This window comes from Amblyomma maculatum, chromosome 8 (genome assembly GCF_055883805.1).
Source record: "Amblyomma maculatum isolate TAMU_Amacu chromosome 8, ASM5588380v1, whole genome shotgun sequence".
Lineage (NCBI taxonomy): Eukaryota > Metazoa > Arthropoda > Arachnida > Ixodida > Ixodidae > Amblyomma > Amblyomma maculatum.
In genome coordinates this window covers 37,551,927-37,678,484 of record NC_139351.1, presented here as the reverse complement: position 1 = coordinate 37,678,484, position 126,558 = coordinate 37,551,927, and the positions used below count along the sequence as shown (strand labels likewise).

The window sequence follows — 126,558 nt, the reverse complement described above, 5'->3', positions numbered from 1 at the left end:
TGTGTGTGTGTGTGTGTGTGTGTGTGTGTGTGTGTGTGTGTGTGTGTGTGTGTGTGGGAGGGGGGGGGGGAATGGTAGGTTTCGCTTGAATATCCTCACAAGAAAGGGTACCTATTTAAAGAAACTAACAATATTCAGTAAAAATATAGTGTTAACTTATTACGGCCAATTCATTTCAGCGCATGAATGTTTCTGCCGTAGTTTCGTACCAGGTGTTTCTGTGCCGCCATTGCCGGCTGTCGTCCTACTGCCGCGGCTCGCGGCAGCAGTTTTTTTTTTTTTTCGTTCTGTGCGGGTGCACGCAACTATGCTCTTATGCCTTCACCCATCCGCGTGCGCTGCAAGGACAACGATTGCGCAGTTGTGCCAGTTTCCAGTGTGAAAGGATTATCCCCTTGGAGCAACAGTGGCTCACGACGATAACACATCAGGACGGACGACTCCGGCGAAAGCGACCGCGTTTGAAAGTGAGTACTGCGATCGAGCTTCGTGAAAATCTGCGGAGCGAAAATTGTATGAATGTGTAACAGCGCAGTGAACCTACTGACACATTTCAACGCGAGAGCATTAAGGAGCTAGTTACACCGAAAACCAGGAGTAATCGGCGCGGTGGCGTCCGTGTATGTCGAGTGAGTTGGCTCTCCCTCTCCTCTACGCAAACTAGGAAATTGCTGGAGGTGCTATCGCGTTCCACTCTTGCAATCTTGCGAAGCTTATAACCAACCTCCTTGTTTTCGTCAACCAAGGCGCTGGGTAAACAGTCGGTCGTCAAAGAATTTTTTTTTTTTTTTTTTTTTAATATGCTTGCCTTCGCAAGTGGCATGCTCTGCATTTTTCAATGCAAGTTGCAGGTTGCGAGGGCACAGTCTGCGCTGCAGTGCATTACAGTGATAAAATGCATAACAGCTCCTGTACAATGCGATAAGCGATAATCGCCCAAGCTCGCGAGCTTGAAAGTTGTGCACCACTACAAAAAAAAAAAAAAAAAAGCATTTCAGATAGCGAGTGGCCTTTTCTGTGCTTGAAATTATTGAAGCGCGTTATCAGCTTATTTTAATTTAGGTATGGCCTGTATGATACTGCCTTCTGAACTGTTTAGCTTATTTAGCTTTATCCTTGAAGCATTGCAGATGAATCTATGTGATATTCGAAAGATAGCGGGTGCGATATAACTGGCGTGAACTAAGGGAAAGGAGGGCAGAACCTCGCTGATATTTGAGACTGCTTGTAACAAGTGTTGTAGGGCAGGTACAATATGAGAAATACTCAATTTTCTTGTTATTGGTCTCCAGAAAACCTCGAGTCGAGGATTATGCTGTGCATGAGCTACAGGCTATTTACTAACCTGTTTCTTTTTTTCTTTTTGCAGAAAGCTGGTTGCTTCCACTTCATCACGGAAGATGTGCGCTTCAAGTTTTACGTCATATTGATGAAGTAGACATTTTACTATAAAATAAGCCTGTTGTACTTTAAGCTGCTTTTCTATTTTATTGCCTCGTGGGAGCGAAAAAAGCATGCATGCAGCATATATGCGAATATGCGAGAAAGATCCGGGAACGGACGTCCGAAATGGACGTCCATTGGCCAGACAAACATGTCCATTTGGGCGCCCATCGGACGGCCGACGGACGTTCACTGGCTGTTCGCGGACGTCCATCGGCCATCCGGAACATCCGAAACGGATGGCCAGTGGCCGTCCGATGGATGTCGGTGGTTGCTTGGGATGTTTTGCTGCATAATGACATCAGCTGGTATGCTTCATGTGTGTGTTACATAAGTTGCTCTTACACTGATTCCTTGGCCATGTGCTGTGGAGGTGACTGCCCTGGGCTAGTGACAGTATAGCACCTGTTTTCAGCAGCAGAGTATAGTTAAGTTTGAATTGTTGTGCAGGTTTCTTTCCCTCACATAATCAGCACCTCGTTTTTGCTTTCTGCAGCATGCAATCGGAGGAATGTCCAGCTATAGTTCAGTGTACTTGTACCTAGTACCAAGACACTGAGTCACAGATTACTTGCATCTGTGTGGCAAGAAATGGACTGAATTTGTCACTTTTTATTAGGCTCTCAGAGTGGTCATATTGTCAAGTGCTTCGGGGCGTCAGGAAAGGAAGAAGAGGCTAGAGAGAAGACGAAGAAACGGAAGACACAGTGGTGTGCGCTGGTGCTCCTTGCGTGACTCGCAGCGCTTTAGACTACCAATAAACACCCCCGTTACGTACTGAGTACGTAACAGTTGTGGTGGAGTTTGCGGTGTAGATCAACACGGATCCCCGTTGTCTTCGACGAAGACGCCGGCTCGCTGGTTTGCCACCCCTACCATCTAACATGGCTCAAGACGGCGACGCTGACCGAACAACACCTGCGGTGAGCAACTGGCAGCACTACCGCGAGCCGCGCACATTTGGTGGAAAACCTGACGAGGACGTCGACGAGTGGCTAACCAACTACGAGCGGGTGAGCCGGTACAATATCGTTGGGACGCGACCGTTAAACTAGCGAAAGTAGTGTTCTTCTTGGAAGGCACTGCCCTAGTTTGGTTTGATAATCATGAAGACTCGCTTACCAGCTGGGATTGTTTCACAGAAGAGATAAAGGACTGCTTTGGCGACGGATCCGCGACGAAGAAACGCGCAGAACAAACGTTGATGCAGCGGGCCCAGGTACCTGGCGAGACATGCACCGCATATATCGAGGATATTGTGAAATTGTGCAAGGTGGTAAACCCTCGGATGTCCGAGGAAGATAAAGTGGGGCACTTGCTTAAAGGCATCGCTGTAGATGTCTATAATTTTCTTATCAGCAAAAACAATTTGAACTCTACAGCTGACTTCATCTAGCGGTCTATGATCTTGTGGTAGTAGGCCCCGCCGACGGCAATACCGGGAGATGTGTCCGGTCATGCCACAGCTATAACACACGGGTTGCTGGCGCCACCGGTCCGAGTAAATGCGGGCGGAAACTGGTTCTGGTTGGCGGTAGTAATCGGGACGGTATTGCTGACGAACCACCTGGCGTGTGTAGGTGGTTCTTCGGGCCATCCGTGGCTGTGAAGTGCTTAAATCGTTCTGTTGTCTGCCCCCGCCAAAGCATGATGCATTTAAAGCCGGAATCCAGGAAGTTGATGGGGTCGCGGGTTCTGCTTGCAGCGCGCAACCGTCATACTGGTACGCCCAACGTTTCTAATCATTTCGACACTGAATTTCATCCGACACAGCCGCACGGCACAGATACGAAACGGATCGCCTGCTTCGAACCGCAGCAATTGACGCCGCCAACCCAAAGACAGCGACTATCTCCGTCTCCTCGGCGCCGTTCTTCCCCTTCGGGAAACTAGAAGACGCGGCCGATGGGGGTGAGGTCGCCGGAAAATCAACGTTCCCAATACCTCTGCCTGTGTTTATGTTAAAGAACAAACTCGAAGTATCCATTGACGGCATCCCCACCATGGCACTAATTGACACTGACGCAACAGTCTCTGTTATGAGTTTAACATTCAAGAATCGATTAGGACAAAGTGATGTTTAGCGTGAATCAAGCTGTGGTATTCCGTGGTGTTGGCGGTGAATCGTTGGTGCCTTTGGGTGTGTGCTATATGCGAAAGTTGTGATTAGTGGCCAAGCGTTCCGAACCGAATTCACAGTGTTGCCTCGTTCCACGCATGAAGTAATTCTAGGTATAGACTTTTTGCAACAGTGTGGTGCAACGTTAGACTGCCGTAGTGGACAGATCTCGCTTAATGCTGCGTTGATGTCGGCCCTTGTAGAAACCTCGTCGCTCGATTTAGGAGCGTTTTCTGTGTCTGAAGATACAGTTGCACCTGTGAGGTCCGGAGAATTCATTCAAGTTATCTCATCTACGAATTTGAGCGAGAATTTCGACGCCGTAGTGGAACCTACAACGCTGGCCTGCGCAAAGAAGAGTGTCTTGGTGCCTCGTTGCATAGTTTCAGTCACCAGAGGCCACACCTTGCTGTGGACTGTTAACTATTCAGACGAGCCAGCCGTCTTGCCTCGTGGCATGAGGCTCGCTCATTACGAGGAAGGTGTGTCGAATTACGTGGCGGCACTAAGTAACCATGCTCCTGAAGAGAAAGCATTTCATGTTGCAGAGTCTCGAAATGATAAACACAGCGTTGGGAGCACAGGAGCGCCGAATTTTGACAGACCTGCTCTCCAAGCATGTTTCGGTTTTCGACTTCGCCAGAGATCATCAGCCACCGATTCCAAATTCTCGCATCCATCATTCGATTGATACTGGAATTTCTCGCCCGATCAGACAGAAGCCCTATCGTGTGTCTCCGGCCGAACGTCAACTTATTGACGATCAAGTTCATGACATGCTCCAACGTGGCATTATCCAGGAATCTTCAAGTCCTTGGGCGGCTCCAGTTATTCTCGTTAAAAAGAAAGACAACACATGGCGTTTCTGTGTGTACTATCGTCGCCTTAACGCCGTCACCAAAAAAGATGTATATCCTCTTCCACGTATTGACGATGCAATCGACTGTCTTCATTCGGCGTCATACTTCTCCTCGGTAGACTTGAGATCGGGGTACTGGCATATACCGATGAACCCAAGTGACAAAGAAAAGACGGCATTTGTGACCCCCAATGGTCTCTATGAGTTCAACGTAATGCCCTTTGGATTGTGCAATGCGCCTGCCACGTTCGAACGATTCATGGACACCATTCTGCGTGGACTGAAGTGGAAAATTTGTTTATGCTATTTGGACGACGTTGTGATCTTCGGCAAGACCCTTCAGGAACACAATAGCCGCCTCGCCATCGTTCTCGATTGCATTGAGAGAGCAGGCCTCGTCCTCAACTCTAAGAAGTGCCACTTTGGCGAACGCCAAACAATTGTTCTTGGTTACTTGGTCGATAAGGATGGTGTTCGGCCGGATCCTCAAAAGATTGCGGCTGTAACCAGCTTTACAGCACTTCGGAGCTTTTTAGGACTATGCTCCTATTTTCGTCGTTTTGTGCCCAGATTCGCTGACATCGCATGTATACCCGCTCACGTGCCTTTTGCACAAAGATGCACCGTTCAATTGGACTACTGACTGCGACTCTGCCTTCCGGCACCTCAAATTCCTTCTGACATCAGGACCTATCCTACGTCACTTCTGTCCTTCTGCCCCCATCGAGGTTCACACTGACGCTAGTGGCGTGGCGTTGGTGCTGTGCTCATCCAGCGTCATGGCACCGATCAGCACGTGATAGCCTATGCTAGTCGTTCGTTGAGCAAGGCGGAGCGCAACTACACCGTTACTGAACAAGAGTGCCTCGCAGTGGTTTTTGCGGTGCAAAGATTCCGTTCCTACCTATATGGCAATGTTTTTACCATCGTCACTGACCACCATTCGCTCTGTTGGCTCGTAAATCTTCGTGACCCTTGCGGCCGGCTCGCTCGATGGGCATTGCGGTTGCAAGAGTTTAACTTCACTGTGGCATACAAAAGCGGCCGCCAACATGCTGACGCTGACTGTCTGTCACGCTTGCCGCTTTCATCAACTGGTAGTGATGATGACAACTTTGATGACTACCTGGCGCCTATCTCGGCAACGTTTCCTGACCCTCAACTGTTCCAGACAGAACAACGCAACGATCAGACTTTGGCACCGCTCTTCTCTGCCGCTCATGATTCAAGAGATGCGCGTTTCTGCGTTCGTGCCGGCTTACTTTACAAGAAGAATTTCAACCCCGGAGGTGCACGTTTTCTCCTCGTCGTGCCGGAAAACCTCCGCATTCCCGTTCTTGAAATGATGCACGACGATACCACGTCGGACCACTTGGGATTCGCCCGGACCCTTCATCGCACACAGGAACGCTTTTACTGGCCGAAAATGCGTCAAGTCATTCAGCGCTATGTAGCCAGTTGTGTCAAGTGCCAGCAGTACAAGCTCCCTACTTCCTGTCCACCTGGACCGCTGCACCCTATTGCGCCTCCGACCACACCCTTTGAGCAGGTGGGCATCGACCTCTTGGGTCCTTTTCCGCGATCTTCTAACGGTAACCGGTGGATAGTGGTATGTGTTGACCATCTCGCTCGATATTCAGAAACAGCCGCAATACCCTCAGCCACTGCTTACGAAGTATCCCTATTTCTTCTGCGATTTCTCGTCCTGCGCCATGGCCCTCCTCGAGTTCTGATCAGTGACCGTGGGCGCCAATTTACTGCTGAAGTTGTCGAAGAACTGATCGTCTATGCACCTGCGATTACCGTCATACAACGCCGTATCACCCGCAATCGAATGGACTTGTTGAACGGACCAACCGCACTCTGACCACTATGTTGGCGATGTACGTGGACTCTCATCACAAGAACTGGGATGACATCCTCCCTTTCATTAGATACGCGTATAACACTGCACAGCATGAGACGACTGGCTACAGCCCGTTTTACCTCCTGTATGCTCGAGTTCCCTGCAGCTGTCTTGATACCATCCTTCCTTTAAAGGAAGTAGTGGCGATAGAAGGCTCGTTGTGGAGGGAGAATTCTCCCTCCACAACGAGCCTTCTATCGCCACTACTGTATGTCGAGCCGAAGAAGCTCGCCGCGTTGCCCGCCTCCGCATCCTAGACTCACAGGAACGGTCGAAGGAGCGTTATGACAACCGACGCCCACATGTCTCTTATGTGCCCGGTGATTTAGTGTTGCTGTGGACGCCGCTGCGCAAGCGCGATTTAGCCCAAAAGCTGCTGTTTCGTTATAGCGGCCCTTTTGTCGTTTTGGAGCGCCTGAGTGACGTGAACTATGTAATTTCACGCCGCACCGAAAGTGGCCGATGCTCACGCCGGACCCAGGTGGTGCATGTCGCTCGACTAAAAAGGTTCCATCCCCGGCACCTTTCTTAAACTGCTTGTCCTGGGGCTTCGTCTGCGAGGGGGGAAGTGTCACGTGCTTCGGGGCGTCAGGAAAGGAAGAAGAGGCTAGAGAGAAGACGAAGAAACGGAAGACACAGTGGTGTGTGCTGATGCTCCTTGCGTGACTCGCAGCGCTTTAGACTACCAATAAACACCCCCGTTACGTACTGAGTACGTAACAATGTAGTGTTGCATAATGCAGACTTTTTACGCTAAGTTATGTGTTTACTGTGTGTGTGGAAAACAAATATATTGCATTTCAGTCTTGTCGCAGTGGTGCAATGGTTAGGGCACTCGACTGCTGAACCTTAGTATGCAAGATCGAATTCCGACTACGACGGTTACTTTTCTATGGAGACAAAAAGCAAGGAGCCCGTGTGTTGTGCAATGTCAGTGCATGGTAAAGAACCCCAGGAGGTCAAAAATTTCCGGAGACTTTCACTATGGTGATAGCCCGATTCACTTTGGGATGTAAAACCCCATAAACCAGACCAAACCTATATTGCACTTTCATAAATAATATTTTGTTGCTTATGGGTTATGATCGAATTGTGAAAAATATATAGGCTTGCTCTTCCAGCTACATATGCTAAACTTTATGAGGAAAGTTTGGTTTTTTTTCCTTGTAATCAATCAAGTTTCATTTATAAAATAATATTGTTTTCTCTTTGATCAATGCTACAAACTTATACTTTCCTTGGTTTCAGTAACTGCTGGCTTTTTTCATGTCTATAACTTTGTACTATTCTTTCTGGCAACCATTGATAAAATATGCATGAATATGTATGAAAAGGATGCTGTGCTCCTTGCACACCTGCCTGTCATATCTGGATGCTTCAGCGTGTGCATTGTTCCTTTATGTTCCACTAATTCCCATACCCCATCTCGAAGCCATTTGCAGCACTGCCAAGGGCAGGGCGACCTGGCCCAATCCTGGGACCTCTCACCTCCGCGCACTATAACAGATATGTGTGCTCCTACTGTTGACCCCACCAATTGGGGGGGGGGGGGGTGAGGTGAGGCATGTATGAGCACTATTTCTTATTATAGTGCATAGGATCCTAAATGGTGCAGGTCACCCTTGCTTTTCACAGGGCTGCTAACAGCTTCTAAAAGGGATTATCAGTTTGCGAATGAAGCATTTTGCTTAATACCAGCTACAGAATAAAACTGCCATCTTGAAAGTGTTCAGCCTTATTATCCCTGGCTGCAAATCATAGTGCTCAATTTTGCCTTCTGCACTTTGCATTCAGGCTGATGGTGATAATGACTATATGCACTGCAAGTACTTGTCCAAACCTGACAGGCATGGAGATGCTTTGATGATTATAGGCAAGTTTGCAGAAATACTGGGTTGCATATCTAATATAGTTTGTAATAAAGTATGTTGGAGCATAAAAATTTGCTTAGGCTTTCGATAATTGCTTTGGCATATTTTTGTTTTGTTTTTCAGAAAATCGTCCCAAGTTCGGCTACAAGTCCTGCCATAATAATACTGCTTGCCCCGATGCAGTGCTGGCAGGAACAGATTGAAAACCTCCTGAAGACTGGAAGCAGCATTAATTCCGTTGATAAAATTGCCATCAGTGTGATGCTTCGTACTTTGTGGCCATTAGTTGCTTTGTAGAGGCATGCATCCCACATACTTTTGGGCGCATGCCCAATTTCAAGCATTTTATGGACTCATAAGTGCATGGAGTCTGCCATATTTATTAATTGCCTGCAGTAATCATAAATTGCTTCTTACAAGTAGAGAAGACATCACTTCCGAATGTCCTCAATAGATACGCTAACGGATATCCGGCGCGATCTCCCTGGGAGATTCAAATAACTACTCTTGTACATCCGTGCGAGGTCCGTCGGACGTCCGCGGATATCCGTATGTCCATAACCGGACGTACGCCGAACGTCCGATGTATGTCCGGTGGTTGACTGGGATTTCATCGAGATGTGACTAGCTGGACCATAGCGTGGCAAGCGGAATGAGGCATAACACGCGTTCGATGTGCATATAGCCATGAGCCTGCATATCGACGTCCGCCGTATCTTTACGAGAATAGAATGGGTACGTCGGACGTATCTTTAGACACTTCGTTCTTTATTACCCAGGCAGCGGAGGTGGCTCAGCTACAGAGCCAGTAGCAGGCCCGTGCATTTTCCTTTCCTTTAGTCGCAACATTTGCATTAAAACTAGCGTCTATGTGTTGTGAGATATGCCAGTGCACGTTAAAAAACCCAGGTGGTTAAATTTCCGGAGCCCTCCACTATGGCTTCTTTCGTACCCCGAGTTGCTTCGGGACGTTAAACCTCAAAATTAAACCAATCATTTTGAAGCAAAAAGCTTCACTACGAGGGTCGGAGCCGGGCTTCGCGTATGCCGCGACCGAGTTACGTCACAGCGAAGGCCAGCTGCGCAGCCCAAGCTCTGCCGGCGTTGCCTAGCAACGCTTAAGATGGGACTCCTCCTCATAAAACAAATAGATCTCCATCCGGGAATCGCACCTCCATCCCTTGGATCCCCAGCCGAGCGCTTTACCACTGTGCCACGCTTGTTTTTTCTTTATTGCTAAATTTATTATCAGATTTTACACATAAAGAACATTACTCCACAAACGCACAACATATGGGTTAAAACCACGCGATTTGGGCTGCGTGATTCATTACAAATAAGACATTTGCAGCAACACTTCCATTCTCGGAAGCCACTCAGCTTCGTCTTGTCTTGAAAACTGTGACTCACAACGGCTTTGCGAAAATACTGCCGTATTTTCCTCACATCAACGTCTGCATGCCTGAAAGTCGTTCTGGATCGCCAGATACTGTGCATACGGTGTCTAGTACTGTGCAGGCCCAATAAAATGATCACGTCCAGCGCGGTAACCCATTATAATCTTCAACTGGTAAAAATCGAATTCCAAATGCATCCACGGGTAGGTCTTTTTTAACTGTTTGTTGTAGAATGTCCCAGAAGAAAAAGGCTTCCCAAGAACGTGATCGATAGTTTCCTGTTTGCGGCATATGAAAGTGATTTCCCCAAGGTAAAAAAAAAAAAACCTTCATTGCTAAATAAGTCTTAACTTCTAGTGTACTATATTGCTATGGAGCTTGGCAAAAGTTTTTGCTCCCCCTGGTACAGCCATATTTTTTACTCGTTTAAGGACTGACTTCCATGGACTTGCATAGTACAACGATCTGCACAATGGGATCGGGAAAAAGACATCGCATAAAAGTCCTTATATAGTTTCTTTCGCGTTACAATTGATAAAAATATTCAAACGCAAAATGGGTTTGCAATACACATGACGCCAGGTGGTTAACCGTTTTGTTCTTTCGTGATATGAAAGACCCATTTTTACGAACTCTGTGTCAGGTTAGGTTGAACAAAGTGCTACCAAATTTAATTGTAAGTTCGGCAAGCATGCAAGGGAGGATTTTTGGAATCAAAGAACCGCTGTGCCACGCTCCGGGTCGTGAAACGCTGTTCATAATTCCGCATGTCTACCATGAGAATGATAGCGGGATTCCGCGAGTGACAGATACTGCGATTGGCGCGCAATTAGAAAGTACCAAACTCTAAAATAGTTAAGTCACTCAATTAGGGTGATGTCAAGGATGTGACGTCACCCATCTGCCGTCAGCTATAAGGGCCAAGCGGGAACAAGTGCGCTCCAAAGCCGCCGGGCGGCACTTCTTGCCTTTTGCGGGTGACAGATGCTGCACCTCTACATTCTTGGAAACAAATTAGAATGCCGGTGAACTTAAGACGCGTTCAAGATGGAAGCCAAGGAGAGTTTAGCTGCTGGTGTATGGCGCAGAAGACTGGAGAAATTAACTTCTGATACCGAGGTAGTTACTGATCTTTGCTACGTATATCCAGGCATAGCAGAGCTAAGCCATCTTTTATTTTTTAAAAGGGAGAAGCATTTTTGGAGGACAATATAATTGCAAGACCTAGTATAACAATCTGCCGAGGAAGGCTTCCTAAACAATGTCCCAATTAGCTCCCAGAACTCCCCAAACTTGTCCCACAGCATGGTTTGAGACGTGCTGGTCACTTGTTTCACCTATGATGTTTTTAGGGTTTTTGTAGGACTCCCTAGGACATCCCAATCTCCAATAATCAAACCCCCGTGCTATCTGGGTAATCATGCTCTCTGATGGATAACACAACTCTCCTTATCTTTCTTAGGCTGGCTGAGTGAGTCTCCTCACGGCTGGGGAGTTTCTAACAGTGCCTTCATTCCCCACTCACTTTATTCTGGCAATCCAATGCTGCAGTCTGAGACGCTGGTCAACCGCTACAGCTATGATGTCAGAAAAGATTTTGTCCTAGGACACTGCCTTTAACTCAGCATTTTTATGTGGCTGTGAGCAGCAGTGAGGATAGGGCCTGGAATGCGCAACTCAAGCTCATAAATGAATTAAAGGTGGCTGTGTTAACAATTTCTTGTGCACACCTTGCACTGGATGATAGTATGTACTCCAGTATAGCATGCATTCTTAGATTGTACTTTTACAGTTGATGCTACATTTGTGAAGTTTTATTTATAATTGTAATATGCCAAACTCTCGCTACTTATGTGCTGAGCCACAAAAATGACAAGGCAGGCAGTCTTGGAAAGAAAACCCAGCTATGAACTTAGCCAGCTAGAAATGCAACTGATGGTCAGTCCAATTGGAACATGCAATGCTGCTCACATTCCAAGTGCAGCTTTCCATTGGTTCCAAAAACACAACTAGGTTTTCCAATTTTCAAACTGAAAAGCCCAAAAGGACCCAAAGGTCTTTTTTACCTGGAGAGAGACAGACTGAAGGTTTCTTAAAAGAAATTAGGTCTTATGCTAGTACCATCCAATGCAGATATAAAATTGCATACAGTACCCAACAATTTTGTGCTTGAAATAAATATTGCTTTTGATGCCAGCTTCACACAGTGAATCTATACTCCTTTAAGTGAGTACATATAAAGTCTTTGGTTATGTTTTATTCTTCATGACAATGCCTAACACATCATAAGGATCACCATGTGGTATCTGCTTATGAGCACTAAATAATTTGAAATTGACTTTTTTCTCTCACCTGTTGACGTCATAGCAATGGCTATGATGTCAACATGCCACATAGGCCACAAGATGAGTGAAAAAACAGCAATATAATTGCTGTTTCTTCACTTATGATTCTGGCCCTGGATCCAGGCTGGCTTTAACATTGCAGTGAATAATAACAATGAAGGCATGTTGATATATATATAAAAAAAAATCCAGTTATAAATTACTCGTCAGTAATAGACGGACTCCTCATGGCAATCCATGTACAGTAATGTCTCTAACATCATTAACAAGGAGAAAACATGCAACCAAAATTTGGTGTCTATACTTCTTTAATGTCGCAGAAATCGCATCACTGCACACACCAATGAAAAAAAAACATATAGTCATGACCGCAGAAGCCACCGTTATATATATACTACTCTCAAGCGATTTTTTTCTACTTTGAATATACCTCTCTTTGACAGATAGCACATAAAGATTTCTTATGTACACAAATAAGTGCAATAATTAAAATGGCAAGCACAAAACTCTTTGGCCCGCACCCTTGCTAAAGCAGCCGCAAGCGTATAATGCAAAAGGTGCAAGTACTAAAATAAAAAAGAAAATGCACATCTCGAAGCCTCACAGCCAGGAAAGAGAAAGGCAACATGTAAAGAGCAAACCCTTCCCAGCTAAAATACAAGAACTGATAAATGCATTAAACGTCTTCCTCCACACTCATTATGTGTGTACCCAAAACTAAAAAAAGACCAGCCTATGTGCCATGTAGGAGGAGAATGTGCTGTGCAGACCAAATACAGTTCTTTCAGCTGTGATATGCTACACAGTAATGCAGACACACAAGCAGTGATTCGATACAAATTCATAAAGAATGAAAATGTGCCAAATAAAAATAAATGCTTACAACATGCCCAAAACAATTTGACATCGCTGTACCGCTGCCAGGATGTTACATTTCAGTATGCCAGATTTGTCCTGTACAAACAGTGGTTGCTAAGCCACTGAAAAGTGAAACTTTGCTGACACTTTAGCTGTCAGAAAAATAAAAACAAAAAGCTGTAAGTTTTGTCCAGCAGGTACACACGTCATCAAAACAAAGCACAGACATTAAGTGCATAACATGGGGCATTTTTGTGAACTGCACATCACTAGCGTTGGTTGTAAGTGGCAATAAGAACTACTGCCATACACATATGCAGGATTTATATACACAAGGCTAGCACAGCTCACGCCACAACATGCACAAACTCATGGTCAGACAGCTGGCTGTTACAGATATGCTCTAAGAAATGCTGACCAGTGACAAAATGTGCAATACAAGCTGTGAGCCTACCACATGAACAATGAAGGCACTGGTATAAAGCGTGCCCTTTCCCTTGTGCTCCTAACTGTAATGTGCCTAGCAGTTGGCGGTCATTTGCCCTGCAATTTGCAAAGGATGCACTGAACACTCTGGAATGGTGCTTTGCATGTTAATGTAGTCACACCAACATGAAATAAAACAAAGTAATGAAGGAAATTATGCCCATTGTGACATCCTTCAGATCCTGAGGCAATACATTTGGTACCGGAAACCCGCTGCATGAATTAGCAACTCCAAAATACTGTGTCAATAAAATGATTTCCAGGTCTTGGAAAAAAAAAAAAAAAAAGTATACAATCAAACCACGGGAAAGTACACATTAAAAATAGAAGCGCAGAAAAAAATAATGCGTGCTTTCAAAGCACCAATGGAGTAGAGTGGGAAAAGGTATGAAGTGAAATTTCAAAACAGTGGTGGGAATGGTGGACGAACGAGTGCTTAACGGATGGCAAAAGACCAATCTGGATCTGCCTTTTTATTGATGCTTTCTTAGAAGAATCCCAATACCACAAATTTATGCAGATCACAATGGTGCCCCGTAATAAGAAGAAAATGACTCTGAATGGTTCGCAGTCGTTCAAGACAAAAACTGACAGACGATCAGTGCGAGTGATGCGGTGGAAGGTTATGACGTAAGCATTACAGCAACTCTGCCCCATCTCCAATCACAGTCTGATATGCCTTGTTTTGCTGTCGTCACTCAGCATGTCAGACCCAAACATTTTTTGCGACAATGGGCACAATTTGAAATAAGTGACAGGTAAGGCAGATCTTGCTAAAAAGCAGGCATTCTAATATATACCAGGGAGACAACCACAGCGTAATGGCGAGGAATGACAACCTTAAGATTACAATTACAGGGTGTACCACTGAAGCACGATACGAGGCATTTAGCCACAATACTAGTGGCCTTTCATTGAAAACAAGGTATCTGATCAAGACGTGCACAATTTTCGAATACAATTAACTGCTGATGGCTTCAAAGCAGGAAAAAAGAAAACCAGCCATGGGGGCAATACGAGATGTACCACAGCCAGGAGCTAAAGTGGTATACAATGCTCGGCTGCCAGCAGAAAACTGCAGAGCAATGATATATACCGACAGTCAGTTTGGGGCCCTGTTTCATCAACAAGTATGCCAATTAGCTCGGTCTGACATGCAGCATTCATTTTCGACTAGATGCTGTAATGCAATAGCAGTTCCGCGAGTAGAGTTTATTTTCATTGCGTGGCCAAGATGTGATGTGGCAAGTGGCACTCGCCGCACAGCGATGCGGTCAGTACCTATATTCTGCACTACATTGGTGCCATTCTACAGTTCACCAAGCAGAAGCGTAACACATTAAAAGTGCCTGCTGATATGCCTGCGGAGGGTCTCCATTGTACACCACTTTTGCTACTCACCGAGCAATGATTATGACGTCAGAAATTTCGACAGAATAGTTAAGAGTTACATAATACATACTGGTACATAGACCAGAATAGCGAGACTGTTAGCGCGAGAACTGCAAAAGACGTCCAGTTTGGTGCATTCCCACCATTGTGCAAAGGGAGGTAGATACTCGGTAATTCGCAGAAATACACAGAAAAACCCCTGTTTTGGCAAACGAGACTTTTTTTCAAGTCAAGCTAAAAAAAAAAAAACCTGAGAAGATTGAACCACACAATAAACACAAGTACAGGTAGAATGTTTGCACTTGGGCAAGAAAGTGCCGCGTACGAATCTGTGTATCCTACTTAAAGATTAGAGTGGTGGCGTCTGTCGCAGCACATCTAATACTGACTAAAGTAACGCGTGCGATAAAACTCTAGTTCTGTTTGCCACTGAAACGGAAACTTGTGACGCCTGCACATTAGTCCCCAGTTAGCTGAGGACAAGAATAGAAAGCAAACAAACAACTTGGAAAAACTTGGCGCTCCCTCTGATGACCTTTGCCTGCGAAGGCCGCAGGAACACATACACTAGTAGGAAGGGTCCCAACCACAGAACTTGCAACAGTGCACCCAGGCTCTACTCCCCCAGTAGAACCCGGCCCCTTTAAGCAGAGTCCCTGCAGTCGTCACACCAAACGTCCTTTAGAGTTGAGCACATAATGAAGCCTGTCATTAAATACCACCTCCGGCCTCTTTCCTTTCAGAGGAGAGGATGAGAGCCACACACCAGTGCCACTGGCACCAACATCACTTCTACACTTGCACCATGGCCTGTGCGCTCTGCTCACACTGTGCAATCCTCCCATTAACCGGCGCACGCTATCATACTCAGAATGAGCTGCATACAAGATACCACAGCAACTCAATACAAATTGGTGCTCAAAAACTGATGCTTCAAGTAGCATTAGAAACAAAGCTGAGTACCCCAGAAACTTCCCCTCATATGGTGCTCCGTATCAGGGCTCATTATTCACGTGCAACAATGCAGAAACCTAAGCTCCCTCTCAGTCCGTGTGCACGACACAGTGCAGCAGTGCAAGGAACCACAGGTGCAGGAAAGACAAAAGCTGACTTTATCTGTACAAGAGCTAGAAGGCAAAAAAAAAAAAAACCCACACAAGAACAAGTGCCAACACAGTTCAGAAAACGAAGTGCCTGTCGACCAGGTCTGCACGTTAGGAGTCCATACAATCCCACGGTTGCAATGTCCCAGTAGTAAGACCTAGTGGATCACTACTGAGGGCACCATCAATACTTCTTGGTGGCACAAAAGGAGAGGGGCGTGACTATCAGTTAAAAATATAAAAGCAGTTTTTTAAAATTACACACACATGTCGGACTAAAAGAACGCAGGGACAAAAGGCACCACTGCGAACGAGAGATGACAGGCACAGTACGCAGCCAATACAGGGGATGAGGGAAGGCGTTACAAACTGCCGCAGCAGAGAGAGATACGAACACAGAAGGGTGCAAGTGATGCTGAAGAACAAGACAGCAGTAGCTTCCTACGAAATGTACAAACGTGTGACCTTTCCATGTAAGGTGGGGGTGGTAATCCCTCCTCCCAATGACAGCAGTTGTAAAAACAGTGGTGAAACTTCTAAAAGCAAGGCAGTGAAGGTACAGCTGCTGGCAACTGGCAAAGGGGCAATATACCCCAGTAATAATAGTGGCAGGCCCCAAGACAATGCTATCAAAAAGAGGCACAAAATGCCACATGTGGTGCGAGTAAATACTGGTGGTTGGCTGCATTAAAAGTACTGGCTGGCATTCCCAAAGGGGTTCTGGTTGTGACCATGGTGCTGCAGGTGGCGCTGGTGGTAGAAAAGTGGGTGTGATGCTCCCACAGAGTGCCCCTGCACAAATTGGCAAACAAAACTAGGCGTCAGAAAAATGGCGTGGCACCAGCAGCTCTGATAAATAAGGGCAATTTAAAATGCACTTCTAAGGAAGGGGCGCACAGATTTTTATTCTTTTTATTCAAGACTTGGTCCATTCTAACCATAGAGCCCCACTGAAGACAAAGCTTTCATTAGAGAATGGGCATTCTGCAAGCTTTGTGGACATGCAAACTGCAATGAAGGTAGCTTGTACAAATGGATCTCCGGGGCCACCCTGCAATCCCTTTTCATCTCAATGACACGAAAATTGCAGTCGAGAAATTGTGGATGGCGGAATATGTGTGCAATGTTGCAAGGTACAGCTTGTAGTACTATTGTATCCTGCCAGAGGCACATAAAGCAGATGACACTAGATACAAGCAGAGTTCCTCTCAACGCAAGCCACCATGACTGCAACTTTCCAGATAGTGCGCATAAGCTAACACAAAGATCATGGGATCAAAGATCAAAGTCAACACAAATATCATGGGAAATGTGTCTGCTAGCCACTTCCAGTGTATATAATCATTCCCAAACTGCAAGTAGTACAGTGCACCAATCTCCTGCGTCATCTGAAAGTACTTAATATAGCGATTTTGGCCTCAAAACATCTCACAATGCTACCTAAGTGATAAGAAACACCTTGACAGAAAGTGTAAATTATCTGCTAGGTAGTACAGTGAAAGCTCGTTAATTGGAACATCAATCATTCAAATTTTCGGACAATTCAAACTACACTACTTGGTCCGGCCAAGCTGCATAAAGATATATGTATAAAAAAGCCCGTTAATTAGAATGCGAGTCGGTTCCAATACGAATAATTTGAACTACGCACCGCCGCGTCTAGGCGACTTGGCGCACATCACGCGGGAAAAAAAACAACAAAAAAAACCCCACACCTTTGCGATAGGAAGGCATAATTAGAGGCTGCGCACATACAAAACGGGGACAGATGGAACCAGGTGAAACCATGGAAGAATGGCGCCGGCCGACGGCGTTAGAGGGAGGGGACGGTGGCAGCGGCAAAGTCAATGCATGGCCGCGGCTGCTGCTGCCTGCTCTCTCTTCTGCGCAACATCCGTAGCTCGCAACTAAATATTCATTAATTCCAGTCCTGTTAATTTGGAAATACGGATAAGTACTGTCTGCGCGGTCCCAGCTGACACCCATGAAAGGCTATGATCTCAGACGAGCACTATGGGTGAAACTTATTTTTTTTTTTGCGAACGATCATTCGTCAACGAAAGCACACGGTCAGCCGTTATCATGATGCCAGCCTTTAGCATCGTTTAAAGCTGCTTTCGGCGCCCGCCCGTCGCCCATAGCATGGTAAAGCAAACGACTGAGGAGGCTTGCATAACCGGACAAGCGCTGGCACTTTGCCAAGTTCACTCCCCCCATTCCCCCTACTGGAGCTAAAATCAAAAGGTAAACACGCTGTTATCACTGCGCAGCATATTGGCACACTGCCAAGAAATGTGTTGTGGACCGTGATGACAGGAAACAGGGACGCGCTAACGACTGACGCGTAGGCACCAATCGGGGCTGGGTGGGTTCATTATACGAGTGAGTTGGTTACGCGACTAAATACGGTACATTTACCACAATACAAATGGTTCTTGTCAGTTTTTTCGAAGCCATTCGATAATTCGAACATAACTTTTTTTCCCGGTACCGTGAAGTTCGAATTAACGAGCTGTTACTGTAATTGCTGTTTGAAAGGAAGACAAAATACCTGAAATAAAAAAAGTTATTTGGCAGGATTAAGGAGTAATTTTTATTTAAAAGCATATGCAACCTACACAGCAACACACCCCAATGTATAAGCCAAGCACTAGCCAACTACTGAAGCGGTGACGTCCAGAGCTCCTAACTATATTCCTTTTTCTCCCGCTATAGTGATACAGTTGACATCCTGTGCTGTTTGGTTTACAGTTTCGATATGCACACTTCCGATTCCTCTTTCCTGCTGCTGCTTGCCGGTTGCAGCTTCGCTCATTGTGCAGCACTATTGTAATACCCCTGTCACACGGACAGTTTCAATGCCCGTTGAGTCGATGGAGATCAAACTCAATGGGGATAGGCCACTGCCACACAGCGGTTTTCAATGAGAATTGAACTCTATTGGCAATGACTCAATGAGGTTCGGGAATGGCTACTGGAATGCCAAGGAACATTGAGAGCAGCCTTGCACCCACCTTAAGGTGAAAAACAAGACAAATTTAAAACAAATAAAACATCTTCTAGCTTAAATTTTTAGACTACATTAAACAGTTCGTCAACTCGTTTTTCGGGAGTCAAAATGATCACTCAATCTATAGAATGTGTGATGATCAGATGTAAATAAACTAATACTGTTCTATGGCAGTGCGGCATGCTGCAGTATTCATGTCGCCCTTTACCATGCTTTAAGAGCCCTACATGTGCTTCTAACAATAGCAACTACGAACACAGCGAAGACCATTGCTGAGCTGTGGCAGCATCGCTGACGCAAAATAGATACGGCGATTGCACATCGTTCGTCGTCGTTCCACTGCTTGCTCGTGGATTATGCCAAGCTGTGAGGTATTTGAATACCCTTCTCTGAACGAACTTTCATTTAATAATAGCATTTAGTGTGACATCCACCTTGTTCTATCCCGTTTCACTTCACATTTTTACTGGGTGTTATTATTCGTGGCGCCGTCTGTCGGATGACACGCTCACTACTCAATGGCCATTGAAATTTGCCGTATGGCTATGGCGCATCTCGATGACCCTCAAAAATTTTAATGGCCATTCACTCAATGGTCACTGAGATAGCCTGTGTGACAGAGGTATAAATCAACATGCTCATGATGTCTATGCAGACATCGACATTCCCAAAAGGTAAGAACATTCTGTAGTGGCTAATATACCAAAACGCTGGCCATTGCTAAATAGGTTAACAAATCAATTATATATAAGCACACGCACCATGTATCCCATTTAAATGTAGCTATTTTGAAAAAGACTGTGTCCCAGCATAGTGAAACCAGCTGAGGACTGTTGGGAGTCACTTGGCTTTGTTGGCAATATATATTTCCTTTCGTTCACCAAAGTTAATTGCAAAGACTAATTAGCTAATTATTGAATTATTCAATTGATAAAAAAGTCTCAATGTTCTCAAGAAATGACTAGCTATGTTATTTCTATGAAGGTAGTGTTTACTTAATGTTTTTTTTCTTTTCATCAGTTGTAAAGGTAACTCTCACAATTAAAAAAGCTTCTTTGTGGCAGCAACACCACTACAAAGCCCCGAGACAGGATTTCAGAAGTTTGACAGAGATTAAGGAATATAGATCCTGCAGATGGACTGCTTGTGAATGTCATGAATTCTGAATGAACAGTATTCAAGAAAAAAAAACAAATGAGGGGCATTACTTTTTGGGTACCTCAAGTCGCCTACTGCACTCTAATCCCAAAGAAGATATACTGAAACTCAACACGATCTCCTTTATAGTCGCGAAACATCACAAAGTAAATTACAATTATCAATTGGTCGTTTTGCAAAGAAATAGGGGTGACGCACGGATCCTCAAAACCAGGATGCATTGCCATCCACTTCAAGTAGATGATCATCCGATTCCCTCAGAAGGTTGAACCAAGTGGCAAGAAATGAAAGCTTTCTGCTCCACATGGGCCCACTTACAATGCCTAACAAAGCAGTACGGTTTTTCCACAGACACTGAAATTGAATGGGGCTGTCCTTGGTGCAGCCCACGTCACTTGTACGTTGGTCAGGTGATGAAGCTTGGGAGAGAAAAAAATGGAGCACGAGGAAACTGTAGGTGCACCGTGCCGTGCACTGCCTTCATCAGAGCCCAAAGGTGCAGCAGTGACATGCACACACAAAGCACAGTGCTCCCTCGTCAACCATGTCAATGGTGCAAATGTGACACATATCATGCACACACACACACACACACACACACATGCACCCTTCCACAACAAGGGCTACCAGTGAAGGGTGCGTCCCGGCCCTTGCCAGGAGAGGAGGAAAGGGACGTACCCGCCCAAGGGAAGAAGGGTGAGAGGTCAAAGGTCAAGCGAGCGCGGCTTGAGGCTCGCCATCATCCACTGGCGGGCCTGCTGCGTCAGCTCCAGCTGGTCCCGCGTCTTTCCGCACACCAGGGGATTCAACTTGCTCAGCTGGCGTGGCAAAAAGGCACGGTACCAAACCACGGTCACTCACCATTAATAAAGCCCCCTCCCTGCACTGCTCTGCACATGCAACCTGTGCTTGCTTACAAAAGTGGTGTGCCCCATCTATCATGCCAGTTCCTGCAATGCGCATTTTTCATAACCTGCACTGTGATGCCAGAGAGAAGCAGCTGCCATATATTGCCATATATAAGTAGACTGCAAAATGTAAACTGATGACAATTTGCAGGCATCCCTTCTTCGCTACCAAGTCAAAAATGAGTGACTCGTGTCAGCAGTATGCTCTTTGATGTGTAAGACCTGGCATTTAATTCTCTGACTGTTTCCCCTTCTGTTGATTTCCCATACAGTCACAAACATTTCCTCAAATGTTTTAACAATGTCACCCTCCTGCAGGGGCATCCCATGCTTGCACCACAGAAACTTTCAGTACAATAGATGTGCAGCAGTGCCAACTGCAAGTGCCACAGGCGAAGAATAATGGAGGTCAAAGTATCTCTCTCTCTCTCACGCACTAAAATAAGCAGCAGACACCAATGAGAAACGTGTTTGGGAAGTTTACGGAGGTTTGCTCTCATGCTGAAGTGAATGAGTATGACTACAGGGGCATGACTATCTGATGACAGAGCAGGTCTGCACGACAATTAATTAGTCATTTTACGTAGAAATCACTGATCCTGGCTTTGGTACACAATAAACTGCCCTTGAGCCAACACTGCGTTGGACCACACAATCAAGGCTCCCCAATTTTAGCTGGTCATCATTTTGAAAAAAAAAAAAAAAAAGAAAAAAGAAAACAGGATAATATAGAAACGTATGGTGAACTATATAATATAGATAAACGCTGCAGTTCATGACTCATCAATGCAAAAGCTGCCACCTACAGATTCCTCCGCAGCAGAGCTCACATCTGGTGATGGTATGCCAAATTTTGTGGGCCATGCCTGGTGAAACGACGTAAGAGATTATTATTCTGTGGCAACTGCCAACCACACGACTACAACAGAGCTGGGCCCACTTCCTATAGCTTGCCACAGGAATACCCAAAGCTGCATAAACCAAATGGACATTGAAACGTCCTTGGATGTCCTAGACATCCACAGCACGTCTAAGGGAGATTCAATGCCCGCTGAGTTTATGCAGCTTTGAACATCACTGCAATAAGCTGTAGAAAGTGGTGCCAGCTCTCTTGTAATAGTGTGGCTGGCAGTTGCATCAATGCTTAAGGTGTGCTTTATCTCATTCCCCAACTAAGAGCTTTGCATCCCATGCACTATGGCTTCGTACAGTAAGGTTTCTGCCCCTACAGAGGTCACTGATAGACACTGAGACACTGGGCCCAAAGCAACTAGTAGTGTATTTCCATTCCCTCAATGGCACAATGCCCAAACTTCCAGTCTGGCCTCCCAAATCATCTTAATGTTCTCGAAATAGTGCTTTCAGCTTCAAAGCCCCTCAATGTAACACATGGGTGACAAATAGCAAACGGTTCACAAATTCACAGCTTAAAAATTTTGAAGTAGACAAGTAAAAGTTGATTACTGTAGAACTCCACTGTTGTACCTTTCACAGGAACCTGGAATTCATTGAAGTACCAGCCAAGAAATGAAGTAGAAATGCAGTAGCCAAGAATCGTGTGTGAGAGAAAAGAAGTCCACCATTGCCTGCTGACTTTATATGTTTGCTTCACTAGTGGAATGGGGAACATATTTTGCAAGGCTTAGAGGCTCTCGCAATGTTTTTGCACGCACAGGAGTTCCAACAAGGCTCTCTGTCTCCCTTAGCAACTCCTGGTAGAAGAGAGGCAGCAGCGAAGAAGATGCACCCTTTTTCGTGGCCGCCGCTTTAACCCAACACAGTCCTTACCAATGGGAGCTCAGAAATTGCAAGGACACCAGGAACAGCATTACTCTGGAGCCCTCCAATATGGCCTCTCTTTCTTTCTCTCCATTTTCACTCCCAACTTCCTCCCTTCTTTTACAGTGCGGTTCAGATGTCCAGTGAAATTCTGAAACATGCCTTGGAGTTACCACGAGAAAGGGCATTTGGTACAGCGCAGTGCCCACATGCCATTTCTCACGGCAGAGTTTCGCTTCCTTCACGCTCACACCAGAGCAGCAATGGAATTGCACCAACAGCCACAACAAACCGTTGAAAGTCGATCTAGTTGGTCAGACGACATGATGCACGACGCAGCAGAGTAGGCGACAAAACGCAGCATTGTCCTTGTTTATGTGCATGTGTGTATTGTGTGCCGCTCCTGTGTTTCATTGCCTACTCTGCTGCGTGGTGCATCATGCTACAACAAAGGTCACATTGCACCTAAGTGCACATGGCGTGGGTGCAATGCACCAGAAGCCACTACACATAGTGCCAGTAAGTGCCAACGAAGTCTGCAATGCCACCTTGCTGTCCTAAGTGGCTAAACGAAGGCCGTCAAAACGCCGGCCATGAGGTGAACCACTATCACAGTGTAGCATGTGGTAATGTTGCCACAGTTGCAATATAAGAGCCAAATCTATGCTGCACGGGTTTGTAGAGAAGCTTGGACAGGACTGGTTTGGAACAACATAGCAGGCGGGAAAACACTCCTCCTAGGAATGTTGTAACAGCGGAGTTCTACTGTACTAGAAAGGTCCTCCATGCACTCAAAAACAGAGCAATGATCACCTTCCATTCTGCTCTTACCCTTTCAAGACTATGTGGTGCTGCTGTATTTGTTTTAATACACATTTTCTGGCATGGTGGCTTTGATGGTATGAACTAATGCCAGCTGGCTATGCATGCTAGCAAATGCCCAAAGGACACCGATAAAGATGGAAAACTACAGCGCAGAGAACGACGAGGACAAAATGAAGACACATAGGACACACGAGCGCTGACTTGCAACAGTTTATTTTGAGCCTCAGAGCCTTATTATACAGATGAAAACACCCAACATTATACTTGCGCAGTAGGCGATACATTCATATCTTGTCTTAAGTATATCAACTCCTTATAAGGCTCTGAGGCTCGAAATAAACTGTTGCAAGTCAGCACTCGTGTGTCCTATGTGTCTTCATTTTGTCCTCGTCCTTCTCTGCGCTGTAGTTTTCCATCATGAATAACCAACACGCCCAGACTGCTACGGTATTGAACACCGATAAAGCTACCTATGCTCTGCCTACAGTTGCATGCACAGTGGAATCTCACTAATTAAACTACACAAACAATGCCATTATTTGGTGCTGCATCTGCCGCTTCGCCCCTCTCGAGCTTGCATACCGAGAGCCAATTGAAAGTGCGATAGTATATTACAAAGCATTAAAAGGTCAGGGAGAGGTGCGCTACACTGGTGCAGATTGCACATACCACACTAGCCTATTTCATGCACAATCAATTTATGCGACTGACTCTGGGAACAGATATTCTGCTACCACCAGTGCAATGAGCACAACAGGGGCAGCAGGAAAGGACCATGAACTCAGTGAGAATTCGTTCAAGGCATGGACGCACAGATAATGAAAGAAGTGTCTGAAATGGCAGGCATGCATCCTCTCTCTTGTCAGTGATGTCACCGAAGGTTTCGAAAGAAAGTCTTGGCACTATTCAATAAAATGCCTTGACAATCCCTTCGCAAAGCTGCTGACAGCAAAGCAGCAGTGTTTGAATGCGATTTTGGGAGTGCTTTCCAATCTTTCTCTGTTTTTGTTGTTGCTCTTGGAATAAATAATGGAGTAAGATGGCAAGAACTGTCTGGCAAACAACCAATGGACTGCCAATATGTTCCCAACGCCAGGGGCTATCTAAACTTCCTTCCATTGTGGCAGGTTTCACAGTCGATACACACCAGCAACACAACACCTATTACAGGAGAATGTACAAGACTGCCCTCACCCAGAGGGGCAAACACTGCAATGCAGAGAACGAAGGCACACAGCTGAACCACCGTGCTTACCACACTACGCACCAGAACTGTTACCCCCTGCTACCCCATGCCACCCCCTGCTGCAGAGGGACCATCGGTCACCTAGCCCTGGCACAGCATGCTCTGCCTTTTTCCTTCTTTCTTAATTTCGAGTAGGATGTTCCCCGGGCTACTCTGCTTTTGCTCGTTATCATTTTTCTCCGAGCATAATGGAGAGGAGCAGTGCAAGCAAACAAGGACACAAGAACACAGTGAAAAACAGGACCAGCACAGACTACCAACTGAATTTTTATTGAGAAACAGGCCATATTTTATACTCCTAATCACGCAAGACCACTACATAATCGGGAAACACGAAGCACAATCATTGCCATCACGACAGTCATCTTATCAACCCAGGAAGTTCAGAAGTAGTCAACAGGGGGGAAAATAAAAAATAAAAATCTGCTTCTCAACTTCCTGGGTTGATGACTGTCGTGCTGGCAATGACTGTGTGTCGTGTTTTCCGATTAGTGGTGTTGTGTGATTAGGAGCATAAAATACGACCCATTTTTCAATAAAAATTCAGTTAGTAGTCTGAGCTAGCACTATTTTTCCGTGTGCTCTTGTTTCCTTGCTTGCTTGCGCTGCTTCCTCTCCATGATGCCTCACCGACTGGAATACACGAAGGTATTAATTCTCTGAGCAGCTCATTGCACTGTCCGTTTCAAGCCTTGTAATAACCACTGCAAACGTTGCCACCCACCGCTAGACCTCATCACTTCCGGCAGCACTGTGGAAGCTAGACGGCCTGTTCCGCCAACTATGAGAGCGGGTTGGGTGCATTCTTCTATGCCAAATCCTCTGCTCATGGTATATGCAGATAGAGTATAAGTAGACACTGTCTATGTACCTAAAAGAACATTTGGAAGCTTTGCCTGATGTCGCACTGTTTGTCACATTTGCACATTCAATTCAGCATGCGCAAATTAAGCCACAGTGGCAACTTTTTAACCTAGGGGCGCCTAAATGGTTTTTGGAAATAGATCATTTTTGTGAACAGACCGACTTTTGTTTAGGCCTAAGAATGCAGAATTATCCCCCCCCCCCCAAAGGCAATTTTTAACTCTCTTGGATGTTGCTTAGGTGACATTTAAGCCAAACATGCCTGACGTGCCATTTATAACCAATGAACTACTCAAAAATCTAGTAACAAGATGTTGACTCCGAGGCAAGAGAGCCGACTTCAAACCATGTCGCCATGTTAGCGATAGGATCTTATCGTAGACAAGAGTCACAAACATTGAACTTGAGAAACAGCATATGCAATGCGAGCCTGCATTAAGGCTCAGCTTGAAACAATGTTTCATGAATGTGCACTTCAAAGCACTTGATCCCCCACGCTCATATGGACATCTTACATTGGCACTGCATTCTGCCTCTGCACTTGTAGCAGCTTTGGTACAGCTGCAAGAACTATCAGATACAGAGGTAGACAGCACACCTGAGCGGCACGGTAACCACTGCTGTATAGGTTGATACATTCAAAAGTAGGAGTAACAGATGCGCAGCTGTTGTGGTTCCTCCAGTTTATTCTGGTTATATAATGTGGCACTAGCACTACAATAAAGGTCCTAGCGTGTGGATTGCATGCAGTTTGTGAAGATAGCATAGTCAGGGCACAAATAAGCACTTGGTGGCACTTCTCATATCCAAACTGGGTATTTGCAACCACACACCTTTGACAACTGCTGGTTCTTTGTTCGCACCAGCCCTGGAGCCCTGGCACAGTGCACAATGCAAAATGCGGGCCTCATTCATAGTGCAGCACAAAATACAAATTATTTCTACCTTTAGTTCCACACAGTTAGCTGACAACTGGTTCCTTATCGCCGCATGATAGTTCGCTGGCAACGTACAGTTACTGCTGGCTGTCCAAACATTTTGCACCTGTAGTTTGTAAACAAAGATTTGCACCTATGGCAATTCCCTCAGAATGGGGACATGCTGCGATTCCCAGGTGCAGTGCACAGGTGAAGCAGGCAAAGGTGGTTTTCGTGCAGTGCATGTGTAGGCAGTGCTACCTTGGTGGTGAGTGGCCACCTGCGCAGCGGTGTGCCCTCAAAACGGTGGTGCAGCGCCATGCGAGAGGAGGAAGACACGCCACTGTGCGAGTGCTGCTGCTGATGATGATGATGAGCCCTGGCCTGTGGGGGGAGGACAGGTGCAACAACACAAGAAATAAAATGGCACAATAAGATTAAGGCCAGGCTGACAAACTATGCAAAGAACAAGCTGTCGGACCAGTTCGTTTTGCACTGACTACCTATGCGAAGCCACAAGAGGGTGCCACATGATGGCTTGCAGTGTACGAACATATTAAAATTTCCTGCCTCGCGAGTGGCATGCACAGGGTCTCCCACTACAGTGCGTCCTCATGAATTGGGAATCACCCATTACAAGATTAATTAATAAAGCACTAAATAGTTATGAACATGATTAAACAAATTAAATGCGATCATTAGAATATCATTAGATAATTATTTAACCGAGTAACATGGAATGACTAATTGATAACAATTAATCAAAATTAGTTATTTCATGGGAACTAATGAACTGATTGCAACTACAGGAGTAAGTTGCTCACTGGTGGATCACTACTGATTACATGATACCAGACATGTCCAGAGAAGACGAGGACGTCGGTGCAGTGAGGGAGGTCGTACAGTCCTTATAAAAGCCATGCGTCACCATGTGTGAGTTTGCTCCCAGGTGTTGACAAGGACGCATATGCGATGGGAGCTAAGCGAGTGCCAATCAGAAATGCTTCATTAAAACTTCTTTCTGGGCGAGTTGGTGCATATTGCACATTTATAGCGAAAAAAAAAAAAAAAAATCAACCACACGCAGACAGGGTAATGGCACAAAACACAAGTACTAATTTGTGAGCTGCTTGTGTTGTGTATTGTCACCCTGTCTGTGTGTGTGGTTGTCTTTTTTTGCACTATAACTTTATATTATATGGAAATAACTTTCATATTACTACACCTGACCAGATTTAAGTGCACCCTTTGAATTCTTTATTGCTTTAGATACCAACCGATTGGCAACAGAAAAAAAAAAAAAAAAAAAAAAGGATGGCTTCAGATATTCAATCGAACATCCATTTAAAAAAGAGAAAAGAAATCTGAAAAAGAAAAAAGATAAACCGTATTTACTTGCATAATGCTCACACTCGCATAATGCTCGCACCCCCAACATTGGGCGTCGAAAATTGGAAATTGTTTTTTTCCCTCGCATAATTATCGCAGCACCAATATTACCACTGCGAGAGTAGTCTTTTAGTAGTAACAAGCGCCACCTTTGGAGCGCTACTGAACCTAGCTGGCCTCGTGTGCACGCGCTACCAGGCGGCGATAGCGTGCTCGGGTAACTGGCACCGCAACACCCAGAGGGCACCACTCTACTATAGGCGCTGGGCTTTGCCGCCTCTGACGACAACAGTCCGCACGCGGCGGTGGCGGCAACAAAAAGCAGACTTCGCCAGTGATGGGGGTTGACTCAGCAGCGCAAGCCGAAGCCGAAGGCGAACTCGGTAACTCCAGCGAAGGCGCCCCCCGACTGTGGTTAAGTGGTGCCTGTGTGCTGCTGTGTGTGTGTGCATGCTATGACTTATGACATGTAAACGGCTAGGGCGCACATCGTGCCCCCCCCCCCCCCCCCCCTTGGTGCAAAGGGATAGCCACATAATTATCGTCATATCATCATCGGTTATGCTCTTTATTTTTTACCTTCGTGATGCCCATAGTCGCCATTTTGCAAGGTGTTTTCGCATCCCATTGTCATAGCTTTCGAGTACGGGCTACAGCATAGCAACCGCACTTCGGCATCCACGAGTTCTGTGTAGTGCGCTACTGGAGACAGCGATTGCAGTGTCGATACGGACTCGGATCAAGTCTCTGATCAAGCAGACTATATGGTCTGCTGTGAGCATTATACCACGGAACGCGGGGAGTGATGATGAGGCTGCGTGCAGTAAATTTAAGTGCTTTAGCAATTTGTGCTTTTGGCGACCTTGTACTTTTATAACAAGGGTAAGTTCTGCTTGAAAGTAATGTTTTGGTTATAGTATTTACAATAGCTGACCCAAGAATCCATATTCGCACCTATTTAAATTTGCTTTTAGCGCTCCAGAACATTTGCTCGAAATTATCACACCCGCCAACTTAGCATCAATTTTCCGCGAAAAAAAAAAAAAAATGCGAGCATTATGCGAGTAAATATGGTACATGCAAATGTAATAGTCCTCAGACCAGAGATTAAGAAAATATCTTAAGGTGGAGTAGAATTTGTAATAATGGAGTGATTACTCATTTGCATTCACCCAAACACAGCCATATGGCTACAAAGGAAAGCTTCACAGCTCTGGCAGAAACTTTGAATCTAAAGAAAAATTCTTCCTGGTCCGGGGTACATATGGTTTTCAAAGCCAAAATTGGAGAACACCACTTTGACTCAGTATCATAGAAAGAGAAACTGCCTATGTACACAAAAATATTCTGTTTGGTTAGATGGCATAACAGAATGAAACCTGATATATGGTCATGCTAAATGAGCAACAAACTGAGATCCATGAAGTGACAGTGGACTGGCGACAAAACAACACGATGGATGCTAAAACCTCAGTAATTCAGGCTCCAAGGTGGCTAGAAGAGATGCCCGAATTATCAGATGCTTTGTGAAAAGGCCCTAATGCACCATCAGCACACTTAAAAAGTGACGGGGACATGGAGGGAATGCATGAAGAGAAGAAGAAATGACCAGCAGCATACCGGTCAGTGCTCGAAGAGGTGCAAAGCTGGGCTCTGATGGTTGGCAAATGCCTGCAGTCACTGTGGGCTGGCAGCAAAGCTATGGATATATTTTGATCCAGCGACAGAGCCCAGTTGTCAAAGGTATGCACGGGCTACAATGCACATGCACCTGGACCGTATGCATCAAAGCGCGCCTGTAGCACTGCGCAGAGGAACAACCAACCATACAACACTGCAGCACCAGCATGCGTAAATGTAAGCAGCTCTTTCATCAAAAAGAGCAAGGACAGGTGCAAACATTGAGCCTAGACATTTGGAGGCCAGAAACTTGGGTCGCACTAAAATTCCCATAGGTCAATCATTTCTTGTTGCAGTAATGGAGTGGTGCGTGTGCGGAATGAAATCCGCAATTAAAGAGGAAGACTGAAAGAGAGCTACAGACACTTTTTTAGGTTTCCATATATTTGGGCTGTTCTTCTGAATAAAGTTCAGTTGGAAGCTTGTCTGTGTCCTCCCTTGGCCATGTGTGTTCTGTTGGTAGCCATGCCTTAGAGCAGAGGCCACACTGTGCCATGTTACAATGAAGATGGCCAAACTGCCTCCTCCCAAGCATGCGGAAAGAAGGTGAGCATATAACTTTACTGGCATCATTGCAGAGACTCCAAAACTGTGAAGCATTCCACTACGGCCCCGTTTATTTCACTGTGTTTGTCCAAATTTTCATATTGCCCTCGCATTATATCCAGGATGTCTATCAAGCTGATGTTTCCCTGACTGTATATGTAAAATTACCTGAGTGACATAGTATTGTTTTATGCTAAAATGAGCTAACACAATTCCACCTGATGCTATTAGTAAGCATGCTAAAAAATAAAAACCATATTTTGAATAGTAAGGAGTAGCATTTATTTCATTTAAAAGCAAAATAGAAGGCAGGCATATTAAATCGTAACAAATTGACTATCTTTGAAAAAGTGCTATAACCAAATCAAATCGAATATATTTTCAGATACAGCAGCCGACCAATTTTTCGGACTCCAATAATTCGAACTTGAGCGGTATTTCAGTCTTCAGAAACCATCCTGCGCCCCATAGAAACGTGTATTTCAACCAATATTTTGGACTTATGGTGTTCAAAAGTTCAAATTTTCGGACCAAATTTTCGCCAGTAATACTGTGGGGATTATTTTCTGGCCGAAGTCTCGGTTTTGCGCATCACACGGATGTGAGTGGGCATCGTTGTCGCAAACAACCCGCTTTGCGCGGCCGTGAAAGCTAGGCGAAGCAGTCATTAGGACAGACAGCTTGGCTTTCTGTTCATCGCTGATTTGAAGTAGTCGCGGTAGCCTACAATGAGCGCACAATCGGACGTAAAATGGAACAGAGCACTGTCTGCTGCAGATCACTCCGACACTGCCGCTGTCACCAGTGGGAAAAGAATGGGGGGTGGGTGAGGAGTGCATTCACGGAGGCTCTCGTTCCACTTGCTTTTTCCCGTGAATTTCATTTTGTGGTATTCGCCGTCCTTAGCCGTAGAACCACGAATACGTTGCGATGGACGAGGGCAAAGAAAGCACACAAACACGACAGGACTAAGCAACAAACCTGTCTTTTTGTAGTCAACCAAGTCGTATCACACATGCAATTACCCATCTACCGCATGCTCATGGAGCACAAGCTGACGCAGTATATCAGATCAATAGAAGAAATGTTAACGGGAAAGACGAGAAGAAACCATCCTAACCAATTTTTAACAAGGCCACAGCAACAAAGACAAAAAACGTTTTTCACGGCTCTACAAACATTCAAAGCTGACTGATAAGATTTTTCCTGCAAAGAAATCATCATCGCAAGCTATTTTCCTGATCTGACAATTTTTTGAAGCGAAAAACTTCACTACGAGGGTTGGAGCCGAGCTTCGCAGACCCCTCGCCAAGCTCTGCCGGCGTTGCCTAGATACGCTTAAGAGGTGTGCGATTCTTCCTCAAAAGAGATCTTTATTTGGGAATTGAACCTTCATCTCTTGGATCCCCAGCCGAGTGTTTTACCGCTGTGCCACGCCCTGGATCATGAAACGCTCTTCATAATTCTGCTTGTTTACTGTGAGGATGATAGCGGGATTCCACTCGTGACAGGTACTGCCATTTGAGCACAATTTGAAAGTACCAGACTAAAATAGCTAAGTCACTCAATTAGGGTGACGTCAAGGATGTGACGTCACCCATCTGCCGTCAGCTATGAGGACCAAGCGGGAACGAGTGCGCTCCAACGCCGCCGGGCGGCACTTCTTGCCTTCTGCGAGTGACAGATGCTGCGCCTTTCCTTTCCTGTAAACGAATTATAGAACGCCGGTGAACTTAGACACGCTCGACATGGAAGCCAAGGAGAGTTTAGCTGCTTGCGAACAGCGCAGAAGACTACAGAAAATAACTTTTTCTGATCCTGAGGTAGTCACTGCTTTTTGCTACATATATCCAGGCATAGCAAAGCTAAGCCATCTTTCATTTTTTGGCATAACCCGGTTATAACAATAATTGGTTGTAACATCAATATTGCTTACCTTGGGGGGCCTGGCCAGAGCGTTGGCAAAGGGGAGATCTCCCATGGACACCTCTTCAGGCAGTGTCTCACGGATGATGGACGGTGGAGAGAAGAGCACTGACGAGTCGCCCAGCAGGCTCTTGCTCTGCAAAATGGCAGCACATGTACGCTTGGCGAGGGGAATAAAAATCAAATTCTGTGGCCTCAACCAGGGAGATTTCCATGGGCAACCTTGGGTGTATCACACCCTTGGACGCATGCTAAAGTCTGAAGAGGGTCACGCTAGTTGGTTTCTCATTTTTTGCAGCGCGTAGCTGGACATAGGCAAAGCAGAGAGGAACAAATAGTAAACACAGGCAAAAGTCTGTCGAAATTCTGAGTTTGCTTTTTAGCACTTTTCACAAAAACAGTGACCCCGGCTGTAACATACAGTCGCCAGTCTGGGTACTAATCAACGCACACATGGTAGAATTTGTGGCTATATCCGAGATGTCACAGATTGGTTGGCTGGTTGACAGTGACATCACAGGTGGGCTGCAACCTGCTTTCAGTTCCAGTTTCCCGGGCCTCTAAGGAATGTGATGCAATTATAAAGTTGTAATGCTCTAAGACTCTTGAGTTACCCAGGCACGCCGCAATTTTGCAATGCTCAATGACAACAATGACTAAACCCCAGTAATAAATGCATATCACACAGCCAAGCCTTAATATAATGAAATAGATACTACAGGCAGAAAGTTAGGTGGGCGGATGAGATTAAGAAGTTCGCAGGGGTCAAGTGGATGCAGCTAGCACAGAACCGGGTTAAGTGGAGAAATATGGGAGAGGCCTTCGCCCTGCAGTGGGTATAATCAGGCTGATGATGATGATGATGAGATACTACAAATTGCTGGCTGCATCAATCTTTCATAAACCACATCATTTTCGCCTTATGTAGCTCACACTGAAATGACTATATTGAACTTCTTGGCACCAAACAGGCAGCAAGCTTTCCTGCACAATTCAAGCAACTAGCAGGGGTGAGACAAGCATTCGTTCCAATGTTAGCATTCTTATCTTTGACTCGGCAACAGCCCCATGGTACATGTACCGAAAGACATGGAAGATTGGAAGCTACGCTTCTCAGACCTGTTGACAGTGCCCAGGGAACAGTATTCCCCATGTCATTATGAGCACTGCCAGAGTTGCTCTCTCCTCACTGACTAAACTGCATGGCTCTTGAGCATGCATTATTTACCAAAATTTTATATAACAAACTTCAGCTATACCAAACTATTTTGCCATCTTTTATAAGCCTGGTACATATATTGAGGTTGTACTGTAGTTGCATGCCGCAGCATAAATGTAGTCGGTGATTTTGAACTGTTTGAGGCGCGGTTCAGCGGACACTCAATCATAAAGACCTCTTGGGGGAGATACCTCCTTGCCCCTGCTGCTGCTATCGAAGGGCAGCAAGCGTAACTAGTGATGCATGTGAATGCAGTAAAAACAATGTAAAAAAAGTAAGGCAAACTGGCTATTTCTCAAGTCACCCAAACATTGGCTAACTACTTCAGAAGTGGGGACACTGCATCTTTGAGTCTTGGAGTGGGGTACTCCCTAGACCTTTTCAACCAAAATGTTTTGTGCAGGTAAGTTGCTAAGAATGCGAGGGACACGCACGGGCGTCTCGGGGAGGATGAACGACTCGGGGTCAAGGGGTGGCAGGGCTGCCGCTGCTGTGAGGCCAGGCACTGCAATGTCACCGGGAGTGGACCAGGTCTCGTGGAGGGCCTTGCGCACCCGCTTGGAGGGCGACAGGTTCTGCACCACAGGAGAAGGAGAAGGCTGCTAACACCCACAATCTTAGTGCTGCAACATTGCACTATTCATCTCATCCCAGAATTTGCCTTGACTGGTGCCCACTGTATTATAGTCTTACCATAACCCAAGTGGGCGCTGCACACCATCCAATCACTAGGTTACAGCCCCACAGAAGAAACAAGAAATGGGTGCATGTAGTAGTGGGCACATAACATAGTTTACAACACAAATAACCATTACAAATGACTTGGCAAATTCAGCATGCGGCTGTGCACGAAGTGAGCCATTCAGTCAATTCCAGATTTCTATGGTCTGAGGGCAAAAATAATTTTTTACCAGAACCCACTGACACCGATAGAAGAACTACCATATTGCCGCAAATCATTCGAATCTTTGTTTTTCTTTTTAGACAGCTGCTGTCACGCGGCATTATCACTGTGAATCTAGCACATGGATCGATTCTGTGTTGTTTGTTTATTCACGCCTGTTGTCCAGAGACGATGCTGTACAGTTAAACCTCGATATAACGAAGTAAAATCGGCACTTGAATTCGTTACATTGAAATTTTGTTACGTCGAAATTAGGCTCATAATATGCAAGCAAAATTCTCAAATGATGTTGCTGGTGCGAAGCACACATGGAAGAACTTTTATTTGCGGGTAAAGTAGTCCGTCACTTTCTTTTGAGTCTTCTTTGCATTCAACAATGGCATTACGCACCGTTCATAGGCCCACAACGACTGCATAGCCTCTTCCTCTCCCGTAGAGCCCGTGAAGTGCCTCAGTACGTCAATCGCATCGACTACTTCACGGGAGGTGGGGACGTTGCCACACTCGTCCTGATTGTCCGTTTCGTCGTCACTATCACCTTGCAATTCCCAAACCACATCGTTCAGGATCGATTCCGTGGTCACCTCCTCTTCTGCCGCGAGGACACATGAATCACCAAGTACGAAATCGTCGATCTCGACGCCCTCCGGCATAGCACCACCGCTGCGAAGGCGCTCCCAAGACTCCTGAAGTGCCTGCGCTTCTGTTGTTTCAAGTGTGGACAAATCACCTTCAGGTAGAGCTGCTGCGGAAGCGTCTGCTGCGGAAGCGTCTGCTCCAAGACCTGCTTTTTGAAAACAGTTTTCAATAATTTTCTTTGGCATTACTTTCCAGGATGTGGACAGCATCTCGAGCGCTTGAAACAAATCAACTTTCGTTGACCGTCCCAGCCGAATGTCGAGGAGCACCTTGCCAACTAATCTTCGGCAATAGGCACATTTCAAACTGTTAATTATGCCCTGATCGAGCAATTGGATGAGTGATGTGCAGTTGGGTGAGAGAAACTGCAGTTCCACGTGTGCAAGCTCCAAGTCGTCAACGTGATGCACGGAGCAGTTGTCGAGGATGAGGCACACGTGGCGTCTGGATTCTTTCATGTCCTCTTCAAGATCTTGCAGCCAACTGCGGAAAACACTGCGGGTCATCCATGCTTTTTTGTTCGATGTATAGGCAATCTCGAGTTGCCATGAATTCTTAAAGCAGTGAGGTTTTTTGCTGCGCCCGATAACAAACGGCAAACGCTTGCCACTTCTATCCATGTTGGCGCACAGGAGGACTGTGATCCGTAGCTTGCTATGCTTGCCGCCATGGCAACGATCACCTTTCAAAGCTAGTGTGCGATTAGGCAGCATCTGGTAGAACAATGCCGTCTCGTAGCGCTGGAGGATATTTGGCACTGCGTTCGTAATCCAGGCAGCCGATTCTGTTGCATCAGCCGATGATGACTCTCCGCTCAAGCTTTTGCCAACGATCGAGTGTCGAGCCTTAAACCTATGCAGCCAGCCGCTGCTGGCCTGGAAGTCATCGCGACCAAGCAGGCATGCGAAATCCTTTGCTTTTTGTTGTAGGACCGCACCACCAATGGGAGTGTTTTGCACCTGGGTTGACATGAACCACTTGAAAACGGCTTTATCCACGTCTTCATAGGTTGCTGCCTTCAACCTTTTCCGCTGGCTGCTTGCCCCCTTTTTTAAGGAGTCGATGATGGATTCCTTGGAGCTCAAAATCGTGAAGAGTGAACTTTGCGGTATCTCGAACTTTGCGGCGACATCTTTCTTCTTTTCGCCCTTCACGATGGCATCCAGTATGCTGGCCTTCACTTTTAGAGAGAGCACTTTTCGTTCGCCACTCATGCTGCTGGAACGGAGCCGCCAAACAAACGTCGCGACTACGACGACGACGACGAGGGACAGGTCACCAGTCATGTGACAATGTTACAACAAACAAATGCACACACGCTGCACGCCGACATGCGCTGTGCAAAAAATAGGCATAAACTGGGTAGGGAGCCTGCATGTTGCGCTGCGGCGCCTAAACTGGGCCGATGCTCGTGCCGCCTACTGGAGTTGCTCAACACCATGTTTGCGTCTCCCGCGTAGTACTTCAGATGGCGCAGCGTATGCCACGTCGTATCATCATCATCATCACATTTTTAAGCGCGCTCGACTCTGCTGCGCTGCCGCGCCAAGGTCGACCCACCTTGGCCGCACTGCGCTTATTTTCAGGCTGCGTGCGCTTTGATGGGCGCTGCTTTCAACCACTCAGGATCGTGGTACACCTTTGTTCAAGCATTGAGTCTTCAACTAAATTTCGTTACATTGAAAGTTCGGCGAAATTTACTACGTTATAGGGGGGCTAAAAATACACTGTGTTCTATGCGCCCAAAGTTACCGAAACTGAACTACTTCGTTACATCGGGGATTTCGTTAAATTGAAGTTCGTTACATCGAGGTTATACTGTATCATCTTTCTTTGTCGCGCAAGATGCGTCGAGCTGTATCACGAAGATTCCAACCAGTCTCATGCGTTTCTACAATGTTCCAGGTTAAGCTAGTCGCCAGTTGCGGCTTTATCTAGATGTTTCTTCGTCTGTAAGTTGAGCGCTGAAAGGCGCAACAGCATTCTTTGTTCAACGACCACTGAGCACTATTGCTGATATCACCACCACCGAGTCCCTTAGTTCTTTTGCGGGCACAAGTCAGCCCATTAAAGAGTTTCTTTAGTGCACTCCGAGACTCTTCATTCGTGCCATCGACCTTGGTGATCCTTGTCATCACCACGTGACAATATTTACTCGCATAATAAATCCACCTTCCCCTTTTGCCACTGAGAACACACACAGACAAAAAAAGCTAATCGTTAGTGCATCCCTCTGTTTCACACCGTTGCTGCCCAGTGTATTTCTTGGCAGCTCGCCAAAATGCTGTACAGCGGGAACGTCACGGTATGTCTCCTGGCGTGACTTGGAGAGGACTTGGTGGCAGAGTGGCAGCGGTGAATTGTTTGGCTCGTACGGTTGCACAAGCCTGATTTTCAGTACACTGCTTTATGAGGCAGCGATTAGAGTGGGCACTGTCCACTGCCACAAAATCGTTGGAACATGTGATAGTGGCAAACAATTTTTGAAACAAACGATGCTAAAAGCTAGCGTCATGATCGTGGCTGACCGTGTGCTTTGTTTGATGATTGATGAGTGAAAGAATGACCAACTCATAAAAAAAAAAAAAAAGAAAAGGAAAGAAGAAAGGATTTTTCAACTCTTTTAATGTCTTGAACCCTCCCCTCAAACCGACACAAATTTCTATATATATAAAAAAAAAGTGGGTCCATTGCGCAAGTAAATACGGTAAGTTGAGCAGGCTACTGTAGAAAAGAATTGGCAAATGGGCCTGGTGCTTGCACAAGTTGGTGCCATGGGCAATCTCATGGGAAAGAAAGATGCAATGGTCAGCAAAGGAAGAAACGACAAGGTGGCAGCACAACATGAGGGTGACAAATTGCGGTCATAACACTGATAAATATCTGATGGCTCTTTTAACAGACTCTAATCATTTTCTACTGCGCACATGACGCACTGAGCAATTAGCGCAAATATATTCAAGGAGCGGTCTTATCAAGGATTTGTATGCTGCAAACTCGCACTCTTTCGAGGAAATTTTAGGACTGCACTTCAAGAAGCCTAGTTTCGACTCTGCTTACATGCAAAACAGCTCTGTATGCCTATGCCACTCCAAGTGAGGTGTGAGAATTACACCTGGGTCCATATTCCGAGTTTGCATCGTTATCGTGAGTGTCGCTATTTCCCCGACTTCGAGTCACCTGATTGGTGGAAATGCTGGAAAATAATTTTGCCACCTCTTCCGGTTCCGCAGTGGCAACACTCAGTTCCGGCGTTTGGACCAATCAGATGACTCGAGGTCACGTGAGATAGCGACACTTCGATAACGACGCAAACTCGAAATACGGGCCCTGGATACTCAGTGCAAAGGAGCAATAGACCAGCACTTTCCAACTAGTGCTTCATGAACTGGACAAAGTGCCCCAACATCTCTGCAACACACAGTGGAAAACAAAAGAAATATTAGCAAAGCGTGTCAATGGAAAATGTAGAATAAGAAAACATCTGCAGGTTTCTTGAATTTACCTTTGGCCAAAGATGCCATTCGTGTTCTCAACTGAGAACGGAAAGAGAGAAGGAATTGTTTGAAATGCGACTCCTCCATTCAGTTTGTTTTTGCCCATTCCTCAGCACATTTTCATTTCAGATAGTCAGGAGAGACATTTTGTTTCAATTGTTCCACAAGCTTAGTGCTGATGGTGTCAACAGGGAAGAAGGGATGATGAAGGCCCACCTCTTTGTTTCCCCGCTTCTTGGGGAGTTCCCCGACGACTGTAAACCTTGCGGGCTGTCCCACGCTGCCCAAGATGTCGCCAATGTCGTCCAGGTTCAGGGACGGGGTTTCCGGCTGGACAAATGTCGAGACAATACAAGCTGGTCACTTCATGCTATGGTGGAAGAACAAGCTAGGTGGTCGGACGAAGGCTGCGCAGGCGGTAAAAAGTTGTGCATACATCGCGCTGCCCGCGACAGATGACGCTATACGCAAAAGGGCTCAGTTTTCAAACCTAGACGCTGAATGAAAGCAGATCCGGACGCGAAAAAAAAAAAATGATAATGACGCGTGTGTTCAGCACCCAATTTGCAATAGACACGAATGTTGGGTAGGGCTGAGGCTGAAAATTGTTTTAATAAATAATACTTTTGCTCCGCGAGTTTCGGCATGCCCTGCACCTTACAGCGCTCGCGCTCGTCGCTGCCAATAGGAGCATACGACACGAGTCGAGCGCAATGTCTCTGGACAATATTTACCACTGCATATGGCGTTGCAGCAATGCGCTTTAACTAACAGTGAAAGCGGTACTATAGCGCATCTGCCTTAGCCAGACGGGAAAGCAAAACTGACATTCTAGTAGAAATCAAGAAAAAGAAATGTGCATGGGCAGGACATGTAGTGCGAAGAGAGGATAACCGATTATCTCTAAGAGTAACCAATTGGATTCCAAGGGAAGGAAAGCGTAGCAATGGGCGGCAGAAAATTAAGTGGGTGGACGAGGTTAAGTTTGCAGGGGATACAGCCAGCACAGGACCGGGTTAATTAAAGTAATATGAGAGAGGCCTTTGCCCTGCAGTGGGTATAGTCCGGATGATGATGATAATGATCAGACTGGCTCCGAGGCTTTTGTTCCCGTTACACACTTCTTGATGAAAAACACAGCTGAACCGACGATACACAGAAGAAAGACACACATGCACACACACACACAGACAAGGACGATGCTTATTGACAACTAATTAGTATTCACATCCGTGCACCTTCTTCTTTGCTCACTTCTCCTAAGTACAGATCACTTCCTTCACTTTATCATGTGTGCTCAGCATTCCCCTGCATTATTATACACTTCTCTTTTTGGATAATTGCGCAGGCTGAAATTCGTTCTTAAGTGACAAGTAACCAAGTGCCATAGCTCGCTATATAGCTAAAGCCTGCTTCCGTAAATGCCTCCTGTCGCGGTTGGCCGCAGCGCTGCCGCTTGTTTCCCTTTTCCTCCAGAGGGTTCGTCATCACTCTTATGATGCCATGGTGAGCACATGCAGCCTCATGATTTAACCGACGTGTGCACAGTGTGCAGTTGCATTGCCATGTTTGTTTTTGAAGCCTTATCATTATCTCACATTCTGCGATGAATGAGAACACGTTTTAATAGTGCGAGATGTTGCAGTGAGTGTGTGCTGCGATAGCTGGCCGCAAGTTCAGATGGACAAGGAATTTCGAGATTTCCAAAGATCCAGATAGGACTAGTAATTACTATTGGAGACATATTCAACATTTCAGATATTCTCAAAAACCCCCCTGAGGACAAGAAAGCCATCGCATATCGAGAAATAGAGTATGCCTGGCCTTTGGCACAGCTCAGTGCAAGTCCAGCCAATTCAATGCGTTTGGCACAGCCTGGCACAGGAAATCTCGTTTGCATCTAACTGGCTTAACACAGATGTTCCACCCAGATGTTCTGTCCAGGGGTGCTGAAGTGTTACTCTCTTTGTTGGACCTAATAAAGCGTTGAGTATTCTAGCTATGAACCTCCACAAATGACCCGTGCGGGGCTGCTTTGCCGTTTCTCAGAATGCCACATTTACGATGCTTAACATTAGAGAAATATTTTTCCGTCATTCAAGAGCAACACCCACCATCCTGGCAATGGGTCCGCCTTTCTTCTCCAGCTCGGCCAGGGCGTTCTTGAAGGGTGTTGGGGTGCGTGGTGTGTTCTCCATGTGGAGCCTCTTCAGCACGGGCGTGTTGAGGGGCTCCTCTTCACTGCTGCAACAAGAGAACAGGCGGTCAGGGTGGACCATGTGCCCTGTGATGCAGCTCTTACGGGCACAGCAGTGCTGTAGCCAAGGCACACTGAGGTTTGCAAACAATGAAAACGAAAACCCAGCAACATTACATGAGATCGTTGGATCCTGTCATTTACAATCACCATTAAAAACAGCTGTGTAAATATTTGAAAAGAAAAATTTGAGGCATTGAGGCATTTTACAATTTTTTCTAGATGCACAAGTGAATGTGATAATCTGACTAATACAGCAGGAACTTGAGGCTATGATCCTAGTTGCTGCATTGTTCACAGAAACCTGTCCAATACAGACTCGGTTGCTATGTTGCGACTGTGGCAGTGTTCCCGCATGCTGCATTGCAAATGTTCCTTTACTATGGCCGTCCACTCCGCGCCAGCACATTGACAGGCTACATTTAGGCGCGTTGTTGTACCATGGGTTTGGTCGCGTAGCGGTCGTTACACATTTTATGACAGAGCTGCCAGCTCCCTTGGCGGTAGCAATGACTACGAGTCAGCACCAGTAAGATAAAAAAAATTTATATATACAGTCATGCTTCGTTAATATGGACACTTTGGTTTCCGACCAAAACTGTCCATATAGCAAGTCATCCATAATAACGAGTCATGAATAAAAATGAAAAACGAAGTGTCGATGCTACCCTCTTCTCCATGAATCTGTCGATCCAAAAAATATCATGTCTGTTCTTAAACCTTGTTAGCCATCCTCTTGAGTAGCTGAAGTCAGTAATGCCTAGACAGAGAGTAGAATAATTTTTCTCAGTAAACATCACCCTGTTTCACTGAACAAAATATTCCGTAAGTCATCATAGCTAAAACCTATCAAGACGGAGAAGGATCGGTACCGCACCCATAATGTTGCCGAGGCAGCGAGCCTTCTCTTGAAGTATTTCATCGCTCACGACAGCATCATTCGCGTGCACATTCCCGAATCATATTAACAAGGCTGACTTCATTTCTTCGAACAGTGCTGGACGCTGTCGGACTGTGGCTGACGCTGCAATACAGACAAACCATTTATCGGAGTCCTGTAGCATCGATGCAACCGTCGACCTGGCGAGGCTGAGGCCTGGTTTAATTTGTGTCCAGTCCTTCACGGCTTGGATTGACTGAGATGGCTTTTGCCGCTTGTATTCACAGATTTCCCAATTCTTCGCACTGTTTTTGCCTAGTTAACCTCCCTTCCTTTCCGTTCTTCTGATTCCCTCTTTTTTGCCTTGTACTGTTTCTGTAAAGAAGCGAGGGAGTCAAGCTGGCAGGCTGCTTTGCAGAGGGCTATCGAACATCCCTTTCCTGCGCCATTTGTATGTGTTCCTATGAAACAAACACTCTAAGTACAGTTTAGTTTAGAAGTACAGTTTAGAACGACGGGTACCCGACTATGAAGAGCTCAAACCTTAACAGCGATGAAAACCAGGAGCATGAGAAGGAAGGGCATCCAGGACTGGACGCCCGGTCCCGCCTTTCTTTTGTCACTCTACTTCATCAGTGTTTTAACTCTGACCGAAAAGCGTTAACGGCTTCATGGAACACACTTTGTGATCTGGGAAAGAAAAACTTCAGTTCCCGCCCCCACTTTTTGGCGCTTATCTTTCTTCCTATTATTTCTTTCTTATGCTTTTACCGACCTCTCTGTTCACATTAAGCAGAATTTATTGCTACCACATGTTGCTGTTTTTCCGACTGCGGCCTCTCGTTCCGGCACTGTCACTGCACCCAGAAATCTCCCGGTTCCCTCCTTTCGGGGTCTTTCTTACTTAGCTGACCCTCAGTTTCCTGTGTACGTTCCTTTCCACTCTTGTGCTCTCCCCTCCCCCCATTCTAAAATGACAACACGCCCGCTTTGGTTCTTTCCAACCCCACAGGACTCATTCAGGCATCCGGCCGCATCGGCTGTCACGTAGGTTCGCGGCCTGCGTGCCCTTTTTTAACTTGTGTTCGAACTCCCCTGCCTTTTTCAAAGGATGTCCAAATTACCGAGACAAAAATGCATGGGCCCAAGTGGGCTGTATGCATTCTTCCCCTGTCCATTGTCCAGACAGCGAGTTTCCATATTAACGAGGCATAAATATATTGAAAAAGTTTCATCCCCAGAAGAATTGTCCATAAATCGGGTCGTCCGTGTTAACGGGGGTCATATTAACAGGGCACGACTGTACATTATTTACAGGGCATTGTACAGAACAAGATCAGCACAAGGACCAAAGGCTGCCAGCCATATGCGACTGTCCTCACACAGTGACGGCCAGGGAGATAACATCGTGTCCCTTTCTTGTGAGCAGCACTGCACTTGACCTACCCTTGTGACGGTCCCTATCTCCAAGCGGCAGCGCTCTTGCTTATGTAGCCCGGGAAACCGCAGCCAATTAAATTGTCCAATCAGGAGGCAGCACTTGTTGGCAACCCGAATGGTCCAATCAACGAGTACGCTTGTCCCCCGCTTTAAATCTGCCGTGGTGCAAGAGGGGTTCCGCCGCCAGAGGACCAGCGGCAAGATGTCTCGGATTGAGAACGGGTTGGGGCTTGTCACTCGGCTAACGCCCTGAAAGAGGGTGTTAGCCAGAGGAATAATGGCATCCGGCTGAATCGGAATTAGCAGGCACAACAGCGTGGAATCTAGCGGAAATCTAGACACTGTTCGTAGCTGGTTTCTGGTGATACTGCAACTATCAGTCAGTGGAGTGTTTGCCTCAGATATGGTGGTAGTTACGCACTGTCCTCTTTGTCATCTATGTGTTTACGGCCTTCTGTGCAAGCGCATCGAGTGCAGTCCCTGTCACGATGTGTTTGCATTTGTATCTGGGCATTGTCCCATCACACGTGTTTGACACGAGCTATGCAGCCTTTAAAAGCAGATCTCGTGCTACCTCACTGTTTGCATGACTACACCCAGAGCGTTGCGATATGTCTCCTTAAAGCAGGAAGGCACTGACAAGCCCGGAGGTCGATAGTCGCGCGATACTGTTGAAAAATTGGTCAGGTGTACAGTACACAGAAAAGACACGAAGTGCGCAAGCGTTGATCTACTCAGAGCCATCAGAGTCGTCCAAACTCGAGTCGGATGACGAGTGCTTGTCACTGCCCACGTCCCACAGAGCATCATCCTCTGTGCCGTCCAGCACGTTGCTGATGCTGCATTTTCTAAATGCCTTTAGCACCATCTCTTCGGGCAGAGATTTCCACGCCGACAACACCCAACCACAGACAGTCGCAAGCGGTGGACGTCGCAGGTGGCCGGTGGAGGTGGTCGGGTTGTCGCCCAGCATCCATTCATTATAGAGCTCGCGCACTCTATCTTTAAAAGGCTTGTTTAGCACAACGTCTAGTGGCTGCAGCACAGACCTCAGCCCACCAGGTATGACCACGAGATCAGTCTTGCAATCGCACAGGGCCCGTTCTACGTCGGCTGTGAGGTGGCCTCGAAACGAGTCGAGAACGAGCATGTTCGCTCGCTCAAAAAGAGCACCAGGTCGCTGCTTCCAGACGAGTCGGATCCACTCCAGCATTAACGCTTTGTTCATAAAGCCCTTTTCATTGGCCCGGACAATGACATCGCGTGGGAACTCCTCCTTTGGCAATTTTTTTCTCTTAAAAATGATAAAAGGGGGCAGCTTCTTCCCATCGGCTGTGCACGCGAGCATCACAGTGAATCGCGAGTGCTCGTTTCCCGTAGTTAGAAGCTTGATCTGCTTCGCCCCTTCTCGGAAACAGTTCGGCTTGAGGGCATATCAAACCACACGGGTGTTTCGTCAGCGTTTCCGATCTGTCCCATCATGTACTCGCGTTGGTGCCAGAGTGCAATCACACAGCGCCGAAACTCGATGAGTTTGTGTTCAAACTCTTCGGGCAGTTTCTGGCACACAGAAGTATGGCGCCGTAGTGAAAGCCCTGCTTCTTCATGAAGCGCCGCACCCAGGATGGCGAGCCCTTGAGCAGCGTTCTTGTGAGTCCCGAGGCACGCGCAGTCTCTACCGCTTTCACGCGGATGCATTCGGCAGTCACAGGCAGCGACCTTGCACGCAGCTCCCGGACGAAATCCGCAGCCTTGGCTTCTAGTTTTGGATACGGTGCAGTCTGCCCATGAAATGATGTTTTCTTCTGATTGCTGCAAGTAGCAATATGCAGCTTCTGACTCCGCCAGTACCGAACGCTCTTTTCGGATACTCCAAATTCACGCTGTGCCGCCAGGTTACCGTGAAGCTCCGCATACTCAATCGCCTTTTTCTTGAAGGCGACGGTGGATTGTCGTCGGCTTCCGCTTATTTTGAAGCAAAAAAGTCAAAAGCTGGCTTCTAGCAGAATAACTAGACTATGGTGGCTAGCTCCAGACAACGGAAACACAAAATGGCGATGCCACGCCGCGCTGCTGCTTATGGTGATGGAGATGTGATGAAGGCTGTTGACTTCAGCCGCCCATTGTTGCAAGACCTCCATAGTTTTTCCACCAATGACCGGTATATAAGACGAGGGTCGACTTTTCGCCACAAATTTTTGAAAAAAATTCGACCTATATTCGGGTTTCTACGGTATATATCTGTACAGAAGTGTAAAATCTACAAAAAAATTCGATATCAATTCTATAGACCAACACCAATCTGTGACATAGGCACGATGCGGTCCCGCTTCTGTCGCCAGGCTGGGCCAACTGGGGGTGAAAAGTAGGGTTAGCGTCCATAGGAATACATGGAACCGAAAGATTTTAACGCAATTTTCTCATTTCACAGGGCACATATGATATCGTTATTCGGCAGAGAGAAACTATGAACATATTAGAACAGATCACGAAAGTATGAAATCTCATTAACGAGGCGAAGTATTTTTAAAATACCGCGAAACGTATGCGGATGCGAGTTGGGAGGGCGACCCATAGAGACACATGTAAACACAACTTACCGCTACATTTTACTAGGTTTAGCAGCGTTGAACCCTTCTCATTTTTTGGTGAACGTCTTGTATCACGCCCCGACATCATGGCACACTACATAACCCTTGCAGGTACTGCAAGTCTGACGACTTGCGGGACCGTTCACAGCACGACCGAGCTCTCCGCGCACAGTTGCAGACGACAATGCACCACCTGCGCTGTCGTTAGCAGACGCTCCGGAGCTGGAGGCGGCCGCGGTGGGTATCGCCAGCTGCGCTGTCGTCTGCTGCAATGCACAACTCTCTTTCGGTCCGTATTGTCGTATGGCATTTGACAACTGCCTTTTAAATGTAATTCTGTCTAGGATATATCACTTGAGGGACAGTATTATCGAGGTAATTTACCCCATGCACCAGCATATCAGACTGTAAACAAAACTGCGCGTTCGCTACATGAGCCTTTTTGGGGTGTCCGGATTCACAACATAGATTATTCGGGGAGTTTAAGAGTAGTCTGCCTTCACAATGTCGCAGCATATTTTGTCATACAGTTGTTCAAAACGATGGCCAACGTTTAACGACCGGCCACCACTTTTGGTGCCCTGCGAAACGAGAAAAATGTTGCGGTAAGTTGCGTTTACATGCGTTTCTAAGGGTCTCCCTCCCAAATCGCACCCCTATACGTTTCGCGGCGTTTTAAAAATACTTTGCATCAGTCATAAGATTTCATACTTTCACGATCTGTTCTAGGATGTTCACGGATACTCTGCACCGAATAACAAAATCAAAGGTGCCCTGTGAAATGAGAAAACTGTGTTGAAATGTTTCAATTACATGAATTCCTATGGGCGCTAACACCTACTTTTCACCCCCAGTCAGCTGCGGCGCCGCTTTTTAAACACGGTGTTGGTCTATAAAGAATTTTGTATACACCTTTTCTGTGCGGAAAGGCATGAATCCAGGTGGAGTTATCATATCCCTGCTGAATACAGTAAACTCTTGTTATTTCAGCCTTCTAGGGACCAGAGAGAAAAGTCTATCAAATGGGCCTGAATAAAACTGCCGAAAAATATTAGCATCACAGTAATTTTATTTGATGAACACTTTTCTGCATCTGAGATGAAACCAGTTTAATCTAGCGCTTTGCTTTGTGCACACTGTCAGCAAGGCCCTATTCAAAAGATGCCCCGTCGCGTTTTGGGGATGCTTCAATGCACTGTCCAAGAGGGCAGGAAGTGAAGCATCCCCAAAACGCGATGGGGCCGTTTTGTGAAGAGGGACCTTTCCTTTTCTTAAGCCACAAGAGGGCCTTCCCAGCACTGCAAGCCCACACAGTGGAGCACTGCAGTGAAGCACGCACTGCAATAAAACTGTGGTGATTTTGAACATCTTCAGCGTATTTGGTAATTTTCGAATAACAAACATATTTGACTCGTGCTAGAATTTTCGAAAAGTTTTTGCACACCCCTAATAAAGACCAAGTACAAAAAGCACCACTATGAAATAATGATGCTACTCAACGAGGCTCTTGTATACGGTGTCACTTCGGAGTGCCATGCACATCTCGACTTATGAGTGGCATAGTATTCTAGCGCAGGTGATTGCCAACTGTTTTCAGCCCTGCAGCTTTGCTCAGTTCTCAGAGCCTCGGATGATATAACACCGCATGCGAGGAGCTGCCACAGCTACCGTGCCATACTGTAAAAGGGGAAACAGAGGTCCTTGCCGTTCTGGGACGACTTTGCCTGGAGCATCTCGATAATGCACGTGCAATGAAGTATATAACAAAAATAGGCAAATCAGTAGTTGCCACGCAGTTTCAGAACAAAAGCAGGAGACCGTTTGTCAGCTTTCTTTTCTCAAAATAAATTTGCATCAACTGAATAGCCTTTGCAGTTTTCTCAGTCATTCATTCATTTGAACATCTTTTCCCTTGAAATTTGAATTAATGAGAATCTACTGTAAGTTAGGCAGGAAGCCAGGGTGTCACAAATGTGGAGAAACCCTGTGCCATGGGGACAGGTTCGTTTCTAAGCCAGGGTGGCCAAAAACCAGATTATTAGACGTGATTAGCAAGTGTGGGGCTCACAGCTGACACACGACAGCTCGTTGTCCTTCCTGCAGTCAACACTGTCTGCTCCACGACGACAGTGATAACAGCAATCGCTGCAGGCTGACCACATGCTCACTCAAGGGCAGTCTCACTGCCATGACAAATGCCCCTCGATTACTCACTAGTAGCCACATGGCTACAGAGGAAAGGCCCTCATAGAAACTTCTCAGCTGAAGAAAAATCTGTCCTGGCATAGGTGGCCTTCGTCTGTAGCCCTAAGGCTGCTGCACTTGGGTGGATGACAAATTTTTCCTTCATTACAGCTTACACATCATTACAGTCTGATGTGTGAGCTGTGTTTATGAAATCCTAGAGTTATGTGACACCCAGTATTTTCAGTCCCCTTAGCTAGCTATCTAGAAGATTAAGCCTTGGCCTAACTGCGATGGGTAATTAGTAAGGTGCAGTAATTAAAGCAGTCCATCTAGCAAACGGGCTCAACATTTGCTGGACTCTCCCATCAGGCTGAAACATACTCATGATTGCCATCCACTGACACCAAAGCTGCTCCCACCTGGTGACAGTGTTGGTCCGTGCAGGTGACTGTGGCTGGAGTAGTAGCGGAAAGTCATGGATGGAGGCATGTGGATGCGGCACATCACCTCCACGCACAGGAGTGGATGTCCGCTGCACGGCAGTACCCCTCATCGGGCACAGGGAGCCACTGGCCGGCTGGTTCAGAAACTGCACACCAGGCAAGAAGGGATGTCAGCCACCCGACTGTCAGACAACCTCCAGAAGATGAAATATTTGGCCACCACACTAAGCACTACATGATACGCTGGAACCAAATGTTGCCGCATCATAGGCAGGCGTAAAGCAACCCCTCATGGAGGTGCACTCATCTCAGCTGTTTAAGACTTAATCCGTGAAAAAGCTTCCATTTGACCTCGCGCACGTGGCGCCCAACCACAACATAGTGGCTTATTGCCAACACCTCAGCGCCTTACCTACCACTGAAGGAGCCTTTGGTACAGCAGTCGTGAAATATGCCGCTCACTGCAAGTAAACTTTAGCGGCAATGTATCAATACTGATATGGGCGGGGTCAAAGGCATGTGGATGTGGCCCTTCATCACAAACCTCACTTACTGTTGCCAAGCAACTCCACTTCTCAGTGGTGCCAAAATTTAGGTCTCCTCTGTGTGGCTGCGCTTTCTGCACTAGCTCATAAAAATCCTTTATCGGCACAGCCCGTTCTTACGCAACCTAGCACTTGCACTCTATGTGCAGTGGATAAGGTAAAAATGCAGATACAAGCTGTGGCCACGTGTTGGCATTTGTTGCACGGCTAAGCATGTGCATGGGATTGTGGGGCCCCATCTCTTGGAAAAGAACATAAATCGTGCAATTTTAAGGATTTGACTCCATCCTTTCCGCTACACTGCAGGTCAACAGTTACTGAGTCAATGGGTACATTGTAAAAGAGGTAGATCTTTATGGTTATTCAGACTACTGTGTGAGACCTCAGACGGTCTGTGCACACTGCTCAGAATATTGCGATTTTCCCCGAAAATGCCTCCAGATATCTACCAACTGCAGAGAAAAGATGTTGCCAGACCCAGGCAGCTTTGAGCTTCTATTTGAACTCCACTACTCGCCTTCACAGTTGGCAGGCGGCAGTTGTTGTGCAGTGGACAGGTAGGTTGGCTTCACTGCAACGTGCAGCCTACCACAGAGAGGCTGCCATCTGCTGACGCATATCAAGCTGCTAGCCAGCAAAGGACAAATCCACAGACAAAGTCTGTTTGTTCGACATCGCCATACTCACAGCATGTGGCATACATGGGAAACGCTGCTTACTAATACAAGCACAACCGTGGCATTGTCCGCTATGGAGTGTGCCAAGCAGCTCGCACTGCTTCCACAGGAAGAGAACTCACAGGGAGGCTAGCGCAGGAAAACTGGTGCAGCACAGCTTCCGATCAAGTGCCCAAGTACAGGTGGTGCTAGCCACACTGACAAAAAATTTTAGAGGGCACTTTGGACCAATAAAGTGCGATGAGGCAGAAGCCATTATAGCGCGGTGGATCGTAGCTTTCCACTACAGTACCTCTATCTCCCTCTCTTCTCTCCCTCCCACCTTCTTCCTTTCCTTTACGGCGTAGCATATGTGTCTGCGGAAAATTAAGGCAGATACTGCGCCTTTTCTATCTTGTAAATCAATTTCAATCGCGGCTGATGCCTGCTGTACTAACACCTCCTAGACATCTGGGTCTGCTTCTGTTTGCTGTGTGGTGCGGCGTTTGAGGAAGCGGCAAATGAAAGGGGCTGCACGAACGCTTGGATCGGACACCCGGCGGGGTCAGTTTCATATATGCATGAATCGGGTGGTGACATCATGACCTGTCGTGACTGTACATCGCGCACCTCTTGTCGAACACAACCAGCATTTCAGTGAAGGCACCAAAGTTCACCGGCATTCTATAAGTCGTTTACAGGGGAGGAAAGGCGCTGTATCTGTCACTCACGAATTCCCGCTATTATCCTCACGATAGACAAGGAGAATTATGAAGAGCGTTTCACGATCCGGGTCGTGGCTCAGTTAGTAAAGCGCTCGGCTGGAGATCCAAGGGATGGAGGTTCGATTCCCGGTGGAGACAAGGTTTATTAATTTATTTTTAACTCTCGCTCTCGAAAGTGTGACACCCTCTGCCGATAGATCCTGCTGACAACAATGAGAGCTTAAAGACTTTCGCCTTAAAAATCAAATATGTGCATGCTGCGCCACATGCCTTGCTGTGGATGGAGAGAGAGAAGCCCAGTCGTGAAGACCCGAGGCAGCAAATTTTTTACCTCTTCCTGCTCCCTGGGCCGTAGATGACTGACCAGCTTCCCAGCACAGTTGTGATTCAGCCCTTTCTGGTTGAAATGTCACACCTGTGGCACTGCAATATGTTACGTTTCGCCACCGACAAGTGTGACAGCTGATGTGGCCACCGCGTAGCAACAGACAGAACAGCGAGTGTTTCAGCCATTTCGGCGCCGTCCAGTCGGCCGCCAACGCTTCCTCCTGCGAACGTGTCTCGACGTGTTCTTGCCATGCGCCAAATGTGTGTGCGTGCGTGTGCAAACACTGGCCAAGCCCGGCGCTCGAGGGAGAGTGTGTCGCCCTCGCCCGTCTGCAGGAGGTGGAGGAGATGCGGTCGCACCACCTGCGATTGAGTCATCTCGTCTTGTCTGAATTTGCAGGGCTCTCCCTTTCCCTCTGAGCTGGCAAGCTTATAAAAAGCAGCGGCAGACTCCGCTGAGACAGAGACTACTTTGACGTGCCGTTGACACGACGCTAGACACCAGCTGTGTGAGAGTGTCTGTATTCTCTCCGGGTCAGCTTCTCTGCCCGTTCCTTCATGATGTTGTAGTAAAGGTTGCTTCTTTAGAAGACGCCTCGTCTTTGCTGGCACCGTTGATGCCGTCCGCCGAGCCATGGAGCCGCCAGGCCAACGCTACCGAGGGGCCGCGAGCCAAATGTAATAACTAGTGGCAGTGGTGCGATACCCAGACGCAAGCCCAAATGAAATAACTGGTGGCAGCGGTGGGGTGACCAAGCCGTAACCATGGTCGGTGGGACGAGTAAGATGAGCCAGGCGATACCGTCGTCCAACAACTGGTGATCAGCGGTGAGACGACGACGACCAAGCCGTGACCGCGGTCGGTGAGATGAGCCAGGCCTGACCGAGGTGCAACAACTGGTGGCAGCAGTGCGATACCCAGGCGCGACCCCCAAACGTAATAAATGGTACTTCGCACACCTAGTGTCTGTGCCTTGCACCAAGATGCAGATCCGCATGGTGACCGCCCGTGCTGATGGCGCCTCTTTGTGCAAGTTTTGCAGCAGAAGGCACCGTGGAACATAGTCTGTCGCATGTTTAGAGACAGATTGCACTTAGGCCCCCTCCCGTATAGTTCAATAAAAATTTCTAAGAGGAAACTGCTTAGGTGTGGGAAGGCAAAAGCTTTGTTGTGATTTTTTGATGTTGGCGCTGTTTTAATATTATTTTCTTAATATTTTAATTTTTCCTGTTTACTGTTTTTGTTGTCCTCTTATTTTTTGATCGGGCTATGACCAATGTGGCTAGCCCTTATGCAATGTCATTAACACATTATAGCCAAGTAATCATGACTGGATTCGGTATTTTTCCCTTTTGTGTCTTATGTAGATTGTGTTGGATTGTCTTTGAATCTGTCTTTTGGCCACATATTCTGCGGACAGTCACTTTCTGCGCGTGCCATTGATGGGCCAAGAAAGGCTACAGCCACGTACAGCCTCGCCCACTTCTAGCTATAACATGGTCACTGCTTTCAAAGCGCTGTTACGTCCAAACTGTCCACACAGTAAAGCTAGCTGGCAGTCTATGTGAAGCAACACTTCCAGGTCCTTCTGTGCTTGCATCACTTTGCATCGATATGCGCCTGGGTTAGACGCAGTGTTGCTTTGAAAGCAGTGACCATGTTATAGCTAGAAGTAGCTGACCCTGTACATGCTACTGGAAGCGATGCTCAGAGATTGTCAAGCTTCAGCTGCTGCTAAAGCAAGCGCGAATTTCCGGCTTCTTTAAGTATGCTTAAGTTATTTTATGGCTATTGATGTATCCTGTAATGAAGTGTTTAGTGCTCTTTACGATGATTAGCATTGTTCAATCCGATTTACTCATTGCTGGTAAGTAGGCAAGCCTACACGCAAGAGAAAATACGTGGGTGTTTTTTTTTTTTTTCCTCTTTTTCTTTTTGTGGTCCAGATATAACAATAATCGGTTATAGAAATCGGATTTTCCGGTTTTCTCAATATTGTTATAAGTGCAATGCACTATACATTACGCCACAACAGCACATACACTTTCAACTTTGCACAACACCTCATCGGGTGCATGACTGCACCGAGCACTGAAAGTATGAGCTTTGTCCAGTTTGATATAACCTCATCTTCAGCGTTCTCTAAAGTTTGAAAATCTTGTCTCAGACGTTTAAAATGATCGCGGCAGTCGATGAGGCAATGCTAGCCGCCTGCAGAGGCCGATTCGCTTGTTCCCAGCATTGATTTCTTGCAGTGAAAGCTACTTTCCTATCTTCTTGGCACTTTCACTGGCTGCAATCATAGCCAGACCTCATGCGCACAAATTTTACAATAAAATAATCCGCGACAAAAAAAAAAATCATATCCTGCATGCGCGGATGGCATGAATCAAAAGCTCGATCGGCGAACAACACACAACACAGAAAGAAAAAAAGCACGCAGCTAGGCCTGCTGACCATGGCATATTAAACAACAGCTTTGTGGTGGCGCTAGGAGCTGGCATTAGATATGCTGATGACAACAGCTACAGCCCACGGACCATACACACAGAAACAGTGGTTTCTGTTTCATGTGAGAGTTGTGAGCTGCGGCGCTGTTAATTCTACCCGAATTTGCAATACCGATGTTCCTAGATTATAAAAGAAAAAATTAAATATGTATGTTATGCTGAAATAGTTTTGCATTGAAAACATAAAAAATCTGCAGGGGATTCTTAAAAAATTTGTTCATCTGAAAAATTCGTTAATGTGGTGTTCATAGTAATGAGCTTTCCCTGTAGTAGGTCTAGTCCAAGCCATGCACACCTTTGTAGTGAATTCGTCCAAATGTGTGAGCACCTATGGTGACGACTAACACGCAGTGAATGAAAGTGCAGAGGCTGCACAAAGACCCAGCAGGACATTTGTGCTGTGAAGCAACTGATGTGGCTCTGCAGTTGGGTGGCAGCCGATGTATGCATCAGGAGTCCAATACCTGTACGGCTTCAGTGACCAATGCAATGCGAGGCCAGAAGGCACAGCCTCCACAGTGACGCACCTGGGAAGGCGAGAAGGGCAGCGGCTTCTTGGGTGTGGTGTCGTGGCGCAGCCGTGCCACCCCGCCGCCACCCCTGGTGGGCTGCATGTCCTCCCCTTTGGACGACAGCACAGCCAAAGGTCTCGCCGGATGCAGCTGCAAGTCCCTTCGGTGAATTTATTCACATCCACATTTTTCACACATCAAGGCTGCTTCTCTGGTCGGCCCACCCAAAGGCCCCGAGTTGATGCAGAACTCAAAGAAGTCGGCTTGAGGGCCAGGCATGTCAAAGGTTGACGTTCAAGCGCTCATAAAAAACGGGGAACACAGAGAACTGGCACGCATCGCCCATTTTTCTATAATGTGGCCGGCTGACGCTGCCATGAGTTGTGCATCACTCTCCACATTCACTCCTGACACAGTGCTACACAGCACTGGCATAAAGAGGGACACACGGACAGGCGCCCGTGCATGCATCTCTCTTTACATCCATGTCTGTAGCATTGTATCAAGAATGATCCACCCCAAACTCACCCAAGTTTGTGGTCAAGGTGCATCATCGATGATGCAGGCAATTTCGGGCAGTCTAAATGTGCAAGCCACGACCATACCCCCAAATGACATCACGATTTCCATTGTTGGCAATATGCACCACGCGCAGTGAGCGGTGGCTGTAAATAATTCCGATAAGGGGTGAGCGCACTTCCTGTGTTTCTGCTTACGAATTTTTATTTTCAGTTCTGAATTTTCGATCACACCGACAATCTCCCCCAAACCAGTCAGACTGGTATCACGGGAGTCGGGAATGAAAGTGCAGAGATCCCCCTTTCCCATATCGTGCCAAATTCTCATCGATGTGGGGCCCAAAACACTGCTACCAGGGTGCCCTTTAATGACTGGCCACCACAGCCAAAGTCCTCCTGGCTTTGTTGGCGAGGACAAGTTGAGGGGTGGGTACCGTATTTACTCGAATGTAACGTGATGGACAACTTTGCATATTGCTCAATGGGAAATAAATAAAACCCCGAATGTAACACGAGATAAGCGCTTACAAAAGTGCCTTTAATAGACATTACGGCCCTTGCAGTCTCATCAAAAACGCTCATTCATCTATGTCATTGAGGGCAGAGTTCTCGGAAACAGAGTCTTCCTTTTCCCTTTCGTCCTCCGAGACGATATCGTCGGAAGCCTTTGTGGTCAGACTCATATTTAAAAATCACCTTCAGCTGCATCCGCCACCCACGTAAAGTAGATTAATTAATGTCTAGCCATCGAGCTGCCGCAGAATTTCTGATTTCTTCTGGTATCAAAATAGCTTTCCTGAAGCGAGCATCATACTGTGCACAGTGCGTTGCCGTCGTGCGAAATGCGATAACAGAAGTAACAGCGTTAATCCACTGGGAAAGATGCGACAAGCGCGTCATAAGGGTGACAATGTGATTCTGAGGCTCTGAGCCTACGAGCAAAAAGTGCAACGTTTTGACTTTGGATGGATTGGGATTTGACTGATTTGGCTTCCCTGGTACCCACGTGAACACATTACCAAGATAACATCGTAAAACTGCGGAAACCGAAACCGAGTGGTGGCGGATTCAAGCAGCGCTGCACCCCAGCGCTGCTTTAGGCTAACCGAATCGCAGTATTTGATTACAACGCGAGGGTAGACTTTGAGAGCAAAAAATCATGAAAAAACTCTGGTTACATTCGAGTTAATATGGTAGGTAACATATTACGCCAACCCCCTACTCTCTTTGCTCTCAGGTGATGCTCGTGTTGACACCCAAAACCAGACACCCAAGCAACAAACCCATATGCTTCATTTCAATAGAGGCTCGAACAGAACAGCAACTGCTTGAATAATTTGACTAAGTGCTTGAACGCGTAATATCAGCTGTCACGTGGCAGTGTTCAGTTGAACTTCCTCATATGCGTTCGATGCACTGTGCTTTGCGTTCACCACTGAAAAACACCTCCATGTAAGCCGTTTCACTAATCTGCTATTCTCATCCCAGATGCTTCTACATCATGCAAATACTACTCTAATGGACATCTCTCGAGTTTCACACCAAGTAAATGCGTACCACTGCTTTTCTAAGCAGCAAGCAACTTGAATAGCCAAACCCTGCCCATTAGCTTTGCCAGATGAATTCATGAAACAGATGCTTAGTCTCTTATGTTGGTGCAGCGCTTATGTGATGGGGGGCTTTTACAAAAACAATATTTCCCTTTTCTCTGCCCTCTGGGATGCTCCACTCAGGCTACCCATATCTCTTGCTCACGTTTCATGAGACGATAGCTTATCCCTGCCTGCTCAGTGCAATGCCCTCAGAATGGGATAAGGTGAGCAGGCTGAGAAAGAGCCACAGGATTGAGCCTCAGTTCCTGTGGCAGCAAAAAGCTGCCAGGTGATGATTTTCGCTGCGCTAGCTGGCACTCTCACATCACAGAAGATCCAGAAGGGTTAGCAGTGCATTCCATCTCTGTATTCATCATGCAAAGAATAATCCTTGAGAACAGTCTCAGAGTGCATCACATACCGAAGGAAAGCCGAGGATGTTTGTTTCAAACACTTCAGCTTCACTGACGAGTGCCACATCATCGTAGGTGGTGCTGTCGGCCTCCAGGTGGCTGTAGTCCGAGTCGTGAGACTGCACCGAGCGCTGTGTGACACACCCATCGAGGAAGAAGAACAAGAAGAGGCAACTGAGTCCACCAGAGTGACTCATATGTGGCTGTGACATCATTAGAAGCAATGCTGCTGCTACAGGTTCTTTTCAACACAGCTGAAAGTGCTTGTTAAAACTTTTAAATTTTTAGCACCAGACTTGCTGCCACCACTCTCGCACCCTCTGCTATGTCACATGACCGGCGCATCTGCCAACTGCCAAGACACGTGCCAAGTGAGCCATGGGTTATGGACCAAAAAGTAGCACTGATGGGCCAGTGATTCGTTCCGCCATCGGACGACCATAAGTTCGCCTCCCGTAGCGGCAGAAGGCGCTTTTCTGGTCCATGACCACTTTCCCCAGAAAAGCACCAGGCTGGGGGAAATCTCGTGCCCATTTGGTGGGTACTCAATGACTTTCCCCAGAAAAGCACCAGGCTGGGGGAAATCTCGTGCCCATTTGGTGGGTACTCGGTGGCACCAAGAATCAAACCCCCCGAATGCGAGGCTCAGCCATGATGCCACCGCTTTGGTTCATTCATTTTAACTAATTGATTGAACTGACTGCAGGCAGGTGGCTTTACGATGCCACTTGCTAAGATGATGCCTCTTTCTGAGCGTTTACTGATGTTGCACACCTGCTTGGCCGTGTCAGTGCTTGGCCATGTCACCTGCCACCTTGGCAGGTGGCAGCCATTTTTGCTTACACTAACCCCCCTAACGGTAATCGAGATAAATGGTGCTCTGCCCACACCAGCTACAAATCTGAGTGGCAGCAGTTGTGAATGTCACAAGGACCATTACTGCACGTGCTCCAGCTAAGGGGCACAGCTGGACACTACCCCTGGCCATGACAAAAATGGGTGTAAGCTGACCAGGCGTCTTCGCTTCCCTCGCCGTAGGATGGGGGGTGTGACCAGGCGCGAGCTGCCGCCACTGCTGCAGTGGGATGTGGAGGAAGAGACTTCGGGAACAACCACGCAGGCCATGCTTGCTGGCACCTCCCTCGGTCGCTCAACACCATCTGCATGCACCAATGAGGAGGGTCAACTGCACAGCCGCAAATGATAACATATTTACTCGTGTAATGAACACAATCCACCCCTTTTGGAGATAAGAATGTACAAAAAACAAAGTAAGTCGTTAGCGTGTCTTTTCGTTTCGCACCGTTGCCGTCCAGAGTGCATTGCTTGGCAGCGTGCGAAGATGCTGTGCAACGATGTTTTGACTTTAGCTCTGGCGGTGGGGGATGGGCAGAGTGCAGGCGGTGGCCTGCTCGTTTGTCCAGTTGCGCAAGCATGGTTTTCAATTACACGGGGAAGTGGGGAAGAGGGAGGGGGGGGGGGGGGATTAAAAACGAGCCGCCTTCGACCGCCGGAACCGGTTTCCCGGGAGCCGCTCGGTGGTGGGGGGCTTTTTATCCGCTGGCACTAAAGCTCCCCCGAGAGGAGGGGTGTCCGCGGCCTTTTTCGCTCAGCTGGTAACTTCGCGGGTCGTGCGCTACGGGAAGCGCGTGATTGTAGTTGGGATTTGGTGGTTGCTGATGGTAGGAGAGCTGCCTGACCAGGCCGAAGGCGCGACCAGCGCCTTCATCAACTTTGACTACTATTTTTTATTCACTCGCAGTGAAACAAGAAAAACAGCCAGATATGAAATGCTGCCGGTGACACTCTGGTAGCTAGCTGCCTGTGGCGCTTTTGCTTGCGCGACAAATTGGGAGCCAGCGACTTCTAAGCAGTGTTGCAATTTCATTCCATTTTTGTCCGAAAACCTGCGGTGAAGTCTCGATGTGCTGGAATGCGGGAGCGACATTATGATGAAGGCTGCACAGGGATATAGACAGGGCCTGAGATGGCCCGGATGACAGGAAACTCGACGGCGGGGCAGAGAATCGAGGGATGCTTGGGGAGACCGAGAAGACACTGAAAGAATTACCTACCCAAGAATTAATCGTCCTTTGTCAAAGTATTCGGTCCTCTTCGAATGTCATTTTGGCTTGATGAAACAGTATTACTCCGACAAAATAGTTTTAAAAAATGCATTGTGTCAAACAGATGTCCTTTGAAATGTACCGATTTTTCGAAAGTGTTTCAATTGTTCAACCATAGTCTTTTTAATGCAGAAACTTGGCTGCTTTGGCGTCAGAGGCGTTAGGCTATCATTACGCTCGTACGTGATGCACAGCTAAGACATCGAAGCGCGGACCAGGATTGTAGCGCCTGTCCGGTGAAGACACTGATATGTCTGACATGCCGTATGGATGCATTTTATGCCCTCCCGTTTCTTTTGTATATTGATGATCTATATTTTGAACTCTATCTAGTGCGTTTCGCAGCGCTTGCTGACAATCTTACTGTGCCCATAGCAAGTGACGCAGTAAAAAAGAAATGTCACATCAGGATCAGCTTTTGGAATGCTTGAGTCAGGCACCGGGAAATAAATCTACAAAAGTTATTACAAAAAAAACAAGAGCTTTACTATCCTTAACTCAAAATATATAGCTATTTGTAATAACATAACACCAGATTGATCCTGGGAAATAACTGGATAGGCATATATCCAACAGGGCATCGTATTGTATGAAAGTGTGGATTTGTGTGACACTCGGTTTATGCTGTGGCTCTGGTCCTTACCATGTTTTTACGGTTTTATTTTTGTGTTGAACATGACAATCAGGCAATTTTTGGTGCTAAGTTCCTAAGCAACTTCATTGTATTCCCGTCTCCCCTTCCTCATTCATTATCCGGCGCCACTACGCTACCTGCAAGGCCGACTGATTGAACCCGACTGTGGCGAAGCGGCGAGGCAGGCAGCGCAGATGCGCTCTCCTCGGCGAGCGTCGAGCCTCCCTCGTCTGGCAACAGTGACACTCCTCTCGTACTCCGCCGCCCGTGTGAATGCGGGAGCAAGGGAGGGGGCTCTGTCTGCCGGTGGTACCCCGCATCCCCTTCCTTGAATACCCCTTAAAGCGGTATTCACACGGGGGAGAAACCCATCCCTCTCAACCGCGATGTTGTGAAAACGAGCCACCTTTGGGCACCTGAACCGGTTTCCCAGGGGCCCCTCGGGGGTAAGGGGCTTTTTGTGGGCAGGTACAAAACCTCCCCCAGGAAGAGGGGTGTCCGCGGCCTTTTCTTCGCTTTCTTGGCAACTTCGCGGGCTGCACTCTGTGGGAAGTGTCTTTTCGTAATTGGTTATGGTGAGGTAGGGTGCTCCTATTGCTGTGACAGAGCTTATTGTGACGTGCCAAGAAACATTCTTTTTCATTTTCATTGGCTGAAAAGTATCAACTATGTCGGTCAGTATGTTGGTCTAGATGCGGAGTACAATAAAGCAATCTCGAGTATGTGTGGAAGATGATAGCGAAGTGAACGGTGGTACGCCACCCTCTGTTTGTGGGATGAATATTTTGCAGCAAATTTAAAATAAAACGGCTGGCATCCAATGTCATCTCAAGCAGTCTTCCAACAACAATAAAAATTATAATCTACAGTGTTTTCCTTCAACCATTTATCATGTACAGCCTTTGCGTCTCCAATGCGATAAACAAACATAATAGTCAGAATATCTGTTGCCCAAAAACTCATTGCGCAAATTATTGCTAACATGCCGTCACATTACTTGCCATCATCAGGTCAGCGACTTTATACACTCTGATACTTTTATGCATGTATAAAACTGCTCTTTTGGTAACATTGACTGTATGCTTAAAATGCTCCATTTAATTTGGTACACACCTGCTTATCCAGTGCAAGACCACAACTTCCGGTCCTTTCCACTTTGCAGCACCACTAAACATGCGCAATCTTGGTGCTGCAACTTTCTGAAGCAACTGAATATTCTTGGCAAACATGGCATGACCATAAAAAACATGCAAAATCAGTTAAATCTCGTTACAAGAGACACTGTTACAAGAGACACTCGGTTATAAGAGACATTTGAAAATGGTTTGGTTGGTTTTCCTATGTCTGCCATGTTAACAACATTGCCTACAAAAGACATGGTTACAAGAGACACTCGGTTACTAAGGACAACTTTTTCAGGTCCGTGGAGTAAATTCTTCACTATTTAGAAGAGACACAACCCAGGTGTGCTCATGCAATGCAGCTGAAGCGTACCAACTCGTACATGATGCTCTTCAGATTCCCTTAGCTAAATTCTGTTCCATATCAGTGTCCTTTTTGTTGTGTATGTCAGGAACAGAGGAGTGCTTCCCCATGATTGGAAAGTCAAAACGGCATCGCATTACTGTTACCTGCGAAGCAAATCAAAATGCACGAATGACATCCAGCATTTTTAACTCCTCACTGTTAAAATTTGATCTCAAGGTGAAAGCTTAAAATCTTGATGTCTTTCTCTTTGTGAATCATCTGAGGGTGACGAGCCTGTAAGCATCTGAGGTTGACGAGCATGTAAGAGTGCCTCAAAGGCTTGCAAAGTGAAGTGCTTTACCTCCAGAATTTGAGAAGGAATACACTCTGCACTCACAAGAATAAATACTAACCTCATCTCTCGATGCAACGTTTTTCTTGACGTTTTCGAGTGTTTTGTTTCGCACTCAACAAATGCTACTGACATATGCAGTATGTAATTATTTTGTTCTAATATGTTGCCTTTTGTGTACAAACTAGAAATCTCATACTACCACGCAAATAACTAGAAATCTCATACTACCACGCGAATGCTCAAGCCCGGTCGCTGCGTGTGTGAGTTTTTCAAGCTGCAGCTGGTAGCCTTTTAAAATTGTGTGTTGTAGTATTCAGCAAAGTAAATAAAATACTTTGATTTCATTTTTGAAGTGCAGTCCTCATCTAGGGACCTAGTAGTAGTGGAAAAAAGAGTGAGGGTATGCGTTTTAGTCTGTTCTACCTTCTCTCTATGCTCTTGTTTCGACCTTAAACTGATGTGATATTTTATATAAAATATCCTCGCTACTTCATCGCAAACTCGTCTCCGGCTTCCTCGTCTCTTCTTCGCCCACCCACGCAATCAGAGTTCAAAATTTCAACAATGCACATTGAACCCGGCTGCGGCGAAGGAGCGAGGCAGGCAGCGCAGACAGCGTTCCCCTCTATGCGCGCCGAGCCTCCGTTATCTGGCAACAGTGACTCTCTTCTCATACTTCGTCGTCAGTGTGAATGCGGGACCAAGGGAGGGGGTTCCGCCGGCCGGTGTTGCCCTCGCACACCCTCCCCTATAGGCTCTCCCGTGTGAATACCACTTTATGAACCTCAGTGCTCATCAAATTGTTATTTTACTTCATGAGACAGCAAGAGGAACGAGACGATGCCTTCTACCGTCTAAACCGGAATATAGGTCAGCTTAAGTCACACTTGACTTGCATAGCGGCCTTTGACAGAATTTGAGGCACAGTCTGACAACAAATGGCATGCCTGCTCATGAACAGAAACCACATCAACAACCTGCAGTTGCTGGCTTTTTTTTTCTGTCCCAAGCGCATTTATCTTGCCGTGCACTCTTTCATTCGACTAATATTAGTATAAAATGCCTCCTTAGCAATAAATAACCGCATATGGAGGCAGTTTACAGTGGCTTTCCAGAAAGAGCTGTGTTCGCCAAGGCGAACGGCAACATGGCCGCTCTCTCGGCGAACACACGGTTCGGCGTTTCAGAATAAAGCATGTGATGAAGTGGACAGGATCAGGTGTTCGCGTGCAACTATTCAAGAAAATGCTGCGCAAGGAACAAGTTTGATAGAACTTAATGACACACTCTGGAGGTGGCAAGTAGCAAAGGGTCGTCTTCCGATGACGCTGCTGAAGATTTGGAGCGAGATCGTAGCCACAGTGATGCACGGACGTAGCCGATGTTCCATTTCACTTTTCTTTTTGTTTCAGAATGTGGGCAGCCATTACAGCCGTCTCTTCTCATCGCACATCATGCCACAAAGTCGCTTTGCTTGCACTCCTGCAAGTTCGGCAGTCACGAGAAAAGCACCAGTATGTGAAGTGCCTATTACAGTATACCAATCAAGCATAAGGTTTTTTCATCCAAATCAGGTCAGGCTCAACCATCTACATTTCAGAGAACAGCTTCTCAAGTAGATTTTCAACCTTGATGGCAACCAGCCCACACTCCACCACTCTCTGCTAAATGTACTCACAAGGTGTCTAGAAAACCACTATTTTTAAAACCCCTGACTTTTCTAGATTTTTCCTGATTATTTCAGTTCAATTTCCCTGACGAATGAATAGGCTCAAAAATGTAACTGCTGATGATAATGAGCGTAGACGAATAATCCGCAAACAAAAAGCTATTTATTAATCATATTCTGCAATTTACAATAGTGAAAAGGCTGTTAATGGCCGTTAACATCACCAAAGTCTACTAAAAAATGCAAAGCACACTGAAGCCAGCCTCGGGGCATGCGAGCCACCCACTCCACAAAAAGCCGAGCCAACCAAATCCAATATGGCTCGTTTGTGCGCTTGGCAGTAGCATTAATTCTATGGCAGTGGCAGCCAAAGAGGATATATATCCTCCTTGGTAGCAGCACAGCACACCAATCGGCAGCCTGCACGGCTATTCCTGCTTTTAGTGGCGTACCACCCTCATGCAGCGCTTCTGCATATTTTATTGAGTACCCACCTCAAGTGCATATTGGTTACTGTATTGTAGCAGCTGAGCCATGCGCTGGCGTCAATGAAATATATCATGCCCCCCCTTGCGGCGCGGCCGCATGCTGGCAAGACGGCCAAAAATCAACAAATAAATAAAAGAAAAAAAATCTGCATGACTAACATACTTGCTTTGCGCCAGTTTAAAATGAAAATGCACTGTAGAATATATTGTGCCATTTTCCCTGACATGGTAAAATTTTTGATGGTTTCCCTGACATTTCACTGATTTTTCCAGGTGCACAAAATTTCACTAACCATTCCCAGTTGCTAGACACCCTGACTCAATAAAAAGTATAAAAAGTTCAGAAATGCAAAAACACTATGAGCAGAAGAAGAGCAACCTGAAAACAAATACAAGCAACGAAACAAAGCAGACAGAGTTCACTGCATACAACAACAATACAAGCAGTGCCAATATTCAGTCAGACAGAATAGAGAAAGGAAGAAGGATTATTTTGAGCTGGTTACAGTGTTAAGCAATAAAGGCAGCAAAGACAAGGAAGGCCACTTAACTTTCATAATGGTAGGTTACAGCCCCCCACCCCAAAGAATAAAGTATAAGTAAGGAACCATCCAAGCAATGGACAATTGAGGCCCACCTGCTGACTTGTGCCGTGTGGGCGGAGAGGAGCCAAACTTGACTGGGGTGACGTGGGGTGTGACTCCGGTGCCTGCAACCAGGTCGAGAGCCGTCAGCTGCCCAAAGGAACCGTTGCTGTCACCAACATCACTGGGGCTGCGAGCTGTTGCCGACTCCAGCTCTTCCACATTTATATCCCTGCACAGGAAACGCCACGCTGAAACCCCACCGAAATGTGCAGATCTGGTCAACATTCGTGCTGACGACACACAGCTGCAAAGGTGTATGTTGTGAGGAACTAGTAATGCATAAGCATCCATTGTTTCCCTTATTTTTTTTTTAATGCATTGCATCTTGTATTAGCCACAAAAATTCACTGTGTAGAGGCCAACACTCCGTGTAGAACCACTTGTTTTGTATGCCTTTGTTCTCACAGCCAGGGTGAAGGCCTCTCCCATATTCCTCCATTTAAAACCCGGTCCGTGCTAGCTGCATCCACTTGACCCCTGCGAACTTCTTAACCTCATCCACTCACCTAACTTTCTGCCACCCCCTGCTACGCTTTCCTTCCCTTGGAATCCAGTTTGTTACCCTAAGCGACCGTCGGTTATCCCCTCTTCGCACTACATGTCCTGCCCATGCCCATTTCTTCTTAATTTCTACTAAAATGTCCATAACTTGAGTTATTTACCCCTACCATTTTCCGTTCCATAGCTCTCTGCGTTGTTCTCAGCTTTTGTTAACCTCCACGTTTCAGCCCCATAGGGGAGTACAGGTAAGAGAAAGCCGTTGTATATTTTCCTCTTGAGTGATACCGGTTAGCTGCTAGCCATAATGTGTGAGTACCTTGCAAATTTTCTCCATCCCAATCTTATTCTCCTTGTTATTTCCATTTATTGGTTCGAATCTGCAGGCACTACCTTTCCAAAGTAGACATATTCACCTACCACTTTCAGCGTTTTGCTTCAAGTGAAGTGAAACACATCATGTAATTGTCTCCTAATCCCCTCTTCCTTCCAACTTTTCTCTTGGCCACTATTCAATACTAAATCTGCAACTCCCCACTTATACGATACATGTAGGAAGCAGAACTTTGTCAAGCATGTTTTCAAGGACTGTTTAAGTTGTTAAAGCTACAATGTTAAGAAAACTAACATCTACAGTCAAGATGGTATTTGAGTGGGGTGTTGTTCCTGCTTAATTGCAATACACTTCGAGCTCCGTGAAACAAAGCTGGAATTTGAAGCTGAACTCGTTTTTCAATGCTGTGGACACAGTCGAATTCTGCTACAATGAAGTTCTCAAGCCATGTGAAAAATTTGCTGAAGCGGAAACTTCAATGCTGTAAAACAGCCCTGGAACACGACGGACTGGACCTGATGAGTTTAAAGAAAGTTAACTTCAAAAATTCTGTCAATGCCAGTTTCTTGCCAATGCTCCAGAATCTCGAACAATGTAAGTATTTGCGCAGCAAATGCCATAAAACTACACTGGCCATCGAACTGCACAATTTAATTTTTTGTACGCATTATAAAGGTATCCGTGCTTCGTACTGCACTCCATGCTGAGATTGTTGAAGTATTTCAGTGCGGATGAGGCATGCCTGTGCTCAGATCACTGTGCATCAAAATGAACGCTTTTAATGATGTGGCAAATGTGTAGTTGCTATGATTGTTTGAAGACGTATTGTGGTGCATGGTGCAAATATACAGGTGACGTGTCTTTCCATTGAGACTGCACCTAGAATAGCCATCACAATGCCACACAGTCGAAACCGGATATATCGAACTCGAAGGGGATCACGAAATAGTTCGATATATCGATAATTCGATACACAAAAATCGGCTTGGGACGGCACTTACGATGCAAAAAAACGATACTGCATTTGTCGCGTATCAACTCATTTGCAAATTGAACCCACCCTCCACTTTTGCACTCGAGAATTTTGGAAAAAAAAAAAAAGCGTTAAGGCCAGCTCGCTCACATGCAAGCGATTAAGCGATCTCTGCGAGGAGCGGTAGCGACAGAGCAAAACATTTCCAACTTGTTGGAACTGCGTCCCTCTGCCCTACGAGCCACCAGTCACCGTGGCAGCTCAAAACAAGGTTTCTGTGTCGCCGCGGCAGAAATCGCCAGCGTTATCGCTTGCATGTCGCACTCCGTTTTGGTCGTCTCATCGACAGCTCATTTCTTGGCAGCGTGAAAATGCTGCGCAGCGAGCGGTAACGTGAGCGTGTTTACCTTTTGATAACTGCTGTGCGGCAGGGAGCGAACTTGGCAGACTGCCCGTGATGGCTTGATTGCACAAGCCTGGTTTGATTTATCACGCCGTGCTTGGGGCGGGCGTAGTCTACTGCCACAAAATCATTGGAAAGCGTGATAAAGTACCTGCAAATGCTGTTTGAAGCGAAAAATGCTATAAGCCAGTGTCATGATCGCAGCTGACCGCGTGCTTTCGTTGATTCATACATGCAAGGATAAACGATTCCCGCAATAATAATGATTAAAAAAAAAAAAAAAAAAACCCGATTCGTAACGTTATATCTTACGCTAACCCGCGCGTACAGCACAACGATAAGAACATATATATATATTATGTTGAGGCATGAAAAGGAAAGAAAAATAAAAAGCCTCAAACGACTCTCACAGGAAAAGAAAAAAAAAAAAGATAGATCTGCCGCTTAACGTCCGCAGGCGCTATACCCACATCAGCCGCCGAGCGCAGAGGGTTCGCAACACACGCTAGAGAAAGCGTCCGACATTCTGTCTGAAAAGGGGCTGAGCTGGCTTGGCGCATGCATAGCGCGTGCTACTGCGAACGAAGGCCGGGAAAGAGGAAGGAAAGAGATAGCTTGGCAAAAGAATGGGCACACCCTTGCGCTTCGCTCTATCGCGTTTTTCCTCTCTCGTTCCCACCGGTTCTCTCTGGTTCATTCACGCAAATGGCTTGCAAACGTCACGTGCTGGCGCGCGGAAAACGATAACCGCAGATGTGCACGCCTTTGGGGAATGGGCGCGGCGCTGCCCTAGCCGAACTGTCCCCTTTCATTCCTTCCGCGCGTGGCTTGAAAACGTCACGCGGCAAACGGCCGAGGGTGATGCGATCAATTTTGGGGAAGGCACACTTTCCAGTGCGTGGTGCGGAGTTCGATATATCGAACGACCGGTGAAATTGAGTTCGATATATGACGCGGCTTTCCTATACTTTTACATGGGATTTTCAAGGGGATATTCCGTGAGCTCGATATAACCAAAATTCGATATATCCGGGTTCGACTGTATATGCAGCAGTGCCTGCACAGTAAAATATACTTAACATTATCCCCGCTAATTCAGATATCTGGATAATTCCAACTGGTGACAAGGTCTTGATTAACACCCATGCAAGTTTACTGCACTGGACGACACTTGCTGTTTCGGATTCAAAGAATGGTCGATTCAAACAGGCTCTTGAAGTGGAACTGCGTCCAGGTATGACCAGCGTGGTAGGAGGCCATCAAAATGGCCCTACTCAGATCTGAAGTGCATGCTGCAAAATTGCCTGTGCACCTCTGATGTATGTGCCATGACAAACAATAATCGAACCGCATTTGAGCTCTCTGATCCTGTGGCAATGGCACCTTTGACCACGCATAACCAAACCAAGCACCGCACTTTTACCTGGTCTCCACCTGCATGTTTCTCGCCGAAATCACGCGTTCATCCCGAGTGTTGCTCGTTCCTTGGGCAGTGAATTGTGAGGGGGCTTCATCACTACTGTGTTGCAGTGAGAAGGATGCCGGGCAGGCCCTGATATTCCGAAGCAGTGGCAGATATCTCTGCACTGCTCGTTTCAAAAAGAGGCAACTGTTGCCCTTTTTTTTTTTTCAGATAGTCTTGCCATGATTCAGAAGGTTTTTTTTTTTTTTTTTTTTTCAGGGTCATTCAATAATTCCAATTTATGATAACAAGATCTTTCTGCACAAAGTGCACCCTAAAGGGGAAATAGAAAAAGATGCCAGCAGGAAGCTTGCCTGTGGCGCAAAAAGCGAAACGAGAGTGTACCCACACCAGCAGTGTGCTTCCTGCAATGATATGCTGTCCATTGGCATGCCGAACAATGGCAGATTTCTGCACACAAGTGCTCAGTGTGGCTATGCGTAACGGGCTAGGCATTGAAACCGCAGTGCAAGCACCTTGTATTAGCCACTGTTCATTAAAAGGTGCTTCAGCAGAACTTGTCGGGCTAGCTGCTTCAGAACAGATGCAAAGTGCAACAGAGACAAAGAACAGGCAAAGATGCACACAAATGCAGACTACAGTGAAATCTCATTGATACGATTCGGCTAAATACGCTTTTCGGCATAATACTTTTTTTTTTCGTTCCCGGCCGATGCCCTATAGAGGTAATGCATTTTTGTACGGCTAATACGATCGTATTTCCACGTCGGTTTGGATAATACGATCGTGGAAACGTCTTCCGTAAATCTCGCGCAGTTTCGTTTTCGCGCCAGGAGGCAGCAAAAGTGTCCTAGCGGGATCTGACAGTAGCTGCAGTGGTCGTAACTCCCCTAGCGCTCGTGGCCGATTTTCGATGTTGGACAAGACCTTTGCTAGACACGTGTAGGAATCACATCTCTCCAACTATGATGATGACATCAGAGCCAGTCCTTTGCAGAGGGTGGGCAGAGCTACTGAAAATATCGCATCGAGCGAAACTACAGGCACGGCGGACTGAACACGCGACGACATGCGCTTCGTATGCTCGAGGCTTGGCCTGGCTCGGCTCGGCTCGAGTCCGGCCGTGCCTCAGCACAGCGTTTGCAGCAGTGTGGCGGCCTCTGGGAGCCATTTTCCCAAGCTCGCACAACAAAAGCGCCGAAGCGCACCGAAGGTTTTTAGCGCTCTCTACCCTAAGACATAGTAATCACGTGACCAAGAAGCAGTGATTGGCGCATGCATTGACGGTGCTGTAGGCTTTGTTGGCTTTGTGTTTGCCATTTCTCGTTGCCATTCTGGTTTTCCGAGCGTTCAGCTTGCACTTCGCACTTATCGTTTTTGTTTTGGTGCCGCGTTTCACCCGTGCGCTTCACCATGTCTAGGAAGCGTAAAGCGTTATCGCTGAAAGAAAAAACTTGATATTCTCGTAAAAGTCGACGACAATCCGCAGAAGAAACGTGTCGACCTGGCACGCGAACTTTGTTTGCCTGTCTCCACGCTGAACACGATCGTCGGCAAGCGAGAAGAAAACCGTTTCCGGCGAAGGGAAGCCTGCCGACCAAGATCAGGTCTCCAACTGGCTTTCGACTCTGCCGGCGGTGATTGCTCAATACCAGCCAAGGGACGTGTTCAACACAGATGAAGCTGGGTTGTTCATCAACCTCCAGCCCGAGAAAAGTCTCAGTATGAAAGGTGAGACGTGTCAAGGTGGAAAAAAAAGCAAAGAAAGAGTCACCGTATTGTTGTGCTGCAATGCTGATGGAACCGAGAAGCTCAAGCCTACCGTCATTGGCAAGTTCTGGAAGCCACGCTGCTTCTCGCGTAACCCACGCCTTCCTGTCGTTTACAAAGCGAATAGGAAGGCATGGATGACCGGAGCCCTTTTCACAGAGTTCCTCACCCATCTGGATGCCCGGATGCGTGCCGAGAACCGTAGAATTCTTCTATTTCTCGACAATTGTGCCGCGCACCCTGTCAATACTTCGTGGCTGCAAAACGTCAGAGTAATTTTCCTGCCGCCCAACTGCACCAGCCACTTGCAGCCCCTAGATGCAGGAATCATTAGAAACGTGAAATTTCACTTTAGGAGCTTGTTGGTCAGACGCTTTTTGGCCAAGATTGACCGGAAAGATGCCAGCTTGAAGGTGGATCTTCTTGATGCCATTCATTTTCTAGCGATGTCATGGGATCGCGTCAAACCCGACACCATCGCCAACTGCTTCAAGAAGTGTGGCTTTTTTTGTGCATCTGGCGATACGGAGGAACATGGGGCTGACAGCGCAGAGATTGACATCCCGGACTGGGGTGACCTCGATGTCGGCGTGTCTCCGGAAGAGTTTGTATCGACGGACGACCAACTGGCGACATGCGAATTGCGCACCGTCCAAGACATCATTGCAGATGTTACCGCTCAAGAGGAGAGCTACGACGATGACAACCAAGACGCCGGAGATTGCAGCGGCGATCGTCGGCCATTAAATACTGACGGTGCACTCCAAGCTTTGGACGGGCTTCGTGGCTTTGTCGCGTCTGCGGAGCTGAGTGAGGAAACTGCTACTCGTTTCTATGAGTTCCAAAAAAGCTTTCTTCAGGACCTCGAAAAGCAAAAAGTGCAACGCAAAGTGACGGATTATTTTAATGTGCTTTAATAAAAGCAAGTTCTGTGCCAAGTATGTATTATTCGCGATCTTTTGGAGTCCGTTTTGGATAATACGATTTTCGGATAATACGCTTTTATTGTCGGAGCCCGTGGGAATCGTATCAACGAGATTCTACTGTAATAACTTTATCTGCGCCTCTTCTTCCATGTCTCATTCGCACTTTGCATCATCAAAAGGCATCTGTTACCTGCCAAGATACAATAACATGACATTAAAATCAATGCAGCTCTGACAAGCCTTCGAAGCGAGTGGCGAAGAGCCACAGAGCCCTCCTCATGCCAACAACCATGGTTCGCAAGTGCAGCACAGTTAGACTCCCAGAATGGCTGGCCGCCGGTATTGGCAAGGTGGACCCACAAGCCGTCAACTCACTTGAGTGGTGAAAGGAGGTCGTTGATGTCAATGTACTCGGGCCTTCTGCCCTCACGCTTCACCCGCACAGGGGTGCCCTCCACTTTGACCTCCGCCATGTCTCCGCTCGAAGTGGACAGAACGGCGGCAAACTCCTCGGGTTGCCAAAACGGCTGGGCTGCCGGCCCCCTGTCAGTGGCACGCAGGACTGTGGTCCCAGGGGCAACACCTTGAGCGGCTGCTGGAGTGGGGTCCGGCACACCGTAATCCGGAACCCCCTGCTGGTATTCCTCTGCATCGTACTGCTCTGCAATGCCAAGCAGCCATTGGCCAAACCCAAACAGTTGAGTTAAACGCACGGCAAGCTTTTCAACCCCTTTCACGACTGAGTAATGCATGCCTTGTCATCTTTCAAAGGGACAACCTTCACCCTCCGAGTTTTGTTCTTGGTAAAAAACAAGTGCTGTGGCTCTCCCCGACTAGGTTCATGTTTGTTTGGCAGCCAAAGTCAATATTACTACCGGGAGGACAACACCATCGGGTGCCTTGGGTTTGCACTCGTCTACTTCAAGGCTAACTTGGTTCATTTCAGTAACTGCCTTTTGAGATAATGCTTCTGCAGCAGAGGCTTTGGAGTGCTAAGCTGATTTGTTATACCCCCAGTGACCTCTACTGCCAGTTTATTCACATTCTTTTTTTTTTTACCCTTTTGCCGCATGAGAAAATGGCAACGAGCAAACAAACATAATTTGTTCTCAAGATTGATGCCATAGCATTCATTAATGGGTCTACCGAGGGTCCTCTTTGCACATCACTTTGCAGACACACACACTGTTCTTAATATTTTCAATTTACTACAACAAGGCCCGCCTTAATCTATCAACATGCTTTGGTGTCCCAGGCGTAGAGTGTCTACCTTGCCACCCTAGAGTCACAGGTTTGATTCCAATCCAAGTACCCCACACTTCCTTTCAACGCAATCAATTTACTTTACATTCTTGCATGTCATAATGATACTTCAGCCCTGTTGCAGCCTTACAATTCCATTTATCTGGTGCTTTGATAACTTTCAAATCCTCGTGATGTCACAGCCTTCTTGACCAATCCAGATTTCCTCAAAATTCCAACAAACTACGCTGCTGGGTTCAAACCCACAAGATACAGGATGCATACTAACGCTTGCATTCCACTGGTTCCTGCTTGATGGCAATGCTGGCTGGCTTGACTCGTCTGTCCTGTACCTGGAACACACAAAAATGGCACATGTGTGCAAAAGCTGCAACGCCAACACAAGGCTGAATGCACGGCAGGAAAACAACAAAAAAGCAGACGGCTTATGTGGCAGAGACAAGTGGGGTGGCCCCTCTCGCCAGACAGACTGGGCAAGCAGCGGAGGAAGATAATCGTCACCTTGCACCTGGGAGCAGTGATACTGCGCTACTTGAACGGCTGACAGCTCAACTTTCAACCGGGCAATGATATCTGCCTGGAAGTAAATGACCTCTTAGGGAGTTTTCCGGCACGCTACTTAGTGCACCTCACTTCCTTCCACATACAGTCTATCCCAGATATTTCCAGCTTGAAGGGGATTGCAAAATAGTTTGATGTATCAATAATCCAATATACATGAAGCATGGTACTGCATAAGACTACCTGCCACCTAAAACTTCTCAGAGCATGGGTTCTTAACATTTCTTTTTCCTCGAGGAACCTCTGGCAGCCGTCAGTGTGTGTGCCAAGAAACCAGCCCCATCCACAAGAGAACACGATGTCTGATTAGCACACACAGCAAGAAGTATGGCAGTAGCAATCCAGCGTGGGGGCTCGCAAAACCTACGAAAGCAGTCTGCAGGTCCCAGTTTGAGAACAGCTGGCCTAGAGCAACAAAGTGTCCACGCAGAAGTTATAGAATGCCTCGAAAAACAGCCGACTAAAATGCTTGCACCAGGATACCATTAATACAGATTGCTTTACTGACCTTAAAGGAAAGTGCCACTTCACCAGCTGCTGGCACAAATCTTTCACCCCATACACATGCAATGCCCCACCAGGGAGAGCAGATTGTGATCTCCGAGATGGATGCTAGGGCACTCAAGCAGCACTGCTGTATTGTGAAAGCTGTTTCTTTAACAGAGTGCGTTATCTTTTACCTTGGCACAAACATTACAGTTGGGTGTTTTTGGACACAATGTGTTGAAGTGGCAGTGTTCCCAATATCAATAATCAAGAAGTCTGCTATTTAAATCTAAGAGCATACAATGGGGGGCTAGCTGGTGATGCATGAACTTAGAACTGAAACCATGAAAAGGACGATACACAGAAAAAAAGTAGACAGGACGAGCATGGCCCTACAACTGTGTATCGTCCTTTGCACGGTTTCAGTTCTATGTTCTGCTAATTAGTCTTTGCTCGCTGTGTAACTTTAGTTCACACAAAACCTGGCCAGAGTTTCTCAGTTCTGTGTGCTTTCTGCTCCTTCGACTGCTGCTCTCCCACACCACTGGGGCAACACTGGGACACTTCCCAGTGCATGCCTGCAGGTGTCCCTGTAGCCATGCAGCCGCACACTTTCCCTCATCCCCACTCCGTGAGAAACAATGCCTCTGGGTGAGTGTTGAGGCGGGCTCTAGGAAAGAAAAATCGCCCGTCAAGCGGTGCCGTTCTTCAGACTTACCGTGCGCTGACCCAGCAACAAGGAGGCCGCAGAGGAGGACAATGATGACACCGGGTCTGCAGCTACTTCCCTGGACTTCCTGCGCGAAGGCAGGCCGCCTGCTTCTGCCTCCACACGCTTCTTGAGGGTCGAGTTCCAGTGGTTTTTGATTGCATTGTCAGTCCTGAAAAGGGGGTCATTATTCCAAGCTCAGCAGAGGCCCAAACTCTAGAAATGGATGACTAGGCCTTCACTATGTGCACACTGCCACCGGGGAAAGGAACACCTGAGCTTGGATTCAGATGGATTTTTCTACCCAGTTTTAAGAGGAACTGAGCACAAACAAGACACACAGAATAACAGGAGTATGTAAGCACTCATGCTGTTGTTCTGCCTTTCAGTGAGTTGTGGTTTTGAATAACTTGTCATGGCCTGACAAGGCCATGCCAGGCCGACAACTCTTGCCGATGCCATTAAAAAGATACGAGGACTGGGGACAACACAGATGAACGCTAGCCAGAGGTCCCATAGCTGCTATGCCCTCTAGTCAACAATTTGCCTCTCTACGCACGCATGCACATAAAGCTGCAGTAAAATGTGTACCATGTACCACACTGGACCAGCGGTGAGCACATTTTATCAGTCAAAAGCAGCGCTGCAAGAGTGTTTGAAAGTTCGAAAGCGCTGTTTCAAGCGCTTTCAAACTGTCATACATGCACCAACTACTCCAATCTCATGCCAGCCTTTTGCACAGTATACATGACAGCATTCTGGAAATTACAACCTGGGGAAAATGGGGAGTGAAACGTGCCGCTCAGACACCTTGCATATTTAGTAGTGACCACATGTAGGAAAAAGCCATCAAGGTACTAGAACCATGCAGCTAAATGCGAGAGCTTCTTCCACCTTTGTCAAAGGCTGCCTACCATGTAAAAGCACAGACACACGACCCAAAGTCTTGGCACAACCCTGTAGTGACTAGAACAATAACTATGCAAGTGTATGCATGCAATATTGGCACAGTACTGGAACAGCACATCCTGGAATTGGAGGTACGCCTCCATTCTCTCCAGACCGAGAAACTACTTTAGCTATGAACAACAGTGTCTTCCTGAGCTGCACAGAGCCAAAGGTGAATACAAGGGCAGGAAAGAGCACCATCCCAATCTCCTTCATGCCAATTAATTCACAGCGTTGCTCCTCACTTTTGAACTGAGGAAACAGCGAGACTGCATTCTCCAGAGAATGAAATGGAAGTGTGTCACCCTACTTCATAATAGTGAGATGCAAGGTTGTTTCTCGTGCTCACAGGCTGACCGATTATTCCTTTGCAGTCTCGTCACCACAAATTTGTAAAGTGCATCATTATATATCAGCAGTGAAGGCACCTTTTCCGGCCGGACACAGCAAGAACGAAGAGGTGCGATCTAGAGCAAGAGCTAGACGGAGCTGCAGTTTAGACAGCCTAAGCAGCAACATAGGTGGCACTCACCGGCCAGGGAGCAACTTGGCGATCTTGGCCCACTGGTTGCCCCACAGGCGGTGATACTCGAAGATGATGCGCTCCTCTTCCTCTGTCCAGGCACTCTTCTTGATTGCCGGGTTCAGGTGATTATGCCACCTGCACAGGCCACACCCCATCTGCACACTATCACACAGCTCGAGATGGCGCATTTCTTACTTAGAGTGATATGGCACCGAAAGGGGGGTGAAGACCTTTGAGATGTTTCAATTTTATTCCCTGAACAAATAAAATCTGTTTCAAAGGCAGGGCCCACACAAACACCGCACAGCTATACAACTATTTCTGGCTATGCAGCTAATACTGTGGGGAGGGTGCTTCCAACACAGTGTTACTACACCATTTAGTTCTGGTTTATCTGGCCTCAGTTACGATTCCAGTTCAACCGTTGCTTGAAATTATATTTTTCGAGCTGCCAACGACACAGAAATTACTTTCTTTGCAATAATTAAGGCTTAAATTCATGGTTAATACAAGTGCATTGTGAAAGCGTACAGAAATTGGTGGGTAGATGCAGCACAAATAGCTGACGTGCCCCTCGGGAGCTTCCCGGCAGACGGCGGAGCTGTCCTGTTTGCTCGGCGCACTGTATTGATGTGAAAATGCACTACAATAATGTTGCACTGGCTTGTGTTGTAGAAAAACCACGATGCAATAATAATGTGAAATATATGAAGGGACTATGTTCTGCTGCGCAGTGAGCTGATGCGTTTCGACTCTGTAGCTTTGGCTGCACAGCCAAAGAAACTGTCCACGAGTATAGCTGCTACAATGAGGGAAATGCAGGGTCTGGTACTAAAATTGGTGTATTTCTATATAGCATCGTTCAAATTGCTATAGCCATCAAGATCGGCGCATGTGACAGCCAGGCTTCCCACCTTCATCGCCAATATCAAACGTCTCGTCAACTGAGATTTTGTACTTTTGTTATCAAAGACAAAAGTTAATTTCTGTATGTATCAGCAGCGCACACACAATCAGCAAAAAAGGAGGAGATAGGACTGAGCGCTGAACTCTCAACTTTATTTCAAGAAATTGAAACCCACACTTATATACACACACTGGATAAACGGTCACCAGGGGAATAATCAAGGACGCACGAACGAACTGGTAACCACACATGTTAGCTTTCCTATCTGTATGACAAGACAACCATAGATTTAATACACTCAATCTATGTTGCCCGTATAACAGTGAAGACTGGCATTACGCCGTTCAACAGCTGCAGCTTTAGCTGCGCAATAGCATTTTGCTATTTCAAATTAATATATTTCTAGTATAAGTGTTTCCACAACTAGTCAATCATAGTGCGAGCATTCAATCCAGCTCTTTCCCTATTCAGTGCATATTTTATTCAGCAACAAAGATAGAGCCTATTCATACCTCTTCAAAACTGTGCGAATAAGATAGGACAGCGCACACACACAACAGACAAAGCACAGTCTTATTCGTGCAGTTTTGAAGATGAATGAATTTCACCACCTAGCCTGCCAGAAAACTGTTAGCCTATTCATACTTGATTCTGTTTCAAAAAATGTCATTTGCACACCACTATTATACACAAGAGGTATACTTACTCCAGCTTTAAAGGCTTAGCATAGTCTTTATATGTGACACAAATATCTCAAGTGAGCCATTCAATAGAAAAAATTTTGCAAACATAGGAGAAGAAAAAATGCACTGTTTTGTTGTGTCACGCACGTGTTACGTGCCTACACACGTGCCTACAAGGCTGAGGCCATGTGAGAAGTAGTTGAAGCATATTTTATCAGAATGAAGCAATGCGACTGCATTGGTAAACCTTCTGCTGCTTAATCCATTCAATGAACAGCTCGCATTTTTTGGAGGTTTTTGAGTGTTATGTGCATGTTTGTTCGGTTTTCGTGTTTCCCCACTGATTCCCGTTCCATGCCATTCCTTCTTTGTAAATTTCAAGTTTTATAAATAAAGCCTTAGTAATGAGTCACCATCATCCCATGTCCTTCTTTCTCCTCGTCCGTAGTCTTTCGTGCTCTGTTTATTTTTTATTTTTTTCCCCCAATATGACTGCGTACCAACTCGCCCAATTCAATATTCACCTAAGGCACTTGCATAGGTGCACCCCTTCCCATGTTGCGCTCCCTTCCAAGCCCCAGTGTAATTAACATGTGTATGAACACAGGCAGTGTGAAATAAAATATGAGACGTGACTGCACCCATTTGTTCTGTGGTGAGCTGAGCCTCCATGTTGCACCAACCCCTTCACAGGAACAGCCCAGCCCTGAACGTACCTTTCGCGGCACTGCTTGCCAATGCGCCCCTTGAGGTGCTTGGCAATGAGGGTCCATTTCTTGGGGCCATACTTCTTCACCAGCTCCACCACCTTCTCATCCTCCTGCAGGGGGAGACAACACAACCTCCTTCAGGAATTAAGGACACCATGCAGGAAGCAGCCAGCCACCTGGGTGAGATCTACAATGACACTGGCATGCTCTACTGTGCACAGCTGCACAACCAGCTCAGATTGGCCCCCAAAATTGCTGTATGCATCCGCCACCCCTCCTTGACAGCCAGTCATGTCAAACAGATGGGTATAAAGGCATCACAGACAATCACCGCTCACTTTCACATGGCACTTCCCATAGGGCCTTTGAGCAAGCAGCTACAGGCAAGCAAAATTTGTTTACTGAGCCGCAACCATAATGACAGCATGCCACAAACAAGGAAATGCTCACACATTAGTATAAGACCAGTTAGTCGATTAAAGATAACTTTGCCTCCAACCGAATTCTGTGGGCGCGAGATTGCAGTCGGCATCCCATCAAAGCTGTAACGGACGGTGCTTTCGAAACATGATCATAAGTGGTATAAACTGCACAACTCTGTTACTGGTACACTACAAAAGAAACGAAATTGGCTGCGGTTTGGCTTCGGTTAAACCTAGTGTGAAGCTAAAGCTGAAGCATGGTTACACATGGCAAAGCTCTATATTCAGCAGAAGATTCGTTTCCTCTTCATATCGTTCCGATGTCGATTCCAGGCTTCCTTCCACTTAGCAGACTTGTCGCCGTTCATACTGCCACCTCAACTGTGGTTATGGTGCACGTGAGCTCTCCATTTCAATCCTCCGACATGTTATCAGGCATGCGACACAGCTAGCAGAGGTGAGCGCAACGACTATGGATGGATGGAAAAACTTTATTTTCTACACATTCGATGCATTTGTGACCGTTGCTGGTCACCTGTGCGCCGTGGTCCATCCTTGGTCCAGGATGCTGCACTTCACTGCTGCCATTGTGGCTCAGAGTACGAGAAATCTTTGCTCTTTCTCATCCTTGCTGGCCAACAAGTGCTCCCACTGCATCACACTCAGGTTGTTCTATTTTGGGGTCCAAGTCTGCCTCAGGACAGGTCCACATGACGTGCTCGAGTGTCTGTGAACCATGACACCATGGACATTCATCTTTATATTGCGTAGGGAAAATCTTGTGTAATTTGTGTAGGTGTAGATAAGTGTCCGTTTGCAATCTGCGCCAGTCTACAACCAAGAGGCGCGCGGTGTGACGTCATGCAAGACGGCGCGGCGAGCGCGCGGCGTCCGCCAATTGCAGCCGTTGATAAGGCCGACTGGCACTACGGACGAACCGTCCGCGGACAGAGCACCACGTCATCCGACGTCACTGGCTCCGCCTCATCCGCGGACGGCGGACGAGGCGCCGGACGACGTCGCGGACGGAAACCGCCGGAGCTGCACCGCTCCTTGCAGCTCCGCCCAACGTTGCTCCGCCACCAAAGAGGAAAATGGCAGCGACGACATTCCAAGCCAACTACGCCGCATTGTTGACTAGGGTGCCTAAATAGCCAGGGAGGCGAGAACATCGACGCACCCCATTGTTGACACTACAAAAGCGCCCTCACTGAAAGAAACGAAAATACCACTGTTGCCTCACTTAGAAGATGTAGTCCTTCTAGAAAAATAGCAGACGACCTCTATATTTTGTCAGGGGAAAAGCACGCGCCAGTTTTTGGCTTGCGTAGGCGGACGAGGCGGAGCCAGTGACGTCGGGTCACGTGGTGCTCGTTCGCGCACGGACTCCAGCGATTCCATCCGTCGTGTGAATCGGCCTTATGCAACGGCTCAAGGTCGGTTTATGTGCCTCCTCGGAGCACCGCCGCAGTGCAATCGCAAGTTAGCGGCCAATGTAGTTTTCGCTACAATAACTAAATTAAAACGTTAGCAGCGAGACCGGCCACGCAAGCCTTCGTCGGCTAGGCTGGCTTCCCCGCGTGACAGTAGTGTCGCGTTGAAAACAAGCACGTCGGGCCAATGGCGTGTTCGACGTTCCCCTCGTCACGCGGTTGTACAGCGTAAGCGCTGTCGGCAGGTTTCCGAGACCGTTCGCAACATCGAAATTTCCGCTGCAGGGGAGTTTGAAAAGCGAAGACTTTTGCGCGGGGTTTTCAAGGAGAGAGTTCGATACATACAGGATTGACGCTGGTCTCAAACATCGCTGCATGTTACTTCTGAATGCCAATACGCGTAAATTAAACTAAGAACGAACACCGCACTGGGACGGCCATCCAAAGATCCCACATAAATAACTGGAACTGGCTTTCGCCACGCGCCAGTAAATTACCTACCAGAGATGGAGCGAAGCACGGCCCGCGGGCGCCCACCGCGTCGAGACCAAACAGCGTGAAGCGGCCTCGCTATGCCATGCAACCAAGCAAGCCAACGCAGTGACGGGGTCTCTCGTGGTGCGTGCCCTTACTACCTCCCGCTGCGCGACGAGCGTGGGAACAACGGCGACCGTGCGGAACGCCACCTCGCGCGGTGCAATATCTCAAACTTGTGGTCAGGCCACCTGCTGCTGCTCGGGGAATACGCTTTTAAAATCAGAGTGCGCTACCGACGGGAACATACGCTCATCAGTTGGTCAAATATTTAGGGGAATCCCCCAAGGTGGAGTAGATTTGTAATAAGGGAGTAATTACTCATTGCATCCACCCAAGCGCAGCCATACTCTCAGAAACTTCGTAGTTAAAGAAAAATTCGTCCTGATCCGGGAATCGAACCCGGCACCACCGCCTTTCCGGGGCAGTCGCTCTACCAACTGAGCTAACCAGGACGGTTAGCAGATCAGACGGTAAGGCGAGAGCGAATTGATCTACAACTCGAAGTGGGAATGGTTGGTCTAATATTTAGGGGAATCCCCCAAGGAGGAGTAGATTTGTAATAAACTCCTTATTATATACGCTCATAAGTGCTATGTGTCAAATGACTGGCCGCCACGAGGGTGACCGTAGCAATTACGGTAGATGGCGAGTCCGATTCCGCGGTCCGAACGCCGCCAAACGAATGCATGGGCCGCATACTATTACGATACATCTGCCAGCATTATTTTCAGAAGCTAAGAGCAATGCTGGTTAATAGGGGGAGGTCTTACGACCTCTCTCAGAGTATCTGATCGAAATGGCCCCGTGTGCCGCGGCTGCGACCGGCCGCGCGAATCGTTATGAAATAACAAATTGGTTGACACGAAAGGAAATTTGGCGCAGTAACTGTCTCCGTGGATATCTGGCCCGCGCCGTAAAGGATGGAAGTGGGACTTTGATAAATACTGTATCTTTCCTTCCTGTAAAACAATGCATTTATTATTGCTATTATTTAAGATAGATAATGAGGTTCCTAAGTGGAGGGCAGCAGAATAATTCCGACAACCCGGGGATCTTTAACGTGCTCCGACATCGCTCACAGGGACGCTTTTGCGCTTCGCGAGCCATTTCGATTCAGGAGCTGTTTTGGAGTTTTATTTCGATTTTTGGACGGCGCCGAGCTGTTCTAATGTCTGCGCACATATATCAAGGTCAATGCATATATTCCCTCACTTGCATCCACGTGCTTCCTCCGGAACGCTGAAATTACGCGCTGTTCTGTGCAGTGAGACATCCTAGAGAGGCACCACTGCGTTGCACTGAAAATGGCAGCAAAGACCCTTCGACATCACTGACAAAAGAGAAATTGACGAAATAGCAAAACCTCACTCCCTCAACTGCAGACGGTTTTCGGCAGCTTAGTTCCTTAGGGGAGTTAACTGCTGAGCTAGTTGGTGGTCAGAATACCCTGTAATTAGTTCCTTATGGCAAGATTTTTTTTTTTTCATTTGATACATCGAACATTGTTTCTTGATCTTCGAATAAAGTATTCCTGTTTGAAATGTTTCGGTTCCAATCGCCGGCCGAGCGACGGCTATGACGTCAGAGCTCGATACAGGCCGTATGAGGCATAAAAAAAAAAACACTAAAACCAACCTGCTTCAGCAGCCGGCATCAGAACAAGCGAAGAAGAAGCAATGAAAGTGCAGTTTTCCTCACGTCTCAAATGACTACCGGTGAATTATAAAAGGAAAATAAAAGTATGCGTGCGGCTGGGCATACAGCTCTCTAAACAATGGCCTCGGCGTCCGAGGCTCGTTTCCCGTCGGGGCGGCCATTCACGCGACGACCGGCGAGGTCGCCCGAGGCCATTAGGCACATCCGGTGTCGCTGGCCGACCGCAGCAGCGCCACATCACCCCCGACGGGGATGTTGCCGCAAAGTTAGCAGCGCGGTAAGGGAGAATAGCAGTACCTCCTTGGACCAGGAGCCCTTGACGAGGTCCGGGTTGAGCACCTTGTGCCACCGCTGCTGGCACTGGACGTCGCTGCGGTCGGGGAAGCACTGGGCCACGGCCGCCCAGTCGTGGGTGCCCAGCGCTTGCACGCTGCGCTTGAGTCGCTCGTCCTCATCCTTGCCCCAGCGGCCCTTGTTGAGCGCCTTGGTGGCCTTTCCTCCCCCCCGGGTAGGCGGCAGGGCGGCGGAGGCCGTGGTTCCTCCGGCCGGTGACGCCTCGTCCTGGGATGAGGAGCTGTCGCTACTGCTGCTGCTGCTGCTCTCGTCGTCCTCGTCGGAGGAGCGCGGCTCACGCTTTATCCTGCGACACACAAGTCGGAAGATGCAGCACCAGTGGACAACACACGACTCTCGCGACCGCAGGCACAGACAGAGACCGCACGCGTGTCCTCTCCGGACACTCTTCGATACAGTGCTCATCACGCATATGCAGGCTGTCCCTGCTAGAGTGGACCAAGATTTCTTTATAAAGAGAGAGATAACCAAGTGGATTGAGTGTTAGGAGCCGTGTAAAGTACAGATTAGATTTTTTCCCCCGCCTACTCGAACACTTTAAACTTGTTAAAGCGCTATTCAAGTATTACGACACAGGTGCTTCTCGGAAGCAGCTTTAGCCATGCTTCAGAAACTTCGCCGAGTACAAAAGCACCGCGTAACAGCATCGTCAGCGCCGCTTGATGCTCGGTTAATTCCTATTCAAAGCGACCGCTCATCCCAGAGAGATTCTGTCTTCGGCAGCGTATTACCAAGTCGCCGAAGAGAGCGCTGTGGAGGACTTCCTTCTAGCCTACACAGCTATACACCAGTGCAACAAACCTCTAATTGTGTGTAGCTGGTGTAAGTATTAAAAAAAATAGTCCTGTAATTGCGGCGCACGTTGTCCCGTTGTATCACTTAGCTGGCTTTCATTTTTGCTAACGAGGGCTACGCTAACTCGTTGCTGGAACTGTTTCGTCTGAAGAGTGTCTTTTTCGCCAAATTATGCACGGGCTAGGGGTGGTCAACATCACGGCGTCGCGCTACGGGTGGAGACATAGAGTTCCTTACACTAACTAGAGGGAAAGCTGAGGGCGCTGCCCTTCAGCCACCATGGGCGCGCTAAGAATCATGGGCCGGTGTGTTACTTGTTGCGGGACAGTCGGTTTTTTTTCGGGTACGTGGAGTGGCGTTACTGCAATGTTTCTTTTTCGTTATCATCATCATCTGAAGGTGCGTACATAGACCGCGAAAGCCATAGTAGCGAAGGCGCAAAAGCAGACGTCGCCAATAAATGGTTTCTGTTTCCCGAAATGCCACTAAAAACTTCCTTAAGTGATTGCACAACCATAAATATTTTTATAACGTTTTTCTGTTTCAAATTTTGCCTATTAAGTGCGAAATATTGGTATTTGTGCTACTCAAAACTAAGCCAATAGGAGAAAGAGCCATCGCTTATATTGGATAAATCTCACACTGACATGCTGTTTCTCTCTCTTTTTGCAATTTATAGTCACAATATTCAATCTTGAGACATTATTTAAGGTAAAACAACGTTTATCTTTGCATTAGTTTTGGCCAAAAGTTGTAGTTCTGCACTCGGTAGCTCTCCGATCTATGATGCTTTGAGCGCCCATGGTGGCTGAACTGGCCGTCTGAAAACTCCATGTAAACTCCCATAGACGGCAGCACAGCTTTCCCTCTAGGTAAGAGTAAGAAACTCTATGGGTGGAGAGCTAAGGATCGATCTCGGCTACCTATGACTCGCACAGCGCACCGCCGCGTGACGAGACCCATATTTGTGAAGCTCTGCTCCCCATCGGCTCTCCGCACTTGCCTTTCCTCTGCGAGACCCAAAATGCTGTGTTTTCACACGTAGCGTGGCGATGCGTAACACGAAACACTTCCAGAGCGCATTACAACAGGAATTTAGTTTCGCGCTAGAAGCGACAGAAAAAGAAAAAACGAATAAAAAACAAAATGGCGTGGCCGACGCGTTGAATCTATCGCGTCCGGCAGCTTTCACTTTCACACACGTATGAGGTCCTAAGCGTCGTTTCGAAGCTAAAGCTTCACTACGCCATTTGTCAGCCAAGGTGACGCCAGAGGTCACAGTGTGGATATGCCCAACTGAAACTGGCCGACGGCCGACCGTCGGTAAATGACTGGGCAGAGCTGGGAGCCAGTATTCTCGGTCAGCCAATGCAGAACCAAAGGTGGGCCCTGGTTGGCTGCCAAACACTTTACTACGCCATTTGTCAGCCAAGGTGACGCCAGAGGTCACAGTGTGGATATACCCAACTCAAATTGGCCGACGGCCGACCGTCGGTAAACGACTGGGCAGAGCTGGGAGCCAGTATTCTCGGTCAGCCAATGCAGACCCAAAGGTGGGCCCTGGTTGGCTGCCAATCACGATAGCTAACAATTGGCCAAAGACTCAGTCAACTATCGGCAAATAGTAGGGAACTAGTCGGCGTCCGAACTGGCCCAAAATAGGGCCGCGGCTGGCCGCCCTCAAGGATAGCCAAGTACTCTGAACTAGCCACACACCGGCAAATGGTAGAGAATATGGCCCAAAGTAGGGCCGTGGTTGGCTGCCCACGAAGTTGGCTAAGTAGCATGTATGTTTTTCACCGAATGCATTTGCATAACGCAGAGCAGAGTGAAGTTGTTAAATATTATCAGCAACATGAGCCTGCCCTCTTTTATTTCCATTTTTGCCATCGGCAGATAAAAAATTGTTGAAATAACTTCTGCCGACGTGGGAAGGTTACTGGCTCTGGAATGAGCGCATCATGTGGGGGTGAAAGTGGTGGTTCTCGTTTCTTAGCATGGGTCTGTTGGGGTCGGCCGATCAAGGGCCAGCAGCCAAAAAGGAGCCATTTCTGCTCGGAGGCCACACAGCTGGGTAAGGCTAAACGCGTCCTTCGACGAGAACGGATGCACGAGAACAGACGCGCGCAGCCACCGTGTTCCCACGCGCTCCGACCCGAGAGCCGTCACGCTTGGCCGCTGGCACCAGGTGCGGTGGCGGCCAGTGCAGCGCCAGCCAAAGAGTTGCTGCTCCAGTGACGCATTCAATGCCAGAACAGGCGTTCAAACGAACCCGACACGTCGCGCGTGTCTCATCCCGGGCCCAGTGCAATCTGCCCCGTGAGGAACTCGGTCGAGTACACGTCCTGAGCCCCGGAAGGCGAAGAAAGGCTACACGGGTACGACCGTGCGTTTCCATCATCCAAAACTGGTCGTAAAGGGGCCAATTTGCGGTGACTAGAGTTATCCACTATTGCCTACTCAATGACCAACAGAGTGCGTATAGCGCCTGTGCTGCTGCGTGAACGACGATGTCTTTACGAAGGGCCAGACCTGCCATTATTAAAAAACTCACGACCTTTCTCAAGAATGTTTCCACAGGCGTCTTCTGAAAGGCTTAAAACGGTGACAGGGGACGCAGCTAATAAGAAGGACGCAAAAAAAAAAATCAAGGGGAGCTTTTCCGCCGCCACGCGAGGACACAAATGCCATACACAAGAGAGGTGACACAGCAGACGGGACAAACGAGCAGAGCAGACAAACACTTGCATTGCTCGCTTGTCCAGTCTTCCTAGAGCTCTGTCACTCTTTTTCGTCAAAATGCCAGCCTCTAGCGTAAGCACCACTGCGACTGCTTGTCCAACAGTGGTTTCCTGGGCTCCTGTCGATTAATTTCCCGGGGTTATATCCCTGAAAGATACTAGAGTAAAAGTGCCGCCAGCAGTATTTCCAGCTGCAGTGTGTCCTGCCAGCGGATATTCCTTCGAGCCTCGTAGACGGCGGCCATGTTTGCCGACACTGGCGGAATCCGTGCCGCCATCCGTGGGGAGAAGAGAGAGCAGCAGACGGGGATTAATTTCCTTCTTCAAGGTGCGCGGCACATCCCGCTGTTGGCCGGCACGCGTGCACGCAGCGCGCGTGGCTGGCACGCGATCCCCAGAACGCAGCCCAGCCGGAGAGGCTTAAGAAAAAGCCGGAAGTGGGGCCGGAAGCGACCACAATGGAGATGGCGGCGGATGCGAGGGACAAAACGGCGGCTGCGCGGAAAATCCCGTAGCGCACCAAGCCGATCGCGAGAATGGTTCGGTGAAAAGAATCGGCGGCTGCTTCGCTCTGACGCCAACTACAACCTTGGTACACCTCGGTCTTTGATCCTTGGTCGGAGCCCAATCTGGATATGCCGTCATCGTAAGATATAGGGACCTTTCCAAAGTGGACAAAACTTTCCACGCACGGAAAAGGGTCTCTCGTGCGCCACAGGCATTCCCGCGGAAAACAACTGAGCGATTCAGCATTATAGTCGAACAGTCCCCAAGTAGCAGCGCAGATTAGTGCATTCTCGCGTCTATGGCATTTTTTTTTGCCCACCAAACTATCGATACTTGAGAAGCATATCAGCGTACCCTCTGGTGCAAACCCAATGGCAGTGAAACATTGAACCGAAAGAAACAAACGAAATAGAAAATGTGGAAGCTAAAGAAACGCTCAACAGCAAATTACATGAAAAACAAGGGTAGTTTCCACTCACGCCTCAGAGTATATGCTATAACGCGCCGTATAATATGGCGGCGTTGCCATGTCTGGCCGCTCAAGCGCAGATGTTGCCATCATGGCCCGGTAAACGGCAGCGTAAACACGTTAACGGTATACGCTACCCGGCTGGAACGTGTCGTGAACGAGTTAAGCTGTTGGGTATAGTAACAGATATGCATGGACTCATTAGTGCTGCAACAAACTACCTCAAAGCACGTCGAAAAATGAGTCGACCGCTCGCTTTCTTGCAGAGCTGCCTCTCAGGTGAGCTCAAGTGGTGCACAGCGCTAAGACGCATTGTACTAAGGCATCCACGCTCTCCGTGGCTTGAGACTTTCGCGAAAACAAATGCTAGTAAACGTATCCTTTCAGGCAGAACAAAGTGGATTGCACATCATCCGCATATGTACTTTTGCAGCAAGCGGCATTGCAGCGCCAATTATCGTAATGAAAATGCGTGCTTGTCAAAACGTTTTTTTTTTTCTTTCCACGACGTGCATAGTTAGGCGCGCATTTATATTTCGTCCTTGGAATACCAGTAGCAAAATGCTTTGTTTTATATTTCAGCAACCATACATGTGTCATTCTACGGCAGCTGCAGCTTCCTCGCAGACTCCTTTCTCCATGGCCACCGCAGCACAGTATATAATAAAGGCTGCCCCTTTAGCCAAGGCCTATAAAACTGAATACTTGACGCAGGCGAGGGACAGCGGCTGCACACATGTCTTGCGCGCCCCATGATTTTTTCTTGTTTCGAAACTAATTAATGAGCAATTAAAATATTTTTTCTACGTTACTAAATATATCGAAGTGATTATCTGCTGTACACTGTAAGAAATGTATGCAAAATTACAGGCATTTTTATTAAAAAAGTTATGTTCCCATACAGACAATATATGCCTTTTGCCGAAACACGCTCACGAAAAAAGAAACTCTCCGTTTGGTAGCCGAAAGCTGAGTTCGAAGGCAAGCAATTGGAAGCATACACGTCGCTTGCCCTATATCGACTTGCAGGCTAAATCAGAATCGAAATTGTCAAAAGGGCCGAAGGACGGCTGTGCAACCATTTGGTACGAGAGAAGAAAAACTGAGGTCCGCGGGGGCCAAAAGTGAAACGAGGAGTGGCTCCCTGCAGCTACAGTGGTTCCGCTAGGCGCTTCCAACGGCTGTTGCAATATGCCACCTTTATGAATGGCATCGAGATTATCTCCCTCCTCCAAACCCCGATTGAGAGCTACACGCGCGCGCACACACACACACACACACACACACACACACACACACACACACACACACACACACACACACACACACACACACACACACACACACACACACACACACACACACACACACACACACACACACACACACACACACACGCGCGCGCACGCACGCACGCACGCACGCACGCACGCACACGCACACACGAGTAAATTCTCACCAACAATTTCCATCGTGTCTTAAAGGAGTCCTGACACCAATTCTGCTAGTATGAACCGCGCCTATCTCGCTCGCTCCCGAGTAAAAAACCTCAGTTTCAGCTCCACCACTGCTCTGCGACTGACACTTTTAAAACGAACTAGTTCGTTTCTTCGCAGACACCGCTTGGTGACGTGACAGCTGTCGTAATCGCCGATTAGTACACCCGAACACCGTGTCTCGTGCGCTGTTCGGGGCTAGCACGCCGAACACAGTGTATGATTTTTAAAGAGCCCATTGTTTCTTTTTTCTGCTTGCCTACGGGAGCTGAGTGAGCGGATTAAGTGCTCGACTCACCTTGACGCCGTCACAGAAAATGGGACCACTGTCAAATACCTCGCAGAGAGCAGAACCGTCACGCCGTGTATACGTCGACGTCCCCCAGTAGGCTTTCTCGACTGACACGTGATCAAGCAGTTGGGACGTCGACTGTTCCGCTATCACAGCCGGACAAGTCAAGAAAGAGGCAGAGCGAGTGAAATCAAGGCAAATGTGCAAAGCGTGCCAGTGCACATGTGGCACGGGGAAGACACTTCCTTGGTCCCCACGGGTAAGCATGCAACAAGGTGCACCACGCCAAGCTTCTCTAAGATGCGCTCAGGCCTCACCACAGTTGCCGCCATGCGGGTGCGTAGAAAGAAAGGACTTTTTCTACAAATTACTGCTCGATACGCTTGTCGAAAGTAGCGTTTCAAGACAGGCGGTCGGGAAAAATGCCGACAGTCGACAGGGTCACGACGTCACCACGACACGACCTCGCGCAAGAATTTCACAGGCCGGCCCAAGAATTTCACAGGCCGGCCCAAAGTTAACGAATGGAGGTACTTTTATATCATTAAGCCAAAATTGGCGAGGAAATTCCTACAATAAGGGTGTTCGAGAAACCAGACGAAAAGCAGATTTGCCGCCATTGAAGCTGCTGATCTGCACGCAACGTGCATGGTTCACTATAAATATACCAAGGGTACCAAGCGGGCACGTTGTGTGTTTGGGATGTCAGAGTAATCATTTAAACAAGATCCTTCAGAAATTCGCGGCCCGAGGTGCTCGCATGCGGCATCTAGAAGTAGTGGTGCGTTCCCTACAGAGCTGCCACTACCGCCAAGCAGTAGGCAAAGAAATGGATGAATTGAAACCATGGGCCTCTCACGCAATTCCACGTGGCTATAGAGCGTTCCGGCCCTGGCTGAAGCCGCGTCCTCAGAATGCGTCGACCCGAGCGCACATTTCCACCCAGGGACCACCCCGGAGGTTCCCACAGCCCTCCCCGCCGCGACAAAAGGACCCGCCAGGGGCGGTGACGCAATTGTCTTCGCTCTCCCCTCTTTCACAAGGGTGAAAAGAAAAGCAGCTCCGTCTACTATTCCTTCCCACGCGGTGAACGGAAGCTCAACCCCGCGGAGACGCAGTGGAACGAAATAGCGTGTATATCCTCGTGCGTTACGTGCACTTTGATACCCGCTTAATCACGATTCCCTTTTCTTATACTATCGCACACGCACACTCAGAGTACAGATAAAAGCTGCCCCGTTTTAGTGGAAAAACTACGAATGTGCCCTAAAGGTGTCTAACTCAGCGTCCAAAGGACCCAGTGGGCTCCCATGTCGAAGTAATGCGTTGGCCATTTGCTACCACGTCATGTGGTCTCGCGACAGCTCGCCGAACAATCTGGTCACGTCAGCGGGAGGAAATATGCTCGAGATATCTCGCTCGCTACACCGACAGGAGCGCATTCTCTGCAGAATGCACCTCCAGATGTGCATAACTCAAGTGCAGAAGACAACCTTTCTAAAGGTGCGGTGGAAATAGAGGAGGTGTACCGCGCCCATAAGGTACACGAAAGTAGCCGCGACTGCTCGCTGTGAAGAGCAACAACAGATAGCGAGCTAGGCTCAAAGGGAGGGGCTGCTCGCGCGCTGCGCCTTCGAGGAAAGAGCAATGTCTAAACATGGCCGGACCCGATCGGCGGCAGCCCTTTCAATCCCTCGATCGGTGCAACAGCAGATGGGAGGGCGACGCCCTCTCTACGCTAAAGGACACAAGCCTTGCTCGACGACAGGTGGTTCGGGGGGTGATGAGCAAAAAAGCACCGCAAGGACGCCCCCCTCGGCAAGAAGTGAACCTCTCCCCCGAAAAAAAAAAAAAAAAAACACGCACACCACTTCCTCGGGTCATGAGGCTCGTGCCCCTTCTTCGGTCCGAGAGAGCGGGGCTACCCTGTCAACTGCAGATTAGAGCTGTACTACGCATTCAAGACATTTTAAAAGCGCGAAAGAAATTGTTTCTGACACTTCTTTTTTTAAGAAATATTACGAAACAGTGGTTGGGGTAATTGAGAATGCACAAGGTAAGCCAGCCCGAAGACACAGATATGAGAGATACACGGTCCTTGTTTGAGAGGCAATGCAGGCTCGCCCAGTGATACAATTTCCGTACAGGTTTGCCGTAACCAGCTTGAAATCCACTTGAAATCCGCAGCATATCAGGTGGAGGGGAGCAGGCCTAAACACAGCAACGACGGCAGGCTGACGCCGTCGCACTATTGTGGAGGCCAGCCCACTGTGCCGAATGATTCAATGCACTAAGGCAATTGCGGTCGGGCCTCGCCCTATCGTGGTACTTATAGTGTATATAAGCTTACTTTATTTTAACCTATCCTGCCCTTCTTGGCGTCGCTCCCCTATTCAATTTCCTCTGTCTGTTCCTCACTACCCCTTTCTTTCCGCCGCCCCAGTTCAGGTGCTTCTGGTACTTTGATACCAGATACTGGGGCTGGCAAACATCTTTTAACCGCCCTTTTTATTATTTTGCGCCATAAAATAACCACTCAATATTATTCTTCTACGCCTTAATTATATCCAAAGCTGTTACGTTTAAAAGAGCTCGCAACTGCATCTTTCAGGCTGATTTTGTTGCCAAATAATTGTGCATATTTAAGCACGGGCGCCGACATTACTGCATTATTTCTTGATACGTGGGCCCAAGTATCCCAACTGGTAATATAAAAGAGCTCTGTGGAGAAACGGCAGAAGCAGACAACACTGGAATGTCATTAAAAAGGCTCTTGGAGTGTTGAGCGATACTTTTTTTTTTAATATTTCCTCTGAAAAGTGCGCCTGTCGAGTGCAAAAAATTTGCATCAACGGTGTGCTATATTTCGGCCATAAAGGAGAAGGCAATGTTTCATTTTGGGCGAATTTTACATCTAACTGCTGTTCTGTCCGCTTGTTCTGTCCGCTTGTTCAAGTGTGTAGTCGGTATATTTATTGTTCGGATCATTACTGATTGCAAAACAACTTTTATTCTTCCATTATTTCTTTGCCTAAAAGTTGCGACTCTGCAGAGCACCCGCGGTGGCTGGAGTTAAAGCTATGCGTGCCGTGGCAAGCTTCAAGCTTTCTGCGAATCGCAAGCCAGCCGTGGTTCTTCCTCCTCTGCTCGCCAAAGCGAGGTGACGAAGGGCGTTACAGGGATTACTTTGCTGCCCGTAACACGGCTTCCACGGTCACACTTGCTCACTTTCGCACCTCACCCCTCCAGCCGAAAGCAACCCGGACAGCGACAGATGTCGGACAGGGCACGGGAGGCTTCACTGAGTTCACAACACAGCACGTGCACGTCGCAAGCCCTGCGCGCCGGACGCCTGTCTGCGCAAGCGCAGCCGAAATGGTCGTCCCAGGCGCGGGAACTCTTAAATTACGTTTCTCTCTCCCCGGGGGCTGACCTGCTGCGCAGATTACGTCATGGTGAAGCAACTCCACCGAGCAGTGACCGGCGGACGTTTCACTCACCGCAGCGGCAGCAGAACCCACGAGGCTCAAGAAGACGGGGGCCCCGGCGGCGCAGTCGGCTGCGCGAAACCCGGCAGCGCCACTAATCTCGCGCACCTCGTCCTCCTCCTCTTCTCAATGGACCCCACCGACGTCAAATTCCACGGGGAACAGGTGACATAGCAGCCGAGCAGAGGTTTGTCGCAACTAGAGCCCATTTAAATGTAACGACACTTCCCTCCTAGAATGGAGCCCACCTCCTCGGAGGCCGGAGGCGAAGGCACCCCGCGCTTTTTCTTGCAATCAACCGCCGGTCGGAACCCAGGGAAGCGCGCGTTTCGGGGCCACTTCCGCTCTCCAGTGGCACAAGAATATGTGATAAATGGTGGCGCCAGCATCGAGAAAGTAACTACACTCCCAGACTAGTTCTTTCTCAGCTGTGAAAACTGGATATAGTACTAAGTGTAATGGGTTAATTGGAGAAATATGGGACAGGCCTTCGCCCTGCAGATATTACATATATAATTCCTTCTACTCTGCTACACGTGTGGCCTGCTTTCTTAACCTTGTGCGCGCATAGGAATAGCACGTCTTTCAATCAGCCCCCTTGCAGTAAATCACTGGTGAGTGCGCCATCCGCACGTGTGTTTGTTGGTTTGTCTCCTTCCCAATGTGAACGTGGATTTTGCGTTCTTGTGGCTACTTCTCTAAATTTGGTTGGTTGGTTTGTGGGGTTTAACGTCCTAAAGCGACTCAGGCTATGAGAGACGCCGTAGTGGAGGACTCCGGAAATTTCGACCACCTGGGGTTCTTTAACGTGCACTGACATCGCACAGCACACGGGCGCTTTTGCTTTTCGCCTCCATCGAAAAGCGGCCGCCGAGGCCGGGATTCGATCCCGCATCCTTGGGAACAGTAGTCGAGCGCCGTAACCACTGCGCCACCCCGGCGGGATTGACAGCGAAGTTATGTGCGAAATCCTAAAAGTAAGTATAGTTTAAAAAATGGTGCACACATCAGACATAAACCGGAACCTCGATTGTTTCAAGAGATTTCAGAACGCACTTCGAACATCTTCAGGAAATATATATATATATATATATATATATATATATATATATATGATATCCATTTTCCAAACTGATTGGAACTCTGAATGTACAACAATCAGCAGGCGTTGCGCAGGAAACATTAGCCTCTGTTGCCCGAAATTATACTATATTCTATCCACTATCCCGAACTGGTCAAGAGCGCTAGGCGAAGAGCGCGTGTTGCGTTCACCGAAACCGGCGTAATTCATCGTTCTCGTACACGAAAAAGAAGCGATGAAAATATTAGTAAATGAAAACTGCTTTAGGCGAGGATTTAGAAAGCATTCAGAGTCATCTCAATGCTGCGTAAACTGCTCTTTTCTTTTTTTTTTTTTTCGAGATAGTCGGCATGCGCTTGCAACCGGTTTCAACGACGCAAGATAGCTGTCACGTATCGTATACAGAAAATCACGTCGCCTCATACGGCCGTGGCGCTCTATCTCGATGGACCCGAGTAAGCAGCATGTTGAGTGGATTATTCGTCCGGATTATTTTGCCTCGCCTGTGCAGAGAACCGTGAGTGACGCGTGGACACGCCTTCCCCGTGCACTTGACCCACTTAATCCATGACACAAGGAGGCGGGGGAACTTGGTTTCTCTCACACTTATTTATTTTTTGATGTCTTGTACAATAAAAGGAAACCTGACGCGAAGCGGCGCCGTTGGCACATTTAGCAGGCCGTGTTACGTTTGCGTTACCGGAACATCCGCTCACCGGCACGCTCTGACCAAACCCACCTGCCTCCATCTGGTGTTCTCAAGGCGAGCTGCAGCCGCTCGCCTTGTGGGGTGTCCCAAAAGGACTCAGGCTATGTGAGACGCCGTAGTGGAGGACTCCGGAAATTTCGACCACCGGGGTTCTTTTAACGTGCACTGACATCGCACAGCACACGAGCGCCTTGCCTCGAGAGGCCGCGATTCGATCCTGCATCCTTGGGCATGGCAGTCGAGCGCCACTCCAGCCGCGAGTAGAGACGTGTAAGGGCGTGAGGGCTCCCGGCACTCCGGTAACGCAAACGGTAACACAGGGTGCTAAAGGTGTCGTCTAATGCACGCATTTCCGGGAGACGTAGAAGATGCTAGCACTGCACGTAATTATCGTGCAACAGCTCGCCGTCGTCGACGATCGAGGGGGCTTGACGCATGCGCAGGGCGTTACTGGAAAAAGATCCATTCTCCTTTTGACCTCCTGCCCCTTGCGATTCACCAGTGACGAATCATCAAAGTTTGGAGGGGTCTGAGCCCTCCGAAGAGCGTCAACAGAAACCGTGGTCCTCTACAGATACACCAATAAAATACCGGTGAGAACATGGCACCACCGACCACTTGCCCAGAGGAAGTATTCAGAGGTGGGATAGGAGCAGTTTACATTAGGTAGCGAAGTACTGGAAGTAGTAAGCGAATATGTCTACTTAGGACAGGTAGTAACCGCAGATCCGGACCATGAAAAGGAAATAACAAGAAGAATAAGATTGGGATGGAGCGCATTTGGCAAGCACTCGCAGATTATGTCTTGCAGCTTACCGGTATCGCTAAAGAGGAAAGTATATAACAATTGCATCTTGCCTGTACTCACCTATGGCGCTGAAACGTGGAGGCTAACCAAGAGAGTTCTACTTAAGTTGAGGACAACCCAAAGGGCTATGGAACGAAAAATGGTAGGGGTAACATTAAGAGATAGAAAGCGTGCAGAGTGGGTCAGAGAAATAACTCAAGTTACCGACATTCTAGTGGAAATTAAGAAGAAGAAATGGGCATGGGCGGGACATGTAGTGCGAAGAGAGGATAACCGATGGTCGCTTAAGGTAACAAATTGGATTCCAAGAGAAGGAAAGCGTAGCAGGGGGCGGCAGAAAGTTAGGTGGGCGGATGAGGTTAAGAAGTTCGAAGGGTCAAGTGGATGCAGCTAGCACAGAACCGGCTTAAGTGGAGAAATATGGGAGAGGCCTTCGCCCTGCAGTGGGTATAGTCAGGCTGATGATGATGATGATGATAGGAACAGTTGTGGATCAGGTTTGACGGAGAATACCTCAGTAATCTGAGCTTCGATGATAATTGCCTTGCTAAAGAACACGAGCAGAACCATAGCCTATAAATTAATACGCAGGAAGTTGAAGTAATGGTCAACAGCGGTGACCGCAGATCCGGACCATTTAAGAATGAGAAAGTGAACGAGAGGTGTATACAATGGCCGCTGCTTCCACCACAGCGCTTGTGCTGAAACTACAAGGAGTCGAAAACTGAACTGCCCGAGATCAATGTCCTCCGAAGCGTCGCGCAGAGACGTTAGAATGTTTCACACGCCCACGAAATGCGTGCTCGCGCACGCATTACCATTTGAGAAAAAAAAAAATAATAAGAGAGAGAGAGAACATCAATAGATAGGATAAGCATACTGTAAACTGACATTGTATTCTGCCTTCTGTAGTTGGCTACGCATGCGTTCCGGCGGCCAATATTCGTTCTCCTCCCCCCCCCCCCCCCCCCCCCAGAGCTTAAGCGCAAAGCCTTCCTCGAAGGAAATCATGTAATCGTGAACACAGACAAGTGCGCGCACACAGAGAGCGACTCAAAACGGACTCAAGGCGCCCACAAAAGGACACGGATCGCCAGACGTCCGACGGTGGTGGCAGTGCTTGTTAAAAATAACCAAAAAGGAAGAAAAACAATGTTGCCGGCCGCGGCAATTGCTATCTAATTATTACGCACCCGAGAGACAGAGTAGCGGATGAAGGAGCTCTGGCCCTCCGTCGGACGGCGGGGGGCCTGCCTCAAACGCAGGCCGACAGACGTGATTCGGCTGGCCGAAATAAAAGGGTCAGCGAGGAGAAGTACAGACGGGAGAGGTTGCAAGGGGGGCTTTGTACGTTATTTACAAAATACACAAAGGTAAAACGAGAAATTCTGATTGGGAAACATCTTGAAATATTGAAAGTTGTGAATTTCGTCCCCCACTCCACCCCCCTTATTTAATCGGTCACAACCATGCACAATACGCCGGTTCTCGTCCGACCACTAAAAAAGGCTTCCAAAAATCTCGCCGCACTCGTTCGAGTCCGAATGGTTGCTAGACGTAACAAATCCCTCGAGTAGCACGCGTCGGTACCCCAGCCACAGTTGGCGCCACTTCCCGCATGCACAAATGGCAGCGGCACTAAACAACAGATTAAAAAGGGTCTCCTCCACTCGGGCAGCGATAACCGGTAAAAGGAACGCGATAAGGAGGACTGCTCTGAGAGAACGAACTGCACCTCAGCCGGATGGCTCTGCGTGTCACTCCCTCATTACAAATAGGCTCCACAAGACGGAATGGCAGTTCCAGTAATGCAGCTTTTGTATCAGCGATATCAGCTTTCGTGGCAGGAAAAGACAGCTCTTGTCAAACAAACAAAAAAAAAAAATAATAACCTGCGTTTTGTAGCAAGTAGCAAAATTTAGCCTCTCGCAAACCCAGCAAAAAAAAAAAAAAAGTGGCGAAATTCGGCTAGTAAATCAGAAAGATAAAATTTTAATTGTGATTACATACAAAGATGATAAAGCATAAACTCGAATTTTGTCGGTATCACAGAGCTCTAAAAGAAAACTTGAGCGAATAAAAAAAAAAAGAAGTGCTGAACACGGAGTTCGTTTTATTGATGGCTAGATATACAGTATCTTTAAAATATCGCCAAAATGCATAAATGTCATCTTGCAAACTAAGGGTGACATTCACCGTCTTCCTGACAGGGAAACGCAAAGAGACAGCGCTATCTCTCTCGCACATTTCCAGGCGTTGCAATGCAATGCCGCTTTCTTGCCGAGGCGTATACCAAGCTCCGTTTGTGGCACTAAGAAAGATAAGGGCGACCCACTATACGGATGTGCTCCGACCGTGGCCGACACAGTCAATGGTCACCTTTCATAGTTACGCAAACAGCGGAGCTCGCGTATCGGCCTTCAGCCGGGAGGACAAACATCCCAGAGACAGGACGAAGCTACGCACACGTGTGTGAGCTTAACCGTTCATTCTCCGAGTGTGACTCGGTGCAAGCCATGGAAGAGCTACTACGGGCCATGACACGCGCGCGAGAGAGACGCGCGAAGAGCGCAGGCGCGGTACTGCATGGTTGCCAGCGCCGCACAATTCACGTCGCTGCTTAAAGGTCAACTCCGGTGGTTTTTAGACATTCGAATATTCTAATAAAAATTTTACTGTAGATTCTCCTCTCCGTCCTGACGCATTCTACAAAATTTGGGCGCCGTACGATAATCCGTTCGTGCGCAACACGACTTTAAAATATGCTGTTTTCATGGCTTAAGTTGAGACTATTTCTGCCGGCAACACTGAGTTTCTGACGTCACAAACAGTATACCGGCGTTACTGTCCACTTCCCGCATGATTATGAAATTGTGAGGCTTATATTAAACTACCTCAGACATTTTATGCAATGTTTCATGATTTCCATACGTCATTTTCACCATCCAACGCACGTACGAGTGTTTTTCTAATACTGAGTGTGACGTCACCATTTCGTCACCTGGGACGTGGTTTCTGGCCGTGAAAGCAGTTTCGGTTTCGATTTGCTGTTTTTCTTTTTTAAAAATACTTCCAATTGGAATTTTGAAAAACGATTTTTTGTGTTGGAGTCAGGACGTGCCGAGGAATGTAATTCAATTAAAAACACAAAATTATGAAAAAACCACCGGAGTTGCCCTTTAAGGACTTGTATGTACAGCGTTTGTCAAAATTGTAGAGGCCAAGGGGTCAGCTTCTGAGGCGTGCAGTGGCGCTGATGTAGCACTAGTGGAGGTTCTTCCCACTGGTGAGGAGGACATAAAATCTTCTCGCTATCAAGAGATTCAGAACACTGGAAATGCATTACAAGCCCAGAACCCCCTTTTGACAAAGAATGTACTTGCTTGTAGGCTGCGACAGCTGACGCCGCCCTATGCTAGCGCATTTGAACGCGGTTAACACACGAGCGAATCGCGCAGTAGCGCTCCACTCTCGGCACATCAACAACGCTTGCCTGACCCGATGTGGAAACGAAACTATACATATCTGCAGGAGAGCTGCGCCACACCTGCGCTGTATCTGGCTCCGAAGATGCCCTGCCGGAAAAAAAAAAAAAAAACTGTGGTGCAAGGTGAAAGTGGCTGCCGCGAATACACCTCTGCAGTGCTCTTGTTCCGGCGCTGCTGCTCAGCTACACGCCGCTTGGGTGCGCACGTCCAGCAGCATGCGAATCATCAGATGGAACCGCTCGCCCACAACACCCGGATGAATCTGACCTCAAATTCTATGCTAGCACTTATTCATCCACCCTTATTGCCTTTAAGTACCTCCGTCTTTCCCTCCCCATGCGGAGAGCAGTAAGTGGGCGGATTTTACACGTCGGCTAAATTCCCCTTTAAACAGTTACTCCGCGTTCACAGAGATGCGGCTCGAGAAGTGCACAGACGGCGAACGCCTTTATGGCATAGGAGAATCATCCTGTCGCTGTCTTACCTGTTCACTAGTTCAGCTAGTAGTGTTAAGAGTAGGCTTTCTTTTTTATTCATTCACAACCGTCTTTCCAGACTTTCACGATCTTACGGTTGCTCACCATCAGCAGCTGACCTCACTGTGATGTCATATCTGCAGGGCAGTAACTTCCTATCTTTGCCTGTTAGCCTTTTAGTTTTGAACGGGGCAGAAGTACTGAGATGGTGATAATCAAAGGCACAAAAGGTGCACCGAAAGCACCATCATGATCATCATCATCCTCAGCCTGACTATATATACCCACTGCAGGACGAAGGCCTCTCCCACATTCCTCCAATTAACCCGGTCCTGTGCGAGCTGCATCCTCTTGACCCCTGCGAACTCCTTAACCTCATCCGCCCACCTAAATTTTTGCCATCCCCTGCTGCGCTTTCCTTCGCTTGGAATCCAGTTTGTTACCCTAAGCGACCATCGGTTATCCTCTCTTCGCGGTAAATGTCCTGCCATGCCCATTTCATCTTCATGATTTCCACTAGAATATCAGTGACTTGAATTATTTCTCTGGCCCACTCTGCACGCTTCCTATCTCTTATTGTTACCCCTACCATTTTTCTTTCCATAGCCCTCTGCGTTGTCAACTTCAGTAGAACCCTCTTTGTTAGCTTATACGTTTCAACCCCATAGGTAAGTACAGGTAAGATGCAAGCACCGGTACACACACACACACACACACACACACACACACACACACACACACACACACACACACACACACACACACACACACACACACTCACACACACACACACACACACACACACACACACACACACACACACACACACACCGTCTGCTCTTCGTGGCACGCAGCGTATTACTCCGCTGAAAAGTAAACAGGATCAGTGTTTGATATTTCACTACACCAAACAAATCAGGGGCATAGAAATGCTTGAGCTTTTAATTTGTTCTGATGGCTGCACGAAAAGCCATAACTTTCTGTCACAGAGTAACTGTGTGGGGTCGCATCCGACTGCAGCTGTTTTGTTGTCCACTCGGTGCAACTGCATTTCGAAGACGAAGGGTATCACGACGCGCACCTCGCATCGCACAGAAAGCACACGCATGAGACTTCGCTTTTTCTTTTCCTCCTAAAACCATCAACGTCCGACTGAGAGCAACACTATGAGAACTTTGTCCTCTCTCGTTCCCGAAACCCGGATTTTGTAGCAGTTGCAATGCTAGCAAAACAGCGAACGGGATTGACAACTAGGGCGAGGCAGGTACAAAGAGATGCACCTCCTGTCGTCCACCAGTAGCAGCAAACGGAGACCAGGAATCCCAGCAGAGTGTCAATAAAATTAGGCTGGCCCCAACCATGGCCCGTGACTCGCTTTCTTTCGCGGAGGAATTTGAAATCACTTTTACCCGTTCCTTCACATGTGACACTTAAGGTGCAGCACAGCGGCAGTAGTCGCTCGGCTTTCGCTCTAGCCTGTGTTTCACCTTCGCGAAACCCCTTTCGATATTCTCTGCAACCCTTGTGACAGTAAGAACACGGGAACAGCGAAGGTTCAGTTTGGAAAGTGTCTGTCGAAGACTTCAATCAAGTAAGTACAAAGCTTAAAGGGGCGATGACAGGGTCGTTCGATGTTTGGCCGTTTTATACTTCTATGCATAATTTACAGGTCTGTGATTCTACTCGCAAAGTGTTAGTGCAAGCATATTACAAAAAAAAAAAAAAAAAAAACGATAGAAATCGGAATCGGGAAGTTCCTCCCACCGAGAGCGACCGCCATATTGAAATGCTCGAGTGACGTCAGAAGAGAATACGCGGCGGAGCGTCGTCTGCAACGCAGGCTGCAATATCAAAGGACGCGTTTTTTTTTTTTTTTTTTTTTTTGGACGATTGACACAGTGGCCGTCCCTCATGCAGAAGTGCTCGATGAAGATGTGACCGCACAAAAGCGCTATAGAGTAAAGCATCTTTTTTCAGCGTAAGGCACGGTCACAGTCAGTGAGATGCACGGTTAAGTCGGTAGGGTCCTTAGCTTATCGACGAGACGCCACCACGACCAACGGTCGCCTATCACCGTAGTGTGAGATTTTCGGCCCCGCAACGCCGACGGAACTGATCAGCGGACGGTCGCCCGATCTGTTTTAGTCGGATCGGAGGCCGAGCGAGAACTTGACACCCGATGAGTTAACGGCCTGAACAGCTGCGCTTGTCTTTAGCTTAACCGTGTTAGAAAAAGAAAGACAAGCAGCTACAATTCATGTAGAGCAGTGAGACCGGAATAGAATAAGAAAATCGTTAAAGTATTCATCCAAATGGCGCACCATCAAAAAATGTTTGCGGGAGCGCACCGATCAATTGCGCCGACGGAGCAGCGAAAATACTGCGTTTTATTTATCTTTTTTTTTTTTTTTTGCAGGGAAGATTTTGTTGCAATCTTGACTGTCGATGCCATTTCAAAACAGCCCCCCCTCCCCCCCCCCCCCCCCCCCGTTTCCCCTCTCGCCCCACACACGGTAATTTCGGCTTGAGCGCGTGTGTGTAGAGAGGGAGGGTGGGCGGAAAGGGGCACTAGCTCGGAATTTTACGGTAGGATTGTGAGTGACAGCTGTGTTACCCCAAGACTTGTTCCTCATTTCAAATGGTAATGAGGCCCCAACAAGTAGTACTTGTTCACCATGGAGTGAGTTTCATGTGTAACTTGTGAAGATTATAATTGTGGAACTATTTCATATCATTCATCCCATATTAAGCGATACACTGCTTACGCGAGTTCCTTTAAAATACAAATTGTGTGCGCCCTCATGGCACTGACAAATGACGACAAAAGATGCATGAACCAACACCTTTAAATTAGTTTAAACCGGCTGAGGCAGCTCGAATTAAAGGTGCCGAAAATGCTGCATGGTTGCTGGTTGTCATTACAGAGTTCAGAACTTCGTCACTGACGGCTTTTTCGTTACTGAAGTGACAAGAGTATCTAGAGAAATGGCAAGGCCAAGTTTGGCTATCACTGGAGGCCGGAATGTCTTTTTAGAACTATAGGTCGGCGCTTTAATGATTTCCGCTATGAGCATACCCTAGCAGACGGGCTTCCGTCAAACCCTGGATTTCATTATGAATATTTATTTACGATGGTATTTCCACTGTGCATGCTTCATTTTGTTCTTACACAATTCGTGACTTGCAGGCTGTTGCAGGATTGGAGTGCAAGGCTAGTATGCTCTAAATAAAATTTACATCTAGCTCCTTTTGAGACGTCAGTCAAGTAATAACCTCTCCAGCATGAAAATGTGGCCTAACTTGGAGAGAAGTGCTTGAAAAGTTATTCCTCCACAAATATATATATATATTTTAACCCATTCTATGCACTCAGATGGAGTGCCCAAAGGCAGGGATCGGGCACCTGTAAATATAGTATGTATTTTGTTAACTTTTGAAACAGAAATCAAAGCCTCGTTAAATGCCAAGCACAACTGCAGTCGCCTTGGCCCTAGACAATTTTCTGTTCTTAAAGATACTGACAACTATATCACCTATGGCTTCAAATGTGGCCACAGACAGGTCAACTGATCTGCTACTGCCATGAAAGTGAGGAGTGGACATTCACCTCCTACATGTGCCATCCTCCAAACTGCACCATGCACATAACTCTGGTATATCCCACCCACAGAAAGATGACTATATACATAAAATTTTGGTGACCAGAAGCACTGTGGCAGAGCCATTTCAAGATGCCAGAGTACTGGTAATGTTGCCAGTCAGTTTAGACTGAAGCATAAAGCAGAGTTCACCAGGGAAGCCTACTTTCAAACATAATTAAAATAATTGTTTTTCTACAAAAAGTTTCAGACACAAATACAGTTGCCAACTCCTGGGCAAATGAATTTCACTATCGCATACTTCCTGGCTTTCCCCTACTGCAGAGCAGCTTCAAGAGCCCCCCCAATAGCCTTGGACAGCAGTTTGCAATAAACAAGTGCAGTACGTACATTAGCCGACGATAACAGTTTACACGGAATACTAGAGCCATGTGCAACCTGAAAAATCAAATAACAATAAAAAGGCCCACTGCCTCATTCTCTGCCCTGACATCTGAGTGCTCACCATGACCTCTTCTCAGTGGGCCATCAGGTGAAACACAGGCATAAGCTGGAATGATGCCAGGTGCTTTTCCTTTTCATGCACACATACACATAACAAGATGTGATTTAGTTTCACCCAAATAATGCAAATATAAAGCTTCTTTCCTCCTAAGAAAAAAGAAGAGTGTTTTTCGTGCAATGCCTGGATCCCAGCCTTAGCATGATGACTGCCTGACATTCCGCAAGATTCTGCCAGGTCTTTTTGGTCAATGATAACGCAATCACTGATGTAAGACATCATCGGTTATGGCGAGGGTTTTCGACCATAACTGAGTTCGTAGAAACAGTTCATGATTTAGAAACAGCTCTAGATAAGCAAGGGTAAGTTGACATAATATTTCTGAATTTTGAAAAAGTATTCAACTGCATATCTCACTCAAAATTATAGTTGAAACTAAAACCTATTCTAAGGAACTGGATTCAAGCCTACCTGTCGTGTTCCACAAGGCTCAGTATCCCGTCTGCTCTTCTTTCTGATATACTTATAAATGATATCATCAGTGACACAGTGGTCAAGATCAAGCTTTTTAAAGATGACTGCATCCTGTAAGATCAAATATGCAGTTCAAATGACCAAACAGATTGAAACACCTCTCTATTTCAAATACAAACTTGGTGCTCCAAATGGCAGAAGAATATTAACATTAATAAAGACTGTTTCAATGACAAAAGCATGCAAGAATCCCTGAAAGGGCACATGAAAAGCTATTTACTAAAACTGGTTACATTTTACCTCCAATTGAATCACTTGATTAGGAGGTCTACACTAGGGACATCCAAATGGACATAGCTTTATTTTGATTCGTTCTGCCATTTTAGCAAAGAGGTTTGACTAAACACTTCAGTAAGAGCTTCACAGTGGAAAGTCCTATTGGAAGCCAATGACCTTGTTGCTGCATAGCGTTCTCAACAAACACAAGACAGCAAAATAATCACCACTGGCCGGACTATACCCACTCAAGGGCTAAAGCCTCTCCGATATATTCCTCCAATTAAGCCGGCCCTGTGCTAGCTGTACCCTTACAAACTTCCTAGCTACATCATCCCACCTAATTTTCTGTCGCCCCCTGCTGCACTTCCTTCCCTTGGAATCTAATTTGTTACCCTTGGTGGCTACTGGTTATCCTCTCTTTACACTACACATCCTGCCGATTTCTTCTTGTTTTTGAGTGGAATGTCATTAACTCGAGTTGTTCCTCTTGTGAAGATGAACCACAGACACACTCGCTGTCGGGTCTCCACAAATATATTTGACAGGGCCCGCTGAGCCAGGCGGGAACAGGACAGCGAACCACCAGCATTCAGTCCTGCTGTAAAAAAGAACAAACTGCGCATGCTTGGCAGGCGTGCTGAGACTGTAGTCTTCTTTTTCGGCGGGACCCCGATGGCAGGCCACAGCCCCCCCACCCCTTCCCCCCCTCTAGCGATGTAGCCATGAGTGAAGGAAAATGGCGAAAAGCGGATGCTGTGGGTACGAATCGTACGCGGCGAGAACTGGCACGATCGGGAGGGGTTGCAGGCGCACAGTTGGCGATGACGTCCGATCTAAGGTGGGCAGGTTTGAGACGATCAATGGATATCGTGTCCTCCCGGCCCTTGATGCGCAGTAGAAAGTGCTTAGGAGCATGACAGAGCACTTGGAACGGACCATCATATGGTGGCCGTAAGGGTGGACGTACGCCGTCGTGGCGAGCAAAGATGTGAGTGCACCGTCGAAGATCGGGACGTGGATGCGACGAGAATACTGGTGCTGCCATGGTGGAATGACAGCGCTCAAAGCTCTACGTAGAAGGCAGGCGCAATCTGTGACGTAAGCAGGCGTGGGTGGCGAAGGCTTCAGGAACTCGCCAGGGACACGAAGAGTAGTGCCAAATGTCAGCTCTGCTGCACAGGTAGAACAGTCACTGCGAAGTGCAGTGTGGAGACTAAGCAGGACGAAGGGTAAGCACTCAATCCATGGTGCAGGGAAAGCGGATGCCATAAGTGAAGGTTTAAACTGGCGGTGGAAACGATGACATGCCACACTCTGACCTACTCTTCAAGCTTCCTATCTTTTAGTGTTACACCTAGCATTTTCTGTTCCATAGCTCTTTGCATTGTCCTCACCTTAAGTAGAACCCTTTTCATTAGCCTCCACGTTTCAAACCCATAAGTGAGTCCCAGTAAGATGCAAATGTTATATACTTTCCTCATGAGTGATACTGGTAAGCTACTAGTCATAACTTGCTAGTATACTCGCCAATTGTGTTCAATCCCACCTTAATTTTCCTAGTTATTTCCCTCTTATGGTTGTCATCTGCAGTAACTACCTGTCCTAAGCAGACATATTCACCTACTACTTCCAGTGCTTAACTACCTATAGTATACTGCTGTCCCTTTCCGAAGCTGTTGAATACTACCACAGCCTTCTGCATATTAATTTTTAGGCCTACCTTCTTGCTTTTCCTGTCTAGGTCACTAATCACCCTAAGGATTACTAAGGTATCTTCCATTAACCTTATCACTAACTGCCTCCATTCCAAGTCTCTGATCCACAGAGTAAATAAGCAAACTCTAGAGGGAAAGCTGCCTGTTCAGCCAATGCATTCGAGTGGTAACCGCGTGATTGCCGCCATCATCAAACTGTTTGATGGTTGCCAGATGACTCTTGCTTGCTAAATCAGACCGATGAACAAGGTTTGAACCTGGCAACGTAAGATCATGACCGCAAAAAATCTTGAGGTGAAGGTGTTCTTGTTGCAGTACACAAAGGTCTGCCATGCTATCTGATTAACACTCCAATTAATCTTGAACTCCTATGGTTGCTTTGCCATGCCGCCCCGGTCACATTGTTAATTGGCCTTTGTTATTGTGTGCCCAACATACACTGCTTACTCCTGCCAGATCATTTCTATACCAAATCAGACATTACCCCGCATGCCCAAATCGTTCCGAACACTATGCAAATTTAGAACATTGCTTGTTTTCATGCCCTGTTGCAATTCAATCAACCCAATTTCCACACCCTCCTCCCCCAACGTGGCGGGCTTGGTTAGCATCTGACCAGCTGAATGATCAGTTGGCCTTGGTGACCCTGGCCCAGGATATCCTTGATGCTTAGTAATGCGTTGAATAAAGTTGTTTCCTCCTCCTCCTCCTTAGCCCCAACTTTTTGATGACCTTAATGAAACTTTAAACCAACTAATCAAAAATATCTGAACGCACATGTTCTTTTGCTTGGGCAACTACCCTGAAATCAACTGGGATAACTAAGCTAACCCAACTGCCCTTCATGAAGAACCTCGTGCCTTTATAAACGTTTGTCTTAATTTCAACCTAATTCAGCTTTTAACTCAGCCAACGCGTGTCACGAAAGACTGTGCAAATATTCTCAACCTCATCCCTAACATCACATCCTGAGCATTTATCTTCGATTTATACATGAAGAAAATCAATGATCATAAAATAATACATGCTGTTTTCAGCTCCAAGCCATTACTAAGGAATGCTCCAAAGAAAACCATCACTCTTTATGATAAGGGCAATTACAATGCTATTAATACTGAGCTAAGCAACTTCTTCCCAAGTTTTGAATCTTCTTTCACTAACCGCACCATCCACGAAAACTGGTTTCTTTTTAGACAGAAGATTAGTGAACTAACAAACAAATTTATACCGATATACAATTTCCACTCTAATCATCAAAAACCCTGGTACACTAACAATCTGAAAAAACTTGATAACAAGGAAAAATGCCTGTCTCGCGCTGCGAAACGAACTTCTAACCCTAACATGTGGGAAAAACACTATGAAGCTGAACGCGCATATGTATCTGCAACTAAAAAAGCGAAATGATCCTTTTTTCATACTGACCTACAGAAGATGCTAACTGCAAACCCTACTAAATTCTGGCAAACAATAAACCCACAGTTCACCCGTACTATTTCTCTAACAAATGATAACGGCAAACCAGTAACTGATATTGAATGTTCGAACATATTGTTACGTGGTGACAAGCAAAGAGGACAGTACAACATGGCGATAGGGCGAAGGATGATTTAATGGTTGGCCTAGCGCGAGGGCTCCTCTTGCGCCACTGCTGGTCTTCTTCGTAACACTTCCCGGGGCCACCGAGCGATCGTCCCGACCGGTTTGCTTGAAGTTGATGGTGACGTGACGGTAAGGATGTTCAAGGAAAGACAGGAGTGAATGACTTGCTTGCCACCACGATGTCTGATGGATGGGTGATCCGCCTCCCCTGGAGCTCTTCAACCATCTGCCACCAAAGCATCCATGGGACCGATGCCTCGAGGTCGCGTCGAGCGGCTTGGGCGGGGGTTGCGTGTTCTTGTCCATCAGTTCCTTCGTCTCGGTTCAGGTTGGTCTGTGTGTTCTCCTTGTCTTAAGATCCGGGCTGGGGACTGGTAGTTGTTCGGGTCTGGGCTGGAAGGGCTGGGGCGAAGCTGCTTGGTGATGTCTCTGGGCCCTCGGTCGATGGTACCGGCTCACAGATGGCGTCAATGCTCCAAGGCGAGGATGGGGATCACGTACGCCGCACCTCCAACCAAAATGTTACATGGTGACAAGCAAAGAGGACAGCACAACAAAGAGATAGGGTGAAGGATTATTTAATGGTTGGCATAGCGCGAGGGCTCCTCTTGCACCACTGCTGATCTTCTTCTTCGTAACAATATTTAATGCAGCCTCCTCGTCTGTTTTCACCACGGAAACACGCATCATTCTAAGCACAAACATGTTTCCTGCTATGTCACCCGTTACTTTTACTTCTGACATTGAATGTCTAACCGAAAATCTAAAACCACCCTCCTCAGCTGGACCAGAAAAAATTAACCTGAAGATCCTAATCAACACAAAACATATAACTGTTAAATACTTATGTTTGCTCTTCATGCAGTCACTTCAGACAGGTTTGCTACCAGATGATTGGAAGGTGGGGAAGGTCATTCCCGTACATAAATCAGGCAACAACCCCCCCCCCCCCCCCCCCAGCTACTGCCCCATTTCTCTTACCAGTGTGCCTTGCAAGCTCATGGAACATGTCATCTATTCTTTGATCATGAATTTCTTGGATTCAATTAATTTTTTCCATTCATCACAACATGAATTTTGCAAAAACATGTCATGCGAGACTCAACCAACCATTTTTCTTCATGATTTGCATACCAACTTCGATATTAACATGCAAACCAATGCCATCTTTCTCGACTTCGCAAAACCATTCGATAAGGTTCCACATGATCGCTTGTTCCTGAAACTTTCCAATTTAAACTTGCATCCAAATGTACTTTCCTTGATCAAATCATTTCTCATAATCGGTCTCAGTTCGTTTCAGTTAACAATGCCAACTCAAATCCATTATCAGTCACGTCGGGTGTTCCTTAAGGATCCGTTCTTGGGCCCTTACTGTTATAAATTTACATAAACGGCTTACCTGTCCAAGTGTCATGCCATATTAGTTTGTTTGCTGACAATTGTGTTATCTACCAACTTGTCACTAACTCGTCCGATCAAGAATCTTAACAGACACCAAAAAACGTACAAGCATGGTGCAATCAATGGCTAATGACTCTTAACCCTACTAAACATAAAACTAAGTCATTTCATCGCTGTCATAATCTTGGTTTATTTTCGTATCACATTTCCGGTGTCTCGATTGATCTAGTACCATCGTATAAGTACTTGGGTGTCTTTCTGTCTTCTGATTTAACCTGGCAAGCACATGTAACAAACAGAATCTCATCTGTTCCAACCGAAATTACAATATTCATCTGCAGTTTGGAATCCCCATCAATTACACCTTGCTAACGCCCTCGAGGGGTTCAAAACTGAGCCACTAGATTCATACATTCATGCTACTCACGCAATGTCAGCATTTCATCTCTAAAATATCAATCGGATCTGCAGCATCTTTCACTCCGCGGCTGCATCGCCAGTCTGCCTTTATCGTAAGATTTACTATTCTGCACTTCATTAGGAGCCCTACATCTGCGCACCTCCTTCGCGCTTTTGTTATCGTATCGGCCATCCTCTTCAAGTTTCACGTCCACGCGTCCGTACTACAACCTTTTTAAAATCATTCTTTCCGAGAACAAGAGCCGACTGGAACGACCGTCCCCACCATGGTATCACGTATCCCTTGATGTTCCGACAAATGTTGCCGCACATCATGTATAAAGAGTTTTTTTGTATTTTTGTACCACCCCTTACGTAATAGATACCCCTAACGGGGTCTTTAATGTAATAAGATGAAATAAACCGTTGGAACTCACCAGTCGTGCTGTTTAGAAACTATACGAAAGAATAAATGTGCCGACACCCACAATCGTGAAGGCAGACTACACACGTGCAAGAAGGGGCCTACTTTCTCAGTGACCTTTGGGACGATGCTTTCGGAAACGGCATCACCGCGCGCTGAAGCTCAAACGCAGCGTTGCCGACAGTAAAAAAAATTCCTGCCTCGTGATGCGGAGACAACTTTCGGCCTCTTCTCTGCAAGGCAGACGAGCCGACATAACTTTTGACTCTTAAAAAACTCTGCGGGCGCCGACATGCAACAGCAGCCAGGGGCCAAAATACGCGGATGTCCATCGAAAAGTGAGAGATACTACGCCTCTCTTCTCCCAAATATAACTGAAACAAATATAAAATATATTAAAACAACCTAGTTAAACAACAGCTAACAGGCTTTAGCTCGTACAATTAGGCTCAAGCCATGTTTAAACCCTTATCCTTTTGTTACCTTCATGATAAAATTCGGCGAAACTCTGAGGGCGAGGAGCACACTGCGTTCCCCGCGGTTCTACATACTCCACACAGATGCTAAACACGAACTAAAGTAGTCTGTAGAACTTCCCAGCACAGGCCACAACTTCGCGTTTTCGTCCTGCCTCGCGTAGTACACAATGACAAAAGAGTAATCAACAGCCTTGATACGTTCACGCCCGTCACACACATGGAGGTTCTCACTAAGCGCGATGGTGAGTCAATCGTTACGTCCTACATGCTGAACGTGTAGGAAGGTGTATGCGCAGTGACCATCCCGACGCAAAGGCAGGAAGACCAAACAGATGGAGCGCGCTTTCTTCCCGGGCACAGCGCGCGGAGTCGTGACAGCTGGCGCGCGCGAGTTTGGCGGGGGGAGAGTGTGGGGAGGTGGTGGTGAATGGCGCAATCACCGTCCCAACAGAGCTCGCACGCTTACGAGCCTCGCCAAGCGAGTGTAGAGTCAACGCATAAAAACGAAGCTTTACGCTGTCACTGGGACGAATTCAGCCACACTGTCCATAGCGAACGCCCGAATCGCAAAGCAGCGGCGATCGTGAGAAAGGCACGCACGGCCAGGTGTTGCGATCGCTGCCTGCGGCTCACCTTTCGGCGGCAAAACGTTGCCGGTACATGGCTCCGGCGGTTCCTTTCAAGTGTCCATGGCGAGGTGCTAGCAGTGGAGATCAGCTCACTCCAGTGGTCCGCAAGTCCAGCAGGGACGACACACAACACAGGGGTATCAGTGACGCGTACGCGACATAGCGCACTACAAAGGTGCACGCGATAACAACGGGACAAAACCGCCGTAATGGCGGCGCGCAGCTATTAAATTTGCGCGCCCTCCATCTGCTTGCCGCTCCCTCCGCAGCTCCCGATTGGCGCGGAGTGAAAGCAACGATGCTGGCGACGCCACCGGCCAACGTGCCGCGGCAACTTACAACCGGAAGCTATGCAGCGCTCCTTTACGGCAAAATCGTCCAAATTCTGAAGCTTCTTTATTTTTAGTTAATAAAAATATTTTTATTACAGAAGTAGTAAAAATGCAATAAACTTGAGCGTTTATTTTGTTTATACAAGTTATAATTGCTTACCGCGAGGGTGAACTAGCATCGAACAACATTTGGCGCGTCATTTAAAACCTTAAAAACATAGGATCGCGCGTTGGTGCATTGTCTGCCCTTGACTTCACCTGTTCCTCGTCGCATCGCATTGTGGTCAAAATTGGGCAAACAAAACAGTACCTCTTACGATTCCCTTCAAATACGATGGAATTCAAGCACATACGAGCAGTACATCTCTCTTCCGCTGGGCGTGTTGCGAAAACTGGTCCAGTACATATGCACGCCGTTTCGCTGAACATTTTGAATCAAGCCTGCTTTTTCCCTCTGTGTATGGGATCAAGGCAGGTGTCGCGTTTAGACCAGATTGTAATGGCAATTACGGCGCGAGTTTTGTACTGACGTGGCGGCAATAAGCGAGGTCGCGGGCCAAGCGAAGAGTCGTGGAGGGAGCAAAGCTCTTTGTAGTTTTTCGTTCCTCCATCTCAGTAGTTGCTTGCCGCACTGTCAAAGCTGCGATGAGTGCAGATGCGAAGTTCTCAAGACCTCCTTCATGTTTACAAACAAACAAGGCGATCAAGGTGGCGCTGCAGTCGTCTGCGATCGCACGGTAGGCAGAAAGCACAGGAGTGGCACTGTGGCCAAGCTTGTCAAGAGCGTGTTATTGTGATGTGCAGGCGCATTTTTGGAAGACGAAATAAACTTGTGCTCAGGGGTTTACATGAACCCTTCAACTTCAACTTCAACCCGACAAAAGTAGAGTCGATTCCCCTTTTAGAAGGAAAGGGCAAAACGCAGGGGAAAAGAGCAAAACGCCAGACTCGCGTTTCCTGTTCAAAACTCGGTCTTCCTCTCGAATAATCGACTCGACCTGCATTCTGTCGAGTTCGTGTACACAAGTCGAGCCTCAGCGGTGAGGACAAAAGCGATACATGGAAAATTGATAGTGGTTTAGCTCGGCTACGCCAGGATATGCGTAGCGAGCGGTTTCGGCATGTTGGCAAGCCTATTGTCGAGCTTATGTCGATGAGCAATAAAGAGACATTGGTCGTCACACATTTTTTTTTTTATTTCGTGGATAGAAGGAAAGATGTCTCAGTAATCTGTATAGTAACAGGCGACCGTTTCGATTGAAGGTATGCAGAATTTTAAATGTGCTCTTTGACATATGAGATCAATGGCAGTGTGGTTGGGACATTGGGATTTGATTCAAAATTGAAGTCGACTTTCTGTTTAGTCATTATACGAGATGACTAAACGAGTCCTGTTCCCTGTTGAAGTCCCCCAAAATCACAAAAAACTCTGAAACAGTGCCGTAAGCTGGCACACAGATAACAACCACATTAATCGTATTGAAAATTGAAAAATTGAAATTGAAATTTAAAATTTAAAATTTAAAAAAATCTTATTTCCAGTAATATACAGGAAATGGGCCTCGGACGAAAAGCTACAACGATAGCTTGAGGGATGCCCGAGGCCCAGTAAAGGCAGAGCAACAAGACGTATGAAATAAAGGCGAACATATACATATATAATATGAAAATTATGAAGCACAGAAAGAGCACAAATATACAAATGAAACAGCAAACTAAAAACTAACACAGTAAATTAACGGCCAACAATCATCTAACAATCAGCGCCTTGTCCTGTCTACACTGTTCTTTGCGTCCCGTTGTTCCGCGCTTAAGACTAAAGCCTTAAGACAGACTTGCAGCGCCACGTAAACTCCTTGTATGAGAATGCCGCTCTCCACAAGTCTAACACAGCAGGCTTCTCCATTGGTCACTGCGATCGACGGTAGATGTCTGACAGCAGCGGCACGTTGTCTCACGTAGATGCAGACTTCGGCTTTCCTATTAGGTTCAAGAGGACTTCATCAGCAATCAAGCTATAACTGAGGATCTGGAGATTGAAATCCCGATGCAAGACTAGCCTCTGTAAACACAAGGACATCAGCTTTGGTTAGCAGTCGGTCTGAACACACATCATTTATTTGAGCTTTCAGCGACCTAAAGTTTAGTAGAGCAATCGGGTACGTATAGTCTGTGGCGGGGATTGTGAGCAGCACTTCACAGCGTGCATAGACCGTGTCAAGGGCATGCTGTTCGAGGCGTTGAAATTCCATGGCCGACGACTTGTCTGGATCGTTAAGATGGTAGTAGAAGCAATGATCTTCTTTGTTCATAACGTGTAATCTTTGGATGCTTGACGCGGCTAAGCGCCACGTAAAACTGCTTCTGGGGTGGTCCTTGCAGTACTCGTAGACCACCGTGTCGAAGGTTCCCCCTTGTTATTTATGTACGGTCACTGCACTGGCCGGTACCAATGGAAACAGCGTCCTCTTCACCAACACGTGCCTCAATGCCTTATTCTTAATTGCAAAGGTCACTGACATAGGATCGACGGGAACCCATTCTCCGTACCGTCGCACCCACGCGGCAACTACTCTTTGGCAGGCCAACCACACTCTTTTTACTGAATCGTACACGTCTTGTTCAATTTCCACAGTTGTGCCAACCATGCCGTTGACCAGTGCATCTGCGACATCGATGTTCTTGAGGAGTATATAAGGCCAGCTGACACAGAACGTTACGACCGACGGTTATAGGTTCCCACCTTCGGCGCCACTCAATTCTTCAATCTCCTCAAGGCCCTGGTGTTCTTCGTGTCTGCTCCGATGGCCGATCGCAACAGCGCGTTGTTGTTATGCGCAGTTATGTGCATAGCTAGCACGTAGCATCCCCGCGTAGTAGCGGCGGCCGCACCAGGCAGCGAACCTCTCGAAGCTCTGATGTCACTCCCCTCGCACGTGCTCCTTCTCTCCGCGGCGCATTCCACAGATTCCAGAGCTGTTCCACAGCGAAATGATCGACTGGTAGCCCAATGTAGCTCTCGCTACAAAACTCCCCATACACGGCGTGCGGCGTCCGATCCCGCAAGCCGCACTATGCAGACGGAGAGTAGGTTCAAGGCACATTGCGAAGCGTTGCTGCCCGGCAGGGAAATTGGAGCAACGTTGTCATCTATTTGCAGTTTTTGCCGAGCAAATAACCGCGGAACGCGTCGAGAACTGCGCAGATTCAGATGCTTACAATTACTTTCAGTCGAGTAAGGAAAGGGTGATATTTTCTTGTTCGTAAACAGCGCTCGCAAACCACGTACGAGGTATGAAGTAAGATTAACCGGCCAAGAAGACGCACACAGGAAAAATCGACACAGAAAGAAAGAGATCCAGCCTCTTTCTTTCTGTGTCGATTTTTCCTGTGTGCGTCTTCTTGGCCGGTTAATCTTACTTCATGCAATGCACCAACTAGCCCAACAACGTGTTTGACACGTACGAGGTAATAGGCTGGAAACATATCATTGCATCTGGAATGATCCTTTACACCGAGCGGTAAATGAGCGTTTTTGGTAAGCACGAAGCCCATCTCTAGCGTCTTACGGCTTTTAGGTATGTCAACAGTAGCAAGGGCATTGCACCTTGGCACAGCGCGGATTTGATCATACTTGCGTTATTCGTTAAAATCACCACGTTGCGGATTTATTGTATCTGCTCTGTTCGCGGACGGCTGTCGACGTTAACGTTCATAATTTCATCACAGGTATTCTCACTTAACTTGCATTACAATTACAAGCTGCAGCTATCGCAGTGATTCTGCAGTTAGGGCGGCCCATAGAGTTCAGTCCGGGTCACAGTGGCCGCGTTTTAATGTTAGAAAACCATGCAATGCGTATATATAGCTGCTGTAAGGTCTTCACAGAGTCTGAGTCATGTGTCCGTATGTCGATCGGCGATGCTGAACCCCGCAACTCTCATTCACAAATAGTCGCTGTGAATAGAACTAAAATCGCTCAGTGTATATAAAAAAAACAAAAAAAAACAGCTTCAATCGAGCAAATCAGCGGCTGTCAACGCGCAATAGCAATGTTCATCGCGATATAGATTAAAATAGTTTGAAGTGAACACGGCGAAGGTTAGCCATGCAACATAACCACGGAGGAGTTCAACGCCGATCGCTCGCGCAGCAGCTCACTACAAATACGTCCCAGACGGCCACTGATGTATGACGGACGTCCGAACTCGGCCGCAATTCGGCGGTCGAGTTCGAACGTCCGCCGGAGTTGCGGCACACGTACGATAGCGGATTGTCGGACAGCCGCCGTAAGTCCGGCACTGGATTCGCTTTTACACAGCTATATAACATAGTTTGTAGTCTTCGCGCTCGTCTGAAGCGAAGCACGTATAAATCAGTATTGCCGTCGAATCTGCATTATGATGCCAGAGCGAATCATGCGATAGAAAGCTTTCCATTAAACATTCTTTTTTACTTTGCGCGTGTTTCATCGTTAAATTTTTCCTTCAAAATTTATAACGAAAAGTGCAATGACAATAAAACATTTTTCTAATCATGCATGATGCTTCGGTGAAACTTTAATCGTAATCCATAACAACAGCGCGACAGACGGGACGTGGAAGAAAGGACGACAACACAGAGCGCTCTGTGTTACCGCATTACCGTGCACACCAACTCGCCCAACAACTGGTATTGTCGAATCGTAGACTGATAAACGCATTTTCTGTGCAGTTACACATAAGTGGGCGTGTGAACAGCATCATTCTACGGTTGTTTGACACGATGCGTTTGTTCATGCAGGTCAGGAATGACATTTCCATGTTTGCTAAGAAGTCCAGTAATGCCTGTCTTCTGCTGTTCCCACGCCCACGAATGCTACTAGGTTTGCTTGTGCAGTCATATTTGATGTGTGTTGTCAGCTGCTCTTGCAGTCGGGAGACGTAGAGCTTAACCCTGGTCCTGGTTCCCGTGGTTCTGGAGTTGTTACGTGGTCTAGAGACAATGAAAGAGATGAAACATGCACAACAGGGAAAGCTGAATGATATGTTGACTTTGTTACAAAGTGTTAACGCACGCACTGCTAGAATGGAAACGGAACAGTCACGTCTAGTTACTTCCATTACTGAGATTAAAGAATGCCAGGAAACAATGAAGAAGAGCATTTCTGATATTGATGCGAGGCTGTCTGCGGTGAAACCAAAACATCATCCGCTGGCGTAGCTCGACAAGAGTTGCTAACCCTGCGTGAACTTGCGGACAACCTGGTTCGTGAAAATGCCAGACTGCGGGTACAGTGAACTAGAATATTACTGCGGGTTTCTCAATCTCAGCTGGAAGACAGGCAGCGAAGAGACAACTTAATATTTTTTGGATTGTCTGACAGTCCATCGGAAACATGGGACGAAACCGAAGTAAATCTGTTAGACATGATTTCCAGCTGCTTTAGTCCAGTGCTTACAAAGGATGCGTTTGAACGTGCTCATAGAATTGGTGCATTCTCAGACAAAAAATGCCGCCCTGTTATCGTGAAGTTCCGCTCATTTAAAACGAAGCAACAGGTTCTATCTCAGTCTACCAAACTAAAAGATAAAAGTATCACCGTAAGTGAAGATTATACTCGTTTCAAATACGCCAGGCCAGGAAAAAGTTGCTGCAGTTCGCTAAGGGACAGGACGGGTATTACAAACTTAGGTACAACAAACTGCATATTAATGGCCAATGCTACATCTATAACCCTTTTCGCGATTGCGTTTTCATTGAAAGTAATCTTCGGGAACCTACACCATTTCTTGATGGTGAAACTAGTGACGTCACATCTGGCTCGTCGCATACTAAGCATGCTGATCGCTTGGATTCTTCGCCGGACCACAATCAGCATTCAAGTATCGATACACCTGACCTGACAGGTCCCTAGTCGTAGGGATGTGCGAGGGGCAGTGGGTCGGCGCCTGGTACTGTAAACTCGCTTTCTGTTCTTTTTACCAATATAAGAAGCTTATTATCCTAAGCGCGATGAACTTAATTCTGTCATTGATTCGTGTGATGCTGACGTTGTGTTATTAACGGAAACATGACTTTCTTCCTTGATAGCCAACAAGGAACTGTTTGATTGTAGAAAGCGTTATAATGTATTTAGATTAGATAGAGGTCAAAGATGTGGCGGAGGAGTTTTAATAGCTGTCGCGAATAATTTTGTTGCATCACCTATTAATTTTTCTAGTAGCTTGGAGTTGGTTTGGGTAGAACTTTATGCACATTTCAAGATGATTTTGGGCATATGTTACCGTCCCCCGTCTTCGAGCCAGACTTTTGTTGACTAATTGCATGACGCCCTTAACCTAATCACTGTACGTTTTCCAAGCATGCCTATTCTCTTAGCTAGAGACTTTAACTACCCCAGTATCGTGTGAACTAATACTTCGCCTTATCTGAGCCCTTTTAACAAGTTTTTGATGACGTGTTTGGACTTCAACCTGTCACAGTTAGTCTCTAAACCTACTCGAACTACTTCATCCACATCTAGCGTTTTAGATCTTGTTCTAACTAACGTACCACATTTTATCTCTTTGGTTTTGCACCTGCCTGGCCTCAGTGATCATTACTTGCTGCACTTTGATGTGCAAATTCCTGCTTGTAGCCACCTCAATCAGATTAATCGCTTTAGAGATTATAAACGGGCCAACTTTGACGCCATTAACCGCGAACTAGCTCTTTTTCTGAACGAATACTTACCTGGGTTCTCATTGCGTTCTGGTGACACTAACTGGAAATTATTTAAGTACACCGTCGAACGTCTCACTAAAACTTTCGTGCCGCTTAGGTCCCTGAGGTGCAACAGGGAATCTCCTTGGTTTAACAATCTTTTAAAAAGACTTTCCAATAAAAAGAAGCGTTTGTTTTGCTCTCAAGTTGTCGAATTCTAAGCAACGATGGGAATCCTATTTCCTCGCGGCAGCAGAGTACAAAGCTACGCTAAAAAGCGCCAAGGACTCATTCTTTAACCATACTTTACCTGCAATGTTGATTAACAATCCTAAACAATTTTGCAACATCGTCAACAAGAAAGACACATCCACAATATTACTCACATCTTCTGACGGTGTTGCGTTTCCACCTAACGAATGTGCTTCTATTCTTTACAATGTTTTCGCGGCAGCGTTTTCTGACAATGTTTCTCTTGCTAATCGCGAATGCCCTGTTTTTGATGTTGTTCCCATGGATCCAGTTCTATTCGAGGTATCAGGCGTTCTGAATCTTATTGAAAATCTTAAGGTCTCCTCCTCCTGCGGTGTTGACAATATTAATTCTAAGTTTTTGATAAACACAGTCATCATGCTCTATAATCCTTACTAAATTATTTGATCAGTCTCTTGAAACAGGTTGTATTCCCAATGATTGGAAAGTTGGGAAGGTGATTCCTCCGCATAAGTCTGGAAATAAACATTCTCCTCACAACTTTCGTCCTATATCACTCACTAGTACCCTTGTAGGATCATGGAACATATGTTATATACTCGCATCTTGTTTCCTTTTTTAGAGTCGAATTCCTTTTTCAGCATAACCCAGCATGATTTTCGTAAGTCATTTTCATGCGAAACTCACTAATATGCTTCACACATGACCTTCATTGCAATTTGCATCACTGATCGCGGGCTTCAGGCAGATTGCATATTTATTGACTTTTCTAAAGCATTTGACAAGGTCTCTCATGAGCTTCTCTTCCTTAAATTAAATAACCTGAACATTGACCCTAAGGTGCTTGCATGGCTGAAGAGTTTTCTTTCAAACCGTTCACAATACGTTACAACTAATAACGTTGATTCACATTCTATAGACCTCCTCCATGTTTACAAACAAACAAGGCAATCCAGGTGGCGCTGCAGTCGTCTGTTATCAGTTGACAGCCGTGTGCGGACGCGTGATTCATCGCTCCTCCGATTGCACGTGGCTACCGGAAACGGACGGACTGGCGACAGCGGGAGCTTCCGAAGCGTCAAATAGATGAGTTCTTTCTTTTATTACCTTATTTCTTTTTCAGCTAGTTAGGTTAGGTGCAGCCTAAAGAATAGATTTTAGCCCTTGGTCCTAGCGGCCTGGTTTTTTCGTGCCGGCAGCCAGGTTTTCTTGGCGTTCATTGTTTAGCTATCTTGTTTAAATAGATATTTTTCTTTCTAGGCTATTGGAATTCGCAGATTTGGTTTTTAACGCGTGTTTGCTAGTCGTTTCTTGTGTCTTCTTTTGGCAATTTGTATATTCTAAGAATTCGTAACAGTTATAGTTCAGTCGATGAGCGCTTAAGATGGTAAATCAAAAGAAGGTAAGGTGTACTCAGTGTAAGGCGCAGGTTAATCTCAAAGAAACGCGTTTTGATTCTGTAGCTGAAGCGGAAGGCAGCGACTTTTTGTGTCGATGTTGCGTACTGAATGCACGTCTAGATATATTTGATCAAGAAAGGGGCAGTTTAGTGTCTCGTGTGGAGGATTTAGAACATGAAGTACGTTTGCTAAGGACGGAAAATCAGAAAATGCTTGGACAGCTTACTCAGATTGAAAAGAAAGGAGCCGACTTTGTCCTTGGAACCAACAAGGACGAACATTGCAATGCGGGCCACGTGGCTGGGGCCAGCACTGGCATGGAAGGCATAAGCAAAGTAGGTCAGGCGGATCCGAACCTTCAGAGTTATTTAGAAGCAGATAAGACGCCGGAAAAAAAAGGAAGAAGTAAGGAAGAATGAAAATCCCAGAGATAAGGACACAGATAACCGAAAGCAGGAGCCAACAGTTGGGAGAGGGCGAGAGAAGGCCCAGGTGCTTATCGCCGGAGATTCTAACATGAACAGGTGCAAGCGAGATATCTTGGAACGTGTAAGGGGTGATAAGAGAGTGTTGGTTGGAGCCTTCCCAGGGAGAACAATGAGGGATGTACTAAAAGAGAGTAAAAATAGGCTGTTGAAGGATTCCGCAGAGCGCAGTATGGTAATAGTAGCCGCGGGTCTAAACGATGTCCTAAATGGTGACGCTGCAGGAGTGGTGGAAAGTTTAGCTAAGGGAGTTGACGAGATCAGGGAGATAGCACAGCAGACGCACATAGTTGTATGCACAGTACCAGAGGTGCTAGGATTGAACGGAAAGATGGAAAAGGACGTGGTGACAGTTAATCAGGACATAAGAAAGTTAAGCCTGGAGAAGCGGTTCGAAGTGGTTGAGGTAAACAGGGAGGTACAGTCATGGACAATATTTTGCGAGACGCCGGAGCCCCGTTTCAAAGCTGCCTCTGGGCCACTAGGCGGCGTGGTGCGCGCGTCGAGGTTGCGCGGGCCGATGACTAGGCGCATGCCCGTCCTATATGCGTCCGCTGGCCTTTCTCCTCGCTCGTTTTGTTTGAAGCGCTGCTTATTCCGCACTTGGGCGCGGCTGGCGCTGTTTACTGCTCGCGCCGCTCGAGCTATGCGGCCGTCGTGCTCGGCGTGCAGCCAGTCGAAAGCGATAACAGCGCTCGTGCACGGGGCCCGCCACCTTTATACCGAATCATTTAGATCTGTTTCTTTTTTTCTTTCAATAATAACATAACTTCTGGCATGCGATAAAGGTCTCGTTTCTGCAAACTGCCCACTGCGATGAAAACATCTCGATAAAGACACTCGGTCCTTATGCTTCAACTGCGAGCGTTAGCGTGCATCGCAACTCATTCATAGTTATTGTGCCGACCAAAAGCGTAAAAGAGAGAAATAATCTTTAAGCAACAAGTTTATTGTCATAAAACAAAAAATAAAAATAAAACAATGCAGACATCACTGGCAAACGAAAAATTCCTAATACTTGGTGAAACCGCCATCAGCAGCGATGACGCTTGCCAACCGGCGTGGCATCGATTCGTAAAGGGAACGAACCACATCTGTGTCCGCACGAAGCCTTTCCCATTCACCTCTGATCGCTTCCCAGAGTGTGTCTGCGTTGGCATTCCCAATGTGAGACCTCATCAGGTGAGCTTTCAATAGGCCCCACACATTTTCAATGGGACTCATGTCGGCTCCCTTCGGAGGCCATGGCAGCTGCCGCACGCCACGAGCGTCGAGAATAGCGCTCACTTTTCGAGACGTGTGTACAGGACTCCTATCTTGTTGAAAAAGGTAGAATCCATCTGGGAATGGTCCGTCAAGGACATATGGCGTTAACACACTCTCAATGATGTCGACGTAGGCGTCCGAGGTGAAGGATCCATCGACTCTCACCAGAGGCCCCAGTCCATTTCTTGACATGGCGCCCCATACAGCCACGGAACAGCGACCACTGGAGAACACATTTTGCACGTATGGCGGGTCGTATTTATATAGGAGAAGAAAATCAGTACAAAGTTATAATTTGGGTCTTATGCATCAGGTTGAGCGCGAGTGAAAACTAACTTTTCCGTGTAAAAAGGTTTGATTAGCAACTGTGAATCGTTTCTAAATAGTTAGTACTTGAACTACGCTACTAAATGACAAGAGTTGTTTCGGAAGAGCAATTACTTTAGAGTAAATTGCGGCATCGGCACTAAGAAGCGTTTGCTAATGGACTCACTTCGGAAGGGCGCTTCTATCAACATCGTGCACCTCCGAGATATTGCATGCTGAGGAGGAGTATTCGGCATTGTTTACGACGTATATTTCATTTGGGAACACGAAGACAGCAGTTTGACGCTATATCCTACTTTATTCGTATTCTTCATATAAAATATGCAGGATTTACTTAGACGCAAAAAAAAGGGTATCCATACCTGCAATTCACTGGCCTCCAAACTCGGCACTTCTGGTCCCAGCGGGTGGAAAAAGAAGACTCGTCCGAGAATATAACTTCGGACCAGTCGTCCACAGTCCACCCTTTCAGAGAGTTGGCGAACTCGAGCCGTTCCTTGCGCTGTTTAGTTGTCAGATGCGGCTTCTGGGCAGCCATGCACGATCGGAGACCAATTTCTTTGAGCCGCCGCCTGATAGTTTTAGCAGATACATTCAGTGCAAGTTCCTTGCGGATTTCTTCTGCAGTCATGAAGGGGTCGGCCACCGATGCTGCTATGATCAGGAGGTCATCTTCTTCTGTTGAAGCTCTCGGTCGACCTGGGCGCTTGGAATCTGCCAGGCTGCCTCCATTGCGGAAAACGCGAATGGTTCGGGCTACTGCAGATTTGGAACGACCGGTACGGCGAGCAATTTCTCGCTGGGGAACACCTTCCACGAAGAGACATGCAATCAGTCTCCTGTCGAGATCGGCTGGCGCTTGGCAGGCAGGGCTGTAGCTTTTTTAGGGGGTCCGCGAGGACTCCGTGCACAGAGGTAGTTAGAAGTGAAGCAGAAGAAAGTGTAATAATGGAGGCTGAGCCCCCAAAAATGTCAAAGAGTAGGTCAAGAAAGAAAAGTACAAAAAAGAAATTTAACACTAGGATCAGCTACATAAACATGCAAGGAGGTAGAAAAAGAGCGAAATGGCTAGAGATAGAACAGCAGTTGAAGGATGACAAAATAGGTGTGTACGCTCTTTGCGAGACTCATCTCAGGGATCTAGAAGATCCGCCGTTTATAGAAGGCTACGTCTGGGAAGGGTGCAACAGAACGAGAACGGAAAGAAAGGGTGGAGGCGTAGGTATGTTGATACACCAGGGAACAAATTGGCAAAGAATTAAATCATCTTGTAAAGAACATATCTGGGTTTCAGGAACCATTGCCGGCATAAGGACATGGCTAGGGGTAGTTTATTTAGGAACAGGACATCAATGCAGGCAAGAGAACAGGGATCTTGTTGAATGTCTCAGTGACGATATAAGCCAGTTTGGAAACGGGGCCAATATTATTCTGCTGGGGGACATGAACGGCCACATCGACGATCTGGATGGATACACGGATTGTAACGGGAAGCTAATGCTAGATGTCCGCGAGCGACACGATCTAGTTATACTAAATAGAGAAACAAAATGTGAAGGCCAAATCACGTGGGAATTCCGCAACAGGCAGACGACCATTGACTATTGTCTAATGTCGCAGGAAATTTATAGCAAGGTCACAAAAATGGAAATAGACGAAGAAGGGGAGTGTAGTCTCGGAAGTGATCATAAACGTATTAGACTGCAGATGGGGCCCTCGATGAAAAGAGAAATGGAACTTAGACAAAACGTAAACGCAAAATTAAACGACGATCAAATAGCGCAGATAGCAGCAGACATAGAGGAAGCAATAGAGAAAAGCCCCATGGAAGACTGGGATTATGAACAGGTAGAACTACTCATAAGGAGTAAAATTAAGGAGGTTAAAGCAGCAAACCGCTGGAATGGAAAGAGGAAGCCACGGAGCTGGTGGAATAAGGAAATCAGGGAAGCTATTGAACAACGACGGGCTGCTTCAAGGGAACACCGAATGGCAAAGAAAGCACAGGCTTCTCAGGAGGAAATCGACCAAAAATGGGAATCATATCGACAAAAGAAACTTGAGGTACAGGCCCTCGTCCAAAGTAAAATAAGACAGTCCACCGATCGCTGGATGGCTGATATACACGATGCCTCTAGAGGCGGAGCAAGAAAATTCTGGAACCATATAAGCTGGCTAGGGAAGGAGAATCAAAGAAAGCAAGATCGGATTCAAGATAACGAGGGAAATTGTTTAAAGGGGGACAACGCAGTGAACTACATTACATCAGTTATAGCCGAGTCATTTAAGAACGACGATAGGGTAATCTCCGCAAATCAGGAAGCAACACAAGGTAGCAGAATACAAAGCACCTTAGAACTGACCAATCTAAACTGGAAAAAGGCAGAAAAAAATATTCCTAAAAACACATCTACAGGAATAGATGGAATTCCGATCAAGCTGATTAATGAACTCGGTCCAAAAAGTAAGGAAACGTTGTTAAAAGCTTTGGAAACAGTCATAGCGAATAAGCAAATTCCGGACAGCTGGCGGCAGAGTAAAATGAATTTGATTTATAAAGGGAAAGGAGGAAGGATGCACATAAAATCCTACAGGCCGATTACCATAACATCTGTAATGTACAGGTTAGCCATGCAGGCGGTGAAATTAAAGGTGCAAGCATGGGTTGAAAGTAACAAGATACTCGGGGAACTTCAGAACGGCTTTAGAAATGGTAGGCGCTTAGATGATTGCCTGTTCGTGCTTACCCAATGCATCGAAATATCTAGAGTGGAAAATAGACCTTTGTATTTGGCCTTCCTGGACATAAACGGGGCGTACGACAACGTAAGCAGGGAACTCCTGTGGAACATATTAAAAGAAGAAGGTAGCGGTTATGAGATAATAGAGTTCCTACAGGAAATATACCGGGATAACAAAGTAGAAATTACGTGGGAAGGGATAAGAAGTACGGAGGATGTCAAAGTATGCAAAGGATTAAGACAAGGCTGTCCTCTATCACCGGTGCTGTTCATGCTTTATATGATAAACCTGGAACGGAGGATACAAGACAGTAACCTAGGTTTTAACCTGTCATACAGATTAGGTGGAAAGGCGGTAGAGCAGCGCCTCCCCGGTTTGATGTATGCAGACGATATTGTGCTGCTAGCTGAGAGTCTGGAAGAATTGCAAACTCTAGTTAAGTAATGCGGAGACGAAGGGGACGCTCTAGGGTTCAGTTTCAGCGCAGTTAAGTCGGGTCTGATGATTTTCAACGGCTCAACTGATCAGGGTCTTAAAATTCAAGGCCTTGAGATACCTAGAGTAGCAGAATATAAATATTTGGGGGTATGGATAAACGAAGGATTGGCATACATTGGAAAGCATGAGCAATCACTTAAGGCCAAAGGGCGAAGGAATGCCGGGATAATGAAGCATAAGGCATTGTGGGGATACAATAGGTATGAGGTATTGAGGGGTATTTGGAAAGGAATTATGGTGCTCGGACTTACTTTCGGAAATGCGGTTTTGTGCCTAAAATCAGAGGTACAGTCGACATTAGAAACAAATCAGAGATCCGTTGGACGATTAGCACTAGGTGCCCACGGCAAAACTACAAATGAGGCGGTACAGGGAGATATGGGCTGGGCATCTTTCGAAGTACGGGAAGCTCAGAGTAAAATATTATATGAGGAACGCCTGAGGAAATTGGACAGTAACAGATGGGCAGCTAAGGTATTTAAATACCTGTACCTAAAAAGCGTTGACTCACAATGGAGGAAAAGAACTAGGAAACTAACTAGTAAGTATGTTAGTAACAAGGACGGAGAAATAAAGAGCATTAAGCAATTAAGCAACAGGTGAAAAACACAGAAGGTAAAAATTGGATAAATTCGATGGAAAAGAAACAGAGTGTGGAATTATACCGAAAGTGGAAAATGCAGATCAGGAAGGAAGATTTCTTTGATAACTCAAGAGGCAGTGCCCTACTTTTTGAAGCTAGATCAGGGTGCCTTAGAACACGCAGCTACAAAAAGAAGTTTAACAATGGAGATGACGCACGTGCTGTATGTGGAAACTCCAGTGAAACAATTGGCCATATTATACTCGAATGCAATGGTATCCATCCGGAAGTTGATGCAGGCGCAATCACTGTTCCTGAAGCTCTGGGGTTTAGGATAACAGTGGCCGGGTGAATAAACCGGCGGTGGAAACTAGCAAAAAACGGCTGGAAGATTGGTGGCTTAAAAGCAGAAAAGTGACATAATGTTAGTAATGTAGGAGCAAAATTTAATAAATAGAATGATGGTTTAGTTAACAATTCTAAATCAATAATTAAGATATATGGAGAAAAATGAGCATGATAGCTACTGCTACCACCCCGTTTCAAAGGGGACGCTCCTATATTCCATCCATCCATCCATCCCACGGTAGGCAAAAAGCACGGGAGCGGCACTGTGGCCAAGCTTGTCAATGGCATGTTTTGGGAGGTGCAGGCTCCCAAAATTTTGGCAGGGATAAGATAATTTCTTGAGCCTCAGCGGTGCACACAAAAGCGATACAATATACATATATATCACGTACACGGCAAGCGGCGCCCGGCCCCGTACGCCGTACAAGACGGAGCGTGGGTTCAAGACGCACAAGCGAAGCTTTGCTGCCCGCCAGGGAAAATGAGCAACTTTATTATATATTTGCTGTTTTCGCCCATGCAAACAACCGCGGAACGCGTCGAGAATTTCAAAACCTTGAGTTCATACAACTGCTTTCAGTCGAGTCAGTAGACAGTGATTTTTCTCGCTCGTAAACAGCGAGCGCAAACCACGTACGAAATATTCCGCTCGGAACATATAATTGCACTCTCGGATGAATCTTCCCATCGAGCGGCAAATGACGTTGTTGCTAAGCACGAAGCCCCTCGCTAGCTTCGAGCAGCTTTTAAGCATGGCAACTGTAGCAAATTTGGTATTTCGCCTTGGCACCGCACGGATTTTCTTATCCGTGCGTTATTCGTTGAAATCGCCACGCCGCACGTCTGTTGTATCTGTTCTCTTCGTGGGTGACTGTCAGCGTTAACTTTCGCAACTTCATCCCGGGTATTCACGTTTTTAGCTTGCATTACAATTACCAGCTGCAGCGGTCGTGGTGGTTCCGTAGCTAGGGCGACTCAGTTCAGTCCCGGCTACCATGGCCGCGTGAACATGCATGATAAGCTCAGAATGCCACAACGTGCCATGCACCACGATGCAGTACGTATAAAAATCCTCAGAGAGTTTGAATCAGTTCAGTTCAGTTCAGGCGTTCAGTCGTGTCCGACTCTTCGTGACCCTGTGGACCATGTCACGCCACGCTTTCCGGTCTCTCACTATCTTCTTAACATCACATAGCTTCATCTGCAATGCCTCGAGAATGCCATCTAACCATCGCGTTCGCTGCCTACCCCTTCTCCGGCGACCCTCAACCTTTCCCAACATCAAATCTTTCTCCAGCGACTCCTCTCTTCTCATCAGATGACCAAAGTAGCTGAGCTTTAACTTTAGAATTTGACCCTCCAATGAGCAGTCAGGGTTTATGGTCGACAATATCGACTGATTTGATCTTCTGGCAGTCCAAGGAACTCTTAAGAGTCTTCGCCAGCACCACAATTCAAACGCGTCAATTCTTCGGCGGTCAGCCTTTTTCACAGTCCAACTCTCGCATCCATACATCACAACTGGAAAGACCATAGCACTGGTTATACGGATCTTGGTTGGTAGACTAATGTCTCTGCTCTTTACTAGGCGGTCAAGGCTAACCATTGCTCTCTTTCCCAGAAGCAGGCGTCTCCTAATTTCATGGCTGCAGTCTCCTTCCGAGGTAATCTTGGCGCCCAAGAACAGAAAATCTGTCACAGCTTCCACTTCTTGTCCATTGATGCTCCAGGACTTGATAGGGCAAGACGCCATGATCTTCGTCTTTTTAATGTTCAGTTTAAGCCCGAACTTCTCACTCTCTTCTTGTACGCGCATCAGAAGTCTCTTGAGTTCCACTTCACTTTCTGCCATTAAAGTGGTATCATCCGCATATCTAAGGTTGTTGATACGTTTTCCAGCAATCTTCACTCCAGCTGAAGACTCGTCCAGACCGGCCTTCCTCATGATGCACTCTGCATATAGGTTAAATAGGCAGGGCGACAGTATGCAGCCTTGCCTCACCCCTTTCTCAATCGGAAACCAATCAGTAAGGCCATGCCCAGTTCTGACTGTGGCCTCTTGCCCTTCATAAAGGTTCCTGAGGAGACAGATGAGGTGAATTGGAACTCCCATCTCTTGGAGAGCTTGCCACAATCTGCTGTGATCTACGCAGTCAAACGCTTTCGCATAATCAATAAAGCAGAAGTAAATGGGTTTCTGGAACTCTCTTGCTTTTTCCATGATCCAGCGAAGGTTGGCAATTTGGTCTCTAGTTCCTCTGCCCTTGCGAAACCCAGCTTGCACGTCCGGAAGCTCCCGATCCACATACTGCTGCAGCCTACCTTGCAGGATTTTTAACATCACCTTGCTAGCATGCGAAATAAGCGCGATCGTGCGGTAGTTGAAACAATCTTTGGCACTGTCTTTGGAATGGGGATGTAAACTGACCTCCTCCAATCCTGTGGCCACTGCAGGGTTGCCCAAATCTTTTGACATAATGTATGCAGTGTGTTAACAGCGTCGTGGTTGAGGTTTTGAAGCAACTCAGCTGGAATACCATCAATTCCGCTAGCTTTGTTCTTAGAAAGGCTGGCTAAGGCCCATTCAACTTCACTCTTCAGGATGCCCGGCTCGAGATCAGTAATCACAACCGTCCTATGTTGGGTTTGCACATCCGGGTCCATCTTGTACAGTTCTTCTGTGTATTCCTGCCACCTCTTCTTTATCTCTGAGGCTTCAGTGAGGTCCTTGCCTCGTTTGTCCTTTATCACGCCCAGCTTAGCACAGAAGCTTCCTTTGATATCTTTGATTGTCTTATACAGAGCTCTTGTGTTCCTTTTGAATCACGAGCCCATATATCACTCGGCCATGCTGAACTCCCCAACTCGCAATCACAATCAACCGCATTTAATACAACTAAAACCGCTGGGTACAAAAAAAAAAAAAAAAAAAAAAGGCCGAGGCTGGAGACACGCCCGTGGCAGCAGCCGACCCCACACACGTTTCTCCGGCTGCCACGCACGGAAATACGTCACACTCACGTGACCCGCGCA

The 126,558-nt window shown here is 47.0% G+C and overlaps 1 protein-coding gene and 1 non-coding gene across 5 annotated transcripts; both read right to left on the bottom strand.

Moving 5' to 3' along the window:
* Positions 1 to 13,559: 13,559 nt before the first annotated feature.
* Positions 13,560 to 108,920, bottom strand: LOC146181002 (myb-related protein B-like). 4 transcript variants are annotated; one of them, XM_084576219.1, is made up of 19 exons: positions 108,652 to 108,920; positions 80,735 to 81,077; positions 76,396 to 76,499; positions 74,096 to 74,224; positions 72,625 to 72,787; positions 71,128 to 71,191; positions 69,972 to 70,257; positions 63,260 to 63,438; positions 56,895 to 57,043; positions 55,892 to 56,014; positions 53,376 to 53,510; positions 48,061 to 48,230; positions 40,401 to 40,530; positions 38,503 to 38,616; positions 33,681 to 33,821; positions 32,038 to 32,163; positions 26,748 to 26,870; positions 20,626 to 20,765; positions 13,560 to 16,571 (listed from the first exon to the last, which is right to left on the bottom strand). In XM_084576219.1, the coding sequence occupies exons 1-18, from the start codon at positions 108,678 to 108,680 to the stop codon at positions 20,652 to 20,654; spliced, it is 2,622 nt and encodes an 873-aa protein (XP_084432345.1). In that variant the 5' UTR covers positions 108,681 to 108,920; the 3' UTR covers positions 13,560 to 16,571; positions 20,626 to 20,651. The 4 variants fall into 4 exon arrangements, with proteins under 4 accessions (XP_084432345.1, XP_084432346.1, XP_084432347.1 ...); XM_084576220.1 differs by having other exon boundaries at positions 40,401 to 40,527; XM_084576221.1 differs by lacking the exon at positions 26,748 to 26,870.
* TRNAS-GGA (transfer RNA serine (anticodon GGA)) lies at positions 79,160 to 79,233 on the bottom strand. The gene has a single exon. It is a non-coding gene; the product is annotated as a tRNA-Ser (tRNA).
* Positions 108,921 to 126,558: the final 17,638 nt, after the last annotated feature.

Coding starts and splice junctions, on each gene's coding strand:
- LOC146181002 (XM_084576219.1), bottom strand. CDS start 108,680: ATGTACCGGCAACGTTTTGCCGCCGAAAG. Junction 53,511..55,891: donor ACATCCTCGGCTTTCCTTCG/GTATGTGATGCA, acceptor AGGGACTTGCAG/CTGCATCCGGCGAGACCTTT. Junction 33,822..38,502: donor AGAAGCGGGGAAACAAAGAG/GTGGGCCTTCAT, acceptor CCTGTGGTGCAG/AACCTGTCGCCCTCCAAGCG.